This window comes from Patella vulgata, chromosome 8, assembly GCF_932274485.2.
Source record: "Patella vulgata chromosome 8, xgPatVulg1.2, whole genome shotgun sequence".
Lineage (NCBI taxonomy): Eukaryota > Metazoa > Mollusca > Gastropoda > Patellidae > Patella > Patella vulgata.
This window is the reverse complement of record NC_065886.2, coordinates 16,587,435-16,731,613: the sequence shown is the minus strand read 5'-3', so window position 1 is coordinate 16,731,613 and position 144,179 is coordinate 16,587,435. Positions and strand designations below refer to the sequence as shown.

Here is a 144,179-nt window from a genome sequence, read left to right as displayed (position 1 = left end):
TCACTACCCCAATGCACCATTAAACGCTACAGCATCTATCGTGTTATTGAAACAAATTTTGATGTACGGATGGACCGACAGACACACCCACAATACAAATTCTTTAGAAAGGGATGCATCGGGGTTGACATTAGACACACAAAGAACTATTCTAGCAAGAGATTTCTCCGTTTGTCACAGCTAGGGTTACTTTACTTAAAAGTCCGACCGCTTGACACACCGTAGACATTTGTAGATAAGAACAAATCCAGCCAAGATTGGCGGACTATTCTAGTTCAAGCATAAGACGGTTTTTAAAACATACTCCTGCTTTACACCTAGTAGACTACTATTGCATGGCTTGATACGACTTGAAACATTCTAGAAAAAAGATTACACCCCTAGACACCACGTTGACTATTCTTTACTACTCTAGGAAGAGACATCAAACGCTTGAAACTCAATAGAAACCGCAGAACTATTCTAAACAGCCTCTAATTAGATAGGAAATACTAACCGGCACTGTTTAATATATCTAATCATCATAGTATAGGAATACTACTTACAGCAGTCACACAAGGTTATACAAAAGATCAATAATTATAATATTGGAAATAATTATAAAGATCTACGATAACCAACGTTGAATATACTTGCTGTATTCGTACAAGGACGGGAAACACCACTGTTAAATATTTATATATCTATTGTATGAAAATGTAGGAATAAACTATAAAGATTGACAACAGTCTTCTAAATATATATTTTTAAAATAAATTGAGGAAGCAAATCACAGTTATTTACAGCAGGGAATGGAGTTTTAAATGTAAATATTATAGAAACAATCCATATGTCAAAGTACAATGTTGTGATTATAATGTAGGGAAAGACCGCAAGGGTCCACAGCTGTTATTGTTAAATATAATTTTGGTAATTTCGATACATCAGGCATCTCGATGGTAAGAGAGGCAACTGTTGTCTCTTGCCATTGTATAACGTCCGCTCCTCCCGGCGAAGTTCCTAAACTGACTTCATAATACCAGTAGTCAGATTGCACAGCCCAATCGACGTGGTCCCACTGCATGAGCAGGTTTCCATGAACAGGGCCACCACGTGGACTACTATAGGTAAATAGTTGACACTTAGACAACTATACTTGTTACGTAATTGACATCCAGAAACTATGCTAGGAGCTGATTTCTCCCTCATGGCATCCCGTGAACGTACTATATATTATAGTTAAGGTTTGCATTCGCTTGACACCCCGTGGAATATATACTCTTAACTACTCTATGGAGAGACATCAAACGCTTGAAACCCGGTGGACAACCGCAGAACTAATCTAGATCGCCTCTAAACAGGTAGGAAATACTAACCGAAGTTGTTCAATAGATATAAACATAATATAGGATTACTATATACAGCTGCCACAATTTGGGTGTTAATATTTATATATCTATTGTATAAAAATGTAGGAATAAATTATAAAGATTGACAGCAGTGTGTTAAATACATTTTTAAAATAGATTGAGGAAAAATATCACAGTTATTTGCTGTAGGTAATATTGTATAAACATTCTAGAAGAATCTACAATAGTTATTTGCAGTGGATAGCGGAGTTATAAACAATATAACCAGAATCTAACATAGATATTTTGAAATAATAATATCGGTATGTTAAAGTACAACGGTACGATTATAATGTAGGAAAAGACCGCATGGGTCCACAGCTGTTATTGTTAAATATATTCTTGGTAACTTCGATATATCAGGCATCTCGATGGTAAGGGAAGCAACTTTTGTCTCTTGCCATTGTATAACATCCGCTCCTCCTGGCGAAGTTCCTAAACTGACTTCATAATACAGGTTCTTCCATGGGGACGCAAATAAATCTCTCCATGACATTTCCAATGATTTACCATCAAATGATCTGGCAATTAGTAATTTTGAACCCGCTGAAATATATAGAATAATAATAATAGTAACTTTATTCATTCAGAATATACCATTCAATATAAACCAGTAGTCACATTGCACAGTCCAATCCAATAAGATTAGGAAAATGATCATATTTCTAAAAACAGGGCCAAAACAAAGTTCATCTGGTTAAATGCCCTATCGTTGAACATTTACAGCTTCATAGTTGCCCTAAAGTGTTTTTGAACCCCACTTCATAAACGAAATTAACGATGCCTCAAACTAGATCCAATTTATGACATAATCCAATAAAGAAAATGAATTTTTCTATTGGCAGAATGACTTATACAAACCTTGTAAAATTGGTGGTTGTGCTACAGATGATATTACTGTTGATAAAGAATTGTCTTGTCTTCCTAATACATTAATAGTAGAAACACTAACATTATAGATAGAGTTAGGTTGTAGTGATAAACTTCTTAATTTAGCCTGATTATAACTAATCTCTGTAACTCGAACTTCTTTATCTAAATTATAACCTGGACCATACACTGATACCTAGTAATAAAAATACATCAATCTAATACTTGTAACAACCAATATAAGACGCGTCAAGATGGCATATTTGGCTTAAGTTTATTGTAATTAGTTTCCTGCCAGGGCAATCTGTTTCACAGAGGATTACGAAAGTCTTCTACTAAAAACTCTGTAAAAGATGAATGCTTTCCGCACGTGACGTCACAATCAAGCGGCGCCCATCATTGGCTCAATGGCACGTGCATTCTTTACATAAGACGTTACTGGACCGGACGGAATGGTGCCTTTTATTCATTTGACATACCCATTTACCCCAAATAGGACATATTTTACCTACATTTACTACAAACACCATTATTTATTTTTCTAATGCTCAAAACATCAATGTTCTAGAATTTCATTTGCAGAAGGAAAAACGTTAATATTGGGGCGCATTAAGCCACACGGATGTCAACCCTATCAGTGATTGTAGCAGCCCAACGAATATTCACGGCTGATCAGTGTGCCAGGTAATGTGGTAATACTAAACTGAAACACTAATTGTTTTATTATGAAAAAAGACACTGTTAATTCTAGGCGCTCAAATGTGCACAGATAAGTGTTAAAAGTCCACTTATCTGGAATTTCTCCTTTTCTTAAACAATATATACCTGTATAGACTTGGTATCAATTCTGGTATTTTCTAAATCCCATTTTAATCGTAATCTATCAGTCAATGGATAACAATCATCCTTCACCGAATATGCAGATATTCCATCTTTATGAATGGCGATCTGACCGTCTGCTATGGCAGCCATTTTGATTATAACCAGAACGCCATCAGTAGTAGCTGTAGTTGGCAATCCAGCTTTATTATAACATCTTACAGTAGAATAAACTTGTTTAGAGTTCTGTATTTGATCAACACTGAGTTGTACTTGAGCAAATGATTGTTTATCTGGTACAGGAGTAAATGGCTGTATATCAACACCGCCGTGCGTTGAACCTTGTATATAAAACATTAATTGATAAATGTATACACGTGTGATTAATTAAATAACGTACATGTCTAGTTGAAACAAATAATAGATTGTATGTTGTAGAAATTAACAATAATTACAATCAACATTCGACGTTTGTTACATAGATATACGTCATTCGTTGTATGTTGTAAAGCAAAATGAAATTGGATTTAAAATCCTACTATTCTACACTGGCCGGGCTAATAAAGGCGATATTCGCCATAAGGTCTGCTACGAGGGGAATCTATATAACCGATTAACAAATTACGTTATTACAACGTTGAAAATTTCAAAGTATTACCTATAGCCCATTGACAATATTCTACTCCTGATTCTGGATCTCCTACTTTCCAATTAACTGATATAAGTTTGGTCAGCTGGAAATTTACATCATTCTCTAAAATTCAACAAAAGAGAAAGACAAGTTAATGTATTAAACAAGAAACAATTTTTGGGGCTATCGAGATTATTCGAATTCTATTTTCATCCGTTATGTGGTTTTGATACGAACCAAAGTTTAAACCTTCGACAATGTTAACCGTGATTTGGTTTAGTAAAGAGTACAATCCTGCCAAGTAATAACCAAGTTTCAACCCTGAACTTGGTGTTGATAACCATTCTGAATAGATCATAGGTTCTGTCAATATTATTTAAATAGATGATATTTCATTGTGGTGGCCAATAATATTTTTCCATTAAAGTACCTCACAATAAACGATTAATTTCTTACCTATACCATCGTTTATCTCTGATATTATTGGTGGAGTCATATCAACAACAATACTCTCTGACTGGCTGACAGTTGTCAGTCCGGCACCATTGGTTGACATCACGGTCAGGTATATTAGTGTATTATGGGCTAATTTTAGACCGGATGCAGTAGCTTGCTGATTTCTACCAACACTTGTGAACGACCGAATCTGGGTTCCACCTTGCACGGTTCCTGAAATTAGTATGATTGCTGATTGAAAACCGTTGCCAAAAGGATTTTAGAAAAGAAGAATGCTCCCTGAGTAATTTTCCAATATATTATTTGATACTAAAATCAATTTGATTTCTAAATAAAATCTACAAAAAACAGGAAATTAATTGCTAAAACTAAATACCTACATGATTTAAACACTATTGTATTACTTAATTATAGTCACTGATATATTTACATATAGTAGTACATGTATTCAAACTAAACTTACCTAGTGCCCATTGATAATCTGTAATAGGACTTTGATCATCTTTAAAATGCCAGGTAAGATGAAGAGATGACCAATAAGGTCTAAACACTGTATGATGTATTAAATGATTAGAGTCACTTGTTATATCTATATAATTAACTTGTTGTACATATACATCATCTACAGCTAATATCATATGTAATTTACTTGTACCAATTCTTATCACTTCTCTTGCTTCTCTTGGATGGAATACATAAGTAAATTTATTCCATAATATTAATGGCTGTTGGTCAATGTCACATATCCCCTGACATCGTTCTGGGTCAAGGCTGAATGTGTGAGTTTCTTGTCCGAATTGCACAAAACCTTCCACGTTGTGATGCTGAATGCTAACATCATGTGGATATCCAACATGTACTATAACATGATAAGCACTTTGGGGGTTTAAATCAAAAACTGTTTGTTGAATATGACCTTTCACTTTAATATAGGCTCCACCCTCTTTTGAAACGGAAGGTTGTGATTGGATGATCTTAATACACGAGGTGGAGTTAATATGCCAACGAGCTGGTGGTTGGTCATCACATTCCTTATTTGATTCCGTCACGCCTTCTTCAAATGATGGATTGGCGATGAGATTTTCTCCAATATATTCTATATCAACCGGTACTGGGGGTGTGGTATCAATTGTAATACCATCAGACACTGCTACATCAGATTCCAACCCACTTCCATCTACAGCATACACTTTATTATAAATTTTCATACCTGTAAAATAAAATATAGTAGTCGTATTTGTTATGTTGGCGGTAACACGTTGATAATAATATATCACATTTGGAAACAAAACATTCAGAAATTCATTCTTTGGAAAGATATGGCTTGAGACGTTATGGGATGGTCTTGAGGTATATTATATTTGAGGGGACTCTTTCCAAAGGCATTTGAAGAGGTAAAAAATCTGTTTTCATTATCTTGTCCACTATACTACAGTAAGGGACCAGTATCGCACGTGTCGAGTGATATATCCCTACTGTAGAACACATAGCGTCACGATAATGAAAGGATTTTTATTTAATACTTCAACTCTTCGTCTAATCGAAATTGAGATTCGGAATTAATATGGAAACTTTAGAATGCCTACCATGATTTAAAGGTGAGGTTAGGTTTACAGACACTCTAGTATTTAATCCTACAGCCTTCCAGTCGTGTATATTACAATCTGTAGTACTAATACCAGTACCAATACACCAGTAATATTTAACTATACCAGTACCACTATCAGTAAAACCATACCACGATGATGATATAACTTTTGTAGCGTTTTGGTAATCTTTATCATATATATCTGTAAATATGAATTAATAAGAGACCGTATCCCCAAATTTATCATGGTTGTCTATAAAAATCATGAATAATTAAACTTATCACTGTTACCACTGTTTTTCGTGTATTTTGTACACGGTGAACAGTCCATTTGCTAATTACATCATTTTGCCTGTACCGTTTTTTTAGGACTTCGAATTTTGTCTTATGGTTTGGGTTGTTCGTACTTGGTTGTATTTCATTATTATCACAAAACAGGAAATTTCTTAGGGAAATTTAAATCGGCTAAAATAAGTCTATGAGTAGTGTCGGGTAATTTAAAGGTGCCCGCAACGCCCCCCCCCCCCCCCAAGAACTCACAAATCTTTGAATAACACTGTTGATTGTAATTTTTCTTTGTGCAAAGCAACCAAAATAACTGAAACTTTGGACAATGATCGTACGCAGACGAAGTTCAAGAAGCTGGACCATTGTAAGATTTAATACAAATTTTACGGGGTTCTGTTTTTGGGGCAACTCTATATTCAATAATTTCAATAGTTTACATGTACGTACGTGTTTTTTTGGGGCCACTCTATATTCAATAATTTCAATAGTTTACATGTACGTACTTACCATTACCATCATGTATAATACCGGAAGTGGGAGTTGTATTGTCTATTAATATTCCATCACTATTGGCCCAGCTCAATAATCCTGCTTTATTATAAGCTAGTACAGTACTATAATATTCTCTATTCTCTTGTAGATTTAGATTAGTAGCTGTATAGATACTAGTATTTCCAGGTACTCTTGTAGATGACTGATGAACGTTGTGGCCTACATTTCAGAAAAATCGCTATTAATTACACTAGTAAAGATGCAATATGTAAGATTTAGATAAATAGATAATGAAACAGCAATAAAAATAATATATTGAAAATTTCAGTTCTCTATTTTGAGGGAAGTTGTCAGTGTTTAAGGTTTTGCTAAGAATAGCGTAGTCTCGATTTTTATTAATGTAACCATTGTTATCATATTTCAAATCTTGACATTGCAATGGTCTAGAGAGTTGATTACGGGCTTGTCTTCTGAATAAATTTCTAATAATTGATATAACATTTGAGGCCAAAAGAAAGTTTTGCAATCTTTAAGACCCACTCTACTTGATAATGAGATTGGTCGGGACTGGTTCAAAAATATCTTTAGGAATGGAAACATCAGTTTAAAAATGTTGTCATAAAAATAATAAATACTTGTTTCCGTTAAACATTCAGGTTCGGAAAAGTTATTCAATGTGATTATGTTAGTATTAAAACCCACCTTGTGGATGAGTGCTTATATAAGGCTTAAAATAATCGAATCCGTATATTCCTCCTCTAAATTTATTCTTCCAACCAATAATAATCTGATTGCTTGATGTTTGGTAATCTAAATCGTTAACACTTAATATAGTTTCTAATTCTTTTATCTGGATAAAAAATAAAGAAATATATCTCAAAATCAAATCAATAATTCTATTTAAAATAGGTTAATCAAAACGGGGAAAAGTAGTCGATATATTATTAAATAGCTTGGTGTTTTATCTTATTTTTAAGTACTTACAGCAGCACCCGCTATGTGACTGACACTAGGAGCAGACGTCAGTGGTGTAATACCAGGAGACTTAAATATCGCATATTGATTTGCATTATACCATACCCTCACAAATACACTATATGGCACAGACTTATCTAAAACTTTAGCTGTAATAAATAAAATAATATTACGAAATTACATGTACTAGAAACATAGTGGGACCTTAAGCCGATCCCTGTGACACACCTTTACAAGAAAGAAGACTTTTGTTTATAGAGCTTTTTACGTATGTTTCAATGTTTATAGCTGAATGTATTGATAAGGTATCCTATTGTAACTGAGTAAAGGTTGTGTGATTTGTTAATATTACATACTAATAAATATACAGTATTAGTGATTGTTTCTTGAAAGAAATGAATAACATTTTTAAAAGGTATACCTGTAGGTAAAGTAATTATAGTTTCGGTATTTTCACCAACATCAAACCATGTCCTTTCTGTATCAGTGTCATATATTCCACTGGGTGAATTTTCACCGGAATTTCCAGCACTGCATTCATATCTAAAATATCATATGCTGAGTTTGAATTCATGGTAATTGCTATGTAATGAATTAAGCTGGTCTTGGAAGGCTGAGGCCTAGATCATCATTGTTGGTTTATTAAAGAGGTACCATTTACCTAATAGATGAGTGACCCTGTTGGTTTATTAAAGGGGTTTAATTTATCTAAATTTAATTTAATTTATAGACGAGAGACCTTGTTGGTTTATTAAAGGGGTTTAATTTGCCTTATAGATGAGAGACCGTGTTAGTTTATTAAAGACGTTTAACTTATCTAAGTTTAATTTACCTTATAGGAGAGATACCTTGTGGGTTTATTATCCTCCATCTGGCAGCTAGAAAATTATCAGACGATGTGTAGTAAGACTGTGTAGCATCAGATGACATCAAATTAGTCATGTCAGTAACTTGGATAATGTTATTTGGATTCCCTGCAAGAATGATTATAAATAAGAAATCAATCACGTGGCGGATAACATAAAATATACAAAAATATAGGAATAGTGTGGCATATTACATCTGAAATTAAGGTAGACTAAACACAGTGGGCCATTACTGTGGCGAATGCAAAGGAAACCCTAACAGAAAAGTTCACAAAGAATTAATTAATGAATAATTTTAATAATATACCTGTTGAGATGTCTCTACAGTTGTCAGCATCTGAACATGTTTTGTCTTGTGCAGCACAAACACAATGTCCAAGACAATTATACGGTTGACATCTCCTGACTAAATCTAACATTCCTCCTTCTACAAGTTCAAATTCAGAATGAGCAGGTTGACTTTTTAATCCAACCTATATCAAAAATAAAAATGAGATGATATGTAACACAATAAAAGACTAAAATTAAAACATATTGTTAGTTAATAGATACGGATACTGAAGTGGCAATTTTGCCCAAGTCTGATACACCCGATTTAGAGGTGTAATTTCTCTTGTTCTACTGTAGTACATATATCATATACTAGAAAATGATTAAATAGCAATAATTACCCCGTTAACAGCCCATACAGATATGAAAACAGAATTGCCCATATGAAGTGTCTTGGTAGTTATTGTAACTGATTGTACCACTCCTTCATCATTAAAATTATCTCCAGCCACATGTTGAAACGTGGTTTGTTGATCGCCCTGTTAAAATATTTTTTCATAAGAGAATTTCGTGAAATAAACAAAAATCTGTCTTATTACCTAAGATTAATTGCAGATCGAAAAAAAGCATTTTATTTATAAGATTTTGGGTGTTTGAATGCTGCTAATTTACGCCAAAAATTGTATTATGCTCAAGACTACCACATATTACCGTAATTAGAGATACTTGCCTGGTTGAGATCGGTAAAGAAAGGTTTGGTCCCAACACTGACTTTATACTCGGTTATACCAGTATGTAGATCGGCAAATCCCAACCATGCTAACTTAATAGACGTAGAAGACCAGTGGTTCCAGTTATTCATATCTCTGTTTAAGTTAGCGGCGTGGTCAGTATCAATAGCAAACATACCTGAAACAACATTCACTAATTATTTCATTGGGGAAGATACACAATTTGTAATATGGTAAAACTTTAATTCTCCAAAATGACTAGAACAAAACCAAAACGACATCGAATTCGGATTGTTCATAATTATCAGATTATAAATTACTTAGTCATTTTAGAGTGGAAAACAAATTAAAAAAAATGAAAATTAAAATTGCCTGTTTTCTTAGAGTACGTGGATTTATTTACATCGAGAATGAGTTATCAGATATCATGACATTTGTTCTTATATAATGTAAGCATAACTATAAGCAATTTTAATCGATACAAACAATACACGTACCTCTGGTAGGTGGTGTAGAATCAACTGTTATATCATCTGTAACACTCGACTGGCACAAACCAGCTAAATTACAACCAATCACTTTAACTTTATATTTACTACCGTCGTGTAGAGCTAGACCAGAAAACGCAAACTCTGTTACCGTACTAGGAATCTGAAACAAAAATAGTAATCTATCCCTTAAAAATTTTCCAACTATACAATTTTACCCAGGCACTGTCCAGTGGACATCCTCGTAATGCCACTGTATTTTTCTAAATTACTGAATTCATTATAGGCATGCTTATTTTTTTATCAAAGTGTTTCATTTTTCAAAAAACAAAATATGTTTAAAATTATCGATAGGACTTACCTCCATAGCTGAAGAATTAAAATCTCCCAATAAATGAGGTGAAATAGAAATGTATTGTCTTTCTATATCTGATTCATCATCAGTAAACTTCCATTCAATTTTAATACTAGATTTTGATATGGTAGTTGAAGGTAAAACAGAACTAAACGATGAGACGGAGGCTGCCCTTTGTACTACAACTGGTAATGTTGTATCGATCTTAAAACCATTTGATGTAACTTCGCTGTATAAACCTAATAAAATAAAATCTAGGTGCAGTGGCGGTTTTGAAATGCACAAATAATACAAACGATGATGATATAAATATAAAAGTAATCCTATGCATTTTTACAAAAGAAAGATGTCGATTCGTCTACAATGAAGCCGGGTCTAGAGGACATGCAAAGGGGTGATAACTCTAACCAATTTTAAAAAGGGAGAATATTTCATGTAGGAACCCTTTTACCACTTACATAGCGAATTTATACATTGGGTCCACAACAGTAATGCTTGTTCAAGTAAGATATAACTTAAATTATTGTTTTTGTAAGTGTCATTAGCGTCATTAAAATAATTTGAGTCATACCTGCTTTATTGTAACATCTAACAGTAATATAAATTCTAGTATCAATAGGCAATAGCTTATTATCAGGTAAATTAGATCTATAGGCCAGTTCGACCACTGGTAAAACTTGAGGGCTAAGTAACTCTTCGCCTCCAATGGTTGTTCCTACTCTCCATTCATATCTCGCTATACCAGATTGTGCATCTTTAAACCCATGCCATTTGGCACCAACAAAGTTTCTGAAATCAGGATGACAATCCTTAAAAATTGCACACAACACATTATGTTAACTTATTCAGTAGTAGAATCTGATTCTGGAAGATAATAATTGCAACACTCTTATATAACCCTAACTAACTGCCCAGAACCAATTTATAAATGTCAATCATCTAATTAAGATAAGTTCCCAGCTAAATCGTTCGGGCGATCGACAATGGTTGTAGCATATGTATTCTTTAGTAGGCAATGAGGTCATTTACATGACAAATTGACGAAATTGAATAGGATTCTTCGTTTCACTAGTTTAAATGATGCATATCAACATCATACGGATAGGATAGAACTTTTGTTAAATAGAATCTTCATATCAATAATGTAGGCATATAATATCAATTTTAAAACAATCAGATGATAAATGTAGTCTTAAGAGTGTTCACAAGAACTTGTGGACGGACGGACGGACGGGCGAACTGGGGAGATGGCGATATACGATCACGTATAAAAATGGGTTATTGTAAAATGCCTTCTAAGACAATATCTACTGCAGCGGTCCCATAGCTGCGGAGACTTGATAACCGTGATCCAATAATATTCGTGGATCCTCATGTCAATTTTATAGTTTGCTCTGAAAACGGAAAACTAAACAGACTTGATAATCGTGTTTCAATTACCTGGTTGCTTGGAATTCTACATCTAAATCTTTCGTTCCATCTAAAACTCGTCCCACGTCCGGTGATGTCACGTCAATTATTACCCCGTCAGAAATGGCCGACGTACACATGTCAGCCATATTGCACCCTGTTACCGTGGTGATATATTTTGTTCCAGGAGTAAATTTGGACGTTGGAAAGGTAAAATCTGAAATATGTATCGGTTTTTAAAATTTATTAGAAGATCTACTTAATTTATTTGAACTAGTCCATATTTTTACAATAAAACTTAACTAAAATCTGAAATATCTACCTAATTTTAAAGAGAATAGCCCCTATTTTTACAATAAAACTAAACCACCTCTTCTTGGGAATATCATCAATAGTTCTATGACAGAAAAGTTGGATTGTATTTTGTAATAATATTTTCCTTACGTGTAGATATTCCTGTTTTGATTTCTGGAATTATGTCATCACAATCAGCACAGGTACCAACTTTAACAGTATAGTATTGCATTGATGAATGGGGATCATGGAATCCTTGCCATCTAACAGAAAATGGTGATTGGTTAGTTATATAATCTACGTCATCTCCGGTATAGTTTGTATTAAGAATATCGATGACATGTCCTGTGGTAGGAGGAGTTGTGTCTACTGTCACTGGACGAGATATTAATGTAGTAGATAACCCTGCACCATTAATGGCCTGAAACACCACAATAGACAAGAGTTATTTTAAAATTATATTGGAAATTACATCAGCTATAAGTATACCGTCTTAACGATTAGTGTCAATTTCTTTGAAAAAAATAAGCTGAAAAATAATAAAGCACAATGTGTGTTCCAACCTTATCTGTTACATCAAGCATAATTCATTAAATATTTATACATGTATTATATCCAAAAACGTAATGCAAAATTACAATAAGAGATATACCTGAACTGTGACGTAATAAACGTGTCCATCTTGCAATTTTTGTTCTACATTCGCTTCATCACAATCATTATCTGTTATCATATATTCCCTAATGTTTTCATGGCCTGGTCTAGTACCGACTGCCCACCGATACTGACTTATACCACTTTCAGTGTCTTTAAATGATCCACTCCAACTGTAAATAAATCAAATACAATGGCTCAGACTCTTAATACATTATTTACAATTAATGAGGGGAGACTTCCAACTGCCAATGAATCTTTTACATGGAATCTAAACCGAGGCATTCTGATCTATAAATGATAAAAGGTATAGTACACGTGTCGAGGTAGGCTTACTATTTCACGCCTTCAAAAACACCGGTAACCAAATACTTTGGCTGGGGTCAATGGCTTTCATTTTATGTTGTTTACTAACACTAGATTCTATATAAACCTACCACGCAGACAATACATCATTTGACTGTATATATGTATTAGTAAATTGTATAGGTTTAGATGTAGTTTCTGGTGGACTATTATCAATAATGAAACCTTCAGATGAAACGGTTTTTGTCCTGTTTACAAAATCAATTGCTGAAAAAAAAAACAAAAAAAAAACAATAATAGCACTAAACAAACAATAGTGGAACCAAGGGATGAAAGAAATGGGTGGGTACTAACGAACGAGCAATTTTGCCAAGCGGGAAATAGAAATCAATTCATTTTGTATAGAAGATTGGAATATGTAGCTTTATAATTAATTACACGACTTTAATACATGATTAACAAATCTAATTTAATCGTTTCTATTTGCTTTTATTTAAGTTATACATTTTTTTATAGTTCTAATTGTGAAACAGAAACATGAATTTATACCTACCTTCTATAGTGACGTAATAAGTGTGGCCATTTTGTAAAGAAAGATGGTGGAATATTTTATGATTTATCAAACCAACATTATGTTTAGTTACAATATCTTCACCTCCCTGTATAGAACCTTTATAAGTAAAAGAAAATTTACAAAATGTAAAGAACAGCATATTTACAGATTGACAATAAGGTATGTTCGTTCACTTTTAACTTGTTGATTCAGCGATCACTGTCGTATCCTTGAAACAAGTTAACCTTACCGATATATAAATGATATTTTGATATTCCACTTGGATGAACAGTTTTTCCACCATTTTCCTCTACGTCAAGAAAACTATCCCAGTAGACAGCTACATCATTGTCGGATGACTGAAATAATATATTGGTTATTCATATAAAACTATCACAAAAACATTACTTCAGTACTGATAAGTTTATTAAAACAGCTATAATCAAATACGAGAAACAACCGATAGCTATATATACTTCCACCAAACATCTCTCTACTTGTGGAGGTTGCAGTGACAAATCTGTTTCTAAGATGACGTAATCGTATTGCCTGATCTTCCTGAAGTGACGTTTGAAGCACTCTCATTCTAAGATTAATTATTGTCTGGCGTGAACAATTAAAGGCTCTTGCAACAATGAGCACAGACTGACCAGCATAGAGCCTACCTATAGCATGTAGAATGTAGACGTTCTACATTTGAAATAACAATTTTAATTTGTTTTTCCAGTTCAAGTTACGTGTGCGTGTTCAGTTTAAGCAAACTTGCATCGATTGACCTCACGAGTTTGTGTTTGCACGTGTTTTTCAGGTTTTTCATCTTTATATGCTCAAAAGTCACGTGATCCACGTGACTTAACGATTTTATGAAATTAAAGGCTTCTTACTACTTACTATCGTTAGAAACACTTTAAAAAAATTTGTTGAAATTAAGTTTTTAATTTGGCTGAGTATATATAGCATATTATCCGAGGATGGAACCATTATCCCGAAACACTATTAATCGGGCTAACAGGGAATTACAAGGAATGAATGACACACCAAATATTATATGTCTTCGAGTATGCTAGGATAGAGATAATCGGGTTCGACTATATTTTTTTAGAACTATTTACCTGGTATTTAAAATCTTCCAAGTTCTCCACCCACACCCGACCACCATTTGGTGGAGTCAAATCAACAGTTACTCCATCACTACATGCGTTTACTTCTTCCAAATCTTCCGTCCATTTTTCATGACCAGCAACAACAGCATCCGCATGGATACAGATATAATACCGCCTTCCGTGTTTTAAAGTATTTTGAGTTAACACATTGATGTATTCGTTTTCTGAGAAAAGAAATATAAAGAAATGCGGTAAAACTGGAGTCTTAATGATGAAGTCAACGAAGACTCCTTCAAAGTACGTGTTCATATTATAGTTGTTAGGCTTAAAGAAATGGCACAAGGAATCAATGGAATAAAGCCTTAATGACATTTGAAGATTACTGAAACTCCCTCACCGGTTTGTCCACACTGAATAACATCTGGATGTGAACAAGGATCTCTTATCGTTATCTTCGGTTGAGTAAAATGTGTTAGAGTAGAGAATGCTGGGTCTTCCAGTAAACCCCAAGTATAGTTTCTATGTCTTAATGTGGGCCATACGGCTGATATAATATTTTTATAAGGTGTATAGTCCACATCTGGTGTAGACCAGATTGCGTTCTGATCCAGAGAAATGGATGTTCCTAGTTCATTTGTGTTGGGATCTGAAATACAAAACAAACAACATCTTCAAGTTATTGAAACGCTACTCATAAAAGGGTGGATATGTCATAATCATTGGATCTGTCACAACTGCGAGTGTGTATTTGTGTGTGTGTGTTTATTTCAATTTCACGATATATTCAAAGAGTACTTACCGTTATTTAATGGCTGTCCTATAGCATCTACAACAATAGCCGGTATAATTAATACCGGATCTACAGATGAACAGTTTTTAATATCCGACGATATTATTGTTGATAAACGAGCTTTATTAAATATTCTTACAGCCAATCTTCTGCATTCACTAAAATCAACTTCACCATCTAAATTAATTCTAAACTGAAACTAAGAAATACAATAATATTACATGAAATAGTTTGTCTTTATGGCACAATTTTGAACAAAGGTTCGTGTGGTTGCATAGTTATCCTGTTGAAAAGAACCACACAAATGTTTTTGCTTCAACGCAACATTTTCTGTGGTGCACACCACGTTTGCTTACTACCTCTTTTCTGTCTATTGGTTTGCCTAAAATCTGTAATCAAGTTTACTTTTTAGGGCATTTTCATAATGTATACAGCTGTAACAGATTTATAAAAACATACAGACAATCTTAAAATTTAGATTCCTACCATTGTCTCGCTGATTTTCTGCACATTGTTTACTTTACTCCATTTAGTAAACAAATGACTATTATGTTTATTATCTGTTATACTCCACATATATTTATCTATGGTAGACTCCACAGAACACACTTTATCTTCGGTATTACTCTTGTAAGTCAAGCTAACATCTAACTGAGATATGGAATAAAACATAAAATGATAACCGTATTATAATAAATCAAACCTTCATATCAGATTACATTTAGTAGCTCATTGGCAGATTTTAGGTTCATACCGTGTTAATTGTATACTTCGTTAGGTTATGCAGTCGGTGTGCTCATTAATGTGTTGGTACAACGTTATATTAACGTAACGTTGATATCTAGGTGACTGTGTTATCATTCTGCCAGCAACAATTACTATAGTGAGCTGCAAATTAAATATTTGATTATGTATAAATATTGGACATAATTAGTTGTATTATATTATTTATATTTGAATTACCTGGGAACCATGCATCTTTTTGTGGAGTATATCTATATGTGGCATATCAGGTTTGCTCAACACTGTTACACCATTACTGACTACAGGTTGAGAACAAACTTCACCCGAACAGAACCTCACACTACTTCTATATGTTTTACAATAATCTAATGCTACTGGTTGGAAGATTTGACCAGAATTTGATAGAAACTTCTTATCTTCTACATTGTGCCATATATCCTCTGTTAAACAATGAATAATAGTTTAATAATAACAATAATAACATTTTAATATCCGTTTGCCGTGCTAAGTTCTTTATTTTTATCAACCATACAATTTATGTAAATTTTAACAATCGAACGCTACTACTCTACAGATTCTTTTTTTCTTATTGTAATTATAAATATATCCAAATGCTATAGTCAACAATATCAACCCCTACCAATGCATTATATTCATTTATTTCAAAGTAATTCAATGATTTATTTCGAAGTAATTTAACTATTTATTCAATGATTTATTTAAAAGTAATTCAATCATTTATTTCAAAGTAAATCAATCATTTATTTCAAAGTAAATCAATCATTTATTTACCTGTGTTTTTCTGTCTCATTTGTAACGTCCATTTAATATCAGGATACATATGTTTATATGCATTTGATATTGTCCAATGTGCCATGTAATAAGATGTTGATATTTGATAGTCAATATCCGACTCACAATCTGAGCTTGAATTCTGTGTCAGAAAAAAAAATGGCGTATAATATTTGAGAGTTTTTTATTGAATTTATTATAGATAAATATATGAAAAATGATAATACCAATAACTATTAATACTTCCAGTATCAGTTCAATAAAATCAATATTGTACTATTTTTATCTTACTAATATTAGGAAAATAGTTTACCTGTTGCGAATGGTGGTTTGGTAGCCAGGATAGTCTTTCTATGTTTGTTAAAGTGAAAAAAAAGTAATATGGTATAAGGATAGGCATATAATGTGATGTTTTATTTGGAAAAACTTGGATTGAAATTAGGAGTAAAATAGCTTTATAGCCATATTATGACCATGCATTGTACATGGTTAATATCAAATACAAGAGACATAAATGTGACCTTTGCTGTAGGCCTACACCAACTATTGGTTTTATGAGATGATATTATAGTTGATGTCATATGTTTATATCTACGAGGGTAATCTAAATTTAATCATCATCACAGTATTTACGAGGCAATGTTTATTCGTAAAAAATGTGGTTGTGAGGTAATCTTTATTCGTAATCACTGTAGTTATGAATATGGCTGTTTAATAATTTACCCTTTTGCTGACAATTAGAGCCATCTTTTATCCGAACTTCATTATTCAGGTTAACATTTTTCTGAACTATAGTGATACCATTAGACGATGCCTTTCTTGTTCCAGCGTCACTCCTAGCTGTTACCGTTACAAAGTATGTCTAAAAATAGTAACAATAATAATATTGACAGAATAATACCAATACATACAAATGTAGATTTCTATATTTGTGCACTAGACTAGTCAAATGTTCGTTAAATCTGACCCCAAGTTCACAAAACATTCTCAGACTTAAGTTAAGAATTTACTCAATTTTCAATCAGTTTATGAGAAATATCTTTGATCCAGAAACACAAAACTTTGCACATAGTTTCTTATTGACGCATTTGATACATTAATACAACAACTGTTTTATAAAGGGCTATATTTAAGTTAAAATAAGGCGAAAAATTTTGAGTAATTTCTTAACTTAAGTCTAAGAATTCTTTGTGAACTCGGGACCAGAACATCATTTTTCTTAATGATTTTGATGTGCTGAAAACGAATATCGATGTCCCCAAGCGCCAAATGCTGCTAGATTGTCATCGACGTGAACGTCTACAGTTTGCCCAACAACACATATGAGAGTCGGTATTGCCCATCAATTGCAGATGGCAGGACCAGAAAATGGCGTCGAAGTGGCCAGCGTTGCTCTGACCAATGTGTCATGGAACGTGACTCATGGGGTGTTCCAAGCATAATGGATTGGGGTGGAATCGGCCTGTACTAGAAAGTGTGTCCTGTGATGTTCCAAAATCTTGGTCCAGGGAGAGGAGGTGGCATCACAGCAGTGCGCTACATCGACCAAGCTCTCAGACCCCACGCCATACCACATTCCGCACGTCATCGAGACAACGTTTTCCAGCATGACAACGCATGTGCCCACACCGCCAGAGTTACTCGGGACTTTCTACAGCAGAACGATGTCAACGTTATGCACTGGTCATCCCTTAATCCAGACTTAAACCCAATTGAACATCTTTGGGATAAAATTCAGAGGAGACCAAACACAGCCAATGGATTGTGCCAGACTTTTCTGAGAGTGTGGTGCCAATGGCGTTCACCAATCGTCTGGTCCACTCCATGTACAGACGCTGTGCTGCTGTTATTGATACTCGTGGTGGATACACCAGGTACTGATGTATAGACTTGTGTACAGATTCTAAACCTTCTCGTAAAGTCTTGGAATTGTGATGAATTAATCACTAATGTGTCAACATTACTTTGATCCATTTAGTAAGTCGTTTTTTAGAATGATTTGATTAAGTGCCTCTATGATTTTGAAATCGTACTGGCGTTTATTTTGTTGTGGAGGCTAGGCCCAACATTCAATCGCTACTATCTCGGTTCAGAGTTGAGCAATTTGACTGAAATTTTCAGATTATTCCCTGTACATTATGGTAGACACGCACAAATATCCAAAAGGAAAGGGACATCAATACCAAATTTTGATCAATATGGCGGTCATCTTGAATATTACGTAATAGTGACGTCACAGGGGCATAATGACATCATTTTTTGTTTTAATGGGGTCGACTTTCTATATGTCTGTAATACATTAGGCCCAAAGGTCAATAGTTAACAAGATATCTGACAATCTAGCAGCATTTGGCGGCCATTTTGTATTTATGCTAATTAAACGGTCAAAAACTCGAATTTCGGCTAGAGAACATGGATATTCGTATTCAGCACACCAAAATCATTAAGAAAAGTCATGTTCCCCACTTTTACTAAAAGAATGCTCCTTGATTTTTAAGGAAGGCCTTTTTCCAGAAATTTAACCAGTCTACACGGGTCTGAAAGGATGGGGAACAGCTATGGACAGAGCAATAAGGAGATTTTTCTGACGAACGAGTATCTTGTAGCTTTTGTATACAATTGTTGCATTAAAGGATCCCACTTACCTTGTGCAGCTGTAAATTAATCCCGAGAAACGTATGCTGGGTCTTACTGCCAACGTTTTCATCTTTTATATCACTAACAAGTGGTTGTGAACCAATACCAATACTGTAAGTCACGTGTTCGGCCATATCATCAGATTCAAACCCAAACCATCTTGCTTTTAATGTAGTGGTCGACAGTTGAAAATTACTGTCTTCTAACTCCTAAAGGGAAAATTATATAAACATAGACAGATGTGTTCCAATAGAGAAATACAATCACAGATGAAAGCCTATGTTTACCATATGGTTGACTATTAACGTTATTTAGTCTATGTATGTGACAACTGATACACTTAGAAAGCTGGAAAGGTATTTTGTAATATACGTTTAGTGGAGATAGAGGTTTCTGTAACCAGCTATGTAGATTGCAATGTATGAGAAGAGATCCTCGGTCGAAGTTACCAAACATGATTCGATATTATATTTTTAAATATAATTAAAATTTTAAACAAGCTACCCCACTGTCACAATACCGCCAACTGTTGAAAACAGCTAACACAAAGACAGGATAACAATACCATTAGGTTATTATGTGCATTAAACTAGATGAAAAAGCATACATGAAAAAGCATATATGAAAAAGCTTACATTAACTCCAAAGTCAGCTGCCTCATCAGGTAGAGCAACTTCAAATACAACTCCCTTTGCTGGTTTTCTGGTATTATGAATATATGGATTAGATGTGAACACACTGTGTAATCCAACAATGTTCTCTACTCTTATAGATACATAGTAGGTAAAGTTGTGATGTAAATCCCAATGAAGATCCTCCATGGAAAAAGCTGTACAGGTTGGTGGGTTAGCTAACATACAACTTCCGCCAGACGATAAGGAAGAATACGGATAGACCTCTTCACTTCCCGGTGAACTACCTATATAATGAAATACATTGCTTCTGTATATTCATGACAAAGAACAACCCTTTCGTTTTTCAGATCCGAATACAATTTTATGATGACTATTCTCCTAATAGTTGTCAGATTTGATCCCATTCCCGAACACTATTATAAACTACTTATTAAAAACATTATCTTCTTTAAAAAAAAAAGAGTTTTTCGCGAAGGCAGAACTCATGCATAAACTTACCTACGGCCGCTGTAAAGGTAAGTTGCGACGATTCGGGATCAGATACAGTTGCTGCTGACCAATCGGCTTCCAATATCTCATCCTCAAATTTAACCAATACCTCACCACCAAGAGTAAGGGGAATAGTGTGAACTAAGATCGGACCTAATCCCTGGAAAATAATTATAACATGTTTTATGGGTACCATAAGTCTTATCGAAATATTCTAACTTTTTAAACTTTTGTAGAAAAATAAACCAATATTTGATTAAAGTACTAGAATCATAAACAAGCGCCACCAACCTGAACAGTTTCCTTTCCAGCTTTGTTAATTGCCTTAATACTGATAAAGAATTCGGTTCCATCACTAAGTTGCGGGTGGTAGCCACGGTACCAAGAATGGTGATGGGTTGATGTAAATGGTAAAATGTCAGGGGCAGAAACTGAATTTTCTGCAGATGCTAGACCAAATTTATAATTGTAAATTTCTGTATTCATCAAACTACCCTTAGCAGTCCAATTAACATATAACTGAAATAAAATTACTATATGTTATGTTCTTGTCTTGTTTTTAGATTGTTAAGACCTATGAAAATGGGGCTCAACCCGGTAAAGAGAATTCGATAAATATTTTTTACTGCGTTACTAATTCGGATTTACTAGAGATGTGACCAGAATGCCCCCCAATTCCGAAAATAATCACACGGTTCCCGGAATCAACTGCATCTTCTTAGTGGAAATTGCTGACACAGTATTGCTTATATGACATTGTGGGGTCTGCTATACGTCCAAAAATTAGATTGCGTCAATATGATCAATTAAGACTAAAAATTATACAATTTTGTGATATAGCCTCCAAAGTAAATCTAATTCTGATTTACTAGAGATGTGACCAGAATGCCTCCCAATTCCGAAAATGATCACACAGTTCTCGGAATCAGCTGTATCTTGTCAGTGGAATTTGTTGACACAGTATTGCCTATATGACACAGTATTTTATCACCCAATAATACATTCTACAGTAGATATCGCTTGGGTGATAAATTTCATAATCTCCTAAGGAGATATCGCTTTACATGAATTTGATTGATCAGTTAGAAATGAACTACTTTTTTTGTATTTTCAAAGAGCAGTTCATTATTTTATTAAAATTAACTTCTTTTTTTATATTAAAAATGAATTATTTTTATTTAATTGACCTTGATGGAAACACTGGGTCAATATAAAGGACTTGCTGTCAAAAAATGATATATCACTACGCCGTAATCAGGTTCAGTAAAAGTGAAGTCGTCTATAGCAAAGAATTATATTTATTTATTTGTGCATTTATAGAGAATCTCCTACGAGTCTTTTTTCATCGTTTATTTTACTTTATCGACTTGTGTTGATATTTTTGGATATCAAAAAGACTCGTAGGAGATTCTCTATATACCGATTGCTATTCGTCCAAAAATCAAATTGCGTCAATATTATCAATTAAGACTATTATACATCGCACTGGCTCCTTCAACACTACGAAGTATATGTTATTGGGTTTATCTTTTAGTTACGGCTGACCTAGTCGAAACAGTAGAATACGGCGTTAATGACATGCTCTGTTTAGTCCAAATTCTGACTTCACCTCTGGAAGAATATACTTACATGGGAATGCATTGCAAGATACATCTTTGATAAATATACATCTGTAATTGGGTTTTCATCACAAAACATATTCGCCGGATATGTATGTATTGTACCATTGGAAAATCTCTCAATAGGAAAAAGATCAGTAACTTCGACCGTTTTGGCTTTTCTCCTGAAATATATTGATCCATTCTGTTAAAATAGCATTCTCTTCATTTAATTTAGGAATACTTCGAGGTTAAAATTCATCGCAAAAATTCGTCCTATTTTAAGGTTCGTTTGGAATGAAATACCTTATTTATAATGATTTAGTAGCACATTAATTTTTTTAGCTTGTATGTGTAAACAATATGTTGTACTGTAAAATAGTTTAATTTGTTTACTTATTCTAATGTTTTAAAGATATAAATATGGGGATCTTTAATAATGGTTAAGGTGAGGGATGGAGATATAATCAGACTAGGCCTTTTGTTAGCTGAGAATTAACATTAGTTGAACAAGTATTAATGTGTTGGTTTGCTATATAAAATGATTTATTTTAATGAAATATATTAGAAATGTACAGAACTGTTACTAATGATGGTATTGAAAGAAGAAGGGGTGGACATTTGAAACTATAAGGGACGAATGTAAAACGGAAACCTGCCATTGTAAATGAGATAACTAGTATGATAAATACATGGATACAAGAAGTTTAACGTTATATTTTTAATATACGAAAATGACTTAAACTAAAGATTGTACTTACATACAAGCTGCATCTGGGTCTTTAAGTAAATATTTGCGTCTTGTATTTGATATATAATATATTTGATTATTTTCTTTTATTAAACCACCTTTAATTCTAGCCCCTTCTATATCTATTTCACTTATGGTGGGCAATGTTCTATCAACAACAACTCCATCAGAACAAACTGGCATAGATACTTCTAAAGCTCGGTTATATGCTACCACGGTGATGTAATATTTACCATCAGACGGTGCTGTCCAAGAAGCTTGCGTAGATGTAGTCTGTTGAATATCCTAAAAGTATAATAGTATGAGATGAGCCCTTATAAATGTTCTACCATTAAAGGATAAATCTTACCAAAGACAAATACATTTACTTCAAAAAGGATTCATCTTATTTGTTTCATTTCATTTGTAGATTACCTGTCTATTTGCAAGATTTAGTTGAAATTTATTGGCGCCCAAACAAGACGTGGAAAAACCGTACTGATAAAATTTCACTCCACTCTCTCTATCAAAGAAACCTTCCCAGTGTGCAAATAGTTTTAAATCTGGCTGAAAGTCTACTTCCGGTGTACCATATTTACCGTCATGCACCATCCCTTGGTGCGGTGGACTAATATCAATTGTAATCTGAAATTAAAATAAACTCTAATGTATAGACCCAGTTAATAACTGATATATCCACCAGGCAGCTCTATATATCCCTCTAAAGCAAAATTGTTAGTTTGATAAACCCAGCATGACAATGCGCCTTGACAAATCAAATTATTCTACATATAAAAAGGCAGTCACCCTAATAAGATAAATTAGCAGTTATAATATATTCATAACAACGTTGCACTGTTCAATTATCACGCAATAATTAAATCCAAACAAATCTTGCATGGAGCAAGGAAAAATGTAAAGTGTGAAACATTGTAGTGTATATTTGTGGTTATGGTTCCATTTTAAAAATCTAATACATGCCTGTTTAGTTAGAGTTGTTTTTAATTTAGCTTGGTTCATCACAGTAACCACGATACGATAATCATGATCATGCGTACCAGTATTTTTATTGTTTAAGATGCCTTCTCCGGGTGTAGCAGTCTTAGGTGGTTTTATTTGAAAATGGCGATGATAACATGTGCTAGTAGGAATGCAATAACAATTGGCTCCTCTGGCATTATTAGAATATTTACTTTGGCATTCTGCAAGGTTCTGAAAGATAAAATCAATACAGAGTAATCAGTAGTACTCATTAGCTTGTGTGCGAAGAGTTGTCTCCCCTGTTGCAATGTGAAGCCCCATCCCCTCTCTTGAACTAATATTCAAGTATTTTGAGATACAAAATATAGTGTACTCGTTTTTGTTAGAAGAAATAGAGAATTTAATATGAAGTGCACGATATTCACCCAGTTTCCCTATTGGTATATAAAACCTTTCTTTCATTATCGTATACTTACCGTTGTTTCGCCTTGTGGTGGAATACGCTGAGATCCATGTTCTACTTCCGTTAAATGATCCAATAACTTCCATTGTACTGTTTCTATTCCACTATGATCATCATAGGCTACCCATTCTATGCTGTAAATTATTTAACAAGATATCATTCAGTATATACTGTCACTATTACCTACCCTATAAGGTAACTACTATATCATATAATATCAATACATGTGTGTTAATATTTAATATGTTCACAACATAATTCCATCTTTCCTGTCGATAATTCAACCATTCAGTACTATCAACCAAGCGATCTATAACATAATGTTAATCATTCTGATTTGCTCAATATGGCGTCAACGTCAAACAGAAACTGGTCAGATAAACTGAATGAAAATTCTAAATGAAAAGGAAGTAACCTACATAACTCAATTCAAGTTTAGATTAATTTCCATTCTCTTATTGGTAGTTTACAAGTTAAAGGGACTATACCGACTTAAACAGAGTCTCAAAAATAAAAATCCGAGTTCGTATGAAATTTAAGGGCCAAAATATAGAGGAATGGTGTATTTACCTTGTCTCAAAATTTTCAGCTCAAAATATTGAGTTGTTTGGACGCGAACGTCAAAAATGCTTATCCGGGCACGTAACCCTTTTAAGATTGCTGGTCAATTATTTCGTTGGGTGGCCTGATAATCTATCGCCATTCCTTTAGAGGTCTATACAGTGAATGGCCCATGTGCCGTACTGGATAACGAAAGGTAAATTTCACCTACACATTGTTTTTATAAAATAAAAGTCTCATTTTATCCAGACACCGCATAATACAGATTGGGACACCGGTCTCCGTTTCCGGATGACGGGTGTGAGTTGTTTGAAAACATATCACAAATATAGAATTAGTTGCTCGGCCCTTAGGTACGGGATTTTGAGGGGTTTTAACACAAAATTAAGCAGTTTTATTCTCCAAAATATTATCGGGATTGGCCCTTTAACATATGCGACATACGTTGAAGATATCGTTAATATCAGGATGATTGTTCCAGTATTCAAATACTTACACCATTTTATCAAGTTCCTCAAAACCATGAACTGCTAGATTAACCTCATCACCTTTTGTTAACCATAGATTTTCAATAACAGGTGGTGAACTATCAAAATGGACGGTCAACGATTCTTCCTTGTATTGAGATAAAATATCGTAAGCTCTGATAAAATATCGTAAAGTATCGCCATCTTTCAGAACTGGTGTTATTGTCTCTTGTTGATCAAGTCCTAGATCTACGAATTCATTTTGAGAAGGCTGGTTAATCGAACTTCCTCCAGCGTGGTCCACTTTATATATGGTTTTAATACCAACAATTCCTACAACATAAATGGATACTATAATCAAATGTCAAAGAAAAGATCACACCACTCTGTTAATAGAAATTGAACAATCATTTTTTAAGCGAGTGTAATAGTAGGTCTAAACTATTTCATTTTCCTTGCTTTAAAATTTATTGGAATGGTAGAAACGTTTCAGAGTCTACAACCATATCCCATAATTAAGCCACGGTTACCTTGTACATTGCTAATTGCCTGAGTTGTTCTAGACCCATAATTATCATCATATTGAGACTCTACACCAGGTTCTGATCTAACTGCTGCTAGAAAACGACCATTATGATGTATAGTGTTGATATATCTATTAGTCCAACTGATTGTAACAGAATTTAAATTAGTCTGCCATTTGTAATTGGTAGTAGAAAGAGCAGTAGTCACTCTAAGCACACTCCCGGACGTCGTTGTTACAGCAGATGTATCATCAAATATAACCAATCGTCTAGCCTTCTTATAATTTCCAGCTTTATCATAGGCTGATAAAATCATGGAATACACGGCAGGTTTGCTAAAGGTAACATCAACACTTTTCTGTAAGTATAAAATGTTTATTTTTAACAATGACAAACATATTATAAAGTGTTTATACATCGATATCTTCTTGAAACTGAACATTTTAGTATTCAGTTCATCTGGTTATAAAATATTATGTTATTTATACTCATGTACATCTGAGCTTTACATTGATCCCGGAAGCATTGTTTCGTTATAGTAAGTATTGTCTGATACTTACTGATGTAGTGCTTGACCCCGTCTTCCTAGCCTTGACTCCAAGTTCATTACCAACAGGATGAAGTTCAAACAGTTCATATGAATATTCTTTAATCCCAGCATCTGCATCAATCCAACCGTCCCAAGAAAAGCTTTTGGTACGCTACACAATAAATAATGTATGATTATTCACACATGGTGTATTCTTTTATTGGCTAATATACTCCGTTGACCTCTTTGTTTAACACTAAGCACAAACCAATATTTCGAACTCATATTAAATTTCGAAAAAGGAACAACGCCAGTGATTACCCATGAAATACTAGCTTGGTAATAAAACTTGCCTATGCCCCGCCAAAGTATTCAGAATCGGGTTGTGCCATTGCATTTGCCGTAAACGGAGCATTTGGAGCTGTAATAGTCGACGACAGTATCGAGATGGGGTATAACATATAAGAGTTGTAGATATAACTTTCTCTGCGATATCACTTTTGTGGTCGTAGACGTTAAGGAACTAAGGTAGTAGTAGTAGTAGATATGACTTTTCAAAAAAGTATTGAGTAGATAATAATAGGCAGTGTCTAAATCCAATGTTGACTATTACAGTGACATGTGACTGGGGTACGTTTCTACCTGTTTAGACAAGTATACATCAGACAGCATATCTAAAGAACATGTAACTGAGGACAGTTTGGCTACATGTCTAAGACCATCCTGTAAGTTTACATTAACATAAATATACTGTCCAGAACATCAACACCAGAAAGCAGCAGGTCATTAACGTTCACAATAATATGGATTTATGGTATACAACTACTTGTTTTTATAATTCAAATAATATCTGAAGAAACGATATCAATAATATATGTCAACAGCAACCATATATGTTTCAGACCGCATATATAGTGAATATCGAGGTTTACAATAATATTGGTCTAGAGTATATATGTACCTGTTTAGATAAGTCTACATCAGAGAGCATATCTAGAGAACATCCTGACTGGGGCTTACAATGATATGGATCTACAGTGTCAAATGTTATAGAAAATGTATTGGTTTGAGTCAATCCTTGTAGATATTTAGTTTCCACCAAGCGTGTTTCCTTATTTTCAATCTTAACAAATCCACCATTGGCAACTGACATCGAAAACGAGAGTCTAAAATGTACATTATAGCAAACTTTAAGCAAAACAAAACAGCTTGTGTTAACTGCAGAATATCAAGTATTGGGTTTAATATCTGTATAAAAATATCGGTCAACTGTGTAAATTAATAAACCTTCCTTGAATTTAAAAAGGAGCATAACTGTGCGTATAACTAACAAATTTTGACAGTTGTTTTGTGGAATACTAAGTCTGATTATTGTATGTAAATCTTAAACGAAATAATATGTATGGCTGTTATTATCAGAATTAAAAAGGGGGCATAACTGTGCCACTAACTGTTGCTAATTATTGTTGTTTCCAGATTACTACATCTTAATATTGTATGTTTATCCGCTACTATTTTCATAAGATTCAACAACGCGATATATTCCATGCAGTTTTTATCAGTATATTTTTACTTTATTACTAGTTCTGGTTTCCTTGAATAAGACCCTTAATCGTCCCTCTCTTCCCGGCTACCCAGCTATTATGCAGTTACATAGAAAGTGTTGTGCGATTTAAGACTTTCGCTAAGATCTTAAGAGCATAAGGCAGGAAATGGGCTTTTCCTGTATCCCAGAGATCCGATTAACAACTGTGCTGCCTGGTCAACAAAGGACTAGATATTCAGGATATAGTGACTGATAAAAATACACATTATGTTATTGTTTATAAAATAAGAAAACAACAAAACATCGAATAATACTTTTTATCGCCTTGTAAATATGTTATTTAAAAACAACTTACACATCCTTGTGATTAAATGGTAGAGATAACTGAGATAAGCCTGTTAATGTCTGTTCACAGGTAAACACGCCCTGATTAGGATTACTTCTACTCTGTGGTCCGCCACAACGATGAGAAAGGGTATGATTGACATCTGAAAGCAGAACTCATATTAGTAATAGGGAAAGGTATCTAATTCTAAAACATTTTAAAACGGAAGCGCAACACAACCTGCCATTAAAAAATGCTAGCTGATTTCAATTGATCAGTGGGTAAGACATTGACTCGCTTTTCTGCTCCGACTGGGCTAATGAAGACGGGCATACACCATATATGGGAATTTTTGCCCGGACTGTCAAGGTTCTTTTACATGCACGCCAATGTGTTAACGGAACCTCGATTCGGGTTTTCGTCCCTTCCGAACGACTACACGATGACCCTTGCCGGGCCCTCGGTCCTTCACCACTTCACGGTCCTTGTTGATGTGAAGGTAAAAAGCAAGAAGACGTACTGTTTTTTAACGCGAACCTGCCCTCCAGGGATAAAATGGTCTGATCTGCCACTAAGGAACCCCACTGGAAATAAATAAGTGTACATATATGGTCTTATTTTGGCTGTGTTTATTGGCTATCCGTAAGTAGCAGATCACTCATGACATTCATATTGTATTTTAAAAATATATTTTCGTATTTTTCTTTTTTATTGTCATTATTAATAATTTTAGCGGGTTCTAATCAATAAAAGAGCCGAGGATACATCAAATCATATCTACACGAGCCAGACCCTGATTTTGGATTTGATTATTCAGATATTGTATTTTCTGATCTGTAAAAGGGTTAATAACACTAATATGTACATGTATGTCAGCAAACGAATAATGTATAGGAAATGACATTTATGTGTTGGATTAAAATCAGTAGCGTGGGATTTGCATAAAACTAAACAATACAAAAACATATACCCTTTTCCAGGCTTAAACTCGCACTAATAATGCCAGCTTTAAAATCCTTGACATACGCCTGTCGAGCAGGCACAACTGGTTGGTAATCCGCCGTAAATCTAAAGTGAATATTAACAGGATTAACCATATTAGTCCATACAGTATCTTGAACTGGTCCAGCATTGGTATTTCCTGGTGCATCAGTTTTACCGCCATTATTAGCTGCTGTCAGACTTAGTATATTCTCTTTAATTGACGGCTTTTCGGTTACTAAAAAAATAAATTGACAAAATTATAAAGCAAATAGTTGACATTACTTTTTGATAAAAAGCAAATTTTCCAGTAACTGATCCATTTTACAACACAGAATGTTCGGTTGTTCGTTCAGTTGTTCTTGAGATGATATCGCAGACAAACACATTCTGAATCTGTTACTAATTCTGATACGTGTCACTACTTGTGTGAATAACAACAATATTTCATAAACCCACACAAACGTAGACTTGAGAGTAACCGTGCAAAACGCCAACACATCCATCGTGTCTGTCCATGATGCGTAATTGTCCAATGAACACGGATACTAAGTTTAATGTCGATCATACTTGAATTAGCGGAGCCTTAGACTTTTTTTTTCGAGGAACTTCGGGCTAAAGAATAACGAGAATATAATTAACCCAGTTCCGGTTCCATGAACAACTATACTACTAGTTAGCTAGAGTGCATACCAATACAAATCGAAGTACTAACAATTATTGATCATAATAACAAATATTTTACGCATTAGAATGTCTATGCTTATAGTAATTTTTATTCAGTAAATTCGACACAGAATTCGGGATCAGTACAAGGATACATGCATGCCAATCTGATTAAATTACAGATCTATATTTCGTTTCGTTTTTTTATACTTTCGATGGCCTACACTACATGAGGATCTGACAAGTTATAGCGATAGGTCACGTCAGGGGTCAAAAGACCGACTTTTCACCTATGACGTCAGACATTTGATTAACCAATCAGCATTGATGTTACTAGTGGATTACCCACAGTTCCGGGCAAAAAAGGTCAAACACTCGATTCGACAGACCATTTGATTGGCTGACCCCTTATTTCAAGCAGAACACGTTTAAATAACAAGTCTTCCAGATCCAAGTGTAGTAAAGACAAGTAAAACGAAATTTTGAACTATAAAAATGAAACGAAATAGGATCTATGTTTTAACCAGATTGCATGCATGCATACCTGAATAAAATAAAATAAAACAACACAAATTACAATCATAAATAGATAAAAGAATATGCCGAGTTATAGGACATCTTTTAAAGCACGGGTTTAATCGTCAATTTTCGCTTCACTAATACACACGACACCGATATATTCAATTATGGCACAATTTGAGAAGTTTGTTTGTAACCTTTAATTTTCAAATCAGTGTGACTATTCGATAAAATTTAGATCTTGTTAACCAGCCGACAAAATTAAACTAGATCATTTTAGAACTTCGTAAGCCAGTATGGAGCAGAAAAAATGATGTTAAATCCAATTTCATTTCATACAGCATGACACTTCCTCGTCTTCAACCGATTGCCTGTCTTCATTGGTCCAGTCGGTGTAGAAAAGTAGGAGGTTAATCTCATTTCATTACAGATCTTAAACCGTTTGCCAATACAATTTCTACACTTACTTCTTTCGCATTTTGCGCCAGTAAATCCTGATGTACAGGTGCACTTTGATGCCAGTTCATTGGCACAGCTTCCAGGATAACATGGAGTACTGTCAGATCGCCAGGAACACGCCTCTGTAATAATAGAATAATGCGATTGGCTTTACAAAAATGGCTTGGATATACACGCCCATCAAAAGTTGGTCAACTATATGAACTTTTAATTTAAGAAGTCGTAAATGTATCATTAAGTTCCAGAAAGCGTAAGCATGGTCTGCACCAAGAACGACATCCATCATTACTTACTGTGTGGCAATGGTTTGTACTTGAATTTCAAAAGCGGAAGACCACTGGGTAGGCGATAACCTCGGGGTTACATGCAGCCACTAGAGAATCTCAATTTCTTGATTTCATATGTAATAGATTATTGATACCTATGGATTAAATACTAACTTGTACAGCGTTTTTTATCACTGGAAACAACATAAGCTCTAAAGCCGGGTTTTTCATCTCGAACTCCTTCACATCTTGAGCACCTCTGGTTCGATGATGATGTACATGTTTCCAGATCACAATTTGTAATAGCTGAGCACACTATAAAATTTAATGAAAATAAGTTACTAAATCACATTATATCATTAATGACAAAGTTTAAAAACTATTAATGGCTAATTATTATTGTATGTTGGTTTCAAATGATCCTTCCCATCCACTAAACAACTACAAGACATCTGGACACCTTATCTCAATTAGAAGCAGCGTTATTGTGTTCCAAAGTCTCGATGAATTTTCTTTTTCTGTTTAGTCTAGGCAGACAACGCTGTATACACGTATACACCAATATTAGCCAATCGCACCCACTCATAACCAAAACGGGTCTCTCTACCAAACTTAATCAAAGTTTTGATGTAATGACGCAAGACACAAAGTTTAAACGAGTCCACTTAATTAGAATCAAAGTCATTGTGTTCCGGAGCATCGACAAATCAACATGCTTTATATGTGATTAGTCTACGCAGATAATGTGCATCATCGAACTCTGAACATGCTACAACATTAGAAGCAGAATATTATTGTTTTGAGAAACGGACGGGCAGGGCGACGACCACATTTTAGTATCCTCTGCTTTCTTCGAAAAGACGGGGTAATAAATATCCAGCTAAGTCAATATACAAAAGGTGTTCACTCTAGTCTAATATTGATAAATATCAAAGCAATCGTGTGAATAATAAATTAAACGTAGTCTTAATCTTTCGCTCTTAAGTGTTGATTTAAGGGACATAATTTAATTTATTGGCAATAAAAAAATAGCACAAAGAAGTAGGTAAAAAATGTAAAGCTTTCGTATATAAGAATAGCAAATTTTCTGATAAAGATAAATTACATGCTCTTTGTTGATTTGTCAATTCAATTTTAAATTGCATGGTCAGATCAAACTAACACCATTGCGTTACTTAACACTTATTAAATGAAATGAAACGAAATGTGGTTTGACTCACTGGGCTATAGAAAACGGGCAAACGCCATACAGTGTGCTTTTGACAGCGGCACTACACTACAGTTACATCAAATTCCAACTGTCAAGGGTTCTTTTACTGGACAGCTATCCTTGTCAGGCCCTCCGTCCTGCATTACTTCTAATGGAGAACCACACCAGAAAATCCCGAGGTATTATCTCGGCCTACACCAGGAGCGAACCCGAAACCCCCAGTGAGTGAGCACCTGAGCCAGTGCCCCCACCCCCACCCTTGATGTATTTTGATTAGATTTTAAGAATGTCAACCATACTGACTTCTTTGTAAAACATGTTTGTAAAATAAAAAAAAATAAGATTTAATAAATCATAATATATATTTGAAAAAAATATATATAACATTATGCATACGTACTTTCACACGTTGGGCCAGCCGAATAAAAACCATCTTTTGGGCAGCTACATCGTTCAGGATTTGGACATGTACCATATACATTTTTTTGAATACTTCCATCACTATATATTATATGAGAGTTGGAGAAATAGTTATCACAAGCTGGTGGGTCAATCTTGCCGTTACATATAGCTAGAATATAAAATACATACAGTTTAAAGATGCTTTATGTAAGAGCTAAATTTGCCTATATATATTTATATAGAAAAACATATATATAAAACGATCTAACACTCAGTTAAACATATAAGTAAAATTCAAGTATTAGAGAAAAAACGCTAAGAATTAAAATTTTGGCTAGTACTTTCATCGTTATCAAACGAATCGTCAGGCCATTTTATCGTTATCAAACGAATCGTCAGAAATGGCCTGACGATTCGTTTGATAACGATGAAAGTACTAGCCAAAATTTTAATTTTTAGCGTTTTTTCTCTAATACTTGAATTTTATATATATATTTAAAGATGCTTTATGTAAGAGCTCAATCTGCCTATATATATATATACTTTGTATGCCGACACAGGCTGATTTCAAAACTGGTTTAATAACATTTTAGCATTTTAAAGCACTTTTCGTCAGTCTTGGGATTATTCATAAATAATATCATTTTATCTCATTACTCCTGTATTGTACAATTGTCACATTATACCAGAAAGTCTATGTAAATTAATGTCATATTATGTATTATATACTTTATAATGTTTTGTTTTTAATTATAATCCATTGCCTTGGAAATCTATTATTCCACGAATGTATTATGTATGGTTACAAATTTAATTTCTTGTATATATTATTAATATATGGAGACGCCTATAGGGGACAGACAACTAGCTTATATGATTTAGTGTATGTCAGAATGAAATGAAGTGGTGAATTTGTTACCTAGACGTATGTTTTATTTATTTGGGTATTCATCTATCATAAACATAGTACTATATCAGCTACTTGTACTATATCTACTTTAATACATATATAAAATAAAATAAAAAATAAGTCCATTTCAAAAACATCAACCACTTTACTACATTCTGATATACATTAATTTATAAGCTAGCTGCCTGCTCTGTATCGAGCGTCTTCAGGGCCTCATCAAATATATATGAGGGGGAGAGAGAGAGAGAGAAAGAGAGAGAGAGAGAGAGAGAGAGAGAGAGATATTCATTAGCCATATAATATTCACATGGCAAGCACATAATCAAGTCTCTAGATTTGTAATTGATTAAAAAAAACTATTGCCATTTAATAATTTAATCCAAAACTGGATAATCGGCCACCCAACCCCGCAGCTTATAGTGACATACATCAATGTTCAGAGGAACGATTGGAGGACTTGGTAGCAAAATGAATTACCCCCTCCCCCACTCCCAGCTCTTATAGCTTATTTTAAAACTGTGTCGTTCCCAAAAGACGAATTTTAAACTTTTGCTCAACTCAACATATTATATTCATTTAAGAGAGAAATTGGGTTTAACGTCCACTCGACACAAACTAGGTCATTATGAGCTTATGATCTAAGCGCCCACATTAGACCATTCGGCTACCCCCCCCCCCCATATAATACGTACTAAACACAATAACATTGTATGGAATACAATATCATTAAGTGGTTTCCCTATTTGTTAATTACGCTTTACTTGTTTGTGTATATAAACTCTCTGTATATTATATTTAGGAAACCTCTAATGGACTAAAGACTCTATACAATTTTAAACGTTTAACTACATGCAGATAACCGCATGAACAGTTATTATGTAAATAATCAACGACTCCAGCTATTTGTTTTTTATTGCGAGAACTTCGCGTTTCCACATAAAACAAAGCGATTTCTTTTGCCGTGAGGAATGTTTCTTTTTCTGTCCGCACTGATGACACCAGAACTTTAATTTAACTAACAGAGAAGATGCCCCCCCCCCCCTTCTCGACATGTTTTAAAGTACCATTTTAATACACAAGAACTTTATCTTCTTACCCATTGTCTTCTTTTTTTATTTTTATATTACGCCTTGATATATAAACAACTGAATTAAAAATACATTATGGGAGATTAGATAAAGAGCTGGTAGTTCTACATAATGTAAAGGGAATTTGCTGAAAATTTCAGTCAAATTGATCCACCCGGAACCGAGTATTTAGCGAATGAATTTTGGGCCTAGCCTCGATCTTTATTACTAAAGTCGGTACTATAAAAAATTAATGATTGATGATGGTCTGTGTAAGTTAATTAATGTCTAAATAATAATTTAGATAACATTTCAGTCCTAAAAATATGCAATTGGCCGATTTAACTCTTGCATGATGTATGTTTAAATCAACCTGTCCATAATGTCATATTGTAATGTACTGGACGTAACAACATACTTACTATCATTTGCTTTATAACGTTTAGGGTACACTTAACGTTGTGTTTAGTTAAAATAGTTTTTGTGTTCCATATAATAAATATTATTGTGATTATAACATACACAATAATAGGTGGAATAAAAATGAAAATATATTTACCATGATCACAAGCTAATCCAGATCCAGCAGATCTCCACCCAGTGCAACAATAGCTCTTCACCCTATATCTTGTTCTAGAAAATACATATAAACAACGTAACAATGAAAGTCTTCTCGAAAATACAACTTTGTATGTCTTCTCGAAAATACATATTATTTAAAACCTTTTAAGTCTTCTATATATTACATATTAAAAACGTCACATTCTAAATCGTCTAGAAAATACATATTAACAACCCAACATTGTAAGTCTTCTAGAAAATACATATTAACAGCCTAACATTGTCTTCTAGAAAATATATATTAACAACCCAACATTGTAGTCTTCAAGATAAAACATATTAACAACCTAACATTGTAAGTCTTCTTTCCAGTTGAAAATATTATGTGCGCGTTTTGTAGTAAGAGATAATTATAACAAAAATAAAAGAAAAAAGAAAATGCCTTTTAAAATTTAACGAAGTATCATTTTCCACTCTTAAAATTAGTCCTATAAGACATTTTAAAAGACTTACTGATTACATGAAAGTAATAAAACATGCTTAGTACAATAAATTAAGCTAAAAGAGAATCAGCATCACAATACTTTACCTATGTCTTGTGCATCGCCTCCAATTAAGCTTACCACATTTTGTTTTGTATCTTTGCTGGTAGGCTTCCTGTTTTGTACAAACATGGCTACTGCAAATCAAATATAGAAACATCAGAAAAGCTCCAGTGACAAATTTTCCCGATGATCAAAACCCAGTCATTTGTCATCTCCCCAGGCGCCAGAAGCTGCGTATAGGGGGGGGGGGGATTCAAATCTAGGGCGCCATCAACAATCCCACCCCACAATGAATGTCAACAAAATACTGGCTATAAGTATAACACTGCCTGAGCGTGCCCATAGAACACAGATCGCATGGCTTATATGGTTTTTCGCTGATCTCCGAAAAACAGTTTTATTCAAGTTGGTTGAAAAAGTAGTCATGTCATATTATGATTGTAACCGATTTTTGTCAATTTTAAAGAAGTGACCATGACACTGTGCAACCCGAAGGGCGCGGGGGAAGGGGGGTGCTCTCACTCTGAGAAAATTTTGAAAATTTGAGGCATTTGAGGTCATTGATGGGAGCAAATTTTTGCGAACGAGAGCATTAGAAATGGGAAACAATTGGACAGAATCTTGAGATCGGCCTGTCGATTCCGCCTGTTTTGTGATTGTTAACAGAAAATTAATACAGTCTGTTTCCTCACATAATCTGCGAAATAATCCGGAGGCTGCATTTTAATTCCGCCTTGTGAGAGGTGACAGTCCCCCACGACCCACTCACTAGTGCTACTACTAACTGAGCGATTCACTATAACTGTGAATATGACAGCGATGAGGGAGTAAAAGACCACAGATCAGGATTGGATGAATGGTGATATAACGGCGTGAAAAAATTTCAGACAGCTACGTATAATATTTATGTAACTGTCGCAATAGAATTTCAGATAATATGTAATTTGGGACTGGGTTTGAGGGGACTTTGTCTAGCGGGGGGGCGCTTGCTTGGTCTCATGGGCGTGGGGGCACCCAACCCAACTAAATCCACGTCGGGGCGGAAGGTCTTAGGTGCACATTTATCTGTAATTGTTGATAACCATAGCTTTGCATCCCACTGATGATGGGCAAACAAGTTTTATACGACAATACCTATAATAATAATAATATTATTGTATGAAAAAGTAATAGAAAACACGAGAATGTATGGGATGGAATTATAAAATCATCATCACAACCCATTTGGGACTATAGTGTATATTAAAACTATTTGATGGAATGAACGAACGAGGCGTCAAATATTGTCAAAAACGAAAAGCTATCTTTTTGCGGTTAAGAGTATACTTTATACTATAAAATTAAATTTTAGGTATCACCACACGTTTATGCATTTTTACATGAAACTGTGCATAAATATATAACCCAAATAACCATAAAGAGCAATATTCATTTTTAAAACAATTGTGTTGCGATTATTAACGGATCCAAAAAAGCTGATCAATTTGAAAATATTGCCTTACTGATGGATGGGAGATGTAGCAGACTATAAGATCTGCTATAAATGACAGTCGTGAATATAATACCGACTGTGTATACGTGACAAGCAGCCAGACTGGTTTACCCTAGCTGGAGGCTTTTTCTTGGTAACCTTATTGACATTGTTTAAGTATCTTTGTGTGTAAGTGTAAGTAGACGGCATAATTTCGTATTGTTTAACTCATATAGCCTAAGATAAGATATTTCTGAATGTTATGTTCGTGATGTCTACCATTAGATGTAGAGTGGAGTGACAAAGGATATCGTTAATGACGTCGTTGACCAAAAGAAAAGTAAACAATTGGATATCTGTTATTTTTTATGGTTTTACGTTTGTCAGTTAATGACCATTAGGGAGTGGGTCCTTGTGGAGATGCTTAATAAATTGGGGATATGTTACCTACATGTATATTCTTAATTAAATCGTTAACCCTAATAAATACAATAATATTCGTATATAAAACAGTTGAAGTTGTAATATATTCTTGCTGTATAGCGTAGACACACGTGTATTTGCTTTTTTCCAGCTGTACTTGACCTGTGTAAACTGGTAGAATTATTCTTTCAGAATTCTCAACGTTAAACTTTACTATTACTTTAGTACACTCTCGGATTTCTCTATTAATATTGTATTGTGTATGGGATAAATCTGTCTATTGCAGGTATTTATTTTGACTTCAAATGTTATATAAGTATTGTTTAATGGTCGAGAGCGAGACACTCCGCACGAGCTTTTACGTCACACTAGTCCAATATCTCACTAGTATGAATAAAGTACTATTGGCAAGTTGCCCGTACGATTATTTGAAATAATGGTACGCCAACATCAAAGGGTGACGTCACATCTGTATTTTAACTAATTTTAAACTATTATAGCAAGGAACGACCAAATATTTATCTAAGTCTTACATAATGCATCTTCAATGATTTATAATCAAACAGTAAATAATGATATTATGAATAATACGATTACGAATTACTTTAATAAAATATGATAAAGGAATCAATTACTTACGCTGCTTGTACTGTATATGTATTAAACAATACTAGTAACACAATGAATACATCAACGTGAACGTTTTTAACACACTTCCTTATATTCATAATTATCCGTAAATTCCTCTTTGGTACAAAATAGTCTGTATTTGCGAGTACGCAATATACCGAGCTGACAGATTGAAGATACTAGTCAAGTATGAAATCAACAAATTACGACAGTCCCGGATATATATTGCATTGTATGTATTATTTATGTGATCTAGTGCGTTCTTTCTTTCGAGGGATTTAAATTTAGCTCATTCAATGGGAGATAATACCGGACTTTATTTTGCTTCAAAATAAAATGTAATTTGTAGTTGCAAATATTTGATGACGGACTCCTTTAAATTCTAGTTCAAAATAAGTAGTTAATATTTAATTTTAAAAAAACACAATAAAAAATGTTGGACACGCGGACTGCTTATATAAAGAAAGCCGTGGTGGCTCATTTTTTAAAGCCCTAGTTCGCTAGCCAGGATGCCTCGGGTTTACTGTCCATGTTGGTAGAGAAAGTATCCGGTCGTCCGTTCGTTTAGATGGGACGAAAACACGATGTCCCATGTACACATTGGGTTGCAAGGAAAAAAAAACACAGACAGATGGAATTCGAAAAAAGAGTAGGCCGTAGCGGCGCTATCCGGACAAATTTTCCTCGTGGCACACTGTATGGCGTATGCCCTTCTTCATTAGCCCAGTCAGTACAGAAAAGTAGACCCTATTTCATTTCCGGGAGAGGGTGGGGGTGGGGGCAATGTCTTAACGCGTGAGCGTTAGATCGTAAGGTCTGTCACTGAGTCAAGTGGTGTGATTTCGCTTTCCAACTTGCACTTGACAATGAGTAGGGTCACCCATCCAACCTCGTGGGTTTTCTCCAGTTGATCCCGTTTCCTCCCAAAGCTAAAGACTCCGAATTATTGATATACATATAAAATTGAATCATATGCTAATCTCGAATTTTTGGGCTCTTTTTATTTGCTTTTCTTTTTTAAAAACCATCTCTTGAGATCATGCAATTATTGACATAGTCCTTTGTTTTGTTTGCATAAGGACGTTTTTAATATCTACACAAAGGTATTTAATGTATAATAGCAATTCAAACTTGTTGACGTGACTACTCGATCATGATCTCGCGGAAAGAGCCTATCAAATTGAAAGTGAGAGCACGACCCGGATATTCTCGCCTTTCACTAAACATTAGAAAAATATCAGAGAGGTTTAAAAATAAAACAGAAATTTGTTAGCTAAGCGAATTCTTCAAATGGGAAGTAGTATGTGTGTGTTCTTGAAAGAAAAAGCATATATTTTGCCTCGTTGAAGCAATCTTCATTTTGTTAGAATCTTCCTTGTAACGTATGTACATTATCGGGGAGTTTCACCTTTCACTAGGAAGAAGTTAAAAGGCAGCTTATTTTCCGACTTAACCGGTTATACTTCTTCCTCGGTTTTTCGTCCCATCCGTACAAATAGTCGTCCGTATCTGGATGGAACAAATATTCCGTACATGTGAGAAATACCAATTTTGGTTTAAGTTGACCTCGGTTTTTCGTCCCATCCGCATGTATAGTCGTTCGAAAAACCGAGGTCCCGTACATGAACACACATTGACGTGCACGTCAAAGAACCCTTGACAGCTAGAATTCGAAACAAGAGTAGGCCATAGCGCAGCTGTCCGGTCAAAATTTCCCACATAGCACACGGCATGGCGTATGCCTGTCTTCATTAGCCCAGTAGAGTAAATGAAGTGGAATGGGGTATAACGTCCTACTTTCCTGCACCGGCTTCATTTTGTTTATATATAAAAACGCAATTTAAATCAACAGTATCAACTTAACCCGTAGATTCAGGCTATTGCGTTACGTATCAAGCATACATACCAAGCAAATGTTTAGTGACAAGCTGAATGATATAAAAGTGGGTTAAATCTAACGGCTTTGACTCGTGTATAAATGTAATATAATACAGCAACACGTTCTATAAGATAGATATAATAACTAGAAATACAATAACATATTGTTTGGGGATTATTGTAAAAAAAAAAAAGAAGTATAAAATCGGTGATGTTACATGTATATTAATTAGCTTATTATGGCTATATTTTAGCATGATGTAGAAAAATAGTTATTAAAATAATATGTAACCTTAAATAAAATTTGCGCTCTTGGTTTCGTTTGATATTGAATTCCATAACTTCGGACTACCGACTGCGAAAGATCTATCACAGGTTTTTGAAAAAGGCTTAATTAAGAGGTTGTCTGATTGTGATGGAGGGGATCTTCAGGGTTTATTGGTGTTGAGAAGGTCTCTAAGGTATTGAGGTGAAGAATCGTCATTTAGAACAGAATACGTAATAGACATTATTTTAAAATTGATACGTTGACGGACTGGAAGCCAGTGGAGTTCTTTCAGAATTGGTGTCATATTTTCATTTGGTTTAGTCTTGGTTATGATCTTCTCTATCGTCATTTTGGAGTAACCAGAGGTCACTTTGACAAAACACAGACACTGGAACTTTACAAAACAAAACATGCTAAATACATGATGTGCAATAAAAACTGTTCTGCACGATTTTGACAGGAAACTTTAAAGAAGCAAAATATAAAAACAAAACCGACCGCGACTGTGTCCAACACCAAAATATCAAGAAAATTCAGAAAGTGTATAGAGGAAGGCAAACGGAATGAACTTAAACGGGGTTTAACGTATCTTTCTGCACCAAACGTGCTTATGAAGACAGGCATATGCCACCAGGGAAAATCTGCTCGGACAGCGACGTTGTTCTAATAGAATCCCCATCGAATTCAAAAGTGTTATTTAACACAGATCCGCCCCTGCATACACACCTTACACAGGTACATACAATGGTTACCATTGAATACAATCTGTTTACTCTTATTATTCAAAATGAGCACGAAACTGTGTAATATCTTTGTATTTCAAAGAACAATACTATCCTTATATCGTCAAAAGTCATCCCAAAAACAGACATTAGATAGTTAAGTTTTGTATATAAAATCATAGGCCCGTAACATAGTCTATTAAATATGATACAATACAATATACAATGTGCAATTATTAAAGATATATTCCCTTAAGGATCGGGACTGTATTTATGATTCTGTGTATCAAGTAAATAGTTTTATCCAATTATAAACGGTGGTCGAATATTGTAAAAATAACTAAATTATAAGAAAAAGATCTTAGTTAGCTGATATAAAATAAGTTTGTTTTTTTAAATAAAAAAGGGGTAACCAGTGGTCGAATATTGTAAAAATAGATAAATTTTAAGAAAAAGATCTTAGTTAGCTGATATAAAATAAGTTTGTTTTTTGGGGGTGTTTTTTTTTAAAGGTAACTATTTGACTTATCAATTATAATACGATATACAATGGGTCAATTCAAGTCCCTGGTTACGCTTGTGTTAAGGTTGTGTTGTAGTGGTGTATAACTGGTGGTTTGTTTATGCCCGAGCTCTCAATTTAACACTAGTGCTTACACCAGTGTATACACTAGTTTAATACCACTGGTGGAAAAAAAAACGAAAAAAAAACGCTAGTGTTATCTTTAAATGTTCCACTTTCGTTTTTGTCCCGTGTCCTAACCTATTCAACTCTTTTCTGATCTGATCACCATCATCTCGCGGATGCGAACGAATTGAAAGCTTGACAAGATTGTTAATTGCATACAGACCCTAACCAGTAAGATTGATGCATATAGATTGGCCATGGAGTCCTCTATATAAGCTGTATCTCTCAATAATACATCATTAGGTTGCATTTTCTTTAAATACATTGCAAACTGAGTTGACTACTCTGCTGCAGTTTTGACATGGGCAGCGCCGGGGATACCACTTAAAATGTGTCTCACCACTCATCTGCGGTCCACTTATTGAGCCTTCAGGGCATTACATTATTTACCACTTTGGTTAAAATAAGAAAGCACGCCTAACATGAGATGGACGTTGTATTTAAAGAGAGAGAGAGAGAAATGGGCTTTAACGTCCACTCGACACAAACTAGGTCATTTTGTGACTAACACATGGTTCAATTTTATTTCAATAATTCGCTTGCGCGTAGGGGTCGTTAGCAGTGGGAGGAAACCGGAGCATTGTATTTAAGCAATCATACCATCAATGTATAATATATTGCAAACATATTTCTGCCATCTGTCAATTGGATTGGATCTCTAAGGTCAATTTTTTGAGGAAATGTTAAGAATCTGTCCGAAATGTCAAACAAAAAATCAGCAACTTCATGTGTAAATAAATGACAAATACTATTTGCAATTCCAAATGAATGGGCTGGTTAACTATAATAAGCACTAAACGAAAGGTAATTAAGCATACATTATGCAAGAGCTAAGTCTGCCTATTGCAGACAATTGCAGGTCTTTCTTTAGGTCTGAAATGTTATCTAAATTATTAATTAGACATTAATTAACTTATCCAGTCCATAATCAACCCTCGATGTCTAGCTAGCCTGCGACAGTTATTGGATTATGATCCGATTTGCCACTTTAATAAACTTTTACAAAACACTTCCATATTGTATCTTTAAGTAACGGAATGTGTTGAATATCTGTTGTTATCTATTTGATCATTATTTAGTCGAAATTTCATTTCTGGAATTTCTCGTAAATCAACCGTTAAGCGATCAACATTTTTGTGCCTTATGTTTGGGCCATTTATGGGTATAATATCATTTTAAACCTAAATCAGAAAGTCTAAAACAAATTACTTTTTGTCGTCTGCTGTTTCACACCAGTGTTGTAATAAACAACTTGTACTGAGATATTGTTAACCCGTAAGGGATAGTGCCGGGGTTATTTTTAACAAGATAATAACTTTTATCAAGCTATTATTATCTAACACGTTTTTATCTGATTTGAAATAATATAACACAAAGCTCCTTGTCTCGTTATTTTTTCATGTAGATTTGTTTTCTTAAATCGGGAAATTGGTATTGAAAATATAGACAATCTGAGGGGTTCAGGTATAATTTAGTGCTTGTATAGGTCCCACTGGGCATTTTTGCCCCTCAGGAATATACTACTGATGACAATTAATGAGCCTCGGTGGCGTCGGAGCAGGTTCTAACCCAACTGGTCACCAATAAGAAAATCTAAAGTACAATTTAACATTGCATATTGTACAATTGCAGATAAGGATTAAAGGGAGGTAACAGCATCACATTATGGGTTCAGACCACAGTTCCGTAGTTGATTTCTCTAATCTATGCATATTATAGAAATTATCCCTACGCAGTTTTCAATACTTATTGAGTACAGGAATTTAAAATTCGCTCAGGACATTTTCCATCGAAATTTGATACTTTCTAAGGTAGAATTTCGATTTTGAAATCGATATAGATCTTTAAGGGTAATGTGATCACAAATGTGTTTTACATATATGCCTGTTTTACGTCGACACCTTTTCTTGTTTTTCCTTATTTCGTCGCCAAAATTCTTTCGTCGACTGACTAGTAACGAAACAATAGTCTCGAGCTTTTCTGCCTGGCCTTCTCCCCTCCCCTATCGCCCGAGTAGCTTCTAAAGACCGGTAGTCGATCGACTTGGGTAACAGACGAGCAGTGTTACCCGGGCAGTGGAATTCTTCGGGAAGACTGACTAGTAACGAAGCAGCGGTCATCAGCTTTTCCACACGGCCTTCTGCGCTCTCGCTTGAGGAGTACCTGGAACATTGAAACTAACAGAAAATTCCTGTAAATACGAGGTAGACGGTGTTGCTCAGAACTCAAGAGTGTTCAATATTCTCACTAATACTGGGGCCACTTTAGGGTTGATATTATGGTAATCCGAGTAATGGTGCCTCCCACCCCATTGGGAGGAAATCGGAGGACTCGGAGAGTACCCACGAGGTTGGAATGCAACCCTACTCCCTGTAACGTACAAGCGGAAAATCGAAATGACTCAATGACAGACCCTATGATCTAATGCGCCCGCATTAACCCTTTCGGCAATGCAACGCCCAACCTCAAACCCCAACCTCACCGAAATAATACAATTATCACACAATTATTTTTATTTTTTCGTGCAGCACAGTTTTAATTAATTGTTCATTTCAAAACCCATTCATAGTTAGTCTGGCCAGCAAAGACAGGGAGTAGGGTAGCATATCCATCCTCGTGGAGTCTCTCGGTGTATTTATAATTAAAATTGAATCTCAGAATCACGCGTTACAATATCCGTGTTAAATCGTGTCTTCCTTCAAATTCATCACCATCCTGTGTAATTATGTACGTCACAGATCGAGTACCGGGATTTCGATACCATGCTTCTACATAATGAGGCATAGGGTTTATTTTGCACCCCCTGGGTTTTCTTCAGGTTGTATGGGTTTCTACCGATCTGGTTTCCGTTGATTGGAAGTTAAACCCGATTTCTATCACTGCCCCCAAGTCTGTGGAATATGAGTTTTCTCTCGTGTTCATAGACGGGAACGAGGGGACAGAAATCAGTTCATCAACGAAATTTTCCGTCACGATTGATATCTCAAATGAATCGCCTTATTAAGTAAACTGTCGATTTAAACTAGCATTTTGTCAGTAATACAAAACCAAGCATATCAGAATAATTTTGACCAGATCTGAACGGTAAGATCCAATAAGAATTTAAAATAAAAATGTATACAAAATTCCGACAAACATAGGGTCATGAAGTTTATACACGTTCTTACGTGATTTACAATGGTGTTAGGAATGTACAAATGCACTGACTTGTAGATACGACCTTGACCGTTTAATGATTATAGCCTTGTAGATACGATCATAACTAGTCAAGTAGTTCCAACCTTGCCCATATCTAGATACGTCCTTGACCATTTAATGAGTATAGCCCTGCACATACAGAAAGGCTTTATACACAAAATCTACACAACGCCTTAACTCTATAATTTGAAACTCAGCTCAGTTTTTCAAATTATGTGTCTTTTTATTATGTTCTTTTTTGTCAAATAAAAAAGAAGTTTAACTATATTAGAAGCGGGAAATAATTATAGTATCTGTCTAAAATTGGATATAATAGAAGCAAAACAAACAAGATTTTAATAAACTTATTACAGCCAACAGAAAAATATAATAATGTGATAAAGGGTACTTATTTAGTTTAAACAGGAACCATACATCTCACGATTCAGTTAGAATTCATGATCAAATACCCATGATAATATTTAAAAAACAAGCCAACAGTGAGGCTGATGTCCCCCGCCGAAATCCCAAAATAAATAGATGACACATATTAATTAATTGCACATTTATTTTTTTCAAAAGTATCGAGCAATCAAACTACACACTAAGGTTCACCACTCTCTATCAGATAGAATCAAGATTATCTTGTCCCAAAGCATTGACCAATGAAATTGATTAGCTCTGCTTAGCTTTAGCTTGAAATGTTAATCATTGAAATCAGTCAAGACATTCACTTAATGAACATCTACATCAGGTTTAAACATTCTACCCCAATTAAAAGCAGAGTTTTTATGTTCCAAAGTCTTGACCAATCAAATTGCTTATCGCTCCTTAGCCCAGACAGAAAATTCGCACAATCGAACTTAGTCAAGTTAATGATATAATGAATCTATATTCAGAGTTTCGTCGCTCTCACTTCATTATAACCAAAGTTATCGTGCCCCTAAGCATCAACCAACCAGATGATTGCTTATCTCTGCCTACCGTAAGCAAAGCAGACAATGTTCATCATCGAACTCCATCAAGGGATTCACCTAATGAACTAATGAATGCCTAGACCAAGTTTGAACATTCTACCTCAATTACAAGGAAAGTTATTGTGCTCCAAAGTCTCGATCAATCAAATTGCTTATCGCTCTGCTTACCCTCAGCAGAAAATGTTCATTATCGAACGTAGTCAAGGTATTGATGTAATAAAGCTATACACCAAGTGTCCTCACTCTCAATTAATTAGGACTATAGTTATCGTGCCTCAAAGCATCAACCAATCAAATTACTTATCTCTGCTTAACCTAAACAGAAAATGTTCATCTTCGAACTCCATCAAGGCATTGGCCCAATAACCACATACACCAAGTTTGAACATTCTAGCTCAATTAGGAGAATTATTGTGTTCCAAAATCTTGGCCAATCAAATTGCTTATCGCTCTGCTTACCCTGAGCAGAAAATGCTCATTATCAAACTTGGTCAAGGTATTGATGTAATGAAACTATGCACCAAGTTTCATTACTCTCACTTAATTAGAACTAAAGTTATCGTGTCCCAAAGCATCAACCAATCAAATTGCTTATCTCCGCTCACTCTAAGCGGAAAATGCTCATCTTTGAACTCCATCAAGGTATTGACCTAATAAACACCTACACCAAGTTTGAACATTCTAGCTCAATTAGAAAGAGAGGTATTGTGTCCCAAAAAGTGTGACGGACGGACAGACGGACGAATCCATTTTAATAGTCCCCTGCTTTCCTCGAAAGGCGGGGGACAAAAAAGTGCATCTCTATTATTTTTTTAACCCTCTTCGCTACACCCCATCTGTATTATTTCTTAACCTTTTGTTTAACCGTTTCCTCCCGCCCTCTTTCTTAACCCTCTCCGTCTACCCGCTATCTCTCTATCAGTTCTTAACTCTCTCCCCTACACCCCATCTCTATTATTTCTTACCTATTGATTAACCATTTCTCCCTACACCCCATCTGTTATTTCTTAACCCTCTCCATCTACCCGCTATCTCAATCAGTTCTTAACCCTCTCTTCCCTATACCCCTATCTCTATTATTTCTTAACCTATTGTTTAACCATTTCTCCCTACATCCCATCTGTTATTTCTTAACCCTCTTCATCTACCCGCTATGTCTATCAGTTCTTTACCCCCACTCCCACCCCATCTGTTATTTTTTTAACCCTCTCCATCTACCCGTTATGTCTATCACTTCTTAGCCCTCCCTCTACACCCCATCTGTTATTTCTTAACCTTCTTCCCTACTATGGCGGTATATTAGATTCAAAATTCTAACATGCTATCGTCTAATTTCTAACCTCCGTTCATGTAACTTCTAACCTTAATTCATGTAACTTCTAACCTTAATTCATGTAATTATGGCGGTATATTAAATTCAAAATTCCAACATGCTATCGTCTAATTTCTAACCTCCGTTCATGTAACTTTTAACCTTAATTCATGTAACTTCTAACCTTAATTCGTGTAATTTCTAACTTCAATTCGTGTAATTTCTAAATTAAGACAATGTATAATCCAACTTCTTTATTTGTTCAGTGTAAATTTTAATTCTGTTTCGTCTTATTTTTATTGTTAAGACGAAAAATGTCTACTTCATTGTCACTTTACATGTTAATCATGAACGTCGAGCAAATTTAGAATTTTGATACCTCTACCTAGCAACCATCATTATGACGTCGTTTGGTGTCGACACCGTGTGCTCAATTTGGTGATTGAGCACTGAGCGGGATCATTATGTTGCCACAAACGACTCGCTCTTCGTCAGGTTGAATGGTTTGGCGGAGTGTAAAAATTGAAAACAACATCGAACGTGATATGGTTTGCAAATACTGTTTTAAATATAAGCTAAACAGCATTTGTTATTTTTTTTTAAAGATAAGAGCAGGATTTCGAGAATTTTTATTTTACAGTTAAGCCAATTACTATTTATATACTGTTGATCTATAAATTATTCTGTTAATGCTCTAAAATATGTCTCTTTATACTACCCGAACGACTAGCCACTGTCCGTGGCAGACCCTCGTCTTGTATCAATAACAAGGGACGGATAACCACGTCGGAATATGGTGGTTATATCATGAAAAAAAATATATGTCTATGGGATATATAACATCGTCAGCTAGTATACACACTGGCAAAACTACGCTTTATAATATTTCTGACATTATTAGTTCCGTCCTTGTGATTTGCGGAGGTTGCCGTTATTGTAGGCATATACAGTGTCTAGTAGTTCGGGTCGGACGAAAATCGTTGCAGCTGTTATTCGTAATAAAAGTAGACCGTAAATTTCACTCATGGCACACCGTAAGTTCGTCTTCATTAGCCTGGATGGTGTAGAAAAGTAGGACGATAAACCGCTATCTATGAATTTCGGTATTGCTTTATGCAACTTGAATAAAATATTTTTGGAAAAAAAACTACCATAAAGTTAGTCAGGTCGGTGTAATGAAGGAATCAGAAATAAAAACTCCATCGCTATCCACATGAACAGATTATCACAGACTCCCGAAAAGCCCGTTTCATCCCTACAGTATGAGGTTTCTAAATTTATATCATTGAACCATATCAAGAAAAGGTTTATCATTTTTGTTAGAGGTAATAGAATACAGATTAACAGTAAATAAATATTATTGATGGCTTAACTGTCTTCAAGAAAATTGAAAAAAAAAATGCTGTTTGGCTTTTATTTGAAGTAGTATTTACCAACCATTTCACGTTCGATGTTGTTTTCAATTTCACCATCGATTCCCTGGTTGTACTTGTCAAGGAGTAGGGTCGTCTGTCCAACCTCGTGGGTTTTCTCCGGGTCCTCCCACTGCTAAAGACCCCTACGCGCAAGCGAATTGTTGAAATATATTGAACCATATGTTAGTCCAGAAATGACCTAGTTTGTGCCGAGTGGTCGTTACCCCCCTCTCTCCCTCTCTCATCACTCCACCCAATCACCAACCAGGCGAAGAGCGAGTCGTTTATATAAACATAATGGTCCCTACCAGGTGCGCAATCACCAAATGAGCACGCAGTGGCGACACCAAACGACTTCATAATGATGGTTACTAGGCAGAAGTGTAAAAATTCTAAACGTGTAAAGAATCAATGAAGAAGACGTTTTTCGTTTAAATAATAGAAATAAGATGAAATAGAATTAAATTTTACACTGAACAAATAAAGAAGTTGGATTATACATTGTCTTAATTTAGAAATTACACGAATTGAAGTTAGAAATTACATGAATTAAGGTTAGAAGTTACATGAATTAAGGTTAGAAGTTATATGAACGGAGGTTAGAAATTAGACGATAGCATGTTAGAATTTTGAATCTAATATACCGCCATACCCTACACCCCATCTCTATTATTTGCCACACACTTGATTCAATGAGAGACCTTATGATCTAAAGCACACGTATTGGTCATAACCTAAGTTAGAATTGATAGATTTGAATACTTATTAGGGCATGATTTATTTTTAAATAAATGTATCATTATAAAACTGCATAATGAAATTTTGTTCTGGTATCTCTGTTCCTTGATAGTATTTCTAATGTACATCCGCTGTTCATCTCCGCTCTGTATTGTCACACACACATCATCACCAGATACGTCATTACTCACAATCTGATCAAAACTACCGGTACGCCATTTCTTTTGGATTGACGTGTGCGATCGAGGGGATGGGCTCCGAACACGATCTACATGTGATTTTATTCTCAAACACTGGGACAAGCTACAAAAACTAAAGAAGAGATGTCGAATCTAAAAATGCCTAAACCTTTTTCAACTAATATATGCAATAGGAAACGTACAAGGCCAAAAATCTATTGGCAAATGACAAAGGAAAAAAACATACAAATAACAATAACTATTAAAGTAAAAAGGCTTCCCTGCAACACCGCCGTAGAACTAAATGATCCAACACAGACGAGGCAATGGAATTTATTGACACAAAACGGTCAATCCATCTCAAAATATTCACTGTGGCATTTACAGCGCTGTGTACACCACATAACTTGCAGTTATTAATGCCACACCAGAATGGTTAGCAAAGCAAATGGATGCCCTCCTATGTCAACATACAATGAACAGGTTGACAAACTAGCTAAGAATCTCTTGGTGGAGTATCAAGAGATCTGATAATTCTTAAAAGATACTTTAGTCTATTTATGTATAATTCGCGAGATAATTCACTGTTGGTGATTTTATGAATTTGGTATAGGTTAGGTCTTTAATTAACGAGGAGATAAATATCCAATGATTTGGTTCAAAGGGAGTTTAATGTTCGCTTCCACCTAGAAGTGTTAATGAAAAAACTGGTATTATTGTACATGATTTTATATAGTCTTTGAGGTTATTGTTTATGAACCAATTCAATGATTTCCTTTATTGAAAATAAGCTGCTTAATATTAGGCTGTCATAATTAATGGCATTTTGACCCATTCGTTTCAGTTTATAAATTCAACCATCCCCGACATTTAGCTTTGGCTGTATATTATCCATAGGACACCAGCTTATGGCTGTATATTATCAATAGGACACCAGTTTAAGGCTGTATATTATAATTAGGACAACAGCTTATGGCTGTATATCATCCATAGGACACCAGCTTATGACTGTATATTATCAATAGGACACCAGCTTATGGCTGTATATTATCAATAGGACACTAGTGTATGGCTGTGTATTATCAATATTACCATTAGAACACCAGCTTATGGCTGTATATTATTAATAGGACACTAATGTATGGCTGTATATTATCAATAGGACACCAGCTTATGGCTGTATATTATAAATAGGACACCAACATATGGCTGTATATTATCAATAGGACACCGGCTTATGGCTGTATATTATAAATAGGACACCAGCTTATGGCTGTATATTATCAATAGGACACCGGGTTATGGCTGTATATTATCAATAGCACACCAGCATATGGCTGTATATTATCAATATGACTGTATATTATCAATAGCACACCAGTTTATGGCTGTATATTTTCATATATATGTAATTGTTGATAGTCTACGTTATCTGTGTTTGTGTTTCCTAAATCATCATAACATCCTTCGGCTGATATTTGTAGATCATCGGCGGGTACTGTAAGAAAACAGGATTTAATTTCATTCATTAATAAGATCGTAGTTCATTTTAAAATAACTAAGCTACTAAGTCAATATTTTCCTTACAATTCAAAATAAAAACACGAAATAAAATTCATTATTGGTCAATTTTTAAAATTGAATATAAATCACCTTATATGCATCCATATTACATTAATATGTGCTTTTAGACCAATTTTCGTCTATGTTGAGGTTCCAAAAAATAGAGCCACACACCCTTTATGGAATAATGAGCAACATTAAGAAAGTTTGGGTGAATTAAAATATATTTACAAATTTATTTTTTGCACCCATAGACTTCCATTGCCCTTACCTCACCAATTAATAAAAATTGGGGAACCTAAACCCCGCGTCCAGTGTGTATAAGAACAATTTTGGGAATTCGACATAATGGAATAGACAGGGATCTCGTATAGTGAACCAGCAGAAAGGGGACATGATTGCATCGAGGGAACTGTAATAGCATCGGACAGACCCATCAATACACAATATAAAAAAGAGAAAAGATAAATGAAGAGGAAAAGATAATTTCAAAACACATTATTCACTAAATGAAAACGTACCTGGTTGTTTTTTGTGTAGTTTCCTAAAGATTGTGATGAATGTAACTATTATGATAAGAAGAATGGCGCACACAGCTCCAATAGACACTATTATTGTGGTATTTAATGGTGATGGTATTTGACGACCGGATACAGATTCTGTAAATGCATTACCATTCACTGTAGCAATAAAACTATAAAAGTACTATTTTATGCCCCATCCACACCTCCCACTAAAAGGCACAAAAGGATCTGGGTATTTTGGTCTCAGAAAAACTCTTCCTACGGTACACCAAGTATACTAACGATGGCTTCGTATGAGTTACAGTAAATACACGTTTGCGCCATATAGGAGTCTTTAGCAGTGGGACGAATCCAGCGAACCCGTTGAAAAACCCTCGAGATTGGACATGCGACCATGTTCATTGTCACGTACAAGCCACAACGATTGACGCAGTGACATGCCTTATGATCTAAAACGCGCGTTAGACCACTCGACCGACACATCCTCACCAGTGTGACCTACGATCTTTGCGAAATGTTAACGCTATGCATGTAGTTTAATTACAGTGACATCAGCACCCGCATGTATCCGGCTTTGACATTGAGAGTTGTCAATGTTAAATAACATTATCAGACAATCAGATTAATTGAGGAACAAAAAGTTACGATGGGCCATACTTAATAATCATGGGTTATTGGTAAACTAAAAACGTGCGCTTTATTCAATGAAAATTAAACAAAATGATGTCTAATCGTTGGCTAAGTGCTAAAATATTACCACTGTTTGTCGTGTATTTTGTACACGGTGAACAGTCCATTTGTTGATTACACTATTTTGCCCATACCGTTTTTTAGGACTTCGAATTTTGTCTAATGCTTTGGATTGTTCGTACTTGGTTTTATTCTTTCAGTCTATGAAACGGCTAAATCTCTCAAATATTTTAATAAAAATTTTCAGGCCTCGCACATAACCCCCCGAGTTAAATGGTGTACATACCTTTAGCTGTTATAGCGACAGTGTTTGATACAGTGTTATTATCACGTTGATGTTTACATTGCCATTGAACTGTACCAGTATCTTCAGCATATAGAACAATTAACTGATGATCATATGTCCTGTTGTTTTCATTGTAAGTTATGGTACATTTGAAACCATCCGCGTTGTTCACCTTACAAGTTGCCCCAGTATGTCCAGGACTTATTCTAACTCTTTTAGTATTATTTCTGTAGAAATCAACTCTTTGATAATAAGTTCTACACGTGACACTGTATGAATATCCTAGACTAACCTCTGTTACATTGCTAGTTATATTCATTACAAACCCTGAAACATTGAAAAAATATACATAATTTCAAAATATACTTTTTTAACATCCATTCCAGTGATTATCAGAACACCAAAGTATATGAATAAATTTATAGAAATAATAATATAGCATTAGAAACATTTTATCAATTATCATTTGTATAATTTCGTCGTCTATTATCCTTTATAATAAGCCGACAGACAAACTTTCAAGTTCTTTGACAACCAGGCATACCTTATCAATTCGTCTTTCCATATAATCGGGCGAAAGACAACAAATCATGTTTCCTATATCTTTATACTAATCCAACTATTTAAAGTAGAATTAAAATGAAATACATGTAGTTCAAACACTGAATTTATTTTTTAAGACCCATAATTAGCCATCATCCTAATTATATAATCTATCGTATTTGACATTCAACTTAACTAAACCCTTAAAAGACTACTAAACGCAGACCTTTCTTGTAGGACATTGATGTCCCTATTACAACCCATGGTGTCATATTAAGCATGTGAATAAAGTTGGCATCTCCCTGGATGCTTGATACTGATCTTCCTATCTCAGCTTCACTAGTGATGTCGCCGGAACAGGCCGAATATGATTACCTTGACACAGGTTGTATTTTCGAAATCGAAACAAATAAGGGATTTGATACCAAGGCAATCAGATCAAGCCTGTCTAATCTTAGTGCTATGCAACTGTAGATTCTTGCCCAGTTCCCACCCCTGACCCACCCTATCTTATGACGAACTATCGATCCTTTCGTTTTCAATGACACTTATATTATATTTGTTTTGTTCTAATGGGGCGGTTGTCTCTCAATCTGACCCCATCCATATCTGCTGAATAATCTAACGTCGTTGTTAAATTTATCCACTATCGTAAATGCAGCTAAATTAAAGGGTCATCATTACCATGATTTATGCGAATAGCCCAATTCTGCTAATATCCAACCCAAAGATCACATTTTCAGTCAAATCTTTGTTCACTCAAGAAAACGCTTGAAATCAATGGTTTGAAATCCAAGGAATGATATCCGATTATCAAGTACCACTAACGCATAATTAATAGATGACCTACCTGACGAAAAACTGCACAAATTTACACATGAGCAGATACATAATAACCATTTGTAGGACTCCATATTAATTCAGTGTACTAATGTAAAGTTATATAATCAAGGATACTTATACATGTACTTCCCCTTATGTAAGCACTTCGAGGAAACAAGATTATCAAATGAAAAATCACGAGTTTAGTCAGACCTTCACATTCCTTGTCAAGTTTAATTTTGGGACTGAAACCTATGTGCATAGATAACAAGCCTCATTAGACCACTCCCACCACATCCACATCAACACAATGCTTCCCTATATGGTCTTCCATGGATATACAGTAACTTTCTGGTTATAAAAATAACTTTATACATTACGTTTTCTTTGTGTATTGAATATTTCTCACAATATTTTATTAGTTATTTGTTAAAATAGTAAATGAAATAATAATTCCGTGAACTAATATGGCATTTTGGTGGTATCCTATATTTAAAGCACTACTTTTTTTAGGTATGCTTTTAAATTCTAAATTTTTACTTTAAGAAACATATTACGTTATTGAGTAAAGTTACTATGGCATTTTGGTGGTATCCTATTTTTAAAGCACTACTTATTTTTAGGTATGCTTTTAAATTCTAAATTTTTACTTTAAGAAACATATTACGTTATTGCGTAAAGTTAAGAAAGTCTTGTAACATTCTTTAATTTCTACTCAAGAATTGTAAAGTGTCACTGGTTGTACTGTTATTCAGATTTGTATTTATATACGTTACTTGGTTTGATATTAGAGCCCTATCTCCGACTTTTGAATTGTATATAGTATACCAGTTTGTGAAGATTTGTTCATAGAAATGAATACTACATTTTACATATTTGGGGTTATAATTATTTCCAGATCTAAGAAGACCGTTTTATGGTGAAATACAGAATGAAAAGACAAAGTGTTTTTATTACAACTATTTTTCCCATCAGTATCAATTTTCGTAATTTTCAATTATTTAATATGTTTTGTTTTTTTAATTCATTAAGTGTTCAAATTTCAAGGAGGATGTGTTGATAAAATCTAACATGATACACATGAATTTAAGTTGTCGACTGATCAGCGTCATAATATATGTAAATCGTGTTTGCCCGACTTTTAGTGAGTTTTTCAGTTTAGAAAATAATTCTCCGTGTGAAGTTACATGCGGAACATCGTTGCGAAAGTTTTTGTTAACCATCTTTCCTACCCTGTACACCATGTTCACACTGTATCCCAAAAAGTGTGACTAGCAGACCCCTTTTATTATTCCACAGCAGGAAACAATTAATAAATTACTCGTAACTTACTCATTCGAACAGCAGTCAGTTTCTATATACATAACTTCTGGTCACAACTACCAGATGTCTAAATGAAATCCTACTGTTCTGCAGGGCTAATGAAGACGGGCATACGCCATACAATGTGCTACGAGGGAAATTTTCCCGGACATCGGGAAACTATGCTTGTACTAAAATGTATAAAAGCTAAATTTCATGAGACTGGTTTGAAAACCTTGAAAATGCGATAAAAGTTACAGTTTTTAACGGATTTATTTTAAATTATGTGTTAAACATTGTAGTCATGAGAGGACGAATCCTATCGATAATCAGCATTCCGCTACCTTCCTTGCTGAAAGGATCAGACTGTTATAGGAAAATTTACAGGCGTCAAAAGCGCTGTTGTTCTTTGGTTATGTTAAATAAAGCTATTTCACACACACGATATTGAGGCAATCAACATGGCAAACAGTATAAGAAATTCGCTGGACGACCGTGCCTGCAATAAGTCATCAATCTGTTCACAGATAATTACAAAGTCTGCTAATATCTCTGCTAAAAGACGACCGTATTCAACAAGTATAGTCTATATTTAACAATTAGGTTACTGTCGGACAGCGACACATTTTTTTCTTCGACAAAACAAAGAGGATTTACGTAATTATGAATGTGCCAGGAAATAATTGATAGATTCAAAGAGCCATAGAAACATACTTTCCAGTGATATATAACACGATAACTGGAATTTGGTAATAACATCCGTATTTTGACATTTTAAACCCTCGCCATCGCCCCCCCCACACACACACACACACACACTCCAAATTTTAGTACAGGCTAATTAACTTTAATCCATTTTTCAAAAAACAAGTTTAATCATGAATATTCATGTACTTAAAGAGAGGAATGAGTATACATGAACGTGCTTTTCACGGATATGTAACATTATATCTGGAATATCGTATTATGGCCCGTAATGTGACATTGCATGCCCTCCCTCTCTCCGTAATCATGGTAATATAGTTTAGTAACATCTAAATTAGATCGTTTTTTCAAGGTAAGTAAATTTCTTATAGTGTGCCAGGTTGATTTCCTCTTATCGTGTCTCGGGTTTCAGTGTGCCAGGTTGATCTCGGCCTCGTTCCCGTATATGTTAAAAAGTCAAGTGATATCTATATTTGCATATCATAGTTAGTGCTCTGCGTAAAATGCCATGTAGAAGGCGTGAACGACAATTGAGATGCGGCTGAACGCAAATGTAAAATGTAATGAGGGAACTGTAAAATGTAGACACGTGAAATAAAACAGCCTTTCCAATAAATCATTTGACATTTGACACATTACATTTGACGTTTTACAATTAACTTTGGCCTTAGAGGTATTTTGACTTTATCATTAACGGTATTAGGACTTTGTACATTTTACATATAATCAATGGAAAATGCATTTTAGCAGAGCATTTAATATTGGCAGCGATACCCTTCCATATTGTCATACTATAAGGCATTACATATTATCGAACAAGACATTAATGCTGTAAATGCGACCAATAATTCTTGACTTCAATCCTATTTATACCGTCAACAGGCCTCGTCCAATAGGAACGTCCACTAGGTGACGTTAGAACCGTCATTCTTGACCAAGTAACGTTTTGTCCCGAAATTGCTATGTGAATTTTGTAAGAATACAATATGCGTCTCAATGAAGAACCCTTGGGCATTAACTTGGACTTAATGGTGATCATAGTTACGGACTCGACAAAATTATATAACTTCTTTGGATATCATGACGTCTATAGCCGGTAAGTGCTACTTTTGTTCCCATATTACGGTTGATGTTTCATTCCGACGTCAATCGGATAGAACAGCTTCTACCCACTTTACAATACTAATAAAAATAATGGGAGTTTAAACTTTCTTTTGTGGGCCATCAAACAGGTATCAATTGACCATAGGCTCTTTACAATAGCCGCAACAGCAATTTACTGGGGAAAGAGTTTAACATTGTATGCTCTATGCTCGAGAGGCACCCAACCCTCTCTTTAACATTCAGAGGGAAGTCATAAGCAGTATATCTCCCCCTTCAAGTGTGGCGGTCGCTCGAGATCAGCATCCCATCGTCCATGTGTAAGAGCAAACCCGAGCTGGATCCCGACCTTATAGAAACACTAATAACAAAACCAAAAAAAGCTATAAAATATTAGCCGCTGAGTATCTGCCCCGCAGTTTCGCTGTGGCTGCCAACTCGGGAGTGTAGAACGGCGGGCGGTTCTCCGACTGCGATAAAATCAACCCCAAAAAATAAATTAGGTGAACCAAGCAGCCGTTCTTCGCTTGAGCCAAGGTTCCCCTCCTCTGCAACCCTTGGCTCTCGAGCATGTCGACAGCAGTGTCGCTTCTCACACGGGAGCCTCCCGGTTAATAGCCTTCTGACAGCCCTACTTGCGATTGTCCCTTAACAATCTGATTCACCATCGGGGTGTAACGGTGATATATTAAAACTTTTTTAAAAATCGGATAAACATTGTGACCTGTAGACGGTCCATTGGTTAAAATCACAATTTTTCGTACAATCAGGGGGTATAGTCCAAGAAGTTACGGTCCGACACAATTTTTATCCGATTTTCATGAAACTTAAAGTGTATGTTTATAACCCACAGATCTGGGTTCCTGCCGATACTCGCGCATATCTGACCGGGACCTCGATTATGGCCCCTGATTGTAGCTTGTGGTCGGTCCCTCAAGAGGTCACAATTTTTATGTGAAATTTAATTTCATCATAATTTTAAAGTACACTATCAAACTTATTTCTATTTAATTCTGTCGCGAATCAGGCAGGCCCTTTCAGACCACGTGTACTTAGTGGATTAACTGCACACTTATAATCTCAGATATAAATTCCGCATAGGTGAAGACTAAGAGTAATTATATCATTTAATTTACAAAATTTTTATATTGTGTTTCGTCCCTGGTTCGTGACACAGATAAAAAAAAAGTTGAGTGATCGTCCAACGAGCCTAGTAACTATCTGTAAACAAATAATTATAGGTGAATATTTATGGCAAAGAATCCCCACAAATGAACATTAATTGAACTTGTCATTAAGAAAAGCGACCAGTGTTTTTTATATATACCTCTGAACACTTAAGAAAAAACATTTACGTTAGTTTCACAATTTAACAGTGGACGGAAAAAATGAAATTTTGATATGCCGACAGTCAGATGCTTTACCAATATCAGCATAGGTCAGGCTAGCCTTGACTTTTCTTTTCAAGTGCACATAAAATTTCTTGGTAAAGTTCAATAAGTTGATGAGTAGTGGAAAAAAACAGCAATAAATCCAAATTGAAATTTATAGAGCAGCTTATTACATTTCAAATGGTTGAAGATATGTTTGAAAATTATCTTTTCGAATAGTTTACATGTACAGGATAAAAGAGAAATAGGTCTATAATTACTTAGTAACGATTTATCCCCATTTTTGAACAGAGAAATAACATCGGCAAGTTTCCAGTCTACAGGAAAACATTATGCTCTAAGAGATTTGTTACAAAGCATGCAAATTGGTTTTGAAAGTCATGTTTTGGTGCAATCAACATTTTATTGCTTATAATGTCCGGTCCCACGGTTTTGGTAGCATCTAATGTAGAAATAGCATTATCTACGTCCAGTTCGGTTACAGTTACATGGGATAATATAATCGTACACTTTTCCTCGAATTGAGATAAATCTACACAAGAATCTTTTAAATTTGTAATAGAGCTAAACTACTTTCAGTATTTAGATTTCACATTAGATCCATATTCTAAGTTTAAATTATTAAATGGATCTTTTATATAAGGTGGGTTATTTGAAGGGCATTCATTTTTTAATAACAAATTGATGGTTTTACAGTAGGCCTTGATATTTGTTTTTTTCATTTCTTACAGATTATCGTTAATGTTTAAATTCAAGCGTTGTTTTGCTTGTTTGTTTTTTTTTTAATTATTAACCTTATTTCTTTGGGGTTTTTTTAAAATTATTAACCATATTTCTTCGTTTTTTAAATTTTATTTATAATAGCTGATTTGTTGTTCTAAAAAAATATTTCCTTAATTTAGTTACACCACAGTGATGGTTGAGTTCGAATTTCCGTCAAAATCGGGAGCCATGATGGCTAAGTAAGACGCTGGCTCGCTATAGCCTGTGGGTCGCAGGTGTTAGGCGGGAAAGTTCACCGGGATTTTTCGGCGTGGTTTCCCTTGCCAATGGTGCAGGGCGGGGAAGGGCTAACAATCACAGCGGTCTAGTCGTTCGGATGGAACAAAAAAACGAGGTCCCGTGTACACATCAGCGTGCATGTAAACGATCCCTAATTGGCAGTTGGATTTCGACAGAAGAGTAGGCCGTAGCGTCGCTATCGAGGCAAAATGTACCACATAGCACACTGCATGGCGTATGCTCGTCTTAATTAGCCCAGTCAGAGCAGAACCGTAGGTCGTGAAAAACCAGACCAACGAAAAATTATATAATAACAAGGTTGTAGACAATTTTTATCCGATTTGGATGAACATAACATATATGTTTATATCAAAAAACTCTCGGTTCTTGTAGATATTCGTGCATATCAGACTGGATTATGGGCCCTGAATGTACAAAAACAAATCGAATTTTTTAGCTCGATCTCTGTCCATCTCTTACAAAGTGTTGGTGTATCTTGCAAAGCAACCATTTGTTTGGAAAAATAAGCAATTGCAATTGAGGGAAGTTTTAAAATCTCCGTGTTCACTGCCCATATTTCACAATGGAGTCTCCACAACTCGCCATAGCAACAAGATGTCAGTTATAAGCATGATGAATGCTGGAATGTCAATGAAACAGACTGCGCGACAGTTGGGTCACCATCCCTCAAATATACTGAGCGCCATAGAAAACGCATCACTTTTTTTCCCAAATATTTTATTACTAGGTGGTTTTGTATGTATAATATTATGCAATACTATGAACTATTGTTTCACACAATGCTCCCAAACACAAAAAATATCGGCCCGTGAGCAAAAAAAAAATTGCACGAGATGCACATGAAAAACCCAATATTCACGTGCAGCATTTTGTGTGAGCCCTTTAAAAGCATGTTTTCAACTTAATGTGCAGTACATGAACTGTGAAACGTCAATCTGTGGTAATTTGTTGTTGGACGTGTGATTGAATCGAGCTAGAGATGCCGAGACTTACTGAAAATCAACGGAATGAAGCCATGGGAATGTCAAGGGCCGGTATGTCTACACGTGCTATTGCCAGACACTTCAATTGTCATCAGTCCACTATTGTAAGGTTGGTGGAACGTGTTCGAGTTACTGGATCAACACGTGACCGTCAACGTCCTGGTCCACAACGCGTTACAACCCAGGCTCAAGACCACTACATCCGGGTCACTCATCTGCGTGACAGATTCCGCCAGGCGACTCGAACAGGTGCAGCAGTCGTCGGAAGACAAGAACCAGTAAGTGCCAACACCGTAAGACGTCGTCTAAGAGAAGTAGGACTCCGTGCACGACGACCTTATGTTGGAGCTATCCTCAGGGATCATCACCGTCAGCGGCGTTAGATATGGGCTCAAGGACACCAGACATGTAGAAGAGTAGACTGGCACTCATCTGCGTGACAGATTCCGCCTAGCGACTCGAACAGGTGCAGCAGTCGTCGGAAGACAAGGACCAGTAAGTGCCAACACCGTAAGACGTCGTCTAAGAGAAGTAGGACTCCGTGCACGACGACCTTATGTTGGAGCTATCCTCAGGGATCATCACCGTCAGCGGCGTTAGATATGGGCTCAAGGACACCAGACATGTAGAAGAGTAGACTGGCAAAGTGTGCTCTTCAGTGATGAGAGTAGCTTTCATCTTTATCACGCTGATGGCCGTCAACGTGTGTGGAGACGTCTTGGGGAACGTCTTGCAGACTGCTGCGTCTTCGAAACGGATCGATGGGGTGGGGAAGTGTAATGGTGTGGGGAGGCTTCACATTTCATCACCGGACCGCCCTACACATTTGCAAGGTCGCGTTAATGCTGTAGCCTACCGTGGAGGACACACGCGCTACTGACATCTGTGTCGTACTTTTGGTTTTGACCCCTCTGACTTTGTACCCTTGATTACAGATTAAACATCCATAAGTGTACAAATGTGTTGTTATTGATGTGTTCCCATTTGAATATTGTTCACAATAAGAAGCAAAATAAATAAGATATGTTTACAGGATCATTTTGTTATACGAAAAACTAAGTGATGCGTTTTCAATGGCGCTCAGTATATTAGTCGATTATTGACTTCCATTGATCTGATACGAGTCGCTTTCCCTTGTAGACCGGAGGCTCAGCGCGGGGGGGGGGGTCCATCAAATGGGCACAAAACCAGACCCAACTTTTCTAGAATACGATGCCGAGTGATAATCAGTCCGCCGTTGGGGCGTTTTCGAGATATTCGGGGTCAAAGGTCAAATGGGTTCATTTGCACTGAAAGTGCGCGGTAATTCTTGTATTATGAAATGAAGCTGAAAATGATCGAAAGTAATCACACTTTCAATAAAAATGTAAACTTGCTAAATTCACCTTTAGTCTTAGTGACCCTGGAGGTCAAAAGGTGAAATTTACCGTTTTTGCACTAGGAAGATTTAAAATAATAAAATGTCAGCGTAAAATATAAAAACTAAAGCGAAACCTGTTCTAATTAATAATAGGAACATTTAAAATTTATCTTTAGGTGGTCTTAGCACCGAACTTTACTTTGGACTTCTTATATCCAACATTTTACCATTGACATTTTCGCTCCTTTAATAACAAGTTTCTTATTCTCAAGCTTTAGGTTGTAAAAGACCCGTTTTACCAGTTGCTATCGATACATGCCTTCGTCAAATCTGGTGATGACATGAAACAGTTACCCCTTTGTTTTATTTTAATGTCGGGGAAAAGAAAGAAGGATTACAAAAAAGTAAGAATACATTTACTATTTCTACATGTGTGCACTCTGGTAAACATTTTCTACTACATTTCTGTAATTTGATATGTGTTTTCTCGGGGTCCTCCGGTATCCTCCCACTGCCAAGTCCAGAAATGACCTAGTCTGTGTCGAGTGGACTTTACTTTATGATAATTTTTTTTCAGGTGTTTAAAGCTGTTCGGGAACTACTACCTCATCCGTCAGTTGGCACGTTTGTTGTAGATTTTGAATCTGGGCTCTGGCAGGGTCTGCGGTCAGTATTTGACGAACCGAAGATATATGGCTGCGTCTTCCACTTTGGACAAGCATTGTGGAGAAAAATGCAAGAAAGGCGACTACAGGTAAGGACACAATCATAAAATTAAACTGCATTGTGCTATATGTTAGGGTTCGATTTTTCGAATTGTCTCATTGTAAAAGCGCCATAGAGCAGCTGTTTCCAGCTGGATTTTGGCGCTATATAAGTTTAATAAATTATTATTATCATTATTATATCAAAAATTCAGAACATAGTGGGCTATATATTATCCTAAAGTCTTGGTTATTGATATCGAATTTTGTTTTTCAGACTGCCTATAACCAGAAAGATGGCATTTTTAAGATCTTAAGACAAGTTTTTCCCTCCCTTTGTTAGCTGCAACAGACATACCCCCCGCGTTTGATCAACTAAAGAGAGACTTGCCAGAAGATCAACCGCTGCTGCTAGACTTTTTTGATTATGTGAAGGACACTTGGTTAGAATCAACAATATGGACAGTTGAATCCTGTCAGTGTTTGGTAGAAGTGTTAGGGTAAAGAAGGGATGTTTACCATTTTATATGTTGATTACTCTTTTAAACCAGGAGGCGGACGAAATTCCAAACCAATTAAAATTAGTTAAGGAGGGAAAGCTACGTAGATACCAGACAACAAAAACTAGAAAACAGAGGGAAAAATAATGGAATTGTGGAGAAAATATTGTGAAAATGAAATTACCACAAGTCGTCTATTGAACAAAGCCGCGCATATATATGGTCCAACTGTTAACTAAATCATAGCTTGTAAATAATTATTTTGTTTTGTTTTTGTTTTATGATTACATTGTTATAGGTCAGGTTTTGAAATAGATGTGTTTATTTTTTTTCAATTTTCGATTTTTATATGAAATATTTTGAAATGTGTATTAATAAAATATGTATTTTACCGCTTTTTATATGAAGTAATTTTGAATATGTGTATGTTTTAATAAAATATTGGTTTGTAAAGGAATTGAATCGCCACCAAATGTCTCGTTATATGAAATAAAATGAAAAATAATGGAATTGTGGAGAAAATATTGTGAAAATGAAATTACCACAAGTCGTCTATTGAACAAAGCCGCGCATATATATGGTCCAACTGTTAACTAAATCATAGCTTGTAAATAATTATTTTGTTTTGTTTTTGTTTTATGATTACATTGTTATAGGTCAGGTTTTGAAATAGATGTGTTTATTTTTTTTCAATTTTCGATTTTTATATGAAATATTTTGAAATGTGTATTAATAAAATATGTATTTTACCGCTTTTTATATGAAGTAATTTTGAATATGTGTATGTTTTAATAAAATATTGGTTTGTAAAGGAATTGAATCGCCACCAAATGTCTCGTTATATGAAATAAAATGATATTTACTAATTAAAACAAAGAACAATTTGTCTGTCATTTTTTCAACTTCACTCATTACAAAATATCGCATTCGTTGCAGTAATTATACTGATATGAGGCTATTTGATATTGGGTTACAATTTGATAATACTGGGTAGTATTTATTGTCATGCAAACATATTTAAAACACTCTCGTCATTGGTCTGATCATGGTCCGAATCAGCCAAGAATCTGGTCCCAATCAGCACAGAATATGAAGCATCTTCTCTGATGTGATTTAGCTCATTTGTATTGAAGCCGTCATTCACTAATTACACTATTATTTGTGACTAATTACACTATTTATTGTCATAGTTGTCTTATTGTCAAAAATATGCAAACATATTTTAAATACTCGCGTCATTTAAAGATGGGTTCCCAGAAAAGTATTTATCGGGTGGTTATTTCCAATAAAAGTATGGCAATTTTGGCATGTATGGAAAGTAGAGATATCCAATCTTACTAGAAAAATACTGGATTCCCCAAAAATCACTCATGGAGCGTATACAGGACAAAAATGTAAGGGTTCCATTTTCACTTTTGACGGTGTATCTCTTTGCGAGTGAAATGGGGCCGTCAGATAAGCCACCCATATGAACTGTTTATGTACATTTGTAGGCAATTGGCCCGTTATTAACATACGCTGGTTACCTCTAATAAAAACAGCAGTGCATTTGTATTTTTTCTGAATATCCGACCAACAATTATAATAGACAAGGGTTAAATACAATAATTTATTTAAATTAAATATTGATTGTCAATTTTTTAAAAATGATCTAATAAATATAGTTACAATTTATATAGATTGTATAATATTTTTATCTGATGATGTACTAACTTTATTACTGAAATCAAATCAGATAGAATTAAACTAACAAGAACTATAATAATTATAACAATTCCTACATATCCAGTATATACAGCTGATGGACGCTCGTCTTTTGCACTGGTTTTCCTTCGTATAGTACTGGACAATTTCTCAGCAGCAACAATAAGATTCTTTTTAATCTCATCTTTGGTCTCCTCAATAAATGGTGTGTTTTTCCCTCTCTGATGAACAGCATGACAAAAGCACCCACACGAAGAAGACCCATTTAAAATGATAGCGCCTTGTGGGCTAGCCACTTCCGTACTGCCAGCAGTGGTTCTCTCTTGGATATCAACTGACCCGACAGTTGTTTTTGGTGTTGTAGAAACAGTTGTTAGTGCTGTGAAAACTCGTGGAATTCTTAACCAAGGGCTAACCAGTTCGGCGCTTTTCGTAGTGGTGACTATCGGCTCAACTGATCGGACTTCAGAAATAGCCGGGGTGCTTAGATCTGAAATAAACGAAGCGTGTGTATATGACGTGACTAAAGGGGTCAGATAGAAATGGTAAAGAGTTGCTATGTTTAAATTTGAGAATATGCCATAGTTTAAAATCAGATTTGGGGAGCGCCATCGGAAATCTCACCAGATTTAATTGGTGATTATTCTCCTATACATACAGATTGCTCGAACGTTAGTAGCCTCTACTGTAATCATCGGAGACAAATTATGCTGCTTTCATACTTAAAGCTAAACTCCAGATCGTGCTTCAGGCTTTAGAGTTGCATTTATCACCAAATTCAAAACATGTCATCTTTACTGATTCTTTGGTCCCACGGCAAACAATAAACAGCTTGATTACTTCTTGGTAGTCTTATCTGCAAAATCTGATTTACACAGCTTGATTACTTCTTGGTAGTCTTATCTGCAAAATCTGATTTACAGATTTTAAATATTCTATAAATTCATTTATATATGACCCCTGGAGACGGGTTTGTGAACTTGCCGACTGCATTAATAAAAAGTCTTTTTTAGGAGACTGGACCAACTCCTTTAGAACCAACAGGAGTGGATTGATGACCTTGTTTTACGTCGATCACGCATACGGTAGCTAATATGCCCAGTATGAAGCTAGGGCTTTAACCAGGGTGTAATCACTTGTCATGTTTCTTTGATCATATAAACAAGAGTGACATTGCAAAATGCTTAACTTTATGAAGAAAACTGGTCTTTATACTAATATTTGTTAATGTCGTTTGTTTGTCTGTCTGTTCAGGGTTGGTGGCTTTATTTCAAATTGTCTGTACAACCGAAGTTATGTTGCAAAATGTTTAACTTGATGAAGGCGACATGCTTATATTATACGTATATATATACAAAGGAAATATTTTGAATTGACCTTGTGGTAAAGGTCAATTCAAATATTTCCTTGTGGTAAAGGTCAATTCAAAATATTTCCTTTGTACAAACTCAATATTAGTGATAATGATCTCTTGGAAACAAAAGAAAGCAACTTTATCGCTAAATATAACCCAATTTTGAATGCGAAGGGGTGATTATTTTAATTATGTTTGATATTTAATTAATGTTATTTCGTTTTAAGTTTTATATTTCACATAGTCATTGTCCTCTGTTATGACGTAACGTTATTGTAACAGCATAGTAACGCATTAAAATGGCCTGACGATTCGTTTGATAACGATGAAAGTACTAGCCAAAATTTTAATTTTAGTGTTTTTTCTCTAATACTTGAATTTTACTTATATGATTAACTGAGAGTTAGATCGTTTTATATATATATATATAGTAGAATAGTTAATTAAAGCTGCTCTTTGGTAATATATAATTGAAATTAAAGATGGCAAAATAAAACTACATTTTTATGCTAACGTTTTCACCGCGATATATATATATATATACGTACATGTCTCAAATTTAGAATCATATTAGAATAAAATGAAGAAATTCCCATAAATATACGAATGTGGTCGATTTTGGACTATTTTTATGCTAACGTTTTCACCGCGATATATATATATATATACGTACATGTCTCAAATTTAGAATCATATTAGAATAAAATGAAGAAATTCCCATAAATATACGAATGTGGTCGATTTTGGACTATCGGAAATTTCACCAGTTCTAATTGTGTCTGTAATGGTGTCAAATCCCGAAGTCGTACTCGAATAAATTATGGTAATTCGCACCAGCAGACTTGATCAATTAAACAAACCTACAGAAACCATCACAAACAAACACTTGTGTTTTATGGCTTGGTTGCATGTTTTACTAAATGTCTGATTAACAACAATTGCATGCTTTAACAATGTGAGTGTGCTGCAAAGAGATTATATACAGTACAGTATATTTTGTGAGCAAGGTTGTTTTAGGAATAGTCTGATCAACAACACTTGCATGTGAGTGTACTGATAAAGAGATTATATACAGTATATTTTGGGATCAAGGTTGTTTTGGGAATAGTCTGATCAACAACACTTGCATGGATTAAAATTGTGTGTGTATTGACAGTATATGTCAGTTCCAAACATATTTACCTTGCACTGGGTCCCCATATACCTGAACTTCGCAAAGGGAAAAATCCGTATCAAGTAAATTTCTTATCTTGACGTATCTAGCTTTACAGTTGGTGATTATAAGATGATATACCAGTTCTGGTGTCTGCTGATGATAACATTCAACATAGCATGTTTTGGTGCCACAATCTACACCCCCTAGCAAGGTATAATTACTCAATCTGTATTCTGGAATTTAAAAACAAACATTCACAAGTAATTAACAACATTTCATCATAAACATAGCTATTTTGAATTTGAAAACTATGAATGGGAGTAAGTCACTTACCGAACCCTTCTCTATTGTACACAACCACTTCTTCAATGTTGTACGTTGATTGCAAGTCGACTTTCCACCAGCCACCCACTTTAAAAGTATGAGTGCAAGACCTATCTAAATATTGTTGATTGGTGTCCCCATCTACTGCCTTAGAAGCGTATCCAACAATGCGTGTACTAAATAGTGTACTACTCTGTGATGCAGGTTTACCAAAAGCAATGTTTATTCTCTCGCCTGTAGCAACTGCAACAGAGTACATAAAACAGAATCAGGCGTACCTACTGATCATGATCAGCTCCAAACAAATCTTAAGCATGTCCATTATTGTTTGTACTACTATTGGATGCAGGTACACCTAAAGCAAGGTTTACCCTCTCGCCTGCCCCACCACACACATGGGACATAAAACAGAATCAGGTGTATCTATGGTCGATATTACTGCTGTACCCCCACCGCATGGATAAAAAACCGCAATCATCTCTTAAAACCATTTCAGCCCGATTTGACGGTTGTCTTTTTTGTGCAGCTTTCTAATAGTAATCAACACGCCCAAGGGAAGGACACCCAAAAGGTAAAGACATACCAAGCATTAAAGGGACAATAACACTCTTGCTGGCTTGAAAGCTCCAGAAAATAAATAATATCTCTTTCTAAGTAATAGATGTTTAAGTGTCCTACCTGTTGTGTAAATTATCCATTACATCCTATTTTACTTGTCCAGAGGGTTCGAAAATATTTTTAAATCGAAGTTTCATTTGAAAAGGTTTACGTTAGACGTTTCAAACCATTATGTTGAATTTTTCAAAATGTTTAAATAAGGTGTGTTAAGATAAAATTTGTATCATCAATTAATTGAAATAGTCTACAATAGTACAATTTGTTGACCAGAATAAAGATTGGGACATATTATTCAGTTACAACAAGAGTGGTATTGAGCCTTTAAACAAGAAACGTTGGCATCAAATCATTTTACAAGAGATGGATAGAGAACAAGCTAAAACAAAAAGCAGTTTTTCGTGCAATCAAAGACTTTTATGTAGGAAGTTATGATCCGATGTGTGCGAATATCGACAGGGACCGAGATCCGTGTGTTATAAAGATATATTTCAAGTTTCGTCAAAATCGGGGCAAAATTGGGACTTTTAGAGGGCCCAAAACCTTGATATAACATATATACACTATTTGTGTACTAGGGGTAGCCATTTCGTCCGGCAGTTTTGGTCCGATTTTTACAAAATTCGAACTCAACCATCATTAGGGGTAACGGTGATATATTCAAACGTTTTTTTAAATCGGATAAAAATTGTGACCTCTAAAGAAACCACAAACTAAAAACGCGATTTTTCGTACAATCAAGGGCCATAAATTCAGGGAATTGTTATCCGATATGCGTGAATATCGAAAGGAACCAAGCCAAGACCTTTGGTTTATAAAATATATATTTCAAGTTTCATCAAAATTGGATCAAAATTGTGGCCTCCTGAGGGTCCAAACCTTGATATATACGAATATTGAAAGAAACCAATATCTTTGTGATATAAAGATAAATTTTCATCAACATCGGTTCAAAATTGTGGCATCTAGAGGTCCCACAACCTTGATATACCATATTTTTGCACTATTTGAGTACGAGGGCGGCCAGTTTGTCCGGCAGTTTTGGTCCGATTTCACGAAATTCGAACTCAACCGTCAGTAAGCTGTAACGGTGCTATATTCAAACGGGTATTTTTTAAATGGAAAAAAATGCGACCTCTATAGGGTCCACAAGCTAAAAAAAACTGTTTGTTTTTTTTGGTAAAATTAGGGGCCATAATTCGGTAAGTTATGGTCAGATATGCGCAAAATTTGAAAGGAACCGAGATTTTTGTGATATAAAGATAAATTTAAAGTTTCATCAGGGGCGACGACAATATACGTCCACATGAAAATGTCATGGTATAACAAAATAACAATAAAGGAGAAATTTATTTCCCAAATGTTGCATCATTCACAGCTATAATAAGCATGTGAGAATGAGTGTGTTTAAAACAAAGTTAGGACATACGTTCTTATTTCTATAAAACGGACAAATACCTAGCAAGAAAGAAGCAATAGCAATGATGTAACCTGTCTTTTGCTGAACGTTAACAAGATAATCCGGATAGAATTTCATAAAATGTCAAAAACTACCAATTGCGGAATCTAAACAAATAGGTGAAAAAAAATGCACAAAAAGTGACCATGTATATGTCTGTAAGAAATCTTGGTATGTTCTGAAATTTCTTTTAAAAACGTATTTTGGCCGAAGTATATCATCATTACTCATTCCCTGTCCTAGCGTCATGCAATACATAATAAACCGCAAATTTACGATTTGTAATTGAGATAGGTAGTCTTCCACTACCTCATAGTACCTCTGGTATTTATTGCTTTGCGTATACGGGCAGCGATGTTTAAAAGGAAAGTACCTCTATTTTAGTTATTCTAATTATCATATAATTATTGGGTTTTTTTTAAACACACACGAGACTTGAGCACAACAAACCGTTGAATCGCGACGATGAAATATATGGCACAAAGGGTCTCATGAAAGTGACGCATATTATAGACCACTGATAGAACATCATTCGCTTTACAGTCTATAATTACCTGATACTACAAAATAGATACAACTATATTCTCTACAGCAATTACCTGCTAGAACAAGATGGATACAACTATATTCTCTACAGTAGTTACCTGCTAGTACAACATAAATACAACTACATGTATTACCTGATAGTAGAAGATAGGCACAACTATATTCCCAAAACTTCATAGTAATCATCCTGGATGTGTATGAAAGCTCATAAAACTGAAACACCAAACTAATTATAGAAATTATTCTTTAAAATACAAGACCTCTAACCCCTATAACACAGCTGATCCGTATAACACATACCAAAAGGTAATGCTGTCAGGTAATGAATATACACCCAACAGCTTTGCAATGTTTTAGTTAGAGTTGAAAGAACTTCGCCTAAAGTCAAAGCCTTATTCAGAATTTGCATTGAGTTTCTCCTTGGCTCATAGCTAGTCGATGAGTCCGTGCAGGTTTGGGAATCTAAAAAAACATATTATCTGCAGCTCGTTTAAACAGTTTCGAATTCGCTGACGGGTAATTCGTTGGGCAACTATAAAGTCACACGACTCCAGCTTACAGCTACAAAAGGTCTCTCCATAAACAACCTTTGCTTAATTAACAGTGTCGTCAAATTGTTAATTCTATCCAGATGTTTTGAATATATTTTAAAAGCACTTTGTTTAAATTAATATTGCATTGGTTCTAATCGATAAATAACATTTTAATCCGTTTTATTCACTCACAGAAGAGTGGTATTATTATACCGCTTTATACTATGAATCATTTTATTAATTATTTATGACCTATGAAAAATAAGTTCAAGAAGGTTTTACGTGATCATTATGGTAAACTCTTAATTTCATTTTTAATTTCCCTAAAGATTACTCGTCTTTAGTAAATGAACTCTTTTAACCGATAGGAGGGTCACGGTGACTAAGTGGGTAAGACGCTGGCTCGTTAGCCTGGAGATCGTATGTTCGGTCCCTGCATTGGCCGAGAAATTTCATCGAGATTTTCCGGCGTGGTTCCCCCTTTTCAGTGATGCAGGACGGGGTCCTGACAAGTACAGCTGTCTAGTCGTTCTCGGTCGGATGGGACTCGTAACCAAGGTCCCGTATACACATTGGGTTGCACGTAAAAAAATCCATTGTCAGTTGGAATTTGATATGAGAGTAGGCCGTAGGGCGCTGTCAGAGCGAAATGTCCCTCATAGCAAACTGTATGGCATACCCCATCTTCATTAGCCCAGTTCGGAGCAGAACAGTAGGACGTTAAACTCCATTTCAATCAACCGAATGGTGCAGATATTTTAAATCCTTTTAACCCTTTGCATTGCATATTTCATATTTATTCGTCCACAGTCATAATGTCTGTGGCGCCTGTCTGTGTGCATAGGATATTAACCTACCCGAGGGAAAGAAAGTTTATATCCGACATATACAACGTTATAGCTTTAGTCACCTTTAAATTAAATGGACTTTTCCATTAAAAGTCAACAATGAATACTTAATAGTTTCCGTCAAATAACGAAGATTGCCGAATTAATCACGTGAATGCATTGTTTATACCGTCACCATTTTGGAGTAAATATAGGTTCAACTGAATTGAAAGAATACACAATGGGTAGTGATACGTTATCAGATGAATAATCAATTATTTTTAGCCAACAGATTGACGGTGGAATAGATGTGAATGCCAATTCCGACGAGGATCTACTAGTTGGTAGTCAAAGGCTGAAGAAAATTTGGATCAAAATGCAATCTTTTCAGATAATTCTGACAGTGACCCGTGAAGGTTTTCGATATTTTCAGAGAAGGATTTGACCGGCTGTGTTAAGTGGGCTGTACACAAAAATACTTTACAAAGGAACTCTTGGGCTATAAATACTTTCAAGTCTTGGGGTGTGTGGAGAAATAATCAAAATGTGGACAAAAGAAACATTCTGAAAGATATCTTAGACATGGATAACCGATCTAAATATGCCGATAAGTACGCCGTCTATTTTGGTGCCGAATGCTACAAACTGTACCATAACATTTTTTAATTGTCAAAAGAATAAAAATTTATTTCTGTGTTCTTTGTATTATTTCGATCATCAAAGTCATTAGCAGTTGATTTGAACCGAATATATCAACCTATGATGACGTCATGACAGGTTGATATGAGATATAACTGCTATGCACATCAAAGTAAAAACTATCGCCAGTTGTATCGCCTACAGACCGCGATTCTTAACGGATGGCATTATAACTTTCCCTACTTATTCATTATGCCCTTGTATAAAGATTGTAGTTCCATGTTTATCCTGCAGACTAACTTTCATTTAGTGTATCTATTCTGAAACTAACGATAATTTAAGGACAAAATTTAATGTTAAGACTGTCACGTGAGTTAAGCAGCAATATGAAAAGCTGTCATTGGGAGTAAAGCTGGAATGTGAGCGTATATTCCAACCTTACTGTGGCTCTTGTTTCTTTTCTTCAGACGGATGTAAACTATGCAGCGAAATTCGCGTCATAATTCTTATAACCTAGTAATATCTTAATATTAGTATGTCGTATAGCTTTACTCGCAATGTGGGACCAGATACGTTAGGGGCACCGGACAATGGGCTTTCAAAACCACACAGCATGAGTTCTAATTTTAAAGATTGCATCGTTCGTGGCTGTTTTGTAAGATCAATTAGAAATGATTTGAAAGACGCATTCGCCTAACCAACTGCACCATCACAGACATAGTACGATGATCCTTTAGGGTCGGCCTTCAAAACATGGCGTTGTACGGGTTTGTTTGTGGAATATCTGTTCTGTCAAATCAAGGTCTATGCATCACATTACTTAATGGCAAATAGACATTTTGAAAATGTCATGGACGGTGGTCTTTCAGAAAATTCTTTAACCATGGTGGTATAAACAGTCTTAATATCAATTAATGACAGTACATTAATGCAATAGATCAAAATATAACTTCAAACTACAATACTCAAGACATGAGTCCTATAAATTAACAATTTTACATGTGTAAATATCCAATTTACTATACTTAACTAAGACGTTGCGTGCACTACATCATGTTCCTAAAGCAACGATTGCTAGTTTTACAACATCAAGTCGTTGCTAGATTAGTCTGAAATATCAAAACGTTTAAATACGTTATCTTCCTGTAACAAACACGCAATACAACATATAAAGGACTAGATACTTTGAAAGTCCTTTTTTTAGTTAAAAAATTTACGGAAAAGCAACCGTACTAGCATAATGGAAGAACAGAATAGTAAATTAGAAAGGTTTGGTATAAGATATGAAGTGGGTCATAGCACAATCATAGAGGAAATGTGGAACATTTCCAGCAACCTTGAGTTGTAAAGCGCAAGACTTGGTATTCGCAATGATATTGTCTATCGAGGAATCGGAAAGGCCTAGAGCTGGGTCCAAGATCAATCGATATTAGTAACAAAAATATAGAGTATTACATGAAGGCCTTGATAAGATGTACAGAGTTAAAGTGAGACCAAGCCTTCTATTGAAGATGGTACTACATATATTGCAGTAAGCATATTAGGAACATGAGCATTAGTTGTATGTTGCTATTGAATTGATATCTATAATAAACTTTACATATCATTAGATGAAAATATTACACAAACAACCTATACAAGTTTTAGATGTATTTATTTTATCAATATTTAAAGATGCATTGTTTAATTAAATCCTTAAATGACGATCGTGTTGTTTAAATCTCCGCCATCCGATTAAACCTCGATGCATTTCATGTAAATAAATGTTTAAATAATACTTTATATAACATTTGAAGCCACACTAAAGACCCGCAACAGACATATTTAGCTCTTACATATTTCATATTTTATTTCATGTTTTATTAAGTTATATTCAATTCCGCATGATAATGTTAAAGTATTTATCATGGGAATTACAATTCCTTGGACTACACCACGTAGATTACAAATATTAATTCTGCGTTCCCTGTATTATATGTCGGTCGCCCTCTGTCCTGCTCCACTCATAAGGGGAACCATGCTGAAAATCCCGAGGTACTTTCGCGGTCACCACCGGGGTCCAACGCGGGTCCACAAGGTTTTCGTCGCGGTTCGCCTAGAAGGTACGAGGTATTCACATTTAGAGTATGTAATGAGAAATCTCTTGGACTGTAATAATTAAATATCATTTTAATTAAAAGGAATGAAATCAAGATTCAAATAGGAATTTTGGAAGGTACGAGTTTTAAAATCAACGTCTTAATTTTCTGCAGCTACGAATGGGTCATCACATTTAAAGAATTCATTAAGAATGAAGAATCTACTAGAAATAAGGATCAGATTAACAATTAAATACAATTCTACTTAAACAGAACCAATTGAAGATTCAAAAATGTCAAACATCTAAAAAAAAAAAGCCTACTAGTGTGTTGATTATGCAATATACACAATACAAACGACCAATTGTAGAACGATAGTTAATGCTAGTTTCCCACTCTCGTGCGGTACGATACGATTAACCTTATTGAATCCACGACATGCTACATACAGATACGTTTCGATACGATCAACACGATTGCTACGACTGGCCTCAATATATGATAAGACCTGATAGGATCACCACGATTGAAACCACGATTTCAATCGTACCACGAATCCTGGTAGTGGGAACCTAGCAAAAGATAATATATGAGTAAATGTGGTGCGGATCAGACAGGATTTAGAGTGGTTCAGGGTTTGAAGAGACTCCAACCGACAGTCAATATTTGGGGCTTATAATAACAAAATATGATAAGGCTTACCATAAAAGTCTGACCATGTTTGATTTTTGAGGATATAACCATTTGGACAGATGTTTTTAAATGGCTCAATATATGATCGGCTCCCGTTATCCAGGGGGTTAATTCTTAGTGACAATACGGGTTACGGTTCTTGGTTACATTAAAATTTCAAAGTTTGCTCTGGAACGAAAACTTAATTCGAGAATCTTTTTTTTTAACGTACATGTACGTACAAATAACTATTGAATTTAACGTTTGTAAGCATGCGCAACCCTTAGTTTTTGAACACGAGAGAGAAATGAAACTAAACAACTCCAAATATCAGTTACATTTTCGGCTGATTTTTATAAATGCGCTAGACCATAATTAAAACTTTCAAATAACGGAGAAATTCGTGGTTTGCCATTTAAACGCAATATGCCGAAAGTGCTTATCGTACTACACATCTAAAATAGAGCACACGACACAAGCCCTAAAAAGATTAATATTCGAGGCTGTGACCAATACTGTAAGTTTACTTTAATCATACAAGCCTGGTTAATCGAGACTATGGAAATACCCCGTGACTGAACTTTGCTCACTTACGTTGTGGTGATCACAGATGAAATAGGCTGAAAAGAAGGCAATTTCTTTAGCACAAGTATTTGAGAACTGTGAAGCGCCCTACAGGATCGTGTTAGGCGAGCATTAAAGGCCAGTCAAGACAGGTCAAGACGCTTGTCTGTGATATTGACTGGATTAGGATCCCATTTGCTGCTCAACTTTCATTCATTTAATCATGAAATAGATAATCGAGACTATAGTAATGATGATCGAGGCTATAAAGCCGAAAATTCAGTCGCTAAAATCTCGGTTCAGAGTGGATCAATTTGACTGAAATGGTCAGCAAATTCCTTTTACTTTATCTAGCTTTTAACTATTATAGTGAGAACTGCCAGCTCTTTATCTAATCTCCTATAATGTATCTTTATTATTGATTTCAGTTATATTTTAATTATTATTCAAAAATAGTTTTGAGTTTAACCATGGATCTTATAATAGATTATAAGGTGTATGGTTGGACAAAACTATTAATTGGCTAACTACTGGGGTTAGATGTCCCACACAGCTAGAATGGAAAACCTTACTTCTGTGGAAGGTCAACCTCAAATAACAATGTCTAAAGCGGTTACGCAACAGCTTTGATGCACGTGTATTGTCAAAGATATCGGCCTGTGGGCTGTGAGTCAACTATTTAATGCACACCTCCACAATGAAGTTATATAGCAGTAGCTTGTATATTACATAGAAAAATATAATGTCAGGAATCTGAATTACATTAATATTTAGATGGTCATTTGTAATAACAACATTTTGTTGGGTTTATTGTTTATTTAGTTATTTTATTAACTGTTTCAGACAAGGTTAGAAATATATTGCTTATAAACTTCAGCTTAGCCAAATTAATTTGGCCATTCTATACGGGACTATGCTTTACATGATAGAATAAACGGTTACATAGCATTTATATATAAATTGCACATGGGACCTTTCCTACTGAGTTAAAAATTATATTTTCTTACCGTTATCACAATCACAACACAGAAGGGATATTTTGCAGAAAAGCTAGCTACAGTATCAGAATCAAGTTAAGGCACCGCGCATTGTATTGAATGGGTAGGCCTACATACATTAAACCACCTGATCATTGAATAATCGATAGGCATGTGAATGGCGATGCAACTTCATGATGTGTCCATGCCGTACATAGTGTGGGGTTTTAGTGTAAGTAAGTTATCAACCTGGGTGCTGAATCCTGAATAAATATAACGTTTTCGTTTAGTTTTCAGTTGAGCACCTCCAATACTATATTCGATAGTGAAATAGAAATCCAATGGTTAAAGACAAGGTAAGATGCCCGACAACAAAACACTCATCATTTGTTTTATTATAACAATGTAGCCATTACTAAGTTTTGCTCCTTTTTTTTATTTCCACTCGACTTGAATTGGTTTACAGGTCAAACTTACAGTTTATCAGGATCAGATGGTATTAGAGGATTATATATTTAGAAGGGGTGGTAACATCAGAGCACTACATCTTAATCTAATTGATGTCCAATGAACTGGTGCTGGAGACTGGAGCTGAAAATATTTATTTTAAAATGAAATTGGTAGTCTACCTGTTAATCTTGTCGTTTACTTACTGTGGGTTCATTTATTTTGGTGGTGGTAATAATGTTAATACTGTTTCTTATCTTGGTTATTGAGACTGGAGCTGTAAAGATTTCTTTTTTTAAATGAACCTAGTTGTCTACCTATTACTCTTGTCATTTACTTACTGTAGGTTCATTTATTTTGTGGTGGTAATATTGTTTTAACATTAAAATACTGTTTCTTATCTTGGTTATTGAAAGCTGAAATATTAGCATTAGTGGGGGTGACATTGATGATCATCAATCAGGAATTGTTGAATTGTGTTTCTGGCTGTACAGTTTTCGAGCAATCCGAACGACTAGACAGCTGGTCTTATCAGTATATCCGCCCTGCACCACTGACAAGGGGGAGACCACGCCGGAAAAACCCGAAAAACTTTCTCGGCGAACCCGAGAAGACCCCTAGCTAGCCAACCAGTGTCTTACTGACTGAGCCACCGCAGTTGCCTTGTTCATTGTCACTTGATTAGAGCAATTTATTGTTTCTTTGCAGTGGACGCACTTTAGATGTATGTCAACTTCTTCTTTTATGAAAGTATAATGTTTGGTGCACAATGTGCCTCATTGTAATTTTAATAGTTTATTGTAAATTCACTAATTCATTTGAGATGTGGAGAATCAATTGCTTTATTTCATAAAGATGGACCAGAGAATATCAGATTCACATCAACTGGTTGCAGTATAACAGTAATAGAAAATGAAAGTAGATCTGTTACCTGTTCAGCTGACTGTAATCCACCACCATGTAATATCAGCTGGTATAAAGGATCTACTAAAATATCACCTACTGAACGTTTCTCACTGAAAAACATCAAGAGACAACAAGCTGGTAATTACACCTGTCAGTCTCCACATATAAATACAACCAACCAGATAAATAGTATTTGGGGTAGAATTGGTGTTGTTATACGCCTGTAGATCTGCGCGATTTCTATTTCAAATGTGCAAGGACAAACCCCTGTAACGTCCAAACTCGTGTAGTCTTATGAACGCAATACAACACTAATTTCTCGATCAACTGTTTCTTTGCGGAGAAAAACAACATCGAGATTTTAGACTTTCACATATTAACATATTTTAAACGTTGTTTAAAGCACAACATAGGAACCACCATATAGCAGTTCCAAAGTTGTTGGATTAGTAAGGGGGGTAGTCGACTGGCGTGGTTCGAATCCCCGGTTGTACGTGGCAAGGAGTAGGGTCGCCTGTCCAACCTCGTGGGTTTTCTCCGGGGCCTCTGGTTTCCTCCCACTGCTAAAGACCCCTACGCGCAAGAGAATTATGTAAATAAAATTAAACCATATGTTAGTCCCGAAATGACCTAGTTTGTGTCGAGTGGCCAATACCATCATAACCTAGTAATTCCCATGCCTTAGAAACGTGGACACCCTTCACCCGCCCCTCCTCCTCATTGGTGCCCATATTAGAACATTGTGTTTAAATCAGGGGTGGCTTGTGTGCAGCTGACTAATCAGATAAAGGAAGTACCTGGCCAATTTTCCGGGGGAGGGGAGGGGTGTCAGTCTATGACTCATGTACGTTATGTACGTCCTCGGCCTAGAGGCTGGGATAGAGACATCGTGTAGATTTATGCTCTCGCCACCTTTAGAATACTAAGGTATTTTCAGACATAATTCAATGGAATCAACATGCAGTGTTCCTAGAGAGATATACCTTTACCCGCCTTGGCTTAGAGTCCGAGAAGATCTTCACGTAGACTAAGAGTGGATATAGACATCATTCGGACATCATGCTGGGTTCTTAGAAAGGTGTACCCACAGCCTCTGACTGTAACTTTAGCCACCTCGGCTAATACTTAATGTCATAGGTGTGTGTGTAGTTTCCAGTATATAACCTTGGTATTATAGATGTTATAAAGATATATAAACATTGTTATACCAACACAGTGTTCCAGAGTTAATTCATCATTGAGTAAACAAGAGCATCGCTAACGCAGCAATATACGTCCACATTCCTGTTTTGTTTGATGTGGTCCAGTTTGCATTGAGGGTCTGTGAAATAAAACTGGGTTGTAGGACTGCTATCAGTTTAACACTTCGTTCACATTAACAGAACACAATTTTTATTTTAAAACAATCGATGTCTTTATTCTAAAAGCATGACGTTTCGAATAGGTATGCAAAGTTTCGAAAGGATCTGTTAAGAATTGCGGTCTGTAGGCAAAACACAAGACACACAAACATTAGGCGTGGCTCTGTCCCAAGGGGTCGAGCATGCACCGAAAATAATAATAGAGGTCGGCCATAGAATTAAGGAATAAGTATAAAAAGTAGCCTTAGGCTATAAGGAATAAGTATAAAAAAGTTTTCAAGATGATCGATTAAGAAATGCGGTCTGCAAGTGACACACAGACATAAAAAAAAATGGGCGTAGCTCTGCCCCTGGGGGTTGGGTATTCACCACAAATAATAGGGATGTTCCTTAGGATAGAAGGAATATGTATGCTAGGTTTCAAGGTGATACGATAAGAAATGCGATCTGTAGATGACAAACAAATAAATAAATATAAGGGATGGGCGTGGCTCTGCCCCTGGCGGTCGGGCATGCACCAAAAACAATAGGGATCATCGTTAGGGTATAAGCAATTCATATGAAATTTTTTCAAGACGATTGATTAAGAATCGTGGCCTGTAGGAGACACACAGACATAAAAAGAAAAGAAAATGGGCGTGGCTCTGCCCCTGGGGGTAAAAAAACAATAGGGATCATCCTTAGGGTATAAGCAATTCATATGAAAATTTTTCAAGACGATTGATTAAGAATTGTGGCCTATAGGCGACACACAGACATAAAAAGAAAAGAAAATGGGCGTGGCTCTGCCCCTGGGGTCGGGCATGCACCCCAAACGATAGGGATGTTCCTTGGGGTACAAAGAATAAGTATGCATAGTTTCAAGATGATACGTTAAGAAATGCGGTCTGTAGATGACAAACAAATAAATAAATATAAGGAATGGGCGTGGCTCTGCCCCTGGGGGTCGGGCATGCACCAAAAACAAAAGGGATCATATTTAGGGTATAAGCAATTCATATGAAAAAATTTCAAGACGATTGATTAAGAATTGTGGCCTATAGGCGGCACACAGACATACAAAGAAAAGAAAATGGGCGTGGCTCTGCCCCTTGCGGTCGGGCATGTACCCCAAACGATAGGGATGTTCCTTAGGGTACAAAGAATAAGTATGCATAGTTTCAAGATGATACGTTAAGAAATGTGGCCTGTAGACGAAAAACAAACAAATACAAAAAAATGGGCGTGGCTCTGCCCCTGGGGGTCGGGCATGCACCAAAAACAATAAGGATCATCCTTAGGGTATAAGGAATAAGTATGTAAAGTTTGAAGATGATCACTTAAGAATTGTGGCCTGTAGGCGACACACAGACACACACACCCCCACCCCCACATACACCCATACACACACACACACACACACAGACAGGGGCGACGGCAATATACGTCCACATTATGAATGTGGACGTATAAAAAGTACACAACGTAAAAGTCTAACCGAGACATAGGATAGTGTCACACGTGTACGGGAATCTCCCCTATTTTGAAGTATATTGTCTTTTCTTATTGTACATTATGAAATATCCAGTGATTTAGTGCCCTGTCAATTTTTTCGTTAAGACTAACTAACATACATTCTTCATCCCAAACGATAAATAGCTCCAACAAATATCACAATTATAAAGTGAGGTATTTACAGTAGGACTGGGAATAGCTTATTCCTCATTAATCTACATTGAAAGCAATCTTTCATAACAGCCTTACTCTTTGGGAAATCTAGTACATTGTAATAACAATAAGGAGACTTTGATAACATTTATGGAATGTGTTTATATATGGTAATGTGCAATGAATTTCGGGGAAGTTAATGGGCGACAAATATTATTTAAATATTGTTGTAGTGCAGCCCCAACCTCGAATATTTCGCATATTCCATTAACATCTTTTCTGGGAGGACCTAAAATATGTAAATCATAGTTGGAATTAAATGAAATAGGGTTTAGCGTCCTAATTTTCTGCTTCCATCGGGCTAATGAAGATGGCCTACAGTTCGACTTGTGGAATATGACAAAATGTTATTCATTGTGTACATTTTCGGGATAAATTCCGAGAAATTCCAAGCCAAGTGTCAGTTACGGTTTGATACTCTTAGCATTACTTGAATACAATGTCAAACTCTGTTTTTAATTCCAAATTGTCGATTTTCTTGGATTTTGAAGTACACCAGAACTCATTTTGTGCATTCTACTCTGCTTGGTTTACAGGTCAGACGTACAGTATATCAGGATTGGCATCGTATGGTGTTAGAGGAGCAGATTATAGATTTACATATACCATCAGGTCTAGAGTTTAATAGAGATGGTTCAGAAATATGTTCATTATTACTACTTGGTGGTAGATGTGACTCATCATCAACCAGTACCAGATATACATGTGGTTGTATCAATGGTAACACTAGTTCATTGTATCTTAACATAACTAATCTCCAATCAAGTGATGGTGGAGACTGGACCTGTAGAGATTTACAAATTAGTGAAAGCAGCCAACCCTTCGCCCTTCTTGTATATTGTAAGTTGGTTTATTTTTATGATAAATCTTTGTAATGGCAGTGTCACTAAGTAGGAGGCTGAATTTGATTATTTGAATGAACTTCCCTATTAAACATACATTACTTAAGCGCAAAATCTGCCTATTGCAGGTCTTTCTTTAGGCCTGAAATGTTAAATAAACTATTAATTATACATTTTTTAACACGACAAGACCACAATCAACTCTCGACGCCATCGGATATCTCCGATATTAAGTAGATTAGAACGGTTCAGCCATATTTTGATTTAATTTATAAAATAGAGGGGGGAGACTTAGCTTCGAACAACCAGTACGGTGGTTGCAATTGATGCACATATCTTGTGCAATAGAGTAATTTGAATAACATTTTCAAATTATTCATATTACATTATCTATTTTCGAACTACTATAGCAAGAAGTCTAGCTCTTTATCAAATCTTACATAATGTATCTTTAATTATGTTAACTTGAAATGAAATAAGTGTAACGACCTTATGTTTTTTTTTAAGATGGGCCTGAGAGTATCAGATTTACACCAACCAATTCTAGTATAACAGTGATAGAAAATGAAAGTAGATCTGTCACCTGTTTAGCTGACTGTAATCCACCTTGCAATATTAGCTGGTATACAGGATCTGCTAAAATATCATCTACTGACCATCTCTCACTGAACAATATTCAGAGACAACAAGCTGGTAATTACACCTGTCAGACTCAACATAAAAATATCACCAACAACACACTGTCTAAAATATTACAGATAACAGTTTATTGTAAGTATAAAAGGCAACAGTTTATTGTATCACAGATAAAAGACTGTTCATTGTAAGTATTAGTTATAAGCTATTCACTACAGATAACAGTTTATTGTAAGTAATGGTTTGTTGTTCTACCAGTTATAGCTTACATGCTTATGTTTAAGAAGACAATTATCAGTATTTGGTGTGATGTCCGAATACTTAAAGATACATTATAGGAGATTAGATAAAGAGCTGACAGGTCTCACTATAATAGTTAAAAACTAGATACTGTAAAGGGAATTTGCAGAAAATTTCAGTCGAATTGATTCACTATGAACCGAGATTTTAGCATTGAATTTCTGGCCTTACTAAAGTCGGTAGGATAAAAAACATAGTCTCGATTATTCATTTCATGATTTAATTATGAATGTTAGTCGAACAGCAAATCGGAACCTAATCCAATAAACATCGCAGGCTAGCGATGCCATCGAGAGTTGATTATGGTCTGGATATGTTAATTAATGTCTAATTAATAACATTTCAGGCCTAAAGTAAGACCTGCAATAGGCAGATTTAGCTCTTAAATAATGTATGTTTAAATGCAACTGACATTGCTTTAGTTGGTACAGGCCAGATGGGATTTTTAAGCTTGGTTCTATAATCAAGATGACTTTACCTTCTGGAGGTCGTATAAGATGCTCTGACAATCCTTTTCTGTTATAATATTAGTCCTCTACCCTTGACTATAGGTTTTCTCTCCACCCGTCTGGCATTTGTTTTCCGTATTTGTTTTAATTTATTTATATAGCTTTGAGATATTTGATTGAAATTAGTTACACACCTATATATAGCATTGTTCATAGGGGTAAAATCACTGTAATAAACAGGTTATATAAACAGTGTTTTTCGGGCATCATAAATGCGTCAGTGCGCAAACGGGAATTTTTCGGGCATTTGTTTTCTTCCCCTCTCCACCCCCCCCCCCCCACTCTCCTAACATTCATCGGGCCAGTGCACCTAAAGCATTGTTACAGATCGGGTTTGCGTTTAGATGGATTCCGTTAAACTTTTATTGAGTGGTCGATTTAAAATTACAGCTAGTAATGATATTGGTCAACCTGTATCTAGAACCATTCCGCTGTACGTTAGATGTACGTATACCTTTATTGTTTTTAATGGCCATGTATGAAATGCTAATGGGAGAAAAGTTTGCAAGTATTTGCCATCTGATCTTTCTCAATGTCAAGCTGTCATGGCTTTTCTAATGCATCGGCTGATCTGTGCTTGGAATAGAGTAATTTGTATGAAATTTGCAATATATTCATTTTTCATTATCTATTTTTGAACTATTATAACAAGAACCATCGGAATCTTACATAATGTATCTAAACAGAACATGCACTTAATATTCCCTGTTTTACATTTCTGTATTGAACTATAAGACTGTATCATCATACCACAAAATGATATACACGCGTGTGCTTTTGAAGGACTAAGTATCATTACCCATGGTCGTCTAGTCATTTACATTGTATTGGATAGTATTTAGCTTATTACTAGCTTGTATTTTAGGCATTCCCGTGCTTGTCATTAACATTAAAATCTTATTAGCATGCTCTTGTTTTAGGCATTCCTGTTCTTGATCCAAACAAAGATACCAAGACCAGTATATCTATATCACGTGGAGAAACAGGTGTATTGTCAATCCATGTTTTAGCTTATCCACTACCTGCATTTACCTGGTATTACCAACAAGATGGCAGTGAAAGACTGGTTATAGATTTCAGAAGTCAACAAGCAGATGATGGTCTATCATCAACATTAACTATACAATATATTACGGAAGATGATGGTAGAAAATATATAGTTTATGTTAATAATAGTCTCGGTACAAGATCTGTTGTTTTCAATTTAGTTGTACTGTCCAATGATGAACATACAGACCAACTTGGTAATAAATATGAAGCTTCTACAGAACGAGCTGTTGGCATAGCTATAGGCATGGGTATTAGCCTCTTGATTTTTGTTATTATCGCAGTATTGTTGTGGTTCATATTAAAGAGAAGTGGAAGAAGGGTTTGCATTAAAAGAGTAACAGGTAATAATGTTTAATGGCAAAACCCAATTAAATAGTAAAAAAATATATCTGTTAAATAATATGAAATATTATAAATGAAATGAAATGGGGTTTAACGCCCTGCTGTTCTGCTCCGACTGGGCTAATGAAGACTGTAAAATATGATAACAACCAAGCTTATATCATAGTTTTTGTCGTTGTTTAGGTGCATAACACTGCGCCTGTGGAAACAACTAACCATAGTTTGATCCGTTGTGTTTTTCAGTAAATAATGAAACTGGAATTAATTATACAAACAGCCAACATACAGGGTTAGATAACATTACCTTGTCTGAAACCCCACCTATATATGAAAGAGTTGGTACTGATGCTGTAAATACTACAGATCCTCCTGATCCTGCTTATATCAACACAGAGACAGCATCATCACCGTATGAAGTACTGGATAACCAAACTGTAGATCAACAACCCAACTCTTACCAACAACTCGATACACCATCCAGATCAACATATGAGGTAGAGAGAGAGAGAGAGAAATGGGGTTTAACGTCCACTCGACACAGACTAGGTCATTTCGGGACTAACATATGGTTTAATTTTATTTCAATAATTCGCTTGCGCCTAGGGGTCTTTAGCAGTGGGAGGAAACCGGAGGACCCGGAGAAAACCCACGAGGTTGGACAGGCAATCCTACTCCTTGTCACGTACAACCGGGGATTCGAAACCACGCCAGTTGACTCAATGACAGGCCTTATGATACAGCGCACGCACGTGCTTACCATTCGGCCACCCAACCCCCCAACATATGAGGTACTGGATAAACAAACGATTGATCAACAACCCAACACTTACCAACAACTCAGCCCCTATCAAAATGTAACATGAGATTGAAATGATGTGTGTAGATAATTTATAAATGTTAACAAAATAAGAAATAATAAAACTTATAGAATAGCACAAGAACGAAAGAAAATTATAATGTAGCTTCCCATAATTAATTACATTTCTGTTTTTAAACAAAAATTGTTGTTCGTGAATACTATTGTCGTGGGTGATGGCGCCCATAACACGCCCATTTAAAAAAAAGGGGGGGCAATGTCAGAGGTCTTGTGTTTGAAGATACAATTTGCTATGTTTTGCCAATGTCGCTACAATAGCATTTTAATCCCTGAAAGAGATGTGTAATTGGGTAGCATGATCAACTGATTACACGGCGACTGTTCGAGGTCATTTGACAACAAGATAGCAATTATAAAGCCATATCATTTTACAAGAGCATGATACTACATGACAATAGTTCAGGGTTTTAAATTTCAACACTTTACATAACTGCTTTATTTACTGCAGAGTACCTATATTAAACCTTGGTATATATATTACATGCGTAAAGCGTCAGGGGAGGGGGGATTTTGAAAGAGAAATTTCGGTCCAATTTCCATTAAACTCGACCTCATCCGTGATTATTGTCTAACAAACATACATACCACATTTTAAGTTTCATCTGAATCGGACAAAATTTGTGCCCCCGACCTTGGTATATGCATTACATGTGCATGTTTTGCCACTATTTGAGTTAAGGGGTGGGGTACATTTTAAAAGGGAAGTTTCGGTCCGATTTGCAAGAAACGAACATAATACATTATATACTCTTCAAAAAAAAGTAGGGGATATTTAGAAACAATACAAAACCGCGGAAATGCACTGCTGTTTTTATTAGAGGTAACCAGTGTATGTTAATAACAGGCCAATTGCCTACACCTTAACATAAACAGTTCGTATGGGCGGCTTATCTGACGGCCCCATTTCACTCGCAAAGAGATACACCGTCAAAAGTGAAAATGGGCGTTTTTGATTTTTGTCTTAATAATGAGTAATTGCTCCACCAATCCTCAGACATTCAGCAATTCGTCGTGGTATGCTCCTAATCAACCGTCCAATCACGATTTGGGGTAATCTGACCCACTCCTCTTGCAGTGCCACGGCCAATTCTTGCAGTGTTGTCGGTTGACGTTGACGTCGACGAAGACGTCTCCCGATCAAATTAAACGTAACACACACTAAAGATAAGATACGCTAAACAGTAAATCTTATGCAAGAACCGATAGGAAAGCAAACAGGGATAGATAAACCAGTACGCGGCAGTTTTCATCAACCCTTCCTTGAAGTGTCAAATTTGACAATGAACCCCTCCCACGTGTATGGTGCTATTGCGTGTCGCATGTGCAGCTCAGTGGTTCTCTGTCAAGTGTCCATGACTATTTATCATATCACAACCTGCATAGGTAGTTGCATTTCAATATTCCCTACTTTTTTGGAAGAGTATATTTGAACGGCTTTCAAAAACGAATGCAAATTGTTACCTGTAACGGGACCAGGAGTAAAATTTACGATTTTTCCGTGCAATCAGGAAATGTGCCAAAATCGAACCCATCTTAGGGATATAAAATCGGATATAAATTGTGACCTGTAGGGGGTCCAAGGGTTAAAATCGCGATTTGTCGTACAATCTGGGACAAAAATTCGATACATGCCAAAGTCGATCCCATTAGAGATGTTTCGGGTAGAGATCTTTTGAGTTTCATGAAAATTGTCGAGTGTCCACAAACAAATGTGAACGGACGGACAGGGGCGACGGCATAATATGTCCCAATGACAATTTGGTCGTATAAAAGCAGTTGATCGCCAGTTTATAAAATCTTATTCACATTGAATATATATATATATTACTGATGGATCGGACACTAGATAAACGAAAACTTTCCAATCTTTAAAACTAATATTACAATGAAAGTAAAGCTCATGGCAGAAGTTAATTCAAAGATACCCGTTTTACTAACGTTTATGAGCAATTAAACATGTCTATGCAACACTGAAAGTGTTTTATATTTTAGGCTCATAGCGCGAACAAACCAGCAAATCATTCTGATAATGCACTTCGATTTTTTTATAACATCCTTATATGGACAACTATGTAAATTCTGTATAGAAAGAGTCAATATGTAAGTATCATTATATTCCATTGTGGAATTTGGGGCGTTGATAATTGTTGTTTCTTGGTCAGACAGTTTAATTTAATGTGTTTGGGTTGGAAATTGGTGTTATTCTCACCAGACGATTCTTCATTATGTAGCAAAGAATTAATTGTCTGTGTCAATTCGCCATCATACTCGATCGACTGCATGCTGAAGAATAAACAGATAAGTTTAGGTTCAATGTGACGTAGGGGGTTGGATGATCTGTCATTGAGTCGACTGGCGGTGTTTCGATTCCCCGGTTGTACGTGACAAGGGGTAGGGTTGCTTGTCTAACCTCGTGGGGTTTCTCCGGGTTCTCCTATTTCCTCCCACTGCTAAAGACCCCTACGCGCATTCGAATTATTGAAATAAAATTGAACCATATGTTAGTTCCTAATCTCTCTCTCTCTCTCTCTCTCTCTCTCTCTCTCACGCGTATTTTAACTTGACAACTAGATGGCTAATCCAGTTTGAAGACAAAGATGTGTTAGCTGTTAATATCCCTTCGATTGGGTGCCTGATATAAACCTCTCACCCCTCGGTTGTTACGTGAAAAAAGTTTCGGCTTCGCCTCAATTTTATTTCGCGTAACAACCTCGTAGCGATATATATCTAGTACTAATAGTATAATAATATGTTTATATATTAAATGTTATCAGTTTATTTTCACAATATGCAAAGGGTAACGTTCTAACTGTGTGGTGTATACCTATATAGAAAAACATATATTGTGCTTATTGTCACACTTTACACTTCATGCATACAATAACCTTCCTGGTCTATATATATAACAGCAAAATGTCGGCCAGTAAACACATACATTATAATATTATAGTTGTATTATTGACAATATACACTAATTATTCACAAGGTATAGTAGTAGTTGTTTGTTTTCTAATGATCTTTATATTACATGTATGTTAATACTGATTTCAGTGATATATTCAAAATTAGTTAAGTCATCTGACAATACCAACGGTGGCCCAGTGACTAGGGAGCGGTATCGCTAACCTGGAGGTTTCGGGTTTCGATCCCTGTGACTTTGCAGCGTGGTTTCCCCATATCAGTGGTAAGTTTCTAATGCGCTGATTAATATATACTTGCACGTATCCTTTATTTAGTTACGTACCCCACGCCTTGGTGGCGAATCCTCGTATCACAGAATACTCATGACAGTCCTGTGATTGGGCATCTAAAACATTAAATTTGACATTGCACCAAACACCCAATGAGTAACGATTGGGTAAGATGCCCGGCAACCGTTATATACTTATTTACTACCCACTTGGTTTAAAGGTCAGACGTACAGTTTATCAGGATCGGCATCATATGGTACTAGAGGAGAAGATTACCGATTTACATGTCAAATATCTGGCGACAATATACCCACAGCTGTTTGGTTTAAAAAAGAAGATACCCCATTCTGTAGAATATTATTATCAAGATGTCTACAATCATCATCTGATATCAGATACACATGTGGTTGCATCAGTGGTAACAACAAAACTCTGTACCTTGATGTAACTAATGTTCAATCAACTGATGCTGGAGACTGGATCTGTGGAGCTTTAGATGTAAATGGTGGCAGCAGTCTACCCGTTACACTTCTTGTCTACTGTAAGTTGGCTGGCTTTTATCATATGCTATAGACCTTTAATTTTAAATATACTTTTAAGGAAAATAGTAAGTCGCACTTACGTATGGAAGACCGGTAACAAATGTGTAAAGGAAATATATATAGACAGACAATAATAACAATTCAGAAACCAAACATAGTTTAGCTTCAAGAAAATTCAATATCGGACGGAGTTCTCAATGATATCCCCGAAATCATCGGAAAGTCTAATCATGTTTAATTTCTGGTACACTTACAACCTTTGTACAAAGGTACTAGAGAGAAAGTGCCTTGGCCTTTCATCAGTGGGTCATCATTGGTTGCCATTGGATTGTAATTATGTTACTCTTCTTGTTTATTGTAAGTTGGTCGGGTAATGTTATTGTCGCTGGGCAGGGGATCCGTTCTTTGTGGTATGAGAGGGTAAATGCTTCATGCGTGTTGCACCATGTCTTTCGTTATTCTTAGCTTAATCGTTAAAAGTCCATTGATTCTTTCGATATGTGGGGCTTTAAGTCAATTTCTTTATTTTATAAAGATGGACCTGAGAATATCAGTTTTACACCAACTAGTTCTAGTATAACAGTGCAAGAAAATGAAAGTAGATATGTAACCTGTTCAGCTGACTGTAATCCACCACCATGTAATGTCAACTGGTATAAAGGATCTACTTTTATATCATCTATTGAACTTCTCTCATTAAACAACATCAATAGACAACAAGCTGGTAATTACACCTGTCAGGTTCAACATAATAATATCACCAACAACACACTGTCTAAAGTATTACAGATAACAGTGTATTGTAAGTATTACAGATAACATTTCATTGTAAGTATTAATTATAAACTATTCACTACAGATACTAATTTATTATAAACCACGCACTACCACAACAGTTTGTGGGGGATTTCTTTAATTAAATAATCTAACGGATTTTATTCGATACCATTGTCCTTTCCTCATTTAATAAATATAATTCATTACCTTAACAAATGTGCCAGATAATATCAGATTTGCATCACCACCATTCAGGGTTTACTTTTCTTCTGACGGTTGTATAGGTTGGTCTACCAAATTCATGTCTGTTGAGTTATTTTATTTTAAAAATTCCATGAACAAATAATATTACATATCAAATAATACCATGCCCCTTAATCTAACAGATGGACCTGAGAATATTAGATTTACACCAACCAGTTCTAGTATAACAGTGATAGAAAATGAAAGTAGATCTGTAACCTGTTCATCTGACTGTAATCCACCGCCATGTAATATCAGCTGGTATAAAGGATCTACTAAAATGTCATCTACTAAACTTCTATCACTGAACAACATCAAGAGACAACAAGCTTATAATTACACCTGTCGGGTTACACATACACAGATATCTAGTTCAGTTCTATCTAAGCAACTGACAGTTATAGTACACTGTAAGTTAATTTGGTCACTGTTCTTCTTAATGATTAACAACAGATATGTTCAATGCAAGTTTTAAATCAAAGTGTCATAATTAAATTCCAGCGTACAATAAAAGAGAAGTAATACAATAGAACATTATTTTGATCAGTTATTGGTATAATGGCAGAGGTCAAATTAATCATACTTTTCTTTTTAAAAATCAGATCCACCAAGCATCTCAAGTTTGATATCTGATGCTACTAACAACATGATAGACGATGATTCTGGCATTACCTTCACCTGTGCTGTTGACAGTTTTCCATCTTCAAACATATCCTGGTCTAGATCACAACAAGGGAGACAACTCTTTTTTGGTAGACAATATGCCATACCTAAAGTTAGTTGTCAACATACAGATAACTATACATGTACAGCTAGAAATGATATTAGTAAACCTGTATCTAGAACTATTCCATTATATGTTAGATGTGAGTACATGATTTACGTACATTGTATACGCTCGGTATATCCATGTTGTATGGGTATTTTCCTTTTTGTATTATTGTTACGTATGCTAAAAATACGAATCCAAAAGCCTACCACAAAATATTTAATAGTTATTTCTGTAGACGTTTACAAGAAATATTTAATAGTTATTTCTGTAGACGTTTACAAGACCGTGTAATTCCTTAAAATGGTTTAAAATAAAAACATCACAATGTTTAGACTGAGTAGCAATAGCCCAAGAATTGTTGTTCTTGTTGTTCTTCTGTACGATCGACATGAAACTTGGCATATAGTACATGAACAATCGCGCATCATTGAACGGACCTGATATGACGTCAAAATGCCAGTGGTCCATATAGCTATCGTACTTGTTGTACCTTCTATTCCTTCAGAGTCATCTAGTTGTTTACAATTACCTTATTATTATTTGGCTTGTTGTATTTCAGGCAGGCCCGTTCTTGACCCAAATAAAGATACCAAGACCAGTATATCTGTATCACGTGGAGAAACAGGTGTATTATCCATCCATGTTTTAGCTTATCCACTACCTGTATTTACCTGGTATTATCAACAACAAGATGGCAGTGAAAGATTGATTATAGATTTTAGAAGTCAACAAATAGATGATGGTCTTTCCTCAACACTAACTATACAAGATGTTACATTTGATGATGGTAGAAAATATATAGTTTATGTTAATAATAGTCTTGGTTCCAGATCTATTGTATTTAACATGGCTGTACTGTCTAACGATGATGACAATAACAATAACCTGCTTGGTATTGGTATAGCTATTGGTCTGGGCATCATCCTATTCATTATTGCTATTATCATAGTTTTACTGTGGGTCGTCTTTAAGAAAACTGGGAGGAGAATCTGCATTCAAAAAGTAACAGGTAATAATTACATTGAGATAATAAATCGCACTATTCATAAAATCGTGTTGTTATTGTTAAGGAGGGGAGGTCATCGCTATATTACAGAATATATATCCTTACTGGTTGAGTTTGAATTCCCAAACCAATGAGTTTACTACCGGTGTTAAATACTAAACGGTACATTATACACATTAAATAATGTTAAATATTGAATTCCAATGTTCCTTATATGCAATTATTCGTCGTGTTTAGATGCCGAGCTAAACTAGACCAAAAGACGTAGTACGTTATGTTTTGTGATGATTTCAGGAAATGATCCGACATTATTTGATGACGCTAACAATCAACAAACCAGGTCAGATAATATCACCTTGTCTGAAACCCCACCTATATATGAAAGAGTTGGTACTGATGCTGTCAATACTACATATCCTTCTAATCCTGGTTATATCAACACAGAAACAGCATCATCACCGTATGAAGTACTGGATAAACAAACTGTTGATCAACAACCCAACTCTTACCAACAACTCGATACACCATCCAGATCAACATATGAGGTACTGGATAAACAAACGATTGATCAACAACCCAACACTTACCAACAACTCAGTCCCTATCAAAATGTAACTCGGGATTGAAATGATATGTAAAGATAATATTTAATGAATTTATAAATGTTTCTAGAAAATTGTTGTTCATGAGTACTAATTTCGCGTGTGATGGCGCCCATAACACACCCAATAAACAAACAAATTAAAGGGGCATTATGTAAGATTTAGATAAAGAGCTAGCCATTTTCACTATAGCATTTCAAAAATAGATAATGCAAAATGAGTATATTAAAAATTTCATTAAAATTACTTTATTTTTAGCAAAGTTATCAATGGTTGTAGTTTTGATGCATTGATTGTATGCATCGATTGTAACTACTGTACTGGTCATTCGAGTTTTAGCTTCTAGCTAAAATCATGGGCATCCGATGGCAACGATTTAGCTTTTACATAATGCATGTAAGGGTCTTGTGTTTGAAGATACAATTCGCTATGAATTGCCAATGCGGCTACAATAGCATTTTAATCCCTTGTCTAATTGGATAGCATAATCAACTGACTTCAAGGAAACAATATATCATTTTACAACGGGTCGGTAGCTCAAGATCATGATATTACAAGACAAAAATTCAGAGTTTAAGATTGCAGCTGTTTAAAACACTATTTTATTTGTATAGTTAACAAGAGTCCATCACAACACGATACAATCACATGATTTACGAAACCAACGTAAGATTGCCAAATTTTGACCACGCGAATTGCGAATTGTCAATCTGTTTCACAGAGGATTACGATTGTCTTCTAATACCTCTGTAAAAGATGACTGCATTCAACATGTGACGTCTCATAACGCGGCGTCAATCATTTGCTCACTGGCGAGTGCATTGTTTACATAAGACGTTACTGGTTCGGGCAGAATGGTGCCTTATACTCATTTTAATACCCATTGACACTAAATAGGAAGTAATTTTTACCTACGAATACTTCAAACGTCGTTATTTATTTTTCTAATACATAAAAAAAATGTTATAGAATTTAATTTGTCGGAGGAAAAAAGTTAATATTTGTGGCTCATTAAGTCACATCGGTGTCATCCTTATCAGTGATTGTAGCGGCCTGGCGAATATTCACTACTGATCAATGTGGCGAATTGTCTGCGATGTCATCCTGGGTGGAATCAGACGCTAAGCCCCACGAACCAACGAACTACTACGCGTTCAATTTATCACTGTTAAACAAGGGATTTGTATTTATACAATTTAACAATAGGTTGCCATGTCAGATACGTCCACATTTTACAAGAGGCGTGCAGAGGATTCCTGATTGCCGCAATGCTTCAACTTAAATTTGAAAAAAATCCCAAGATGTTAAGAACAAAGGCCTCTTTGTAAAAAGATTTTCGGCAAAGTGGGGTAACTACGGAACGGAAATTACGTACCGCTGAATATCGATAGTGTTCGTCCTCTCTGAAACGCAATGCCACACACCAAATTTAAGACATTTGTTAAAAACTGTAGCCTCTATCGCACAAAGTTTTAAGCTAAGAGAGCATAACTTTGGAACAATTGTTTCTATTCCATCAACTTCTCGGTACAGTCAAATACACAACACATCAAGCAGAATAATGCATTTGAGCACATTCAACACTCTCTACATAATCAACAATATGCAAATCGAAAATTTGTTGGAAATTCAATATATGAGACAAGAAACATTTTCGTTTGCATACCTACGTAAATCCAGCTCCACGCGCGCGACGTTCTTCACTGGCCGAACACTCATGTGCGGTACACACAAATCGATGACGTTTTCGATTTTGAATTGATAGAAAGATCCCTAATGACACACGCATGACGAAACCAATATCTGCATTTATGGGATATTGTCGAGTATTACTGCTGTAGTTAACTAAATTTGTACTAAATTTAAGAAAACTAAAAAAACAATCAATGCTGTGTGCTGACACCTAAACAATAATATCACGTTTAAATTATCAATATGTCATTTATTAGTAAGTGTTCAGAAAGTGTTAACATAGTAAGTGTTCAGAAAGTGTTAACATAGTAAGTGTTCAGAAAGTGTTAACATGGTAAGTGTTAAGGTATTGGGTAGCTTCATCCTGTGGTGTTATATTAATTTAGGCCATTTCTTTTAACTGGTAATAAATAAATACACAGAAATTATCTTACCTTGGATTTCTTCGCTTTGGATCCTAAATTTTGAATAGATCGGTTCAAGTGAATATTACGATAGGTCCTCTTTTATATGAATTATCAAACGTTTTGGGGTGACGTGAATGTTTAAGGACCAGCGTTATTTCCACAATTCAACACCACTAATTAATTACAAGAGTTCACACTGTCACGGTTCGTCATTTGAGGGGTAAGAATTCAATTATAATCCAACCGATATATCCTTGCTTAAATTGTCATGCTGCCAGTGTCATTATTACAAAGATAGGGGTGGGTGGCTCAATTATTTTCCCTTCGGGAACATTCCGAATTGTTGGAATTGCAGTCGAGTAGCACGGAATTGATTCCTTACACAATTCTCCCCGTCCTGAAAACAGATTTGGTATGTAGAATCGCGATAGCTTTGTCTTCAATAATTCTCATAGTAGAAGGCTGGACGCCTTTCAATGAATTTAGAGAAGTCAGTTACCGAACTTTCAATCGATACACCCCCTACACTGATTGATCTTAATCTGTATTTTCTGTACATGGTATTTCGGATTCAATAAATGGTGTGCAAAGTGCACCTGATTAAAAAAAAAAAAATTCTAAGAAATTTACAAAATCCACCAGATCGAACACAGTCTAAAATGTGTTGGCTGCACTACAACATAAAATCTTGCCATATAAATTGATTTCATATATAAAGTTAATATTGTGTTAAATGGAACCAAGTGGTGAAGCTTACATTACTTATTACACATCGAACATCCAGTAAATACATCAAATGTATTGTCGTTGAGATTTGTCAGAACATGTTATTTAGTGACAAAAATGTTATTATTTTATTTCCACAACATGCACAGGGTAACGCTCTAACTGTGTGGTGTATACCTATATAGAAAAACATATAATGTATTTATTGTCACACTTCACACTCCATGCATACAATAACCTTCCTGGTCTATATATATATATATATAACAGCAAAATGTCGGCCAGTAAACACATGCATAATAATAATGTTGTATTACTGGTTATATACTTTAATTACACACAATGTATAATAAATAGTACGTAGGCTGGCAGAAAAGTTCTAAGCCTGAAGAGGGCTGCGCAATTTAAGCGTGGCAGAGAGAGTCTTGGCGATGAGCCGCGTCCTGGAAGGCTACATCAATAGCAGCCATTCAAGAATTTATTACCCGGGTGCATGACATGGTGATGGCTGATCGACAATTGTCCACTCGAAATATTACCAGTGGGGTGTGCACCTCCTGTGAAAGGAAATGAAATAAAATGAAATGGGGGTTTAACGTCCTACTGTTTTACTCCGACTGGCCTACTCTAGTATCGTATTCCAGCGGATCTTTTAAGTGCATAGTGTGACATAGTGCTCAATAACTTTCATAAAATTTTCTATGTTATAAAATACGAACTATTATTCAGATAATTTTTCATTTACAAAGCTTCTAATCCATCGCTGAAATACCCACATTTTGTGTATATTCATTTTTAAGTCGTTTACAGATTTCAGTTTTCAATTATTTTCGATAATACACTACGTCAAAGGTATTTGTAATTGTATATAATTCAAAATTTATTACATTCACATCTCTTCCTCTTTAATAATATATTAATAAAAATGGGATACAAATGATAGTATATTTTATAAACGGCGTAGATTACTGCATTCCTGACCTATTTGAAATTTCTTCCTTGTTCTTTCATTTTACCGTGTTAAATAGAGCGTTTGCTGTGGGTGTTACCCGCATACACGTGCCGGCCCCAAAGGTCCTCGTCTATATTATTTAAGCTTATTATGCTGGATTCTTACTGAAAATAAAGTCGGAGCAGAAATGTGGGACTTAAAAAAAAACATTTCATTTCTACTGAAAATAAAATGAAACCTTTCCTCTTTTATTTGTTTCAAACATTTCATTGGTTAATTTGTTTGTGCTGATTTGCTCTACAGTTAACGTCATTGTTTGCTCTGATTTTGTGTACAGCTGTCGACATAGTAAGCCAAAAAATCAAACTAAAATTAGTATGCAAGTCGATTATCTCTTAATCTTTCGGGAAAAAAATTTAATCTTGTAACGATTACCGATCTCTACATTTTTTTTTACCAAATTTAAAGATGATTATAATTACAATTTGTCCTGTTCGCCGATATGTCAATAATTGTCATTAATCTAACTGCATCCAAAAACAAATCTACATTTCTCTTCCATATGTACCTACAAATTTTCACTGGAGTGATACTCCTGTTCGTCTTCTGGAACCACGTCTGGCGGCCTATTTATCAAAGATAGGTGTGTAAAATCATTATAAATCAGTATAATCGTTAAATGGTCAGAATTTAACTGGCCAATAACAATAAGTTTTGGACATACAATGTGTGTATATATATATATATAATTTTATTGTGGTTGTTTCTGGTCTTGAACTGTATATTTAATGTGGTATGTTTATACTACGTCATCAAGAAAATATAACTGCTGTATGGAATGTTCTAAATAAAATGTCGAGCATAATGTTTTAAAAGTTTTAAATTTTTATCAATTAGTCAAATTCCATAAGTTTTGATTCGAGGAAGAATTGATGAAACAAATTGGCTCCAGAAAATATTTTTAATCCATTGTTTATTCAGTACAATTTAAAGAGAAGTCGTATTACGGTAATTGGTTTGAAACTTGCATGCCCATATACGTTGAATGGAATATATCATCGCATGTTCTTTCGGTTAATTAAAGGCGATTTGCACTGAGGGTAAGGCATTGTTGAAAATAGGGGTGGATACAAAGTTGTAATATCGTAATAGCATGTTTTGTGAAATCCTTGCCTCTAGGAATTGAAATAAAACGTCTTAAATTAAATTAAAATGAAAATGAACAAATTAATTGACGTAGCATTACTACATGACCTATAACATGCTATAACACGGTCACTATAACATAATGATATCTACAGGTATGGACTAAACATTCACAACAACAAAATACAGCGCATTATACATTATCATTATACATATTATTATGGTCACACAGACATTAATATAACAAATTACCAAACCCTTAAAAAGGCATTAAGAATATTTATAAAAACATATTATATTCCCCATTTAGTTTATTTGAATACAATTTTTTACGGTTAGTCCATTCAGATGAAGTATCCGGGTCTTTACTCTTTCGAGAATTCTGTCACACACGAGAGGGTTATATCATAGCGCGACATCTATCTTCATTGGTGTAGGATGTATTAATTGAAGGCTACAATGAACCAGAATATGGCCAGTGTTATAAAGGGATTAATTGCTGGTTCACTTTTATGTTTTTATTTTTATGAAATACAGGCCAGGTAAGTGTATATCATGACTTTATTTCAGAATATTTATAAAATCGTACTGATTTATTTTTTACTTCGTTAAATTATTTTATAAGTGATAATTCTAAAGTATTACACTACGGAGTTAAAATGTTTGATATGTATTAATCCCAAATCCAATTGTCGACCAGTTGTAGGTAATGACCCCGTTGCACGAAACAGACAATGTGCGATAACCCCAGCGTATTACGCGATGAACCAAAGTGAGCAAGGGCTTATTTTCTCACTAAAATGTTCCTTTACATTATGCAGGCGTTCACATAATCTGACACGCGACCTTTTAGCATTAAAAAGTTGCCCAGTAAAACTGACTTGGGTTTGAAACTTTTTTCGACAAGGATTCTATAGGGCGGTTATAGGGAGTGTAATGAGCCCTACGTTCACAGCTGAACTACATTAGCCCAGTGGGAGCAGAACCGTAGGACGTTAAACCCCATTTCATTTCATTTCATTTCATGTCCTATGATTGGAAATTATAATTAAAAATAGACGATATTGAAATTGATTTTGTACGAAAGATGCTATGTAGAAAGCATGAAGGACAAATGGGATGTGGCAGAGCGCAAATGTAAAATGTAATGAGAGAAATGTAAAATGTAGACACGTCAAAAAATGCATTTTCCCACAAAACATTTGTCATTTAACACTTAACATTTGACGTTTTACAATTTAACTTTTGCCTTAGAGGTATTTTGACTTTATCTTTATCGGTATTAGGATTTTGTACATTGTACTTTTTACATATAATCAATGGAAACGACATTGTCGCAGACACATAGGCGTACGGGCTCGATGACAGTTACGGGGGGGGGGGCAGAACCCGAAATGCCCGAAAAAAATCGGGTTTACAGACAGCGGCACCGGTCTTCCTCGAGTGGTGAAGAAGCGGAGCTTACCTTGTATGCCCCCCTCCCCATAAGAAAATTTTGGAATATTTGACGGCTGTAAACACGTTTTCCTGCTATCTCAACCCGTGAACAAAAGCAACTTCAAAGTGGTCTAATATAGCCTATTTAAGATACAGTTCACGGAGACGGGACCGTTGGGAGAAAATTTTGAAAATTTAACTGCCGCAAACACGTTTTCCTGCTATTCCAGCCTGTGAATACAGCAATTTCAATTTGGCCAAATATAGCCTACCTGGCTAACCCGAATTCCAAACAACCAATCAATCGTCACGGGTTATGGGGGCCTCACCCTCCCGGGGAAAATTTTGAAAATTTAACCACCGAAAATGCAATTTCTGCTATTCTAGCCCGTGTAAGCAACTCCAAAAGTATCCAATGGTTTTGTAACCGAAATCCCATTCTGAATTCCTACCATCCAATCAGACTGTTGCAGCTGCATTCACAAATAATAATCGATGCCCGAGGAGTGTCGCACAAAGTAGAGTGGCTCCAGACAAAATGTTTTAATCCATAGTCAACTCAGTACAAATTCGTGGTATTCAATTAAAAGAAAAGTAAATTTAGTGTTTTATTAGGGCTCGATGACTGTTAGGGAAGCATAACTAGAAATGCCCGAAAAAATTTCAGATTTGCAGACAGCGGCGCCGGTTTTCTTCGAGAGGCGAAGAAGCGGAGCTGACCTTGTATGGACCCCCCAAGAAAATTTTGGAATATTTGACGGCCGCAAACGCGTTTTACTGCCATTTCAGCCCATAAAATTAGTGTTTTATTAGATTTCGGGCACTTTATTTTGGCAAGTAGATGAAATAAAAAAAAATTCACTTTATCCCGTCTGCCCAATTAGTGAGCTTGCCCGAAAGTTAGAGGGTAGATAACTACCACGCTCTTTCTTATTGCTTATGCAAATGAAACGGGGTACGCGAGTTTGGTACCGCGTACTTTTTAATCATAATTTTACTTTATAAAAATATGATGTTACAAATTATATTAATTATTAAATCATCTTGAGGTGTTTCTAGACCTTATTTACACTAGTGGCTAAGTGGGTAAGACGCTGGCTCGCTAGCCTGAAGGTCGGGTGTTCGATCCCTGCATTGGCCGAGAAAGTTCATCCAGATTTTCCCCATGTCAGTGATGCAGGACAGAGGGACTGACAAGGACAGCTGTCTAGTCCTTCGGATGAGACGAAAAACCGAGGTCACATTGGAGTGCACGTAAAAGATCCCTTGGCAGTTAGAATTCGATATAAGAGTAGGCAATAGTGCCGCTGCCCGGGCAAAATTTCCCTCATAGCACACTGTATGGCGTATGCCCGTCTTCATTAGCCCAGCATAGGAGCAGAACAGTAGGACGTTAAACCCCATTTCATTTCATTTCATTTATTTACACTATATATTAAAATAAATAGAAATTATATTGGTTGTGTAGCGCGATCGATTAATAATTATCATTTAAAAACGGTGTAAAAGTCTATTATTATGCCCCATATACTTGGTATAATGGACTATTTGGTAGATATGACACTCCGAGGCTGAAATAACAGTAACACGTGTAATGGGTAAAAGTGTGGTATAATCATGGACTTTATGTGGCAAAGCTAGTTTCATTTTGTTAGTATTGTTTTATTTATAGTCTGTAGACGCCTAAAAAGTCGAGACTATAGCAGCTATATTTAGATATACTATTCAAAAAAAGTAGGGGATATTTGATTTTTAAGTGTTATTAAAGTCACCTAATGAAACTGACGAAGAAACAAATGACAAAATGAAATGAAGTTCACATTCATCGATTTATTCCAAATGATCGTTAGACTAAGTAAGGCACAGACTGACCATTATAAGGGTAAAATGATACCCGGGGTCAAACAGCAAAGTTACCACAGCATCACAACCAAGTCAGTAACGGGTAAATCCTCCTCTGTTTGCCAAACAAGCATTGATCCGACGTGGCATACTCCTAATGAGACGTCTAAGGTCATTTTGGTCCAGATTGTCCCATTCCTGTTGCAACGCAGCAGCAAGTTCTTGGACATTGGCAGGACGTTGTTGACGTTGACGTAACCTCTGTCCAAGCATGTCCCAGACATGCTCGATGGGGGAGAGGTCGGGACTCAGTGCTGGCCAAGGTAATGTGGTGATGTTCTGTTGTTGGAGGTAACCTGTAACGATCCTGGCCCTGTGACATCTTGCGTTGTCATCCTGGAAGATGAAACGGCGGCCATGACGTCGTGCGAACGGCACAACATGGACTGCCAAGATGTTGTCCCGGTAGTACTGGCCTGTAACACGCCCTGCAACAACATGTAAAGCCGTTCTTCCAGCAACAGTGATGCCTCTCCACACCATATCAGAACCACCCCTAAATCGATCATGTCTGATGACGTTAACGTCTTGGAAGCGCTTGTTTCGACGACGCCACACCCTCCTACGTCTGTCCAAAAAATCAACAGTGAACCTTGACTCATCTGAAAACATCACATTGCTCCAGCGTCGATTATCCCAGTGTTGACGATCCCTACACCAACGACGTCTTGCCTGAATGTGATGATCTCTCAAACAAGGGATCACGCGAGGACGTCGGACGCGAAGGTGACCCCTATGCAGTCGATTCCGAATCGTCTGGCCACTCACTCTCACACCAGTGTCTGTTTGAAGACGAGCGCTGATCTGATTTGCTGTGATGACACGATTTCTCAAGGCCAAGGTACGGATAAATCGATCCTGGGCTTGAGTTGTCGACCTGAGCGTGGTCTGTCCTGTACAGATTGTGTATCACGGTATCTGGACCATAGCCTGCTTATGACAGACTGAGAAACATTCATCGTCCGCGCCACAACCGCCTGTGTTGTGCCGATCTGTAGCATGCCAAGGGCACGTAACCTTTCATTTTAGGTAAGCCGACGCATATCAAAATTTGTTTTCTGGTCACTAAAACAATTAAACTGATGTTTCCACCCTGGAATTCAATGCCACAATGACCTTAACATTCAAAGTCAGAGTCGTGCAAATCTTGGGTTGGACCCCCATGATGATCCCAAGCATCACCTGCATTCCATGCGGTAGCTATTGGTGCGTTTGGGCGTCACATGTAACTGGAAATGTTTCTTCTGTTAGGTTCTATAGTGACTTTTTTCGTAGTCATTTGCATATTTTAGTATTATGCCCCCAAAATCAAATATCCCCTACTTTTTTTGAATAGTATATATGTCACTGTAGTTTTATGTGAGGGAAAGGATATTTGATAACTGTATGAATAGTAAGTATGTTGACAGACTCTTTCTAAGTTTTATAATAATATTGATATCTGCCATATATTATGTATAATTTAATAAAAATCCATGTCTTGTTATTTAACATACTATTAGCGAGTTTATATCCCTATAATCTATACTCTTCAAAAAAAGTAGGGGATATTGAAATGCAAATACCTATGCAGGTTGTGATGTGATAAATAGTCATGGACATTTGACATGCTTTGAGAGTATTTTCACAGATGAAGAACGTATCGCCCCAACAGAACCACTGAGCTGCACATGCGACACGCCATACATGTGGGAGGGGTTCATTATCAAATTCGATACTTCAAGGAAGGGTTGATGAAAACTGCCGCTTGCTGGTTTATCCTATCCATGTTTGCTTTCCTATCGGTTCTTGTATAAGGTTTACTGTTTAGGGTAACTTTGCTTTAGTGTGTTACGTTTAATTTGATCGGGAGACATGTTCGTCGATGCCAACCTCAACCGACAACACTGCAAGAATTGGCCGCGGCACTGCAAGAGGAGTGGGTCAGACTGCCCCAAATCGTGATTGGACGGTTTATTAGGAGCATGCCACGGCAGATTGCTGAATGTCTGAGGATTGGTGGAGCAATTACTCATTATTAAGACAAAAATCAAAAACGTCCATTTTCACTTTTGACAGTGTATCTCTTTGCAAGTGAAATGGGGCCGTCTGATTGCAATTGGCCTGTTATTAACATACACTGGTTACCTCTAATAAAAACAGCAGTGCATTTCCGCAGTTTTGTATTGTTTCTGAATATCCCCTACTTTTGTGAAGAGTATATTTTGTTGGAGATGTACCGTAATACATTGTCTAATATTATTTAGTATTATTATCTCCCTTATATAGCATGCAACTATAATTTATATGCATAACCTAAGACTTATTAAACCTAACTAAATAATACTTTTGTATGTCATCTTAATCGTAAATCACATTGTGTCCATCTGATAAATAATGTTCAATTTATATTGTTGACAACGTATACTTTGTTTACTTGAGGAGTGTATAGTTTATAATTTTGCATGAATTAGGAATTAATTCTTACAATAGATGCGCCAGGCGAACCAGATACCCCGCACTAGTAGCCCAGGTCAGTTGTTCCCACTGGGATATCCGTCTTCAGTGTCGAAGCGAAGCTGTAGTAATTACACCTATAGTTCTTGAGGAATGCTCTCTGAGCCCACAGCCTTTAGATGCTTGCATCTAATGAACAAACTTTAAACTGCTTGCAGTTCATAAACAGATACAGCCTCTGGAATCCTGCATCTAATGAACACATACTTTGGACGCTGGCGTTCAATGAATAGATGCAACCTTTAACTGCTTGGAGTTAGTACACAGTATAGCTTAAGCTATTACACAGAAACAGAACAGATCAAAGAACGGCTTGAACTGGGGCAGTTTGCCTCTTTATAAATAGTATAAAAGAGTTTTCCTAGTCCATTAAAAGTTACCTGTGTATATGTTATAATACATAATAAACCTTCATAGTTTTATACAGTTTTGTTCCGTTTGTTCGAAGAGAGAGAGAGAGCCGATCATAGCTCAACTACTTTTTAGCTAGTCCGCCCTCTCCTCTGAAGAGGCTCTACTTTAAACAGCTTGTGATCGGCCAATAGATCACTGGTGACAGAGAAATTACCGGGGTGTGGGTCCTGAGCAACAATTGCAGAAGAATTCCCCACACTACCAATCCGCTACACCATTTCGTGACCAAAAACAGAAGAAAGCGCCACACTTATAATACAAGGTAAATGGTATAATGGAACCCAGTGTGATGGGTCAAAAAGTGGTATGATTTATATACACCATGGACCTTGTAAACAAGGGCAGATTAACGGACGTTCTCTGAAGGCGATTAGTTCCGAAGGGCTCCAATCACGGGGATTCGCCGTCCTCCCAAAGAATATTTTGTCGCTGTAGATAAGATTTAGAGTACTTTCCTGTCGATTTAGATACAAACTGGAACGGATTTTTTATTTTTTTCGTTCCCCATATCTAGCGAAAAACAAATGAAATTAGGTTTCCGCCTACTCTTCTTCGAGATCCGATTTTGGCCTTTGGAGTTTTTCGGAGTATCCCGGCGAGGTTTCCAGTTCCAGTTAATCCAGAACTAATAGTAAAACGCATTGAAATGAAATGAAATGAATTTTAACCCCTCAGCTAGATATTCTATTCTACCACGTTTTTACTTTTTATCGTCGGGGCTATGGGGTCACCTCAAGAAAACTTTGCAAAAGAGACGGCCACAAACGCATTTTCCTGCTATTCCCATACTCCTCGCAGTGTTCCGTTTGATTAGAGCTTTCTCGGGCCATTGCTTCAGGAATATGGCTATTCCAGGCCCAGAGTACAGCAACGTGAAAATGGTCCAATATACCAGTAGCTTTATTTGTGTAGTTTTGCAAGCGAAATCCCATACTATGATCACCTGAATTCCATATTTTGGAGGTGGACATAAAAAAATTCGCTTTAACGGTCCATTTATACTAAGCGCGAACACAAATGAGACCACGCTGACCACTGCGAGAGAGAGAGAGAGAGAGAAATGGGGTTTAACGTCCACTCGACACAAACTAGGTCATTTAGGGACTAACACATGATTCAATTTTATTTCTATAATTCGCTTGCGCGTAGGGGCCTTTAGCAGTGGGAGGAAACCGGAGGGCCACTGCGACTTGATGCGCGAATCATCGTTCGAACTGAAATCGGCAATACGCGCGGAAATTCGCAGCTGGAACTGTCAATTTGACAATTGATCATGCATGCCTTTTGACATCGCGCTCTTATTAGATAATCAAAATCGTTCAGGCGAACTGTTGCCAATATTCGGCCACTGTTCGCGTTCGGCGATATCACTTCGGTGGAAGCGGACGTTAAATAAAGCTATAAACGACTTCATTCAAATAGTGGATAACCGATCAGTATTACAGGGCCCTTTAGAGTGCACGGAGCCGCGGTCTGCAAATCCGGTGGCATACGAGCGCCGAATGCGTAAAATGGTATACGTTTGCCGGACGCAAACCCGTTTCCTGCTATTCCAACCCGTCAGTTCATCAAATTGAAAGTGGTCCAATAAAGCCTGTCTATTACACTAATCCATTGGTCAATTTAAAGAAATTACGATTCCCGAAAAATTGATATAACAAATAAAGATCGATGTCCGTAAAATGCCGCACACAGCCGAGTCGCACCCGGCAAAATGTTTTAATCTATAAGCAATGAAGTACAAATTCGCCGTGATTAATGAAAAGAAAATGAAAATGTTTAAGTATACTTAATCGGATATAGGGCCCTTTATTTTATTAAAAAACATTTCTTCCAAAATATTTAACTTTTCTTTTTTCAAATTTAACTGTCTGCCTGAAAAATATGATAACCCAAAAGTGCGCTTATGCACCTGGGTTTGCGGTATCATTAGCCGTATATTGTAGTATACCCTCAAACGTGGTACTGTATATCAGATTCTATTAATAATATTTACACATCATTATCCATCACGCGTGGTACTTTCATACCGACAGTTCTCGTATTTTATTACAGCAAGTTTTTCCCTAAAACATGTAGCCCAACATTCCATTTTACCAGGTCTTTTTTAAATGGGCTTAGTAACCTTATCTAAATGGGGAACTTTAACCGATTTCGCTACTGCCTATATATTGCTATTTATTTAAACAGCAAGTATACATATATGGTCTATAAACACTTCAAAATGGAACAAATAATTAACAATATCAATTAATGTACTACTTGAAAGTCTATATAGGCCATAGCAGGTTCGGCATGTGTGTTTACAGGTTTTGGGTCGATAACCTGGGAATAAAATCATATGTATTACAAAAAGGTGAAATCTAGATCGTTTCTATATTTGATTTACAGTAGCCATGTTTGTACAGCACAAGAATCTTACCAAGAGAGTTACACTACAAACTGTGGATTTTTTGGTTGGAGTGGATGCACAAGATATAGGTAAGATATTGTGGGTTGTGTTTTAGCTTAATTTACTGTACCAAACAGATTGTACTAGAAATAGTTATCATTCAGGAAATAGCCAGTATTGCTTGTTCCTTTCTACTACAACTGTTATTTGCCAAGGCCAGAAATGTGGCAGTTGGGTTTCATATGTCCCACAAAAAGTATATGCAAATCCCGTGTGTCATAAATCATAACTGCAACTGTAGTGTTATTATTGTTTCCATACCAGACCGTCTTGTGAACCTACCCATTGAAATCACCAGAAACGGACAAACTGGCTATAGGACAATCAACAAGTACCTGCAACTGAAAGGACTAACCCCAACACAGATAGGATGGCGAAATGGTCTCCATTTTAGGGTTTGACCGCCTTTCATTTTCCACAGTAAAGAAGTGGGATGTGGAATTTAAGCATGACAGTGAGATGCTTGACGATGACCCGCGTCCTAAAAGGTCATAAACATTATCGCCAACGAGTTAGGAATAGCTATAGACTCATAGCAAGATAGGTGCCAAAGCTTTTGACTGCGGGTCAGAAACGTGTTAGATTCCTGACGTACCGTGATTGACATTCTGCGTCGTTTTGAAGCAGGCCCTGGCAATTTATTGGTCAGATCTGGCCCAGACTTCCACCTGTGTCCAACATGAAAATGGTGAAATATTTATTTTCTAGAACAAAATACAGGACTAGAAGTTTTTGTTGCACTGGGTGGAGATCGGTTGGTTCCGATTTGGCGTGTGATCATGGTAAATATATTCTATATTAGGCCTATTACCTGTCAGTAGTAGAGATGTGCTTGCTCATAAAAAGGAACAACCGTCTTAATTAGCTCAGTCAGTCAGTATAGAAAGGATTACGTTAAATAACATTTCATTCAGTCCTTAGTAAAGGCGAACATATCGATTTCACATTTTGGGCGTGTCTCTCCTCGTCCATCTTTGGGATAGTGTGTATTGAACTTAGAAATCTCATGATGAAATTTTAATTTGGTATTGGGGGGCGGGACTGAAAAGTGTGTGTCGCTTTCACAACGTTCAGATTTAATAGTTGGGCGGCCGCGTATCGATCCTACTCGCCCTTCCACACGCTTTCTCTTATATTTTTGTCCTTTTTTAAAGTAACCATCTATTGGCAATATCCACCCCATAAATACTTTTCTGAGAATGTATCTTTACATTGTTTATTTTTTGTTTAAATTATTGAAATTTGGAGACGCGTTATGATTTAATTTGAAGATTTGTTTTTAAATTGTATTTTATTTTTTAAATTGTATTTTATTTTTAACAATTTATTTGAATTTTGACTTTTTTTATAACTTAATCCGGGAAAATTATGATTACTTTGGTAAGAAGAGTTTTTTTTTATTTGATATTTTAGATTTGGTTGTCTTTTAATTGATGATAGAAGAATATATACTTATTCTCTCTTTTCTGAATATCCATGATTTAGAGGTGGGAAGTCCAGGGGAAGAAAAGACACGTAATAGTGAACTTTATCCACGAACAAAACGTCTAGGGGAGAGGTTTTATATAGGCTAAGTCTGTTCCCCAATCAAATTCAGTTATCCTGACTAGAAATGTTGTTTTAAAAAAAAACAAAAAAAAAAACTTCACAGCATATACATTATGATGACGTTTCTGAGAAAAGCCAATCGAGATTAACATGTGGTCGAAATATCATAGACCATGAAATGGCATGTATAGGAGTAAGACCAGTAATTATTTTGGTCTATTACACATTAAACGGAGTTTATTTTATATTTTAGCTATATGTGATAACAAGATTGACCCATCAGCTTGTGATAACTATTTCCCCAACTCCCATATAAAATATAGTGATGGTAGTATTCAAAGATATATATATGGTACATGTCCAAATCCTGAACAATGTAGCTGTTCAAAAGATGGTTTCTATTCGGCTGGCCCCACATGTGAGAGTATGTATTCATAATGTTGGGTGTTTTTTTCTTATGTACAGTGTATCATTTATTGTGATTTTGTGGGGTTTATTAATGGTAAATACAGTTGGTATTATCTTAGAAATAAACAAGCTAGGAAAGCTTAGAGATCACCTTCAATAAGCGTAACGAAGCTCAACGATATGTTACTTTGTTCTGATCAACGAACAAAATGTATTCTAGAATGGGCAGAATGTCGTTTATCAATATTCAAATATTAATATTTACACCTCAAACAGTCACAACAGATTGCATGAAAAGTAAAGAGTAAGCTACGCTGAAAGATATTGTGAACCGTGATCCACATTCAATAGTAATCGGGCATTTAATAATTATTAACGTTTGTCGTTGATAGTGTAGTATGATTTAGTAACTTCTCTTTATTAAAATTTTATAGTGTGCTCAGCTATTACAAATTGTGATCTGGAAACGTGTACATCATCATCAAACCAGAGGTGTTCTAGATGTGAAGGAGTACGAGATGAAAAACCTGGCTTTAGAGCTTATGTTGTTTCCAGTGATAAAAAACGTTGTACAAGTTAGTATTTAATTCATAGGTATCAATATTATATAATTTGTGGCCAACTTAAATTCGACCAGAAAGTTGAAATAAAGAAATCGAAATTCTCTGATGACGGCATGTGGTGCAAAAGTTATCTTCTACCAAGTGGCCCCGGCTTATGAAATCCTGGCCCAAACCATTGTTCCAAACTATGTATTGATAGATGTCGTGCTTATACAGAGCATACTTACCCGTTCCAGAACATAATGGTATCACTTCTTCTTAATTGAAAAGTTCACATAGTTGACTAACTTTACTTTGACCTTTGTATTTGTCGTTATATTTGGCAGAGGCCTAGTAATTGAATAATTTTATTTGTATTATTACAGAGGCGTGTTCCTGGCGATCTGATAGTACTCCATGTTATCCCGGAAGCTGTGCTAATGAACTGGCATCAGATTGTATATGTACGTCAGAATTTACGGGATCAAAATGCGATAAAAGTAAGTGTCGCCATTTTCTTTTAAATTGAACAGAAATATTAGTGCCATATAATCATTCAAGCAGGTAATAGGGTTTTTTTTTCAGAATTGGTTTTAGAAAAAAAATGTCATAGTGTGGACCTGCTCCCCTATTCTAAGCTGGGTTATGTAATTGTCCTTATAACACATTATACATTAGTAACTAATTAAAATAGCGTGTTAGTAAGCTGCAAAAGTAGTTTATTCTCTTCACCACTGATTGAGTTTAATTATCATGCAGCATTTCATATTGTGATAAGTAATTATATTCACGCTAACAGCCAAAGTGACCCCTTCACTAGGTAGATTAGTAGTCACATTAGCAGTAAGTCACAAATTTGCATTGTATATTATTTAGTACCGTAAACGTAAATCAGTTACTAGACAATTTATTGGGGTTTGTTTTCTTTTAGTAACCAATAGGCCGTCTATAAAAGAGAATATACTAAGTCTGACAGCCAACAATGGCGGTAAAACTGATGCACCAGGAAATACAAATACTGGACCAGTTCAAGATACTGTATGGACTAATATGGTTAATCCTGTTAATATTCACTTTAGATTTACTGCAGATTACCACCCAGTTGTGCCTTCTCGACAGGTGTATGTCAAGGATTTTAAAGTTGGCATTATTAGTGCGAGTTTACGTCTGGAAAGAGGTAAAGGTCTTTGTAATAATTACTAATAAATACATCTCTCGCTACTGTTTTAATCCAACACAAAACTGTAATTTCTCATTCGTTTTGTTTCCATTAGCATTAATTTTCTTATCCCTATGACGCAATGTCCTATGGACCATATTATTTAGTAATTCATTTGTTAACAGCACACCGTTTTGCTTGATGCCAGTCTCAGATTGCTTCATTTGTTCTTGGAATACGTTGTTCTATTTCAGATGTCAATAATATTCTTTACCATTCTTGTGGCGGACCACAGAGTAGAAGTAATCCTAATCAGGGTGTGTTTACCTGTGACCAGACATTAACAGATTTATCTCAGTTATCTCTACCATTTAATCACAAGGATGTGTAAGTTTTCGTAAATATAATTACATGATTTTAGAGTAGGACGTTAAACCCCATTCCATTTCATTACATATCACAAACATATGGTCGGGAGAATAAAAATGTTTCTTTGGTCTTTTTGACTTAATAATAATAATTATTATGCTCGCGGATATTCAAGAATACAATAAAAGCCCGATTATCTGCCTTAATCTCTTGAAGTCTTAATTCAAGTACCAAGACATACTGCCTCAAGAGCGAAACTGTTTCTATGTAACTGCATATAGACTTGAAATAATTATGATTAATAATAACTGACAGACATATTTCACTTTGTTGAATCTGGTGAATGCAACAGAGGATAAAGTTATTGTCTTCTCTGTTTAAGATTTACATACAATATTCAGATGTAGCTGTCCGGACAACAACAGCTGTCAATAATTTGTTACTGTTATTCGCACAGTTATGTCCCTTTTTAAATTCAAGGAAGGTTGATGAATTTACAGAGAGAGAAATGGGGTTTAACGTCCACTCGACACAAACAAGGTTATTTCGGGACTAACATATGGTTTTATTTTATTTCAATAATTCGCTTGCACGTAGGGGTCTTTAGCAGTGGGAGGAAACCGGAAGACCCGGAGAAAACCCACGAGGTTGGACAGGCGACCCTACTCCCTGTCTCGTTCAACCGAGTATTCGAAACCACGCCAGTTGTCTTAATGACAGGCCTTATGATACAGCACGCACGTGCTAACCATTCGACCACCCCCACCCCCACCCCCCTGATGAGCTTACATAGTTGACAGACGTCTTTATACAGATATCACACCCAATAATTGATATTCTTACAGTTTACCATAATTTACATTTTAGACTCTCGTTTTCGATGTCTGTTGCCAATGGTGGATTTGTTAAGATTGAAAATAAAGAAACAACATTGGTGGAAACTAGATATCTACAAGGATTGACTCAAACCAATACATTTTCTATAACATTTGACAGTGTAGATCCATATCATTGTAAGCCCCAGTCAGGATGTTCTCTAGATATGCTCTCTGATGTAGACTTATCTAAACAGGTACATCTCTAGACCAAATATTATTATAAACGATATGATATTGTATATCGCAATCCATTCCGTGTAAATTCATTTCATTGTAACACCAATGAACATGGCCTTTGGACATTTAGTCATGCTTTCTGGCGTTGATATTCGACAGGGCATTTTAAGAGTATGCGAATTGCTGGGGCGGAAGTGCCGGGGGGGGGGGCTGGGAATCATAGAATTGATCTAGAGGGTAGCGTAGAGACTAGGCCTACTTCATCCACATATTATCTTTTCAAATGACCCCGTTAGAGTAAGTGGTACGGAATAACCCGATTCAAACGATTAAGTGGAACATTTGCAGCTTTATATCCCCCATCCACTCCAGCCCAGTGCTTCTTAAGTAATTCTCCGTCACTGACGTTGTTATTTATGAAAATCCATTTAGACTCTTGGGAATCAGACCAGTATAGTTCTACTTCTTTTATTCCAATACCTTGCACAGCTATTTGTTTTATTCAAATACCGTTCGCGGCTATAAAATATCAACTGGGATGACGTGAGAATAAAGTCTACGCCCACTAATTCTATCTAATCATAAATTATTTATTGTCTAGCGTACTCAACGTTTTTCATGGGACGGTTGGATGGATACAGATGCTGGGATTAATGAATACGAGTATGAACTGTTTGAACTTCATCGTGTTGGTAATGAACTTGGTGTCAAGGCGAGGACGTCGGACTCGAGAACTACGTCAGTAAGTATCATATACAATATTTACAAAATAATGCTTCCGGTATCCAATAAAGTAGACTTAAGTTCATCCATGTCACCAACATTATGTATAAAAAGGAACCGTCTTCATTAGCCCAGTAGGAGCAGAACAGTAGGACGTTAAACCCCATTTCATTTATAAAAATAGGAAAATAAACGTTTGTGGCAGAAAATCCAATAAGTCCAATGAAAGCAAATAAATGAAATTGTTGACAATGTCAGATAAAACCTAAAAACGACTACAACACAAAAACAAGAAATAATTAAAATGATAGTAAATACGACTACAAAATGAAGTGTAAATTTAAATATGCAGTACGGGAAGATGAAGATAAAGGTATATTTTTACATTAATAATATACTTGTTAGTGTGAAACATAAACTTTTCCCTTTTTTCAGAAAAGTGCTGTTGTTACATTCCCCGATCCCGCCGTGTATTCCATGATTTTATCAGCCTATGACAAAGCTGGAAATTATAAGAAGGCTAGACGATTGGTTATATTTGATGATACATCTGCTGTAACAACGACGTCCGGGAGTGTGCTTAGAGTGACTACTGCTCTTTCTACTACCAATTACAAATGGCAGACTAATTTAAATTCTGTTACAATCAGTTGGACTAATAGATATATCAACACTATACATCATAATGGTCGTTTTCTAGCAGCAGTTAGATCAGAACCTGGTGTAGAGTCTCAATATGATGATAATTATGGGTCTAGAACAACTCAGGCAATTAGCAATGTACAAGGTAACCGTGGCTTAATTATGGGATATGGTTGTAGACTCTGAAACGTTTCTACCATTCCAATAAATTTTAAAGCAAGGAAAATGAAATAGTTTAGACCTACTATTACACTCGCTTAAAAAAAGATTGTTCAATTTCTATTAACAGAGTGATGTGATCTTTTCTTTGACATTTGATTATAGTATCCATTTATGTTGTAGGAATTGTTGGTATTAAAACCATATATAAAGTGGACCACGCTGGAGGAAGTTCGATTAACCAGCCTTCTCAAAATGAATTCGTAGATCTAGGACTTGATCAACAAGAGACAATAACACCAGTTCTGAAAGATGGCGATACTTTACGATATTTTATCAGAGCTTACGATATTTTATCGCAATACAAGGAAGAATCGTTGACCGTCCATTTTGATAGTTCACCACCTGTTATTGAAAATCTATGGTTAACAAAAGGTGATGAGGTTAATCTAGCAGTTCATGGTTTTGAGGAACTTGATAAAATGGTGTAAGTATTTGAATACTGGAACAATCATCCTGATATTAACGATATCTTCAACGTATGTCGCATATGTTAAAGGGCCAATCCCGATAATATTTTGGAGAATAAAACTGCTTAATTTTGTGTTAAAACCCCTCAAAATCCCGTACCTAAGGGCCGAGCAACTAATTCTATATTTGTGATATGTTTTCAAACAACTCACACCCGTCATCTGGAAACGGAGACCGGTGTCCCAAGCTGTATTATGTGGTGTCTGGATAAAATGAGACTTTTATTTTATAAAAACAATGTGTAGGTGAAATTTACCTTTCGTTATCCAGTACGGCACATGGGCCATTCACTGTATAGACCTCTAAAGGAACGGCGATAGATTATCAGGCCACCCAACGAAATAATTGACCAGCAATCTTAAAAGGGTTACGTGCCCGGATAAGCATTTTTGACGTTCGCGTCCAAACAACTCAATATTTTGAGCTGAAAATTTTGAGACAAGGTAAATACACCTTTCCTCTATATTTTGGCCCTTAAATTTCATACGAACTCGGATTTTTATTTTTGAGACTCTGTTTAAGTCGGTATAGTCCCTTTAACTTGTAAACTACCAATAAGAGAATGGAAATTAATCTAAACTTGAATTGAGTTATGTAGGTTACTTCCTTTTCATTTAGAATTTTCGTTCAGTTTATCTGACCAGTTTCTGTTTGACGTTGACGCCATAATGAGCAAATCAGAATGATTAACATTATGTTATAGATAGCTTGGTTGATAGTACTGAATGGTTGAATTATCGACAGGAAAGATGGAATTATGTTGTGAACATATTAAATATTAACACACATGTATTGATATTATATGATATAGTAGTTACCTTATAGGATAGGTAATAGTGACAGTATATACTGAATGATATCTTGTTATATAATTTACAGCATAGAATGGGTAGCCTATGATGATCATAGTGGAATAGAAACAGTACAATGGAAGATATTGGATCATTTAACGGAAGTAGAACATGGATCTCAGCGTATTCCACCACAAGGCGAAACAACGGTAAGTATACGACAATGAAAGGAAGGTTTTATATACCAATAGGGAAACTGTGTGAATATCTTCCCGTGAAGTGCTTATTAAATTCTTTATTCTTCTAACAAAAATGAGTACACGATATTTTGTATTTAAAAATACTTGGATATTAATTAAAGGGAGAGGATTGGGTCTTCACAATGCAACAGGGGAGACAAGTCCTCACGCATGAGCCATTTGACTACTATTGTTTACTCTGTATTGATTTTATCTTTCAGAACATTAAAGAGTGCCAAAGTAAATATTCTAATAATGCCAGAGGAGCCAATTGTTATTGCATTCCTACTAGCACATGTTATAATCGCCATTTTCAAATAAAACAACCTACGACTGCTACACCCGGAGAAGGCATCTTAAACAATAAAAATACTGGTACGCATGATCATGATTATCGTATCGTGGTTACTGTGATGAACCAAGCTAAATTAAAAACAACTCTAACTAAACAGGCATGTATTAGATTTTCATTATAATACACATTGACCGCAAAAATACACTACAAGGTTTCACACTTTACATTATTCCTTGCTCCAAGCAAGATGCGTTTCACACTTTACATTCTTCCTTGCTCCATGCAAGATTTGTTTGGATTTATTATTATTGCGTGATAATTAAACATTGTAACATTGTTATGAATATATTATGACAACAAATTTACCTTTTTAGGGTGATATACCTTTTTATATGTAGAATAATTTAATTTGTCAAGGTGCATTGTCATGTTGGATTTATCAAAATTTTGCTTTTGAGGAATAGAACTGGATCTGGCGGATATATTAATTATTAACTGGGTCTATACATTTTAGTCTATTTTAATTTCAGATTACAATTGATATTAGTCCACCACAACAAGGGATGGTGCATGACGGTAAATATGGTACACCGGAAGTAGACTTTCAGCCAGATTTAGAACTATTTGCACACTGGGAAGGTTTCTTTGATAGAGAGAGTGGAGTGAAATTTTATCAGTATGGGTTTTCCACGTCTTGTTTGGGTGCCAATAAATTTCAACTGGATCTTGCAAATAGACAGGTAATCTAAGCAAATGAAATAAAAGAAATAAAATGAATCTTCATTAATGTAAATGTATTTGTCCTTGGTAAGATTTATCCTTTAATGGTAGAACCGACCCGGACATTTATAAGGGCTCATCTCATACTATTATACTTTTAGGATGTTCAACAGACTACATCTACGCATGCTTCTTGGACAGCACCGTCTGGTGGTAAATATTACATCACCGTGGTAGCATATAACCGAGCTTTAGAAGTATCTGTACCAGTTTGTTCTGATGGAGTGGTTGTAGATAGAACATTACCTACTATAAGTGAAATAGATATAGAAGGGGCTAGAATTAAAGGTGGTTTAATAAAAGAAAATAATCAAGTATATTATATATCAAATACAAGACGCAAATATTTACTTAAAGACCCAGATGCAGCTTGTATGTAAGTGCAATCTTTAATTTAAGTCATTTTCGTATATTAAAAATATAACGTTAAACTTCTTGTATCCATGTATTTATCATACTAGTTATCTCATTTACAATGGCAGGTTTCCGTTTTACATTCGTCCATTATAGTTTCAAATGTCCACCCCTTCTTCTTTCAATACCATCATTAGTAACAGTTCTGTACATTTTTAATATATTTCATTAAAATAAATCATTTTATATAGCAAACCAACCCATTGATACTTGTTCAACTAATGTTAATTCTCAGCTAACAAAAGGCCTAGTCTGATAATATCTCCATCCCTCACCTTAACCGTTATTAAAGATCCCCATATTTATATCTTTAAAACATTACAATAAGTAAACAAATTAAACTATTTTACAGTACAACATATTGTTTACACATACAAGCTAAAAAAGTTAATGTGCTACTAAATCATTATAAATAAGGTAAAAGTAACATATTTCATTACAAACGAAGCTTAAAATAGAACGAATTTTTTCGATGAATTTTAACCTCGAAGTATTCCTAAATTAAATGAAGAGAATGCTATTTTAACAGAATGGATCAATATATTTCAGAACAAAAGCCAAAACGGTCGAAGTTACTGATCTTTTTCCAATTGAGAGGTTTTCCAATGGTACAATACATACATATCCGGCGAATATGTTTTGTGATGAAAACCCAATGACAGATGTATATTTATCAAAGATGTATCTTGCAATGCATTCTCATGTAAGTATTTTCTTCCAGATGTGAATTCAGAATTTGGACTCCCCTAAACAGAGCATGTCATTAACGTCCTGTTGTACTGTTCCGACTAGGTCAGCCATAACTAAAAGATAAACCCAATAACATATACTATTTAGATTTGTGAGTTTATCATGCCCAAATTAACCACTTGGCTACTCGTAGAGTTGAAGGAGCCAGTGCGATGTATAATAGTCTTAATTGATAATATTGACGCAATTTGATTTTTGGACGAATAGCAATCGGTATATAGAGAATCTCCTACGAGTCTTTTTGATATCCAAAAATATCATCACAAGTCGATAAAGTAAAATAAACGAGGCTCTGCCGATTTTTTTTTTTTTTTACTTTATCGACGAGTGTTGATATTTTTTGATATGAAATAAGACTCGCAGGAGATTCTCTAAATATAATTCTTTGCTATAGACTTCACTTTTACAGAACCTGATTACGGCGCAGTGATATATCATTTTTTGACAGCAATTCAACAATCGCAAAGTCCTTTATATTGACCCAGTGTTTCCATCAAGGTCAATTAAATAGAAATAATTCATTTTTAATAAAAAAAAAAAGAAGTTTAATTTTAATAAAATAATGAACTGCTCTTTGAAAATACAAAAAGTAGTTCCTTTCTAACTGATCAATCAAATTTATGTAAAGCGATATCTCCTTATTTATCACCCAAGCGATATCTACTGTAGAATGTATTATTGGATGATAAAATACAGTGTCATGTAGGCAATACTGTGTCAGCAAATTCCACTGACAAGATACAGCTGATTCCGAGAACTGTGTGATCATTTTTGGAATTGGGAGGCATTCTGGTCACATCTCTAGTAAATCAGAATTAGATTTACTTTGGAGGCTATATCACAAAATTGTATAATTTTTAGTCTTAATTGATCATATTGACGCAATCTAATTTTTCGACGTATAGCAGACCCTACAATGTCATATAAGCAATACTGTGTCAGCAATTTCCACTAAGAAGATGCAGTTGATTCCGCGAACCGTGCGATCATTTTCGGAATTGGGGGGCATTCTGGTCAAATCTCTAGTAAATCAGAATTAGTAACGCAGTAAAAAATATTTATCGAATTCTCTTTACCGGGTTGAGTCCCATTTTCATAGGTCTTAACAATCTAAAAACAAGACAAGAACATAACATATAGTAATTTATTTCAGTTATATGTTAATTGGACTGCTAAGGGTAGTTTGATGAATACAGAAATTTACAATTATGAATTTGGTCTAGCATCTGCAGAAAGTTCAGTTTCTGCCCCTGACATTTTACCATTTACATCAACCCATCACCATTCTTGGTACCGTGGTTACCACCCACAACTTAGTGATGGAACCGAATTCTACATCAGTATTAAGGCAATTAACAAAGCTGGAAAGGAAACTGTTCAGGTTGGTGGCGCTTGTTTATGATTCTAGTACTTTATTCAAATATTGGTTTATTTTTCTACAAAAGTTTAAAAAGTTCGAATATTCCGATAAGACTTATGGTACCCATAAAACATGTTATAATTATTTTCCAGGGATTAGGTCCGATCTTAGTTCATACTATTCCCCCTACTCTTGGTGGTGAGGTATTGGTTAAATTTGAGGATGAGATATTGGAAGCCGATTGGTCAGCAGCAACTGTATCTGATCCGGAATCGTCGCAACTTACCTTTACAGCGGCCGTAGGTAAGTTTATGCATGAGTTCTGCCTTCGCGAAAAACCCTTTTTTTTAAAGAAGATAATATTTTTAATAAGTAGTTTATAATAGTGTTCGGGAATGGGGTCAAATCTGACAACTATTAGGAGAATAGTCATCATAAAATTGTATTCGGATCTGAAAAACGAAACGGTTGTTCTTTGTCATGAATATACAGAAGCAATGTATATATTTCATTATACAGGTAGTTCACCGGGAAGTGAAGACGTCTATCCTTATTCTTCCTTATCGTCTGGCGGAAGTTGTATGTTAGCTAACCCACCAACCTGTACAGCTTTTTCCATGGAGAATCTTCATTGGGATTTACATCACAACTTTACCTACTATGTATCTATAAGAGTAGAGAACATTGTTGGATTACACAGTGTGTTCACATCTAATCCATATATTCATAATACCAGAAAACCAGCAAAGGGAGTTGTATTTGAAGTTGTTCTACCTGATGAGGCAGCTGACTTTGGAGTTAATGTAAGCTTTTTCATGTAAGCTTTTTCATCTATGCTTTTTCATGTAAGCTTTTTCATCTAGTTTAATGCACATAATAACCTAATGGTATTGTTATCATGTCTTTGTGTTAGCTGTTTGGTAACTTCGACCGGGTATTGCAATCTACATAGCTGGTTACAGAAACCTCTATATCCACTAAACGGATATTACAAAATACCTTTGTAACATAGGCTTTCATCTGCGTTGTATTTCTCTATTGGAACACATTTGTTTATGTTTATATAATTTTCCCTTTAGGAGTTAGAAGACAGTAATTTTCAACTGTCGACCACTAAATTAAAAGCAAGATGGTTTGGGTTTGAATCTGATGATGTGGCCGAACACGTGACTTACAGTATTGGTATTGGTTCACAACCACTTGTTAGTGATATAAAAGATGAAAACGTTGGCAGTAAGACCCAGCATACGTTTCTCGGGCTTAATTTACAGCTGCACAAGGTAAGTATAATCTTTTAATGCAACAATTGTATGCAAAAGCTACAAGATACTCGTTCGTCAGAAAAATCTCCTTATTGCTCTGTCCATAGATGCTCCCCATCCTTTCAGACCCGTGTAGACTGGTTAAATTTCCGGAAAAAGGCCTTCCTTAACAATCAAGGAGCATTTTTTAGTAAAAGTGGGGAACCAGGCCTTTCTAATGATTTTGGTGTGCTGAATACGAATAAACATGTTCCCAAGCCGAAATACGAGTTTTTGACCGTCTAATTAGCATAAATACAAAATGGCCGCCAAATGCTGCTAGATTGTCAGATATATTGTTAACTATTGACTTTTGGGCCTAATGTATTACAGACATATAGGAAGTCGACCCCAATAAAACAAAAAATGATGTCATTATGCCCCTGTGAAGTCACTATTACGTCATATCCAAGATGGCCGCCATATTGATCAAAATTTTGTATTGATGTCCCTTTCCTTTTGGATATTTGTGCGTGTCTACCATAATGTACAGGGAATAAGCTGAAAATTTCAGTCAAATTGCTCAACTCTGAACCGAGATAATAGCGATTGACTTTTGGGCCTAGCCTCCACAGCAAAATAAACGCCAGTACGATTTCAAAATCATAGAGGCACTTAATCAAATCATTCTAAAAAACGACTTACTAAATGGATCAAAGTAATGTTGACACATTAGTGATTAATTCATCACAATTCCAAGACTTTACGAGAAGGTTTAGAGTCTGTACACAAGTCTATACCTGGTGTATCCACCACGAGTATCAATAACAGCAGCACAGCGTCTGTACATGGAGTGGACCAGACGATTGGTGAACGTCATTGGCACCTGGAACCACACTCTCAGAAAAGTCTGGCACAATCCATTGGCTGTGTTTGGTCTCCACTGAATTTCATCCCAAAGATGTTCAATTGGGTTTAAGTCCGGGCTAAGGGCTGACCAGTGCATAACGTTGACATCGTTCTGCTGTAGAAAGTCCCGAGTAACTCTGGCGGCGTGGGCACAGGCGTTGTCATGCTGGAAAACGTTGTCTCGATGACGTGCGAAATGTGGTATGGCGTGGGGTCTGAGAGCTTGGTCGATGTAGCGCACTGCTGTGATGCCGCCTCCTCTCCCTGGACCAAGATTTTGGAACATCACAGGACACACTTTCTAGTACAGGCCAATTCCACCCCAATCCATTATGCTTGGACCACCCCATGAGTCACGTTCCATGACACATTGGTCAGAGCAACGCTGGCCACTTCGACGCCATTTTCTGGTCCTGCCATCTGCAGTTGATGCGCAATACCGACTCTCAAATGTGTTGTTGGGCAAACTGTAGACGTTCACGTCGATGACAATCTAGCAGCATTTGGCGGCCATTTAGTATTTATGCTAATTAGAAGGTCAAGAAATTACTCAAAATTTTTCGCCTTATTTTAACTAAAATATAGCCCTTTATAAAACAGTGTATCAAATGCGTCAATAAGAAACTATGTGCAAAGTTTTGGGTTTCTGGATCAAAGATATTTCACATAAACAGTGACTGAAAATTGAGTAAATTCTTAACTTAAGTCTGAAAATGTTTTGTGAACTTGGGGTCAGATTTAACGAACATTTGACTAGTCTAGTGCACAACTACAGAAATCTACATTTGTATGTATTGGTATTATTTTGTCAATATTACTATTGTTACTATTTTTAGACATACTTTGTAACGGTAACAGCTAGGAGTGACGCTGGAACAACAAAGGCATCGTCTAATGGTATCACTATAGTTCAGAAAAATGTTAACCTGAATAATGAAGTTCGGATAAAAGATGGCTCTGATTGTCAGCAAAAGGGTAAATTATTAAACAGCCTTATTCATAACTACAGTGCAGTTTACGAATAAAGATTACCTTACAACCACATTTTTTTACGAATAAACATTGCCTCGTAAATACTGTATTGATGATTAAATTTAGATTACCCTGGTAGATATAAACATTTGACATCAACTATAATATCATCTCATAAAACCAATAGTTGGTGTAGGCCGACAGCAAGGGACACATTTATGTCTCTTGTATTTGATATTAAGTACTGCTGACAATGTACAATGCGTAATATGGATATAAAGCTATTTTACTCCTAATTTTAATCCAATTTTTTTTCAAATAAAACATCACATTATATGCCTATCCTTATACCATATTACTTTTTTTCACTTTAACAAACATAGAAAGACTATCCTGGCTACCAAACCACCATTCGCAACAGGTGAACTATTTTCCTAATATTAGTAAGATAAGAATAGTACAATATTGATTTTATTGAACTGATACTGGAAGTATTAATAGTTATTGGTATTATCATTTTCATTTATTTATCTATAATAAATTCAATTAAGAACTCTCAAATATTATACGCCATTTTTTTCTAACACAGAATTCAAGCTCAGATTGTGAGTCGGATATTGACTATCAAAAATCAACATCTTATTACATGGCACATTGGACAATATCAAATGCATATAAACATATGTATCCTGATATTAAATGGGCGTTACAAATGAGACAGAAAAACACAGGTAAATAAATGATTGATTTACTTTGAAATAAATCATTGAATTACTTTGAAATAAATAGTTAAATTACTTCGAAATAAATGATTGAATTACTTTGAAATAAATGAATATAATGCATTGGTAGAGGTTGATATTGTTGACTATAGCATTTGGATATATTTATAATTAGAATAAAAAAAATAGAATCTGTAGAGTAGTAGCGTTCGATTGTTAAAATTTACATAAATTGTATGGTTGATAAAAATAAAGAACTTTGCACGGCAAACTGATATTAAAATGATATTATTGTTATTATTAAATTATTATTCATTGTTTAACAGAGGATATATGGCACAATGTAGAAGATAAGAAGTTTCTATCAAATTCTGGTCAAATCTTCCAACCAGTAGCATTAGATTATTGTAAAACATATAGAAGTAGTGTGAGGTTCTGTTCGGGTGAAGTTTGTTCTCAACCTGTAGTCAGTAATGGTGTAACAGTGTTGAGCAAACCTGATATGCCACATATAGATATACACCACAAAAAGATGCATGGATCCCAGGTAATTCAAATATAAATAATATAATCCAACCAATTAAGATGGGTTTTTTTCTATATGTCCAATATTTATACATAATCAAATATTTAATTTGCAGCTCACTATAGTAATTGTTGCTGGCAGAATGATAACACAATCACCCAGATATCAACTTTACGTTAATATAACGTTGTACCAACAAATTAATGAGCACAGCGACTGCGTAACCTAACTAAGTATACAATTAACACGGTATGAACCTAAAATCTGCCAATGAGCTACTAAATGTAATCTGATATGAAGGTTTGATTTATTATAATACGGTTATCATTTTATGTTTTATTCCATATCCCAGTTAGATGTTAGCTTGACTTACAAGAGTAATACCGAAGATAAAGTGTGTTCTGTGGAGTCTACCATAGATAAATATATGTGGAGTATAACAGATAATAAACACAATAGTCATTTATTTACTAAATGGAGTAAAGTAAACAATGTGCAGAAAATCAGTGAGACAATGGTAAGAATCTAAATTTTAAGATTGTCTGTATGTTTTTATAAATCTGTTACAGCTGTATATATTATGAAAATGCCCTAAAAAGTAAACTTGATTACAGATTTTAGGCAAACCAATAGACAGAAAAGGGGTGGTAAGCAAACGTGGTGTGCACCACACAAAATGTTGCGTTGAAGCAAAAACATTTGTGTGGTTCTTTTCAACATGATAACTATGCAACCACGCGAACCTTTGTTCGAAATTGTGCCATAAAGACAAACTATTTCATGTAATATTTTTTTATTTCTTAGTTTCAGTTTAGAATTAATTTACATGGTGAAGTTGATTTTAGTGAATGCAGAAGATTGGCTGTACGAATATTTAATAAAGCTGGTTTATCAACAATAATATCGTCGGATATTAAAAACTGTTCATCTGTAGATCCGGTATTAATTATACCGGCTATTATTATAGATGCTATAGGACAGCCATTAAATAACGGTAAGTACTCTTTGAATATATCGTGAAATTGAAATAAACACACACACACACACACACACACACACACCCAAATACACACTCGCTGTTGTGACAGATACAATAATTATGTTGTTTTTAGTTAGTTGCAGGACGGAGGGGCTGACAAGGAAAGCTGTCTAGTCGTTGGGATGGGACGAAAAACCGAGGTCCCGTGTACACATTGGCGTGCACGTAAAAGATCCCTTGGCAGTTGGAATTCGATATAAGAGTAGGCCGTAGTGCCGCTGTCCGGGCAAAATTTCCGTCATAGCACACTGTATGGCGTATGCCCGTCTTCATTAGCCCAGGTTAGAAGCAGAACAGTAGGACGTTAAACCCCATTTCATTTCATTTTGTTAGTTAGTTATATTTTACGTCCGCTTCCACCGAGGTGATATCGCAGACATGTCCACCCTTTTATGAGTAGCGTTTGAATAATTTGAATATGTTGTTTGTTTTGTATTTCAGATCCCAACACAAATGAACTAGGAACATCAATTTCTCTGGATCAGAACGCAGTCTGGTCTAAACCAGATGTGGACTATACACCTTATAAAAATATTATATCAGCCGTATGGCTCACATTAAGACATAGAAACTATACTTGGGGTTTACTAGAAGACCCAGCATTCTCTACTCTAACACATTTTACTCAACCGAAGATGATGATAAGAGATCCTTGTTCACATCCAGATGTTATAAAGTGTGGACAAACCGGTGAGGGAGTTTCGGTAATCTTCAAATGTCATTAAGGCTTTATTCCATTGATTCCTTGTGCCATTTCTTTAAGCCTAACAACTATAATATGGATACGTACTTTGAAGGAGTCTTCGTTGACTTCATCATTAAGACTCCAGTTTTACCGCATTTCTTTATGTTTCTTTTAACAGAAAACGAATACATCAATGTATTAACTCAAAATACTTTAAAACACGGACGGCGGTATTATATCTGTATCCATGCTGATGCTGTTGATGCTAGTCATGAAAAATGGACGGAAGATTTGGAAGAAGTAAACGCATGTAGTGATGGAGTAACTGTTGATTTGACTCCACCAAATGGTGGTCGGGTGTGGGTGGAGAACTTGAAAGATTTTAAATACCAGGTAAATAGTTCTATATAAATATAGTCGAACCCCAATTATCTCTATCTAAGCATACTCGAAGACGTATAATATTTGGTGTGTCATTCATTCCTTGTAATTCCCTGTTAGCCCGATTAATAGTGTTTCGGGATAATGGTTCCATCCTAGGATAATATGCTATATAGCTATCCGTTGTTTCTAGTATTTGATTATATCTGTTTTAATATACTTTACATCAGTACTGAATTAATGTTTTTGTGATAGTTTTATATGAATAACCAATATATTATTTCAGTCATCTGACAGTGATGTAGCTGTTTACTGGGATAGTTTTCTTGACGTAGAAGAAAATGGTGGAAAAACTGTTCATCCAAGTGGAATATCAAAATATCATTTATATATCGGTAAGGTTAATTTCTTTCAAGGATACGACAGTTATCGCTGAATCAACAAGTTAAAAGTGAACGAACATACCGTATTGTCAATCTGTAAATATGCTGTTCTTTACATTTTGTAAATTTTCTTTTACATATAAAGGTTCTATAGAGGGAGGTGCAGATATTGTAACTAAACATAACGTTGGTTTGATAAATCATAAAATATTCCACCATCTTTCTTTACAAAATGGCCACACTTATTACGTCACTATAGAAGGTAGGTATAAATTCATGTTTCTGTTTCACAATTAGAACTATAAAAAATGTATAACTTAAATAATAGCAAATAGAAACCATTAGATTAAATTTGTTAATCATGTATTAAAGTCGTGTAATTAATTATAAACCTACACACCCCAATCTTCAATACAAAATAAATTGATTTCTATTGCCCGCTTGGCAACATTGCTCGTTCGTTAGTATTCACCCATTTCTGTCATCCCTTTGTTCCATAAGCTGGCTCCATTATTGCTTGTTTAGTGCTATTATTGTTTTGTTTTTTGTTTTTTTTTCAGCAATTGATTTTGTAAACAGGACAAAAATCGTTTCATCTGAAGGTTTCATTATTGATAATAGTCCACCAGAAACTACATCTAAACCTATACAATTTACTAATACATATATACAGTCAAATGATGTATTGTCTGTGTGGTAGGTTTATATAGAATCTAGTGTTAGTAAACAAAATAAAATGAAAGCCATTAACCCCAGCCAAAGTATTTGGTTACCGGTGTTTTTGAAGGCGTGAAATAGTAAGCCTACCTCGACACGTGTACAATACCTTTTATCATTTATAGATCGGAATGCCTCGGTTTCGATCCCATGTAAAAGATCCCTTGGCAGTTGGAAGTCTCCCCTCATAGCACAAGGATGTTGGTGTTGAAATTAATTGTAAATAATGTATTAAAGAGCCTGAGCCCTTGTATTTGATTTATTTACAGTTGGAGTGGATCATTTAAAGACACCGAAAGTGGTATAAGTCAGTATCGGTGGGCAATAGGTACTAGACCAGGTCATGAAAACATTAGGGCTTATATGATAACCGATAATGATTGTGATGAAGCGAACCTAGAACACAAATTGCAAGATGGACACGTTTATTACGTAACAGTTCAGGTATATCTCTTGTTGTAATTTTACATTACGTTTTTAGATAGAAAAAAAGTTTAATGAATTATGCTTGATGTAACTATAGATAAGTTGGGAATAAACATTGTGCTTTATTATTTATCCCTTAATTATTTCAAAGAAATTGACACTAATCGTTAAGACGGTATGCTTATATCTGATGTAATTTCCAATAGAAAATTTTTCAAATTCATGCTATATGCTGGTTATCTTTGTATTCTATATACCAATTTTACAATAACTCTTGTCTATTGTGGTGTTTCAGGCCATTAATGGTGCAGGGTTATCTACTACATTAATATCTCATCCAGTGACAGTAGACACAACTCCTCCTACCACAGGACATGTCATCGATATTCTTAATACAAACTATACCGGAGATGACGTAGATTATATAACTAACCAATCACTACTTTCTGTTAGATGGCAAGGATTCCACGATCCCCATTCATCCATGCAATACTATACTGTTAAAGTTGGTACCTGTGATGATAGTGATGACATAATTCCAGAAATCAAAACAGGAATATCTACACGTAAGGAAAATATTATTACAAAGCACAATCCAACTTTTCTGTCATAGAACTATTGATGATATGGTTTAGTTTTATTGTAAAAATAGGGGCTATTTTCTTTAAAATAAAATAGGTAGATGTCGTAACAACCGATATTTCAGATTTTAGTTAAGTTTTATTGTAAAAATATGGACTATTCTCTTTCAAATAAATTAAGTAGATCTTTTAATAAATTTTAAAAACCGATACATATTTCAGATTTTACTTTTCCACCGTCCAAATTTACTCCTGGAACAAAATATATCACCATGGTAACAGGGTGCAATATGGCTGACATGTGTACGTCGGCCATTTCTGACGGGGTAATAATTGACGTGACACCACCGGACGTGGGACGAGTTTTAGATGGAACGAAAGATTTAGATGTAGAATTCCAAGCAACCAGGTAATTGAAACACGATTATCAAGTCTGTTTAGTTTTCAGAACAAACTATAAAATAGACATGAGGATTCACGAATATGATTGGATCACGTTTATCGAGTCTCCTCTGCTATGGGACCGCTGCAGTAGATATTGTCTTAGAAGGCATTTTACAATAAGCCATATATTGTGGTCGTATATTGCAATCGCCCCCGTTCGCCCGCCCGTCCGTCCACAATTTCTTATGAACACTCTAAAGACTACATTTATCAACTGATTGTTTTAAAATTGATATTATATGCCTACATTATTGATATGAAGATTCTATTTAACAAAAGTTACAATCCTATCCGTATGATGTTGATATGCATCATTTAAACTAGTGAAACGAAGAAGCCTATTCAATATTTAATTTCGTCAATTTGTCCTGTAAATGACCTCATATGCTACCCCCCTTGTCGATCGCCCGAACGATTTAGCTGGGAACTTATCTTAATTAGATGATTGACATTTATAAATTGGTTCTTAGCAGTTAGGGTTATATAAGAGTGTTGCAATTATTATCTTCCAGAATCAGATTCTACTACTGAATAAGTTAACATAATGTGTTGTGTGCAATTTTTAAGGATTGTCATCCTGATTTCAGAAACTTTGTTGGTGCCAAATGGCATGGGTTTAAAGATGCACAATCTGGTATAGCGAGATATGAATGGAGAGTAGGAACAACCATTGGAGGCGAAGAGTTACTTAGCCCTAAAGATTTACCAGTGGTCGAACTGGCCTATAGATCTAATTTACCTGATAATAAGCTATTGCCTATTGATACTAGAATTTATATTACTGTTAGATGTTACAATAAAGCAGGTACGACTCAAATTATTTTAATGACGCTAATGATGCTTACAAAAACAATAATTTAAGTTATATCTTACTTGAACAAGCATTACTGTTGTGGACCCAATGTATAAATTCGCAATATAAGTAGTAAAAGGGTTCCTACACGAAATATGTTCCCTTTCTAAAATTGGTTAGAGTTATTACCCCTTTGCGGGCTAGAATATAGAAACATGAGGGCATGTCCTCTAGACCCGGCTTCATTGTAGACGAAACGACATCTTTCTTTTGTAAAATTGCATAGGATTACTATTATATTTATATCACCATCGTTTGTATTATTTGTGTATTTCAAAGCCGCCACTGCACCTAGATTTTATATTATTAGGTTTATACAGCGAAGTTACATCAAATGGTTTTAAGATCGATACAACATTACCAGTAGTAGTACAAAGGGCAGTTCCCGTCTCATCGTTTAGTTCTATTTTACCTTCAACTACCATATCAAAATCTAGTATTAAAATTGAATGGAAGTTTACTGATGATGAATCAGATATAGAAAGACAATACATTTCTATTTCACCTCATTTATTGGGAGATTTTAATTCTTCAGCTATGGAGGTAAGTCCTATCGATAATTTTAAACATATTTTGTTTTTTGAAAAATGAAACATTTTGATAAAAAAAATAAGCATGCCTATAATGAATTCAGTAATTTAGAAAAATACAGTGGCATTACGAGGATGTCCACTGGACAGTTCCTGAGTAAAATTGCATAGTTGGAAAACTTTTAAGGGATAGATTACTATTTTAAAAATGCAGTGGTTTCACGGGTTTGTCTAACGAACGGTGACGAAGTTAAATTGTATAGTTGTAATACTTTTAGTTTTAGAGAATATATTACTATTTTTGTTTCAGATTCCTAGTGTGGTAACAGAGTTTACATTTTCTGGTCTAGCTCTACACGATGGGAGTAAATATAAAGTTAAAGTGATTGGTTGTAATTTAGCTGGTTTGTGTCTGTCGAGTGTTACAGATGATATAACAGTTGATTCTACACCACCTACCAGAGGTACGTGTATTGTTTGTATCGATTAAAAGTGCTAATAGTTATATAACATTATATAAGAACAAATGTCATGATATCTGATAACTCATTCTTGATCTAAATAAATCCACGTACTCTAAGAAAACAGGCAATTTTAATTTTAATTTTTTTTTTATTTGTTTTCCACCCTAAAATGATTAATAAGTAATCTGATAATTATGAAAAATCTGAACTCGATGTCGTTTTGCTTTTGTTCTGGTCATTTTGGAGAATTAAAGTTTTACCATATTACAAATTGTGTATCTTCCCCAATGAAATAATTAGTGAATGTTGTTTCAGGTATGTTTGCCATTGATACTGACCACGCCGCTAACTTAAACAGAGATAGGAATAACTGGAACCACTGGTCTACTACGTCTATTAAGTTAGAATGGTTGGGATTTGCTGATCTACACACTGGTATAACCGAGTATAAAGTCAGTGTTGGAAGCAAACCTTTCTTTACAGATCTCAACGAGGCAAGTATCTCTAATTACGGTAATATGTGGTATTCTTGAGCATAATACAATTTTTGGCGTAAATTAGCAGCATTCAAACACCCAAAATCTTATAAATAAAATGCTTGGTTTCGGTCTGCAATTAATCTTAGGTAATATGACATATTGTTTTTTACTTCACGAAATTCTTTTATGAAAAAATGTTTTAACAGGGCTATCAACAAACCACGTTTCAACATGTGGCTGGAGATAATTTTAATGATGAAGGAGTGGTACAATCAGTTACAATAACTACCAAGACACTTCATATGGGCAATTCTGTTTTCATATCTGTATGGGCTGTTAACGGGGTAATTATTGCTATTTAATCATTTTCTAGTATATCATATATGTACTACAGTAGAACAAGAGAAATTACACCTCTAAATCGGATGTATCAGACTGAGGCAAAATTGCCACTTCAGTATCCGTATCTATTAACTACCAATATGTTTTACTTCTAGTCGTTTTATTGTGTTACATATCATTTCATTTTTATTTTTGACATAGGTTGGATTAAAAAGTCAACCTGCTCATTCTGAATTTGAACTTGTAGAAGGAGGAATGTTAGATTTAGCCAGGAGATGTCAACCGTATAATTGTCTTGGACATTGTGTTTGTGCTGCACAAGACAAAACATGTTCAGATGCTGACAACTGTAGAGACATCTCAACAGGTATATATCTATCAACTTTATTTAAACATACATTATGCAAGAGCTAAATCTGTCAATTGCAGGTCTTTCTTTAGGCCTGAAATGTTATCTAAATTATTAATTAGACATTAATTAACCGATCCAGATCATAATCAACTCTAGGTGGTATCGCTAGCCTGTGATCTTAAGTGGATTATGAGCCGATTTACTGCATAACTTTCGTTCACGATTTAACGATTAAATGGATAATCGAGTCTATGCTGTTTATCGTACTGACTTTAGTAATGATGATAGAGGCTAGGCAAAAATTTCAAACGCTTAGTTCTCGGTTCATAGTGGATCAATTTGAATGAAATTCAGCAAATTGCCGTTACATTATCTAGTTTTTAATTATTATAGTGAAAACTGCCAACTCGTTATCAAATCTCCCATAATGTATCTTTAAAATTATTCATATTAATTAATTAATTCTTTGTGAATTTTTCTGCCAGCTTTTCCTTGGCATTCGCTACAGTAATGGCCCACCGTGTTTAGTCTACCTTAAGTAATTCCAGATGTTATATGCCACCCTATTACTGTATTTCTATGTTTTTGTATATTTTATGCAATCCGCCATGTGATTGAATGTTTTATTTATACTCATTCTTGCAGGGAATCCAAATAACATTATCCAAGTTACTGACATGACTAATTTGATGTCATCTGATGCTGCACAGTCTTACTACACATCGTCTGATAATTTTCTAGCTGCCAGATGGAGGATAATAAACCCACAAGGCATCTCTCCTATAAGGTAATTTAAATTAGATAAATTAAACCTCTTTAATAAACGGCCTCTCATCTATAAGATAAATTAAACCTCTTTAATAAACCAAAAATATCATACAACTTGGCGCAGGCCAGCTAGATCATGGTGCTCTAGGCTTCAGCCTGCCAAGACCAGTTTAGTTCATTATTAACTACATAGCAATTACCCTGAATTCAAACTCAGCATATGGTATTTTAGATATGAATGCAGTGCCGGACATTCCGGTGAAAATTCACCCAGTGGAATATATGACACTGATACAGAAAGGACATGGTTTGATGTTGGTGAAAATACCGAAACTATAATTACTTTACCTACAGGTATACCTTTTAAAAATGTTATTCATTTCTTTCAAGAAACAATTATTAATACTGTATATTTATTAGTATGTAATATTAACAAATCACACAAACTTCACTCAGTCACAGTAGGATACCTTATCAATACATTCAACTATAAACATTGAAACATACGTATAAAGCTCTATAAACAAAAATCTTCTTGCTTGTAAAGGTGTGTCACAGAGATCGGCTTAAGGTCCCACCGTGTTTCTAGTACATGTAATTTCGTAATATTATTTTATTTATTCCAGCTAAAGTTTTAGATAAGTCTGTAACATATAGTGTATTTGTGAGGGTATGGTATAATGCAAATCAATATGCGATATTTAAGTCTCCTGGTATTACACCACTGATGTCTGCTCCGAGTGTCAGTCACATAGCGGGAGCTGATGTAAGTACTTAAAAATAAGTTAAAAACACCAAGCTATTTAATAATTATAACTGTCATTATATCGACTATTTTTCCCGTTTTGATTAACCTATTTTAAATAGAATTATTGATTTGATTTTGAGATATTTCTCTATTTTTTTATCCAGATAAAAGAATTAGAAACTATATTAAGTGTTAAGGATTTAGATTACCAAACATCCAGCAATCAGATTATTGTTGGTTGGAAGAATAAATTTAGAGGAGGAATTCATGGATTCGATTATTTTAAGCCTTATATAAGCACCCATCCACAAGGTGGGTTTTAATACTAACATAATCACATTAAATGTTTCACGGAAACATGTATTAATTAATTGTATGACAACATTTTTAAACTGATGTTTCCATTCCTAAAGATATTTTTGAACCAGTCCCGACCAATCTCATTATTAAGTATAGTTAGTCTTAAAGATTGCAAAACTTTATTTTGGCCTCAAATGTTATCAATTATTAGAAATTTATTCACAAGAAAACACGTAATCAACTCTCTAGGCCATCGGAATGTCAAGATTTGAAAAACGATAACAATGGTTACATTAAAAAAAAATCGAGACTACGCTATTTTAAGCAAAACCTCAAACACTGACAACTTCCCTCAAAATAGAGAACTGCAATTTTCAATATATTTTTTTTATTGCTGTTTCATTATCTATTTATCTAAAACTTACATATTGCATCTTTAATAATGTAATAAATAGCGGTCTTGGGTTTTTTTCTCCTGAAATGTAGGCCACAACGTTCATCAGTCATCTACAAGAGTACCTGGGAATATTAGTGTCTATACAGCTACTAATCTAAATCTACAAGAGAATAGAGAATATTATAGTACTGTACTAGCTTATAATAAAGCAGGATTACTGAGCTGGGCCAATAGTGATGGCATATTAATAGACAATACAACTCCCACTTCCGGTATTATATATGATGGTAATGGTAAGTAAACTATTCAAATTATTGAATATAGAGTGGCACCCCCAAAAAACAGAACACCGTAAAAAAATTTATTAAATCCTACAGCTTCTTGAACTTAGTCTGCGTACGATCATGGTATCTTGGTCGCTTTGCACAAAAGTCATGTTCTTTCCAAGAAGAAAATTTACAATCAACAGTGTTATTCAAAGATTTGTGGGTTCTTGGGGGTGGGGGGACGTTGCGGCCACCTTTAAATTACCCAACACTACTCATAGACTTATTTTAGCCGATTTCAATTTTTTAATCTTTTAAATCTGATACATATTTTCATGACATTTCCCTAAGAAATTTCCTGATTTGTGATAATAATAAGATAAAACCAAGTACGAACAATCCAAACCATTAGACAAAATTCGAGGTCCTAAATAAACGGTATAGGCAAAATGGTGTAATCAGCAAATGGACTGTTCACCGTGTACAAAATACACGACAAACAGTGGTAACAGTGATAAGTTTTATTATTCATGCTTTTTATAGACAACCATGATAAATTGGGGGATGCAGTCTCTTACTATTTCATATTGTACAGATATCTATGATAAAGATTACCAAAACTCTACAACAGTTATATCATCATCGTGGTATGGTTTTACTGATAGTGGTACTGGTATAGTTAAATATTACTGGTGTATTGGTACTGGTATTAGTACTACAGATTGTAATATACACGACTGGAAGAATGTAGGATTAAATACTAGAGTGTCTGTAAACCTAACCTCACCTTTAAATCATGGTAGGCATTCTAAACTTTCCATATTAATTGAATAAAATCGAATCTCAATTTCGATTAGATGAAGAGTTGAAGTATTAAATAAAAATCCTGTCATTATCGTGACATTATCTATACTACAGTAGGGATATATCACTCGTCATATTTTTGTCTTGCCCCGACACGTGTGATACTGGTCCCTTACTGTAGTATAGTGGGCAAGATAATGAAAACAGTTTTTTTTATCTCTTCAAATGCCTTTGGAAAGAGTCCCCTCAAATATAATATACCTCAAGACCATCCCATAACGGCTCAAGCCATCTGTTTCCAAAGAATGAATTTCTGAGTGTTTTGTTTTCAAATGTGATATATTATTATTAAAGTATTAGTGCCACCGTAACAAATACCATTACTGTATTTTATTGTTATAGGTATGAAAATTTATAATAAAGTGTATGCTGTAGATGGAAGTGGGTTGAAATCTGATGTATCAGTGTCTGGTGGTATTACAATTGATATCACGCCCCCAGTACCGGTTGATATAGATTATATTGGAGAAAATCTCATCGCCAATCCATCATTTGAAGAAGGCGTGACAGAATCAAATAAGGAATGTGATGACCAAACACCAGCTCCTTGGTATATTGACTCCACCTCGTGTATTAAAATCATCCAATCACAACCTTCCGTTTCAAAAGAGGGTGGAGCCTATATTAAAGTGAAAGGTCATATTCAACAAACAGTTTTTGATTTAAACACCCAAAGTGCTTATCATGTTATAGTACATGTCGGATATCCACATGATGGTAGCATTCAGCATCACAACGTGGAAGGTTTCGTGCAATTCGGACAAGAAACTCACACTTTCAGCCTTGACCCAGAACGATGTCGGGGGATATGTGACATCAACCAACAGCCATTAATATTATGGAATAAATTTACTTATGTATTCTATCCAAGAGAAGCAAGAGAAGTGATAAGAATTGGTACAAATAAATTACATATGATATTAGCTGTAGATGATGTATATGTACAACAAGTTAATTATATAGATATAACAAGTGATTCTAATCATTTAATACATCATACAGTGTTTAGACCTTATTGGTCATCTCTTCATCTTACCTGGCATTTTAAAGATGATCAAAGTCCTATTACAGATTATCAATGGGCACTAGGTAAGTTTAGCTTGAATACATGTACTACTGTATGTAAATATATCAGTGACTATTAGTAATACAATAGTGTTTAAATCATGTAGGTATTTAGTTATAGCAATACATTTCCTGTTTTTGTAGATTTTATTTAGCAATCCAGTTGATTTTGGTTTCAAATATATTTACTGATTACATTGGAAAATTACCCAGGGAGCATTCTTATTTTCTAAATCGTTTTGACAACGGTTTTCAATCAAAACAATCATTTTAATTTCAGGAACTGTGAAAGGTGGAACCCAGATTCAGTCGTTCACAAGTGTTGGCAGAAATCAGCAAGCTACAGCATCTGGTCTAAATTTAGCCCATAATACATTACTTTACTTGACGGTGATGTCAACCAATGGCGCCGGACTAACAACTGTCAGCCAATCAGAGAGTATTGTTGCCGATATGACTCCGCCAATAATATCAGAGATGAACGATGGTATAGGTAAGAAATTAAATGTTGATTGTGGGGTACTTTAATGGAAAATATTACTGCCCACCACAATGAAAAATCAGCTATTTAAATAAAAGTGACAAAAGCCTATGTTATTATCAGAATGGTTATCCACACCAAGTTCAGGGTTAAAACTTGCTTATTACATGACAGTTTTTTTTACTGTTTACTAAGCCAGTCACAGTTAACATTTGATCAAAACCACGTAACCTTTGTCATCAGAACTCTGAAGGACGAATTCGCATCAACTCGAGTGTTTCTTGTTTGTCTTTCTCTTTTGTTGATTTAAATATGTTTTGATCATTTTAGAGGATGATGTAAATTTCCAGCTAACCAAACTCATATCAGTTAACTGGAAAGTAGGAGATCCAGAATCAGGAGTAGAATATTGTCAATGGGCTATAGGTAATACTTCACTATTTTCAACGTTGGAATAACGTAATTTGTTAATCGGTTATAGACGAGATTCCCCTCGTGGTCCACTGTATGGCGAATCCCCGTCTTTATTAGCCCACCAAATGTAGAACAGTAGGACGTTAAATCCAATTTCATTTTGCATTACAACATATAACAAATACCGTATCTCTATGTATGTAACCTAAGTCGACGGTTGGCTGTAATTATTGTTAATTTCTACAACATACAATCTACTATTTGTATCAACAAGAGAACATGTAGGCAGGGGCGGATCCAGGAATTTTTGCAGCAGGGGGTTTGCCAGGTTCCTGAGACAATGTATCCCCCCCCCCCACCTCATGGTCTCTATCGTCATTTGGGCGTATATACATACACATTAAGCTTTTTAAACAGAGAAATTCAACACCTCGTTTGACGTCAATTTTTATTATGAATTAATACAATGACATTGTGATTCAATCTCATGGATGCAAAGCATTAATTGTGATATCACATAATGTTTATATCATTATCTCGTGCTTTAAGTGCCCATCCTGTCCCACATCTGACGATAAAGGACAAAGCACACGGCCGAGAAACTTTTCTCATAAAAGTGTTGATTTACAAAAAATTTATGTAGCTGAGCAGGGGCGGGGGGTTATTTAATTATTGGCACGTTTATTCATTTGTTTTACATACTAGGTTCAACGCATGGCGGTGTTGATATACAGCCATTTACTCCTGTACCAGATAAACAATCATTTGCTCAAGTAGAACTCCCCGTTGATCAAATACAGAACTCTAAACAAGTTTATTCTACTGTAAGATGTTATAATAAAGCTGGGTTACCAACTACAGCTACTACTGATGGCGTTCTTCTGGTTATAAACAAAATGGCTGCCATAGCAGAGGGGCAAATCGCTATTTATCAAGATGGAGTATCTGCATATCCGGTGAAGGATAATTGTTATCCATTGACTAATAGTTTACGATTAAAATGGGATTTAGAAAATACCAGAATTGGTACCAAGTCTATACAGGTATTCAATTTTTAAGAAAATGAGAAATTCCAGACAAATGGACGTTTAATCTTATCTGTGCACATTTGAACGCCAAGAATTAGCAGTGTCTTTTTTCATAATAAAACGAGTTAGTGTTTCGGTTTAGAATAAGCACCCTGACTGAAAAACTGATCAGCCGTACATATTAGCCAGGCTGCTACATCGATGCTGCTTAATTGGCCCCACAGATTAACTTTTTTGTTCTGCAAATGAAATTGTTGAACATCTGTTTTAAGCTTTAGAAAAATAAATAAAGGTTTTGAAAAATATGTCCTATTTAGTGTAAATGTCTTATGTAAACAATGCACGCGCCATTGAGCCAATGATTGACGCCGTGTGATGTGACGTCAGGTGTTGAAAGCAGTCATCATTTACAGAGTTATTGGAAAAATTTCGTAATCCTCTGTGAAACAGATTGTCTTCTTTACACGATTTACATTGGTCGTTACAAGTATTAGAATTATGTTCTTTTATTACCAGGTATCGGTGTATGGTCCAGGTTATAATTTAGATAAGGAAGTTCGAGTTTCAGAGATCGGTTATAACCAGGCTAAATTAAGAAGTTTATCACTACAACCTAACTCTAACTATAATGTTAGTGTTTCTACTATTAATGTATTAGGAAGACAAGACAATTCTATATCAACAGTAATATCATCTGTAGCACAACCTCCAATTTTACAAGGTTTGTATAAGTCATTCTGCCAATAGAAAAATTTCAAATTTGATCTATGATGTGTAAAATTATCCACGGGTTACAAAAAGTCTTTACTTTTTTATTGGATTATGTCAGAAATTGGATTTCGTTTGAGCATCTTTAATTTCGTTTATGAAGTGGAGTTCGAAAAAACTTTAGTGCAACTATTCAGCTGTAAATTTGCAACGATAGCGCGTTTAACCCGATGTTTTGGCCCTGTTTTTAGAAATATGCTCATTTTCTTAATATTATTTGAATGAACTGTGCAGTATGACTACTGGTTTATATTGAATGGTATATTCTGAATGAATAAAGTTACTATTATTACTATTCTATATATTTCAGCGGGTTCAAAATTATTAATTGCCCGATCATTTGATGGTACATCTATGGAAATGTCATGGAGAGATTTATTTACGTCCCCATGGAAGAACCTGTATTATGAAGTCAGTTTAGGAACATCGCCAGGAGGAGCGGACGTTATACAATGGCAAGAGACAAAAGTTGCTTCCCTTACCATCGAGATGCCTGATATATCGAAGTTACCAAGAATATATTTAACAATAACAGCTGTGGACCCCTGCGGTCTTTTCCTACATTATAATCATACTATTGTACTTTAACATACTGAAATTATTAATTCCAGATATCTTTGTAGATGTTACAATATTACCTATACAAATAACATCTTGTTGCCAATCTTTATAATTTGTTCCTATATTTTCATACAATAGATATATAAATATTAAACCGCGCGGTGTTTCCCGTCATTATACTTATACAGCAAGAATATTAAACGTTGGATAGTAGATCTTTATAATTCTTTCCTATATAATTATAGTGGCTGCTGTAAGTAGTATTCCTATATTATGATTAGATATATTACAGTGCCGGTTAGTATTTCCAATCTATACTATTCAAAAAAAGTAGGGGATATTTGATTTTTAAGTGTTATTAAAGTCACCTAATGAAACTGACGAAGAAACAAATGACAAAATGAAATGAAGTTCACATTCATCGATTTATTCCAAATGATCGTTAGACTAAGTAAGGCACAGACTGACCATTATAAGGGTAAAATGATACCCGGGGTCAAACAGCAAAGTTACCACAGCATCACAACCAAGTCAGTAACGGGTAAATCCTCCTCTGTTTGCCAAACAAGCATTGATCCGACGTGGCATACTCCTAATGAGACGTCTAAGGTCATTTTGGTCCAGATTGTCCCATTCCTGTTGCAACGCAGCAGCAAGTTCTTGGACATTGGCAGGACGTTGTTGACGTTGACGTAACCTCTGTCCAAGCATGTCCCAGACATGCTCGATGGGGTAGAGGTCGGGACTCGGTGCTGGCCAAGGTAATGTGGTGATGTTCTGTTGTTGGAGGTAACCTGTAACGATCCTGGCCCTGTGACATCTTGCGTTGACATCCTGGAAGATGAAACGGCGGCCATTACGTCGTGCGAACGGCACAACATGGACTGCCAAGATGTTGTCCCGGTAGTACTGGCCTGTAACACGCCCTGCAACAACATGTAAAGCCGTTCTTCCAGCAACAGTGATGCCTCCCCACACCATAACAGAACCACCCCCAAATCGATCATGTCTGATGACGTTAACGTCTTGGAAGCGCTCGTTTCGACGACGCCACACCCTCCTACGTTTGTCCAAAAAATCAACAGTGAACCTTGACTCATCTGAAAACATCACATTGCTCCAGCGTCGATTATCCCAGTGTTGACGATCCCTACACCAACGACGTCTTGCCTGAATGTGATGATCTCTCAAACAAGGGATCAAGCGAGGACGTCGGGCGCGAAGGTGACCCCTATGCAGTCGATTCCGAATCGTCTGGCCACTCACTCTCACACCAGTGTCTGTTTGAAGACGAGCGCTGATCTGATTTGCTGTGATGACACGATTTCTCAAGGCCAAGGTACGGATAAATCGATCCTGGGCTTGAGTTGTCGCCCTTGGTCGACCTGAGCGTGGTCTGTCCTGTACAGATTGTGTATCACGGTATCTGGACCATAGCCTGCTTATGACAGACTGAGAAACATTCATCGTCCGCGCCACAACCGCCTGTGTTGTGCCGATCTGTAGCATGCCAAGGGCACGTAACCTTTCATTTTGGGTAAGCCGACGCATATCAAAATTTGTTTTCTGGTCACTAAAACAATTAAACTGATGTTTCCACCCTGGAATTCAATGCCACAATGACTGTAACATTCAAAGTCAGAGTCGTGCAAATCTTGGGTTGGACCCCCATGATGATCCCAAGCATCACCTGCATTCCATGCGGTAGCTATTGGTGCGTTTGGGCGTCACATGTAACTGGAAATGTTTCTTCTGTTAGGTTCTATAGTGACTTTTTTCGTAGTCATTTGCATATTTTAGTATTATGCCCCCAAAATCAAATATCCCCTACTTTTTTTGAATAGTATAATTAGGGGCGGTCTAGAATAGTTGTCAACCGGGTTTCAAGCGTTTGATGTCGCTTCTTGGAGTATATATTCCACCGGGTGCCATTTGGGAAAAATCACAAGTATAGTTTTCTAGGTGTCAACTATTTACCTAGAAACGTCGAGTTTTCTGGGCAGTCCCCAATACATGTTCTATTAACACCATGATGACTAACTATCTTGTTATAAATTTCCATTTGACCTAATTAGAAAATACAGTTGCATCGGAGATGTTCGAGTTCGGCCGTATGTAAAATTTAAGACAAAGCTTCTATTCCATCGCTGATTGTATAAATTCATAGCGATTTGTTTACAGATTTTAAGTATTCAAGGATTTTCTATAATTTATCGCGTGTAAGGTTTTTTTGGGAATTTTATAGAAAAAATTGCATCCTATTTTCTTCCTCTGAAATAGTACCCTATATTGATAATCACGGGACAAAAATGTAAGTATATATTTAAAAGGTATATATTTACTGCATTCCTGACCTGTTTTGAAATTTGTTCCTTGTTCTTTCAGGTTAGCTTGTTTAATAGAGCGTTTGCACTGAGCGTAACCCTCATCCACGTGTTGTATTATTTGGCCTTATTATGTTGGATTGTTGCTCATATAAACTGACACCTATCCTCTTTTATTTATGTCAAACATGTCACGTGGTTGTATGTACTGATTTATTTTATTGGATGTATAAAAAGCTTAAGCCAGTGTTGTGTTTTTGTCCACATAGTAAACTAAGATTCAATCTTTAGAAACATAAATTGAATTGTGTAAAGATTACCAATCATTAATAACACATCAGGTGAATCAAATTCAATATTTTATTTTGGCCAAATCTAAAGAAGATTAGCCCCTCTTAACATCTATGTAGGTATATACAATTTGCCCTTTAGCCATGGCTGGGGGATCACGTGGCTAAGTGGGTAAGACGCTAGCTCGCTAGCCTGGAGGTTGGGTGTTCGATCCCTGCATTGGCCGAGAAAGTTCATCCAGATTTTCCGGCGTGGTTCTCCCTTGTCAGTGATGCAGGACGGAGGGGCTGACAAGGAAAGCTGTCTAGTCGTTCGGATGGGACGAAAAACCGATGTCCCGTGTACACATTGGCGTGCACGTAAAAGATCCCTTGGCAGTTGAAATTCGATATAAGAGTAGGCCGTAGTGCCGCTGTCCGGGCAAAATTTCCCTCATAGCACACTGTATGGCGTATGCCCGTCTTCATTAGCCCAGGTTAGGAGCAGAACAGTAGGACGTTAAACTCCATTTCATTTCATTTCATTTAGCCATGGCTGTCAAGTGTCAAGTATTGCTATAAATCTAACCGCCTCCAAAAATTATACATTTCTCTACCATATACCTAAAGGTTTTCACTAGAGTGGTACTCCTGTTCCTCTTTTGGATCCACTGTAATACTTTCAGTAGAATTTTTGCTCGAGAAATATAATATGTGATATGTACTTAAAATATTTAAATCAACTTAGGGTTTGAATGACATATTGTGATATAAAAACACTTGTAGAGCCATAACATAACTGGTTCTATGTCAACAACATGTTAACAGATATCTCATGAGAATATTCTTCAGTAAAATTCCATTCCACCATATAAGGGTGGGTTGTCGACGTCATTGGGCTCAATTAACCAATCTCTATAATTATTTACATCATATTTGACCAATTGGATAATTGAATGTCCAAAACCAGTAGATACAAAATTAGGATACTGGTGAGAATTCGCCAGACTTCTATTAGGTTCCAGAGAGCTTACATCTGAGTTCCTAGACAGCCGCGAGGCTGGCTAGGGTAGAGAAATGGTTTTAGCTAGTATTGTTATCTATTATGCTTGTATACCTGTATTCAGCTATATATATATATATAAAATATGTAGAAGCAAACTGTCGCATTGTTATTCCTGGTAAGACAGACGTCTTAAGAAACTGTAAGAAGTAAATACACAACGTGAAGCAGAAGTAAAGACAGCTAGAGACAAATTCTAGACGATCACAAGGCTACAGAAATATGTAGTAAGAAAAGATACATGGGTCGCACGCAGGATGTGGTGACCGGTTTCCTCGTCCGCTCTCCACGTCAGACAGAAAGGCCTATGGTGCTACATATTCGATTTGGTGCCGTGCTGAAGTTTCGACCTTTGGGGTAAGAAGTCACTTTAGAAGACAAATACATATTTGAAGACGTTAAGAAGAAAACCTGTACAATCCAGCAACAGAAAAAGTCTGGTGGAAAAAAAAGAAATCTGGTGAAGATATTCGAAAAATTGGGTTAATACATTTTGTTTAGTAAATTAAATGTGTTAAATTTGTTTAAAGACCAAATAATATTAATTTAAAGTTAAAATCTGATTAGAAACTAAGTATTTAAAATTTAACTGTATAGAGAATAAATTAGAGTCATTCATAAGTTTAGATTGATAGGTTTATTAAACAAAATAATATCACTGGTTAGGTGTGTATATTGTCAGGTTAACGTGACCTGTAGTAAATTTGAGTAAAATTAAAGTTAAAGTGAGGGTCTTTAGGGAGTAGGTTTTAAAAAATAATAATGATAAGGAAACGGAATAGGGAATAAAGTAAGGAACTAATGTTGTCTCCGGATCGCAGTGACAACGACGGCGGAGCTAAGGATGACGTTGTGAGTGATTAACTCTAGTTTCCTAGTTGGCCGTGGTTTTTACTGTGATTCGTTAATTTGTGTTTTTTTGTGTCGTTCGTATGTGTGGTTAATTAATTATATAATTTTGAGGCCCTTAGTCCAGGCCTTAGAGTTGTTGTAAATTAACTTTTGATTAAAAAGTTAGGTTATGTTGAAAATCCCATATGGTTCATCTAGGGATGTTGGTTATAGTTTTCCTGGGAAAAAACTAAAATTAATGGCTAGTTAAATTGTGAGATTATCGCAAAGTCATCAATACGAGTTTAATAGGAGGTTAAGTTAAGAATATGACACTTTTTAGAAAAGTGGAGTTATACGGTAAATTTTGTCCGTATATGATTTTATGTAATTAAATTTTTGCTTAGAAACGTAATATTAACGTTTAATATATACTGCTAATTGCTTTAAGCTGTCGACATGAGATGATTAGAATGTGTAATTTGACATTAGGTCAGATTATTATAAACAATAGGTTCTAACACTGTGTTAAATTTGACGTGTGTGAAAGTCACAATATATAGGATATCGTAAACTATATGTGTTATTAAAAGTTAGGTATATTCTGGTTGTCGTGTTTATAGAACATGTTCTGAGTACATGATGTCCGGACTCATTTGCTTGGGATATAGTTCTAGATAAATTAAATAATAATGGAACGTCATTCATATACTGGCCATATTTGATTGACATTCTCGATAATGTTATATCACACTAGTGTTGAAATAGGCAAAGGCCCTGCTTGTTTTAGACATTTAGTGGTGTATGATAACAATATAGTTGTTTTGGTTGACATGTAAAAGAGGAAATAGTGGTCAAAACGAAATACAAAATTGTAAATGATTAGGTCAAAAAGGTCACATTACTGACGGTGAAATATGAAATAACAGTGTAGGAATTCTAAAACAGAAACGGAAATTATAAAGTTGTATATCGAGTTCAGGTCAAGAGGTTAAAGTTAGTTTGAAGATTTATAATTAAAGGGACACATCAAAGTTTATTAATACTAAAATAAAGTTTAATTTTAATTAAGAGTGACTTTCTTGTAAGTTTTCGAAATAATAATATAAGACTAATATCAAAATAAAGTTTTAATAATTTAGGAATAGTTAGTTCTTGGTCTGAAGGCAATGACATGTTTGATTGACGGATAAAATTGTACAAACCAATCATACTTAGAAGAAAAGAAAAAGAAAGTTTCAACTTGACACTATGGTAGTTAAAACAGACCAATACAAATCCAAGAAGAAGAAATGGTTTACCAGTTTACCAAATTGACATTTCCTGAGATAGAATTTAAAGGGAAACCTGAACTTTATAAATATTATGTGATGTGTTTTTGTGTTTTGAAATTAGGACACTTGAAGATTTAAAAAAAGACAATTTGTGTTTTCTGTGTTTAGGCTTAGTGGATTTTCATAGGATTTTACAGTGATGAACTTTTTTGGAGAGCTTTTGCATGCAACTTTTGACTTTTGATTTTTGATTATTTGTGTATTAATTTCATAGTTTTGTTATATAGTATAGTATCATTGATATTTGCCTGTTGCATTAATAATTATGGGGTTTAGCACATAGAAGTTTTAAGAGTCTCCTACCTGTTCATTTAGCATAAATCTTGCAAGTGGGGGAGGTGATATATGTTGATTTTCTAGATTTCTGCTACATTTATGAATATTTATATAATTCTA

At 35.4% G+C, this 144,179-nt stretch overlaps 7 protein-coding genes and 3 long non-coding RNA genes across 11 annotated transcripts; 7 read left to right on the top strand and 3 right to left on the bottom strand.

Moving 5' to 3' along the window:
* Nucleotides 1-718: 718 nt before the first annotated feature.
* LOC130014089 (uncharacterized) lies at nucleotides 719-19,683 on the bottom strand. The gene is made up of 33 exons (XM_056102971.1): nucleotides 19,509-19,683; nucleotides 17,587-17,725; nucleotides 17,177-17,214; nucleotides 16,864-17,005; nucleotides 16,291-16,511; nucleotides 15,814-15,978; nucleotides 15,337-15,526; nucleotides 14,935-15,183; nucleotides 14,547-14,761; nucleotides 13,685-13,793; nucleotides 13,435-13,551; nucleotides 13,013-13,148; nucleotides 12,574-12,748; nucleotides 12,072-12,342; nucleotides 11,658-11,844; nucleotides 10,789-11,006; nucleotides 10,224-10,456; nucleotides 9,872-10,025; nucleotides 9,374-9,552; nucleotides 9,045-9,182; nucleotides 8,681-8,846; nucleotides 8,340-8,481; nucleotides 7,929-8,050; nucleotides 7,517-7,656; nucleotides 7,235-7,382; nucleotides 6,548-6,751; nucleotides 5,751-5,954; nucleotides 4,628-5,374; nucleotides 4,165-4,377; nucleotides 3,736-3,831; nucleotides 3,084-3,418; nucleotides 2,250-2,454; nucleotides 719-1,934 (listed from the first exon to the last, which is right to left on the bottom strand). Exons 1-33 carry the CDS (start codon nucleotides 19,632-19,634, stop codon nucleotides 1,657-1,659), a joined length of 6,402 nt encoding a protein of 2,133 aa, XP_055958946.1. The 5' UTR covers nucleotides 19,635-19,683; the 3' UTR covers nucleotides 719-1,656.
* A 4,256-nt stretch (nucleotides 19,684-23,939) lies between these two features.
* On the bottom strand, nucleotides 23,940-26,263 carry LOC126830524 (uncharacterized). Its single transcript, XR_008789062.1, has 4 exons — nucleotides 25,955-26,263; nucleotides 25,454-25,757; nucleotides 24,410-24,530; nucleotides 23,940-24,164 (listed from the first exon to the last, which is right to left on the bottom strand). It is a non-coding gene; the product is annotated as an uncharacterized LOC126830524 (long non-coding RNA).
* A 218-nt stretch (nucleotides 26,264-26,481) lies between these two features.
* On the bottom strand, nucleotides 26,482-38,595 carry LOC126830525 (uncharacterized). The gene is made up of 10 exons (XM_050560922.2): nucleotides 38,468-38,595; nucleotides 35,979-36,068; nucleotides 35,388-35,461; nucleotides 32,850-33,020; nucleotides 31,414-31,554; nucleotides 30,982-31,095; nucleotides 29,319-29,567; nucleotides 28,379-28,511; nucleotides 27,439-27,643; nucleotides 26,482-26,649 (listed from the first exon to the last, which is right to left on the bottom strand). Exons 1-10 carry the CDS (start codon nucleotides 38,554-38,556, stop codon nucleotides 26,482-26,484), a joined length of 1,434 nt encoding a protein of 477 aa, XP_050416879.1. The 5' UTR covers nucleotides 38,557-38,595.
* Nucleotides 38,596-84,463: 45,868 nt separating this feature from the next.
* LOC126829501 (uncharacterized) lies at nucleotides 84,464-85,740 on the top strand. Its single transcript, XR_007683423.1, has 3 exons — nucleotides 84,464-84,856; nucleotides 85,101-85,351; nucleotides 85,646-85,740. It is a non-coding gene; the product is annotated as an uncharacterized LOC126829501 (long non-coding RNA).
* Nucleotides 85,741-88,649: 2,909 nt separating this feature from the next.
* On the top strand, nucleotides 88,650-92,941 carry LOC126829500 (opioid-binding protein/cell adhesion molecule homolog). Of its 2 annotated transcripts, XM_050559413.1 has the most exons (7): nucleotides 88,656-88,720; nucleotides 89,146-89,466; nucleotides 90,003-90,269; nucleotides 90,631-90,897; nucleotides 91,090-91,353; nucleotides 91,819-92,268; nucleotides 92,560-92,941. In XM_050559413.1, the coding sequence occupies exons 4-7, from the start codon at nucleotides 90,768-90,770 to the stop codon at nucleotides 92,889-92,891; spliced, it is 1,176 nt and encodes a 391-aa protein (XP_050415370.1). In that variant the 5' UTR covers nucleotides 88,656-88,720; nucleotides 89,146-89,466; nucleotides 90,003-90,269; nucleotides 90,631-90,767; the 3' UTR covers nucleotides 92,892-92,941. The 2 variants fall into 2 exon arrangements, with proteins under 2 accessions (XP_050415371.1, XP_050415370.1); XM_050559414.1 differs by having other exon boundaries at nucleotides 88,650-88,720; nucleotides 90,003-90,897.
* Nucleotides 92,942-98,195: 5,254 nt separating this feature from the next.
* Nucleotides 98,196-110,145, top strand: LOC126829620 (uncharacterized). The gene is made up of 7 exons (XR_007683476.2): nucleotides 98,196-98,332; nucleotides 106,431-106,520; nucleotides 107,200-107,273; nucleotides 108,293-108,463; nucleotides 108,882-109,022; nucleotides 109,376-109,489; nucleotides 109,921-110,145. It is a non-coding gene; the product is annotated as an uncharacterized LOC126829620 (long non-coding RNA).
* Nucleotides 110,146-111,411: 1,266 nt separating this feature from the next.
* LOC130014034 (uncharacterized) lies at nucleotides 111,412-114,645 on the top strand. Its single transcript, XM_056102835.1, has 5 exons — nucleotides 111,412-111,589; nucleotides 112,174-112,314; nucleotides 112,731-113,082; nucleotides 113,280-113,583; nucleotides 114,507-114,645. Exons 1-5 carry the CDS (start codon nucleotides 111,560-111,562, stop codon nucleotides 114,643-114,645), a joined length of 966 nt encoding a protein of 321 aa, XP_055958810.1. The 5' UTR covers nucleotides 111,412-111,559.
* Nucleotides 114,646-116,744: 2,099 nt separating this feature from the next.
* Nucleotides 116,745-122,447, top strand: LOC126830526 (uncharacterized). The gene is made up of 6 exons (XM_056102834.1): nucleotides 116,745-116,849; nucleotides 118,050-118,277; nucleotides 118,409-118,559; nucleotides 118,776-119,059; nucleotides 119,336-119,536; nucleotides 122,427-122,447. Exons 1-6 carry the CDS (start codon nucleotides 116,781-116,783, stop codon nucleotides 122,445-122,447), a joined length of 954 nt encoding a protein of 317 aa, XP_055958809.1. The 5' UTR covers nucleotides 116,745-116,780.
* A 1,016-nt stretch (nucleotides 122,448-123,463) lies between these two features.
* Nucleotides 123,464-126,870, top strand: LOC126830528 (uncharacterized). The gene is made up of 8 exons (XM_050560924.1): nucleotides 123,464-123,620; nucleotides 124,107-124,355; nucleotides 124,529-124,743; nucleotides 125,018-125,126; nucleotides 125,260-125,376; nucleotides 125,675-125,810; nucleotides 126,101-126,275; nucleotides 126,553-126,870. The coding sequence occupies exons 2-8, from the start codon at nucleotides 124,301-124,303 to the stop codon at nucleotides 126,868-126,870; spliced, it is 1,125 nt and encodes a 374-aa protein (XP_050416881.1). The 5' UTR covers nucleotides 123,464-123,620; nucleotides 124,107-124,300.
* A 204-nt stretch (nucleotides 126,871-127,074) lies between these two features.
* Nucleotides 127,075-140,533, top strand: LOC126829739 (uncharacterized). Its single transcript, XM_050559853.2, has 19 exons — nucleotides 127,075-127,247; nucleotides 127,870-128,087; nucleotides 128,446-128,678; nucleotides 128,976-129,129; nucleotides 129,445-129,623; nucleotides 129,815-129,952; nucleotides 130,152-130,317; nucleotides 130,948-131,089; nucleotides 131,303-131,424; nucleotides 131,697-131,836; nucleotides 131,983-132,130; nucleotides 132,605-132,808; nucleotides 133,377-133,580; nucleotides 133,988-134,734; nucleotides 134,991-135,203; nucleotides 135,522-135,617; nucleotides 136,311-136,648; nucleotides 137,150-137,354; nucleotides 137,712-140,533. The coding sequence occupies exons 1-19, from the start codon at nucleotides 127,111-127,113 to the stop codon at nucleotides 137,987-137,989; spliced, it is 4,062 nt and encodes a 1,353-aa protein (XP_050415810.1). The 5' UTR covers nucleotides 127,075-127,110; the 3' UTR covers nucleotides 137,990-140,533.
* The last annotated feature ends 3,646 nt before the right edge of the window (nucleotides 140,534-144,179 follow it).

What these genes read in the sequence shown, in the direction of transcription:
- LOC126829500 (XM_050559414.1), top strand. Translation starts at nt 90,612, where the DNA reads ATGCCCCTTAATCTAACAGATGGACCTGAGAATATTAGATTTACACCA. An exon ending in ACTGACAGTTATAGTACACT is followed by an intron (nt 90,898 to 91,089) that starts GTAAGTTAATTT and finishes TTTAAAAATCAG; the next exon opens with ATCCACCAAGCATCTCAAGT. An exon ending in TATTCCATTATATGTTAGAT is followed by an intron (nt 91,354 to 91,818) that starts GTGAGTACATGA and finishes GTTGTATTTCAG; the next exon opens with GCAGGCCCGTTCTTGACCCA.
- LOC126830526 (XM_056102834.1), top strand. Translation starts at nt 116,781, where the DNA reads ATGTTTTGTGATGAAAACCCAATGACAGATGTATATTTATCAAAGATG. An exon ending in CTGGAAAGGAAACTGTTCAG is followed by an intron (nt 118,278 to 118,408) that starts GTTGGTGGCGCT and finishes ATTATTTTCCAG; the next exon opens with GGATTAGGTCCGATCTTAGT. An exon ending in TACCTTTACAGCGGCCGTAG is followed by an intron (nt 118,560 to 118,775) that starts GTAAGTTTATGC and finishes TTCATTATACAG; the next exon opens with GTAGTTCACCGGGAAGTGAA.
- LOC126829739 (XM_050559853.2), top strand. Translation starts at nt 127,111, where the DNA reads ATGGTAACAGGGTGCAATATGGCTGACATGTGTACGTCGGCCATTTCT. An exon ending in GTAGAATTCCAAGCAACCAG is followed by an intron (nt 127,248 to 127,869) that starts GTAATTGAAACA and finishes TCCTGATTTCAG; the next exon opens with AAACTTTGTTGGTGCCAAAT. An exon ending in TTGGTACCAAGTCTATACAG is followed by an intron (nt 136,649 to 137,149) that starts GTATTCAATTTT and finishes TTTTATTACCAG; the next exon opens with GTATCGGTGTATGGTCCAGG.
- LOC130014089 (XM_056102971.1), bottom strand. Translation starts at nt 19,634, where the DNA reads ATGGCCGAACACGTGACTTACAGTATTGGTATTGGTTCACAACCACTT. An exon ending in CTGTATGGGCTGTTAACGGG is followed by an intron (nt 8,847 to 9,044) that starts GTAATTATTGCT and finishes TTTTTGATATAG; the next exon opens with GTTGGATTAAAAAGTCAACC. An exon ending in ACAACCACCAATTTTACAAG is followed by an intron (nt 1,935 to 2,249) that starts GTTTGTATAAGT and finishes TATATATTTCAG; the next exon opens with CGGGTTCAAAATTACTAATT.
- LOC126830525 (XM_050560922.2), bottom strand. Translation starts at nt 38,556, where the DNA reads ATGAATATAAGGAAGTGTGTTAAAAACGTTCACGTTGATGTATTCATT. An exon ending in TGGATTAGCTTGTGATCATG is followed by an intron (nt 33,021 to 35,387) that starts GTAAATATATTT and finishes TTTATATTCTAG; the next exon opens with CTATATGTAACGGCAAGATT. An exon ending in GAGTTTAAGCCTGGAAAAGG is followed by an intron (nt 28,512 to 29,318) that starts GTATATGTTTTT and finishes TTCTGCTTTCAG; the next exon opens with ATGTCAATCATACCCTTTCT.
- LOC126830528 (XM_050560924.1), top strand. Translation starts at nt 124,301, where the DNA reads ATGATGATAAGAGATCCTTGTTCACATCCAGATGTTATAAAGTGTGGA. An exon ending in TATAAAGTGTGGACAAACCG is followed by an intron (nt 124,356 to 124,528) that starts GTGAGGGAGTTT and finishes TTCTTTTAACAG; the next exon opens with AAAACGAATACATCAATGTA. An exon ending in TTTATTACGTAACAGTTCAG is followed by an intron (nt 126,276 to 126,552) that starts GTATATCTCTTG and finishes GTGGTGTTTCAG; the next exon opens with GCCATTAATGGTGCAGGGTT.
- LOC130014034 (XM_056102835.1), top strand. Translation starts at nt 111,560, where the DNA reads ATGCTCTCTGATGTAGACTTATCTAAACAG. An exon ending in GGCAATTAGCAATGTACAAG is followed by an intron (nt 113,083 to 113,279) that starts GTAACCGTGGCT and finishes TTTATGTTGTAG; the next exon opens with GAATTGTTGGTATTAAAACC. An exon ending in GAGGAACTTGATAAAATGGT is followed by an intron (nt 113,584 to 114,506) that starts GTAAGTATTTGA and finishes TATAATTTACAG; the next exon opens with CATAGAATGGGTAGCCTATG.